General features: G+C 39.5%; 5 protein-coding genes across 11 annotated transcripts; 3 read left to right on the top strand and 2 right to left on the bottom strand.

Annotated features, from left to right (window-relative positions):
• Positions 1-45,446: 45,446 nt before the first annotated feature.
• On the top strand, positions 45,447-52,181 carry radx (RPA1 related single stranded DNA binding protein). Of its 2 annotated transcripts, XM_063488518.1 has the most exons (15): positions 45,447-46,321; positions 46,948-47,090; positions 47,189-47,381; positions 47,613-47,721; positions 48,111-48,208; positions 48,299-48,418; positions 48,497-48,592; positions 48,682-48,843; positions 49,006-49,163; positions 49,244-49,392; positions 49,490-49,537; positions 49,607-49,725; positions 49,805-50,041; positions 51,488-51,670; positions 51,777-52,181. In XM_063488518.1, exons 1-15 carry the CDS (start codon positions 45,733-45,735, stop codon positions 51,911-51,913), a joined length of 2,541 nt encoding a protein of 846 aa, XP_063344588.1. In that variant the 5' UTR covers positions 45,447-45,732; the 3' UTR covers positions 51,914-52,181. The 2 variants fall into 2 exon arrangements, with proteins under 2 accessions (XP_063344588.1, XP_063344589.1); XM_063488519.1 differs by lacking the exon at positions 48,299-48,418.
• A 476-nt stretch (positions 52,182-52,657) lies between these two features.
• On the bottom strand, positions 52,658-96,687 carry npas2 (neuronal PAS domain protein 2). Of its 5 annotated transcripts, none has more exons than XM_063488512.1 (22): positions 96,418-96,687; positions 69,241-69,439; positions 67,511-67,567; positions 66,693-66,847; positions 66,495-66,586; positions 66,082-66,171; positions 65,652-65,772; positions 64,693-64,806; positions 64,484-64,602; positions 62,562-62,644; positions 62,354-62,460; positions 62,082-62,229; positions 61,861-61,945; positions 61,644-61,770; positions 60,356-60,453; positions 60,125-60,211; positions 59,574-59,771; positions 58,675-58,884; positions 58,357-58,535; positions 58,107-58,196; positions 57,819-58,029; positions 52,658-56,573 (listed from the first exon to the last, which is right to left on the bottom strand). In XM_063488512.1, the coding sequence occupies exons 2-22, from the start codon at positions 69,294-69,296 to the stop codon at positions 56,373-56,375; spliced, it is 2,628 nt and encodes an 875-aa protein (XP_063344582.1). In that variant the 5' UTR covers positions 69,297-69,439; positions 96,418-96,687; the 3' UTR covers positions 52,658-56,372. The 5 variants fall into 5 exon arrangements, with proteins under 5 accessions (XP_063344582.1, XP_063344585.1, XP_063344583.1 ...); XM_063488515.1 differs by having other exon boundaries at positions 60,356-60,450; XM_063488513.1 differs by lacking the exon at positions 96,418-96,687 and adding an exon at positions 78,061-78,579.
• Positions 96,688-101,422: 4,735 nt separating this feature from the next.
• brwd3 (bromodomain and WD repeat domain containing 3) lies at positions 101,423-118,936 on the top strand. Of its 2 annotated transcripts, none has more exons than XM_063485733.1 (40): positions 101,423-101,779; positions 101,955-102,013; positions 102,118-102,147; positions 102,334-102,393; positions 103,301-103,451; positions 104,054-104,152; positions 104,298-104,458; positions 104,644-104,865; positions 105,101-105,201; positions 105,303-105,373; positions 105,781-105,881; positions 105,987-106,027; positions 106,118-106,222; positions 106,306-106,456; positions 106,549-106,683; positions 106,773-106,901; positions 107,082-107,307; positions 107,388-107,528; positions 108,007-108,187; positions 108,316-108,409; positions 108,491-108,661; positions 108,807-108,880; positions 108,962-109,157; positions 109,266-109,376; positions 109,462-109,569; positions 109,929-110,053; positions 110,142-110,224; positions 110,317-110,428; positions 110,579-110,640; positions 111,395-111,550; positions 111,654-111,774; positions 111,865-111,990; positions 112,101-112,170; positions 112,555-112,605; positions 112,691-112,834; positions 113,003-113,155; positions 113,265-113,434; positions 113,717-113,805; positions 115,680-115,814; positions 115,917-118,936. In XM_063485733.1, the coding sequence occupies exons 1-40, from the start codon at positions 101,746-101,748 to the stop codon at positions 116,762-116,764; spliced, it is 5,397 nt and encodes a 1,798-aa protein (XP_063341803.1). In that variant the 5' UTR covers positions 101,423-101,745; the 3' UTR covers positions 116,765-118,936. The 2 variants fall into 2 exon arrangements, with proteins under 2 accessions (XP_063341803.1, XP_063341802.1); XM_063485732.1 differs by having other exon boundaries at positions 108,804-108,880.
• A 4,858-nt stretch (positions 118,937-123,794) lies between these two features.
• Positions 123,795-129,415, bottom strand: LOC134636852 (uncharacterized). The gene is made up of 2 exons (XM_063487081.1): positions 129,197-129,415; positions 123,795-126,708 (listed from the first exon to the last, which is right to left on the bottom strand). The coding sequence occupies exon 2, from the start codon at positions 126,697-126,699 to the stop codon at positions 124,384-124,386; it is 2,316 nt and encodes a 771-aa protein (XP_063343151.1). The 5' UTR covers positions 126,700-126,708; positions 129,197-129,415; the 3' UTR covers positions 123,795-124,383.
• Positions 129,416-129,908: 493 nt separating this feature from the next.
• On the top strand, positions 129,909-133,496 carry chmp1b (charged multivesicular body protein 1B). Its single transcript, XM_063485754.1, has 8 exons — positions 129,909-130,071; positions 131,543-131,640; positions 131,732-131,878; positions 131,979-132,047; positions 132,132-132,239; positions 132,336-132,379; positions 132,537-132,609; positions 132,771-133,496. The coding sequence occupies exons 1-8, from the start codon at positions 130,056-130,058 to the stop codon at positions 132,813-132,815; spliced, it is 600 nt and encodes a 199-aa protein (XP_063341824.1). The 5' UTR covers positions 129,909-130,055; the 3' UTR covers positions 132,816-133,496.
• Positions 133,497-133,700: the final 204 nt, after the last annotated feature.

Here is a 133,700-nt window from a genome sequence, read left to right as displayed (position 1 = left end):
ACTTATCATTTGTCATGCATAACTCCCATGAATGATATGAAATCATTTAGAGACATAACATTGACATCACAAAGTAGAAGCTGCAATCAGTTTTTAGGAAAGTGAGTTTAATAAGAGTAGGTAAAATAATGCAGTAATTTCTTAGATTTTATAATCCCTTTATAAATCATGTTGGCTACAGCCTATTTAGCAGTGCAACAAGAGCATTAGACAAACAAACAAACAAACAAATAAATAAACAATTTGGATATCCTCCGTGCGCTCGTCTCTGCATTATGTGCATTACCTCTCTTGGAACATTAAAACCACAGCAGCTTTTTATACTTTTTTTCATTCACTATCAGCTTACACGTAAAGTCTACTCTGAAGAAGATTATTCAAAACATGCAACACAGTCACCAATCCCAGCAAATTCACCCCTAAGTCCGACTGTACAATACAGAAAATAAAAGAGCTACATCTCAGACTCTACAGGCTTCAGTTAGCATGTTAAATGTGAAAGTTCAGTTAGAAAAAGACTGAACAACAACGGCCCGAGTTGAGCAATTAACCAAAGTGACAAACATTGCTCTAAATAATACTCCCCTAATCCAAGTACTCACCCAAACCTGGACGTGGATTTAGAGGCCTGAGGGCCATCTCACACATTTATTCAGAATAAAACAAGTTTCAATTAAAATTAAACAAATCAAAATCTTATGGACGCATCCCTTTTACATGTTGGTAAAATGTTTAGGATGACATGGAGATATAATACTCATGCACCCTGAAAATTATGAAGGTCTAAATATGTATCAAAGGGACTCACTGAACATCAGTGGATTTCTATGGGGCAAACGTACTTAAACCAGCCACTGTGACCATTGCGGCAGAGCAGAATGAATGATACTGATGGGGACTGTGAGGGTTTGTAGTTAAATTCCTGCTCTTACAGGATCAGTGAGTGTCTGTTTAAAGATTATTAACATACTTTTACATCACTATGGAACACCAGCATTTCTGCACAGGAGAGAACCACCTGCCTTAATCTACCATGATGCTCTGTGTTGTGTTGTCATGGCAATATGAAGTCAAATAAATACAAATGTAGAAAAATGCACATTTGAAGGAGGACAAGAAGACAGCCAACTGGAAGAGCTTTTGAAGCAGGAAAACTTTTCTGGACTTCTCTTAATTTAACTGGAAATTTTGCTAATACAAGTCAAGGAGGAAACAAGGAGGCAGGTTGGATTATATCTGAGGACAGGACGCACGAAGGAGAAGCATGAGGAGAAAACAGCAGAGCGATGGTGCAGAGCTAATCGTGGATCAAGTCAAAGAAGCAAGCATCAAAACTGTGAGTAAACATAACACACAAAGAGTTACAAATTACTGTGCTGATTAAGGAAACATTAAATTGGGTTAGTTTGGGGTCTGGAGCTTCAGGTTTGTGGGTTCAGTTGGTCTCAAAATTGAGGAAAGACAAAAAATGTTTCTTTTGAAAGGTTGTTGGAGGATTCTTACTGCCAGAAATATCTGGGTCTGCATCTGCTTTTATTTTTTAAAAAAAGTTGAATTTTATTTAGTCACATTGGGAAGGGAAAATTGGAGGATCAGGACAATAATGTGGCCAAATTTACTGTTTCCTTAATCAGAACAATAATTTTGATCTGAACTAGAAATGTTGAAATGGGTTATTTTCTTTCTTCTCTACTGATCACTGTGTTACATGTTGAGTTACTTGTCAGTCTACATTAATGTTAATGGTACTTTTAAAAAAATGCAGTTTATTTGTAATTTTGTAGAAAAAGGCTCTGCACCTGTGAAAAAAATAGGTATCCACACCCCCAAAATCACTGTAGATCAGAGTAGCTAAGCCCTGGTTAACTGCAATTATATTACAGGAGATGAAAAATATGGGAATGATTGAAAGAAACAAAGATTGCTTTAGGGTTTGAAGATTCGACTTTCTTATTGAAAGAGACGAAAACTAATCTATGTGTGACACTGAGAAAAAAACTGAAAGCTTAAAAGACCTGGACGTCCAACTGTTGTTATACAAATGTGCAAACTTGTTTTAATGACATTAGAAAGAAAAATCAGATGTTTAAAAAGGTAATATATAAAAATGATTTTTATATTACTTGAAAAAATGATGTTGGTTAGTGCGGCTGTATTTGGAAAAACTGCTGGGTCACTAGTAAGCTGAGATTTAATGTGATAAACTGAGGATAGGTAATATAATCTGCACACTCGCTATTATTGTTGAAATCCATACACAAAGTTAATATTTGATAAAACATCAATCATAATTGGTGATCAATGCAAGTTTTAAGCAATAATATTTATTTGCATTCACAACTAATTTACAAAATATAAAAAAGAATCTTGTTTTTTTAAGAAAAAAAGACGTTTCTTACTGACTTCAAACTTTTGAGCTGTAGAGGAGATTGATGAGCACGCAATAAAGTGAACTTTTTAGGGAGAGTTTGCCATCAACTCAATTTTTGATGATAGACAACCTAAAAAAATGAGCGTTTCTTAGACACTGATGTGTGGAACGATCACATGATTATAAACCAGATGAAAATTGACTTCAAACTTTTGAGCTGTAGTGTAGATTGATTACAATGATAGCGTATAATGATCTATTACAGAAGAATGTATAGAAGTATGAGGACAGAGAGACATTCTTTAATGTAACATCACATGAAGTTTATCAGTAATGTTTTCACAGCTTTAATCAAATCATTCATCATCCATAAGTTGTGATGGAAAAATGTCTGCAAGTGTGCAGGAGCCCATTTTTAGAGACAATCACTCCTGTGTTATAATGTTAATTGAAGTTTATCAGGTCAGATGACCAATAGATGATAAGAAATATACTCTTACTAATTATTAGAGTTACAAATACTTTGCTAAGCAAAATTAAATGAGGTTAGGTTGGAACTTGAGACGTTTACATAAAAGGTTCAGTTGGTGATGCATGAAAGAAAATAATTTTCTTCTAAAAATCTTTTGGAGAATTCTGATGGTAAGAAATGAAAAATATTCAAAGAGTGAAACTGTTAAAAAAGTGAAGGTTTTGTGCAGCTGGGTGTTGCAGCCCCTTTAGAGGAAAATGTAAACTTGGTTTAATGAGGTTAAAAACAAAACCTGGGATGATCCAGACACATTTATTGTTTCTTTAATCACCACAATAGTTTGAGTTTGTGCTAAAATCACTTAAAAAGCTGTTTTGAATGATAAGTTTGGCTTTTAATGTGTTAAACTTGCATTGGATAAGACAATGTACCACTGAACACAGGAGGGATTATTGCTGAAAATGGGTCTCTGAACACCTCTGTAGATATTCTATTCAAAATCATTCATGATTTGTGATCAGTGTCAATATTAAGCATTTATATGATTATTTACTCTTTTGATTAATTGCTGTGATTCAACATGAAATCAAATTTGAGTCTATTCAGAAAACAAGACATTTCTAATTCACCTCAGACTTTTGAGCTGTAGTCTACATTGTAATTATAGTGTACGGTTATTGATTAGAGCAGATGATATGAGACTATCAGGAGAGACTGTTAAAAAGTTATGAGCTGTCTTGATGCAGAGAAAGTGGAGTTTGTCATCCTTGAGCTGCTGCCAAGATAGGCAGCAGGTAGGATTGAATGATGCTCTGGCTCTGTGGTCAAGTTCAGACATAGGCTTTAAGCAACCATGAGCCACTGATAAGCGTGATAGATTAATAAGCATGTATAAAGTGGACTTGTTAAACAGCTCTGATAGGAGAAAGTCAATGAGCACGCAATAAAGTGGACTTGTTAGGGCCAGTTTACCATCAGCCTTGCTAAAGTTGAACTTCATTTGTATTTAAAGACAGACTTTAAAGAAAATTCTTTTTTGAAACTGGTGATAAAATCCAGGTCAGACACAGTTACATACAAACATACAGTACACACTACTGCTCAAAAGTCCCTGATTTTAATAGAAAATTGGCTTCAATGTAATATCACATGAAGTTTATCAGTAATGTTTTCACAGCTTTAATCAAATCATTCATCATCCATAAGTTGTGATGGAAAAATGTCTGCAAGTGTGCAGGAGCCCATTTTTAGAGACAATCACTCCTGTGTTATAATGTTAATTGAAGTTTATCAGGTCAGATGACCAATAGATGATAAGAAATATACTCTTACTAATTATTAGAGTTACAAATACTTTGCTAAGCAAAATTAAATGAGGTTAGGTTGGAACTTGAGACGTTTACATAAAAGGTTCAGTTGGTGATGCATGAAAGAAAATAAATTTCTTTTAAAAATCTTTTGGAGAATTCTGATGGTAAGAAATGAAAAATATTCAAAGAGTGAAACTGTTAAAAAAGTGAAGGTTTTGTGTAGCTGGGTGTTGCAGCCCCTTTAGAGGAAAATGTAAACTTGGTTTAATGAGGTTAAAAACAAAACCTGGGATGATCCAGACACATTTATTGTTTCTTTAATCACCACAATAGTTTGAGTTTGTGCTAAAAATCTCTTAAAAAGCTGTTTTGAATGATAAGTTTGGCTTTTAATGTGTTAAACTTGCATTAGATAAGACAATGTACCACTGAACACAGGAGGGATTATTGCTGAAAATGGGTCTCTGAACACCTCTGTAGATATTCTATTCAAAATCATTCATGATTTGTGATCAGTGTCAATATTAAGCATTTATATGATTATTACTCTTTTGATTAATTGCTGTGATTCAACATGAAATCAAATTTGAATCTATTCAGAAAACAAGACATTTCTAATTCACCTCAGACTTTTGAGCTGTAGTCTACATTGTAATTATAGTGTACGGTTATTGATTAGAGCAGATGATATGAGACTATCAGGAGAGACTGTTAAAAAGTTATGAGCTGTCTTGATGCAGAGAAAGTAGAGTTTGTCATCCTTGAGCTGCTGCCAAGATAGGCAGCAGGTAGGATTGAATGATGCTCTGGCTCTGTGGTCAAGTTCAGACATAGGCTTTAAGCAACCATGAGCCACTGATAAGCATGATAGATTAATAAGCATGTATAAAGTGGACTTGTTAGGGCCAGTTTACCATCAGCCTTGCTAAAGTTGAACTTCATTTGTATTTAAAGACAGACTTTAAAGAAAATTCTTTTTTGAAACTGGTGATAAAATCCAGGTCAGACACAGTTACATACAAACATACAGTACACACTACTGCTCAAAAGTCCCTGATTTTAATAGAAAATTGGCTTCAATGTAATATCACATGAAGTTTATCAGTAATGTTTTCACAGCTTTAATCAAATCATTCATCATCCATAAGTTGTGATGGAAAAATGTCTGCAAGTGTGCAGGAGCCCATTTTTAGAGACAATCACTCCTGTGTTATAATGTTAATTGAAGTTTATCAGGTCAGATGACCAATAGATGATAAGAAATATACTCTTACTAATTATTAGAGTTACAAATACTTTGCTAAGCAAAATTAAATGAGGTTAGGTTGGAACTTGAGACGTTTACATAAAAGGTTCAGTTGGTGATGCATGAAAGAAAATAATTTTCTTCTAAAAATCTTTTGGAGAATTCTGATGGTAAGAAATGAAAAATATTCAAAGAGTGAAACTGTTAAAAAAGTGAAGGTTTTGTGCAGCTGGGTGTTGCAGCCCCTTTAGAGGAAAATGTAAACTTGGTTTAATGAGGTTAAAAACAAAACCTGGGATGATCCAGACACATTTATTGTTTCTTTAATCACCACAATAGTTTGAGTTTGTGCTAAAATCACTTAAAAAGCTGTTTTGAATGATAAGTTTGGCTTTAATGTGTTAAACTTGCATTAGATAAGACAATGTACCACTGAACACAGGAGGGATTATTGCTGAAAATGGGTCTCTGAACACCTCTGTAGATATTCTATTCAAAATCATTCATGATTTGTGATCAGTGTCAATATTAAGCATTTATATGATTATTTACTCTTTTGATTAATTGCTGTGATTCAACATGAAATCAAATTTGAGTCTATTCAGAAAACAAGACATTTCTAATTCACCTCAGACTTTTGAGCTGTAGTCTACATTGTAATTATAGTGTACGGTTATTGATTAGAGCAGATGATATGAGACTATCAGGAGAGACTGTTAAAAAGTTATGAGCTGTCTTGATGCAGAGAAAGTAGAGTTTGTCATCCTTGAGCTGCTGCCAAGATAGGCAGCAGGTAGGATTGAATGATGCTCTGGCTCTGTGGTCAAGTTCAGACATAGGCTTTAAGCAACCATGAGCCACTGATAAGCGTGATAGATTAATAAGCATGTATAAAGTGGACTTGTTAGGGCCAGTTTACCATCAGCCTTGCTAAAGTTGAACTTCATTTGTATTTAAAGACAGACTTTAAAGAAAATTCTTATTTGAAACTGGTGATAAAATCCAGGTCAGACACAGTTACATACAAACATACAGTACACACTACTGCTCAAAAGTCCCTGATTTTAATAGAAAATTGGCTTCAATGTAATATCACATGAAGTTTATCAGTAATGTTTTCACAGCTTTAATCAAATCATTCATCATCCATAAGTTGTGATGGAAAAATGTCTGCAAGTGTGCAGGAGCCCATTTTTAGAGACAATCACTCCTGTGTTATAATGTTCATTGAAGTTTATCAGGTCAGATGACCAATAGATGATAAGAAATATACTCTTACTAATTATTAGAGTTACAAGTACTTTGCTAAGCACAATTAAATGAGGTTAGGTTGGAACTTGAGACGTTTACATAAAAGGTTCAGTTGGTGATGCATGAAAGAAAATAATTTTCTTCTAAAAATCTTTTGGAGAATTCTGATGGTAAGAAATGAAAAATATTCAAAGAGTGAAACTGTTAAAAAAGTGAAGGTTTTGTGCAGCTGGGTGTTGCAGCCCCTTTAGAGGAAAATGTAAACTTGGTTTAATGAGGTTAAAAACAAAACCTGGGATGATCCAGACACATTTATTGTTTCTTTAATCACCACAATAGTTTGAGTTTGTGCTAAAATCACTTAAAAAGCTGTTTTGAATGATAAGTTTGGCTTTAATGTGTTAAACGTGCATTAGATAAGACAATGTACCACTGAACACAGGAGGGATTATTGCTGAAAATGGGTCTCTGAACACCTCTGTAGATATTCTATTTAAAATCATTCATGATTTGTGATCAGTGTCAATATTAAGCATTTATATGATTATTTACTCTTTTGATTAATTGCTGTGATTCAACATGAAATCAAATTTGAATCTATTCAGAAAACAAGACATTTCTAATTCACCTCAGACTTTTGAGCTGTAGTCTACATTGTAATTATAGTGTACGGTTATTGATTAGAGCAGATGATATGAGACTATCAGGAGAGACTGTTAAAAAGTTATGAGCTGTCTTGATGCAGAGAAAGTGGAGTTTGTCATCCTTGAGCTGCTGCCAAGATAGGCAGCAGGTAGGATTGAATGATGCTCTGGCTCTGTGGTCAAGTTCAGACATAGGCTTTAAGCAACCATGAGCCACTGATAAGCGTGATAGATTAATAAGCATGTATAAAGTGGACTTGTTAGGGCCAGTTTACCATCAGCCTTGCTAAAGTTGAACTTCATTTGTATTTAAAGACAGACTTTAAAGAAAATTCTTATTTGAAACTGGTGATAAAATCCAGGTCAGACACAGTTACATACAAACATACAGTACACACTACTGCTCAAAAGTCCCTGATTTTAATAGAAAATTGGCTTCAATGTAATATCACATGAAGTTTATCAGTAATGTTTTCACAGCTTTAATCAAATCATTCATCATCCATAAGTTGTGATGGAAAAATGTCTGCAAGTGTGCAGGAGCCCATTTTTAGAGACAATCACTCCTGTGTTATAATGTTCATTGAAGTTTATCAGGTCAGATGACCAATAGATGATAAGAAATATACTCTTACTAATTATTAGAGTTACAAGTACTTTGCTAAGCAAAATTAAATGAGGTTAGGTTGGAACTTGAAACGTTTACATAAAAGGTTCAGTTGGTGATGCATGAAAGAAATAAATTTCTTCTAAAAATCTTTTGGAGAATTCTGATGGTAAGAAATGAAAAATATTCAAAGAGTGAAACTGTTAAAAAAGTGAAGGTTTTGTGCAGCTGGGTGTTGCAGCCCCTTTAGAGGAAAATGTAAACTTGGTTTAATGAGGTTAAAAACAAAACCTGGGATGATCCAGACACATTTATTGTTTCTTTAATCACCACAATAGTTTGAGTTTGTGCTAAAATCACTTAAAAAGCTGTTTTGAATGATAAGTTTGGCTTTTAATGTGTTAAACTTGCATTGGATAAGACAATGTACCACTGAACACAGGAGGGATTATTGCTGAAAATGGGTCTCTGAACACCTCTGTAGATATTCTATTCAAAATCATTCATGATTTGTGATCAGTGTCAATATTAAGCATTTATATGATTATTTACTCTTTTGATTAATTGCTGTGATTCAACATGAAATCAAATTTGAGTCTATTCAGAAAACAAGACATTTCTAATTCACCTCAGACTTTTGAGCTGTAGTCTACATTGTAATTATAGTGTACGGTTATTGATTAGAGCAGATGATATGAGACTATCAGGAGAGACTGTTAAAAAGTTATGAGCTGTCTTGATGCAGAGAAAGTGGAGTTTGTCATCCTTGAGCTGCTGCCAAGATAGGCAGCAGGTAGGATTGAATGATGCTCTGGCTCTGTGGTCAAGTTCAGACATAGGCTTTAAGCAACCATGAGCCACTGATAAGCGTGATAGATTAATAAGCATGTATAAAGTGGACTTGTTAAACAGCTCTGATAGGAGAAAGTCAATGAGCACGCAATAAAGTGGACTTGTTAGGGCCAGTTTACCATCAGCCTTGCTAAAGTTGAACTTCATTTGTATTTAAAGACAGACTTTAAAGAAAATTCTTTTTTGAAACTGGTGATAAAATCCAGGTCAGACACAGTTACATACAAACATACAGTACACACTACTGCTCAAAAGTCCCTGATTTTAATAGAAAATTGGCTTCAATGTAATATCACATGAAGTTTATCAGTAATGTTTTCACAGCTTTAATCAAATCATTCATCGTCCATAAGTTGTGATGGAAAAATGTCTGCAAGTGTGCAGGAGCCCATTTTTAGAGACAATCACTCCTGTGTTATAATGTTAATTGAAGTTTATCAGGTCAGATGACCAATAGATGATAAGAAATATACTCTTACTAATTATTAGAGTTACAAATACTTTGCTAAGCAAAATTAAATGAGGTTAGGTTGGAACTTGAGACGTTTACATAAAAGGTTCAGTTGGTGATGCATGAAAGAAAATAATTTTCTTCTAAAAATCTTTTGGAGAATTCTGATGGTAAGAAATGAAAAATATTCAAAGAGTGAAACTGTTAAAAAAGTGAAGGTTTTGTGCAGCTGGGTGTTGCAGCCCCTTTAGAGGAAAATGTAAACTTGGTTTAATGAGGTTAAAAACAAAACCTGGGATGATCCAGACACATTTATTGTTTCTTTAATCACCACAATAGTTTGAGTTTGTGCTAAAATCACTTAAAAAGCTGTTTTGAATGATAAGTTTGGCTTTAATGTGTTAAACGTGCATTAGATAAGACAATGTACCACTGAACACAGGAGGGATTATTGCTGAAAATGGGTCTCTGAACACCTCTGTAGATATTCTATTCAAAATCATTCATGATTTGTGATCAGTGTCAATATTAAGCATTTATATGATTATTTACTCTTTTGATTAATTGCTGTGATTCAACATGAAATCAAATTTGAATCTATTCAGAAAACAAGACATTTCTAATTCACCTCAGACTTTTGAGCTGTAGTCTACATTGTAATTATAGTGTACGGTTATTGATTAGAGCAGATGATATGAGACTATCAGGAGAGACTGTTAAAAAGTTATGAGCTGTCTTGATGCAGAGAAAGTGGAGTTTGTCATCCTTGAGCTGCTGCCAAGATAGGCAGCAGGTAGGATTGAATGATGCTCTGGCTCTGTGGTCAAGTTCAGACATAGGCTTTAAGCAACCATGAGCCACTGATAAGCGTGATAGATTAATAAGCATGTATAAAGTGGACTTGTTAGGGCCAGTTTACCATCAGCCTTGCTAAAGTTGAACTTCATTTGTATTTAAAGACAGACTTTAAAGAAAATTCTTATTTGAAACTGGTGATAAAATCCAGGTCAGACACAGTTACATACAAACATACAGTACACACTACTGCTCAAAAGTCCCTGATTTTAATAGAAAATTGGCTTCAATGTAATATCACATGAAGTTTATCAGTAATGTTTTCACAGCTTTAATCAAATCATTCATCATCCATAAGTTGTGATGGAAAAATGTCTGCAAGTGTGCAGGAGCCCATTTTTAGAGACAATCACTCCTGTGTTATAATGTTAATTGAAGTTTATCAGGTCAGATGACCAATAGATGATAAGAAATATACTCTTACTAAGTATTAGAGTTACAAGTACTTTGCTAAGCACAATTAAATGAGGTTAGGTTGGAACTTGAGACGTTTACATAAAAGGTTCAGTTGGTGATGCATGAAAGAAAATAAAATTCTTCTAAAAATCTTTTGGAGAATTCTGATGGTAAGAAATGAAAAATATTCAAAGAGTGAAACTGTTAAAAAAGTGAAGGTTTTGTGCAGCTGGGTGTTGCAGCCCCTTTAGAGGAAAATGTAAACTTGGTGTAATGAGGTTAAAAACAAAACCTGGGATGATCCAGACACATTTATTGTTTCTTTAATCACCACAATAGTTTGAGTTTGTGCTAAAATCACTTAAAAAGCTGTTTTGAATGATAAGTTTGGCTTTAATGTGTTAAACGTGCATTAGATAAGACAATGTACCACTGAACACAGGAGGGATTATTGCTGAAAATGGGTCTCTGAACACCTCTGTAGATATTCTATTCAAAATCATTCATGATTTGTGATCAGTGTCAATATTAAGCATTTATATGATTATTTACTCTTTTGATTAATTGCTGTGATTCAACATGAAATCAAATTTGAATCTATTCAGAAAACAAGACATTTCTAATTCACCTCAGACTTTTGAGCTGTAGTCTACATTGTAATTATAGTGTACGGTTATTGATTAGAGCAGATGATATGAGACTATCAGGAGAGACTGTTAAAAAGTTATGAGCTGTCTTGATGCAGAGAAAGTGGAGTTTGTCATCCTTGAGCTGCTGCCAAGATAGGCAGCAGGTAGGATTGAATGATGCTCTGGCTCTGTGGTCAAGTTCAGACATAGGCTTTAAGCAACCATGAGCCACTGATAAGCGTGATAGATTAATAAGCATGTATAAAGTGGACTTGTTAGGGCCAGTTTACCATCAGCCTTGCTAAAGTTGAACTTCATTTGTATTTAAAGACAGACTTTAAAGAAAATTCTTATTTGAAACTGGTGATAAAATCCAGGTCAGACACAGTTACATACAAACATACAGTACACACTACTGCTCAAAAGTCCCTGATTTTAATAGAAAATTGGCTTCAATGTAATATCACATGAAGTTTATCAGTAATGTTTTCACAGCTTTAATCAAATCATTCATCATCCATAAGTTGTGATGGAAAAATGTCTGCAAGTGTGCAGGAGCCCATTTTTAGAGACAATCACTCCTGTGTTATAATGTTAATTGAAGTTTATCAGGTCAGATGACCAATAGATGATAAGAAATATACTCTTACTAAGTATTAGAGTTACAAGTACTTTGCTAAGCACAATTAAATGAGGTTAGGTTGGAACTTGAGACGTTTACATAAAAGGTTCAGTTGGTGATGCATGAAAGAAAATAAAATTCTTCTAAAAATCTTTTGGAGAATTCTGATGGTAAGAAATGAAAAATATTCAAAGAGTGAAACTGTTAAAAAAGTGAAGGTTTTGTGCAGCTGGGTGTTGCAGCCCCTTTAGAGGAAAATGTAAACTTGGTGTAATGAGGTTAAAAACAAAACCTGGGATGATCCAGACACATTTATTGTTTCTTTAATCACCACAATAGTTTGAGTTTGTGCTAAAAATCTCTTAAAAAGCTGTTTTGAATGATAAGTTTGGCTTTTAATGTGTTAAACTTGCATTAGATAAGACAATGTACCACTGAACACAGGAGGGATTATTGCTGAAAATGGGTCTCTGAACACCTCTGTAGATATTCTATTCAAAATCATTCATGATTTGTGATCAGTGTCAATATTAAGCATTTATATGATTATTTACTCTTTTGATTAATTGCTGTGATTCAACATGAAATCAAATTTGAGTCTATTCAGAAAACAAGACATTTCTAATTCACCTCAGACTTTTGAGCTGTAGTCTACATTGTAATTATAGTGTACGGTTATTGATTAGAGCAGATGATATGAGACTATCAGGAGAGACTGTTAAAAAGTTATGAGCTGTCTTGATGCAGAGAAAGTAGAGTTTGTCATCCTTGAGCTGCTGCCAAGATAGGCAGCAGGTAGGATTGAATGATGCTCTGGCTCTGTGGTCAAGTTCAGACATAGGCTTTAAGCAACCATGAGCCACTGATAAGCGTGATAGATTAATAAGCATGTATAAAGTGGACTTGTTAAACAGCTCTGATAGGAGAAAGTCAATGAGCACGCAATAAAGTGGACTTGTTAGGGCCAGTTTACCATCAGCCTTGCTAAAGTTGAACTTCATTTGTATTTAAAGACAGACTTTAAAGAAAATTCTTATTTGAAACTGGTGATAAAATCCAGGTCAGACACAGTTACATACAAACATACAGTACACACTACTGCTCAAAAGTCCCTGATTTTAATAGAAAATTGGCTTCAATGTAATATCACATGAAGTTTATCAGTAATGTTTTCACAGCTTTAATCAAATCATTCATCATCCATAAGTTGTGATGGAAAAATGTCTGCAAGTGTGCAGGAGCCCATTTTTAGAGACAATCACTCCTGTGTTATAATGTTCATTGAAGTTTATCAGGTCAGATGACCAATAGATGATAAGAAATATACTCTTACTAATTATTAGAGTTACAAGTACTTTGCTAAGCAAAATTAAATGAGGTTAGGTTGGAACTTGAAACGTTTACATAAAAGGTTCAGTTGGTGATGCATGAAAGAAATAAATTTCTTCTAAAAATCTTTTGGAGAATTCTGATGGTAAGAAATGAAAAATATTCAAAGAGTGAAACTGTTAAAAAAGTGAAGGTTTTGTGCAGCTGGGTGTTGCAGCCCCTTTAGAGGAAAATGTAAACTTGGTTTAATGAGGTTAAAAACAAAACCTGGGATGATCCAGACACATTTATTGTTTCTTTAATCACCACAATAGTTTGAGTTTGTGCTAAAAATCTCTTAAAAAGCTGTTTTAAATGATAAGTTTGGCTTTTAATGTGTTAAACTTGCATTAGATAAGACAATGTACCACTGAACACAGGAGGGATTATTGCTGAAAATGGGTCTCTGAACACCTCTGTAGATATTCTATTCAAAATCATTCATGATTTGTGATCAGTGTCAATATTAAGCATTTATATGATTATTACTCTTTTGATTAATTGCTGTGATTCAACATGAAATCAAATTTGAGTCTATTCAGAAAACAAGACATTTCTAATTCACCTCAGACTTTTGAGCTGTAGTCTACATTGTAATTATAGTGTACGGTTATTGATTAGAGCAGATGATATGAGACTATCAGGAGAGACTGTTAAAAAGTTATGAGCTGTCTTGATGCAGAGAAAGTGGAGTTTGTCATCCTTGAGCTGCTGCCAAGATAGGCAGCAGGTAGGATTGAATGATGCTCTGGCTCTGTGGTCAAGTTCAGACATAGGCTTTAAGCAACCATGAGCCACTGATAAGCGTGATAGATTAATAAGCATGTATAAAGTGGACTTGTTAAACAGCTCTGATAGGAGAAAGTCAATGAGCACGCAATAAAGTGGACTTGTTAGGGAGAGTTCGCTGTCAGAGTTAAAACACTCCAACTCAATTTTGATGATAGACACACCAAAAAAAAATGAGCGTTTTGTTGACACTGATGACATTTTCCTGATCAGATACAGACAGACACATGCATACAACACACACTACTGCTCAAATGTTTGTGGTCAGATTCAAACATTCTCCTTTTATTAATAATTTACATTTACTTTAACGTAATATAACAAAAAGGTTATCAGAGATGTTTTCACAGATGTGTGTTTAATGAATCATTTATGTTAAATCACCCATGATGCATTAGGAAACGTCTACACAGTTATACATGGGCCCATTTTTAGTAACAATCACTCCTATGTTGACAGATCACATGGTTATAAACCACGAACACATCTGATTTAATCAGATTACAAACAGAAAATGGGATGATCCATCACAAACTTTGACAATTTACTGTTTTTACTCAGCACAATGATTTTGGCTTCTGCTGATATCTTTGGAAAAAGGTTTCTTGACTGACAAGTTGGGATCTAACATCACAAACTGACATCTGGTAACACGATGTACCAAATGAAAATGGGCCTCTGTAGATGTCATGGTTCCCTTGCCCTCTTTTGCTGGCCTGCTTCTTTCTCTCTCTCCTCTTTCGGTGTATGCCTGCGTTGTTGTCCGTGTGCTTGTCTTTCTTAGGGGATGCTCCTCCACCTTCCTGTCCCTCAGTCACTTGTGAACAATCAGCTGATTACTCGCCTGTTCCTCACGAGGTCTTCATGCTGGCTTCTAAACAACCAGATCATTGCATTACCAAGGTAACGTATCATGCCACAGTCATGTCACATTTTCCATCAGTTCTTGCCTTTGCTCACTCTCTGTTTCTGTGCAGACGTTTCAGCGTTACGGATCTCTGCATCCTTCTGTGACAGTGTCTGAGTGTGCCTCCAGACAACCTTCACTACCTCTGCCCCGTCTCCTGGAGCCCACAGTGTTTATCCTGTGTTCATAACTATCTGCAAATAATCCTGTAAAACTTTACCACAGTGTCTCATCATCATTCTGTTGTTTTCATAAAGTACACTGTAGAAATAATGGACTGTGTATTAGGTATTAAGGTCATAGTGAATGTAGTTTATTAGTGTGTGTCGTAGTATGATTTTGTTGTTGATAGGATTTAAGATTACAAAATAGAAAATAGTCCTGGGATGGGAACAAAGAACTGGGGTGCAGGGAAGTGGGGCAATTAACCCCCAAACATAGGACAGTAGCAAGATTTACTGAGGGTGAGGGGCAGACAATTGCCAATGTACATTACCTTAAAAGGAGATGGGGGTCAGGGTGTCAGCACCCCTGGACACTTTACCAGTGTTTTTCCATTGTGTGGGGTTTACTGTAGAAATTGGAGACCAGAGACTATAACTGTAACTGTTGTGTGAAACTCTTCAGATCAGCCTTTAGAGTAGGACTGCACAGGATGCAGTGTGCTGATCTCCAGATGCATCTGTAAGGAAAATGGGTAATAAAAGGATTGTGTGAAATTTGGAAACATCTCTGCGTGATCTCTACCAAGACAAAAAGAATCGGAGAGACCGACGTTGTCTCAACAACACTTAGTAGATAGTCCACTAAATCTCATTTGTGATTTATGATAAATGTTACCATTAATTATTTATATTTCTTTACGCTTCTGAATAATTTAGTAAAACATCAAAAAGATTTTTACTGTTGTCAGAAAATAAGACATTTCTAATTCTCTACAAACTTTTGAGCTGTAGTCCAGATTGCAATAATAGTGTATGGTTATTGTTTATAGCAGATGAAATAGAAGTATCAGGACAGGGTGTGAATAAAAGTTATGAGTTGTGTTGCTGCAGAGAAAGTTGTTCACTCTGGTGAGGTCTAATGAGTCTAATGGGAGGCTGAGCCTTCAGCTTTCCTGTCCCTGTCCTGTTTAACCAAAAACACTCTCATCTTTTAACATTAAACTCATCAGTCTCATAGCTACAGCTGGATCAGCTGACCCTGTCCCATCCTTTAGTTATGCTGTTATAGGCCACAACTGCTCATTAACTTCCCATCATGCACTGAGCACTTCTGTCTTTTACTCTCAGTGTGTTAATATATCACTACTGCGTGTCAGTAACGTTGGTCCTCTTCCTCCCATCATGTGTTTTGTCCTGTCCTCGTATGCTTTTGATGTTTTTCTTATTTTGTCTTTTCTGTCATCCCCAAACAGTTACTCCTCCTTGAGCCTCGTTCTGCCAAAGGTTTCTTAAAAGGGGGTTTTTCCATCCCACCATCCCCAAGTGCTTGCTCTTAGGGGATTATTTAATTGTTAGGGTTATTTTTAAGGTCTTTTATTTATTATATTTAACAATTATTATTGTGAAATGGTGCTATATAAATCAAATGTACTCAAATTAAACTCGTCTCACCCAATTTGGACATCCAGCCTAAAAAAAATACTACAATATCAACCAGGAATTAGAAGCATAGCCAGCAGCTGTTATATTTAGTTTCTAATTTAATCATCTTGTCTGGTTTAAAAATAAAAACTCATAAAAGATCATTGTTTCATTGTCTGGTTTATTCTTTTTCCATTTATCGATTATCCAAGTCCTTAAAACACACATATGTATATATGAATAATTCAGTCATAGAAATATTAATGTACTGAGATCCTACGCTCTACATGGAGATATAAAACTGTTTTTGTTAAACAATGACCTCTTTATTGCTTGATAGTATAAAATAAAACTATTTTGTCCATACTTATACTCCGTATGAGGACATACTTTTAAAAAACTATGTAATGGCACCAAAGTAACAACTTCCTGTTAAAAAGAGAAGTTTAGTTTTTAGCTTTATGAAAACGGCTGTGCTAGGTTATTGCTGTCACTGTACACTCACTCAATCATCATCCTTTTCTAATTTAGAGATTTATCCTGTTTAATGGTGCCAATCTGAGGGTGTTGCAGTTGCTCCAACTGTCAGAAAAAAAGGGCTTTCACATTGCACGGGTTTCTAAAACTCTGTGCCTCTGTTTCCTGTCACACTGACTGTGAGCCTTTACTGTATTTCCAATGTAATTTAGAGAAACAGAGAAACATATGTCAATACTAAGCTGTTAAGAGGCTACTTACAATAATCTGTCTCCTTGAACTGAAACCTGTATACAGTCTGTGATCTTGACCTGAGGTTTACTGCTTTTTGTGGATTTACACATCTGAATCCAACATGATGTACACAGATGTTTCATGATTTCCATCCCATACACTGTCTTTACACTGTTTAAGCCAGAGATGTTAAACTGATTTTTACATTGAGGGCTACATACATGCCACCACTAAAAATCTCCTGTGTAAAGTAGTTTAACTGCACATTTCACTTCTGAGCTATCTCAATATTGGAAAAAGAAGTGCGATTTCAACAGTATGTCTCAGTTTTCTCTACATGATTAAAAAAAAAAGAAGCTCTGGTTGCTAATGTAAGAAATCTCTCTTGTCCTTTTGTGCAATAAAAAAAAGTAATTTCAATATCCAGGCTGTATACTGTGCTACCATTTTCCTCCCCTGGTGCATGACCTGAAATCAGCTGGTTGTAGCTAAAATGCAAGTGGAACCGATAAGCAGGTGTCTTTATTAAATGTTTTTGTTACTACAAAGTCAAAATGTTATGATGGTTTCAGTATTTTAATGATCACAAGCCCTGCATGTTTTCTGGAAGAAGAAATGACGATATCATTAATTAGATTATACGACATCCGAATCAGATTTTAGAGGAAGAGTTCACACCAAAACGAAATGTTTTCACTTTCCTATGTCCTATAATGTTATGGCTTCATTCTAAGACATCTGCTAAGGAAATGCCAGCCTTCTCTCCAATAAAACTGAAAAAAAGAAGAAAAGATGAAAATGCTAGTTTCTTCGTGGCTCTAAAAGCAGCAAAAATCAGAAAAATTGAAAAATATCTGTTAAAACTGAGCAGTAATATCTCTTTGCACTAATGATAAACTGGTGACTTAACACTTAAGGGATGGGGATTGGGTGGGGTGCTCCAGATAACCGTTTTTGTCATGTAATTGGATTGCACTTTGTCAGGCCTCTACACTAAGACCTGACCAACTTGGGTGTCGCACCTGAAGGCTAAGCTTCCGCTGATCTAGCTTTTAGGGTCACTGAGGCACGCAAACCCCCTGCGATGGATCGAGAATTGAAAGAAAGTCAGGCACAGGTTAAAGTACAGTGGCCCTGAGAGTTCAAACGGACTGCAACCAGCCGTAGCACACAAAACACAACGCAAATAGGAAAAAGACAATAGGAAGGACGTGTTTCTGGGGAGACAATAACCTGACGGACCAGTTGCAGGAACCCAAAACATGGTAGGCGTGCACTACATGGTAAAATTTAAAAGGGACATAAATACTAATTGTACTTTCTGTAGGGATCATCCAGAAACTGTGACACATCTTTTTTGGTACTGTTCTTTTACACAGAGATTCTGGAAGGAATTTAGCAGTTTTGTTATTGTCCATATTTTAAGGGAGTTTTCTTTTTTTTTTTTGTAATTAAAGTCTTTATTTGTTTTTAACCTTTATACAAACAAAAACAAAACAACAAACCACACAACAACAGAAAGAAAAACCAAAAAAAACCAAAACAAAAAACAAAAACAAAAAGACAGCTTCCAATCCCATGATTAATTCAACTATGCATTTTGGATCCATTTTCAATACTTACTAACTATCAGTACACAACTATCAGTACACACACAAAGAAAGGACAATACAATCAAATTCTTAAGTTATTCCGTTACTGAGTGCCTACACAAACATACAAACACAGCAAGCATAAAATTTAACTAAAGATAATTGTCCTGACCCAATAAATTTCAACCATCTCAGCCGAAAACACGTCCCCATGATTTGTCAAAACCCTCCCTATCGTCATTAATCCTCGCCAAGAATTTTTCATACGACACCATTTTCAGCATATTTTCTTTCCACCTATTATAATTCTGGAGGAGATGGTTCCTTCCATACACTGAGAATAACTCGGGCCGCTGCAATCACCCCCACCTTTATAACCACAAAGTCATATTTTGAAACCCCCGGCAACACCGACCGATCCCCTAATAAGCACAGTCTTGGTGACAAGGGTATTATTAAACCAATCCACCTTCCTATTTTGTCCAATACTTTTTGCCAGAAGGGATAAACTTTCCCACATTCCCAAATAGCATGTATAAATGTCCCTGGATCTGAATTACATTTCCAGCATATATTACTGGGACTGATTCCCATTCTATAAAGTTTGGACGGAGTGAAGTACCATCTGTGTATTAATTTGTACTGAGTAAATTTACCCCTGGCCTCTCTTATATATTTATCAGAGAATGACAAAATTCTACACCAATCTTCTTTAGAAATTGCACAACTCAAATCTCTCTGCCATATAATCCTCAAGTTTTCACATATCTCTTTTTTTAGATTGTTAAACAGTTTGTAGAAAACAGCTGCTCTATGTGCTGTACTGGACAATTCTAAAAACTCCACCACCATATTTGTGTTTTGAGTAAATTTTCCTTTGGTAATACAATCCCTTATTTGTAAATATTTCCAAAAATTATTTTCTCCTATCAAACCATATTTTTGGGTTATTTCAGCGAATGACATAAACACTCCCCCTGAGTAAAGATCACTTATCCTGTGTATGCCTTTGACAAGCCATTCCTTCCAGAACACCATTTTTCTCCCAATCTGTACAGCAGTGTTGTTCCATAACGAGGTATAAGGTTGTCTTAAATGAGAGGCTCCACACATCTTGTGCACCTCTACCCAGACAGCTTTAGAATACCCGAGCACTGGGTTATTATGAAAGTCTTGTCCATTAATTGCTGAGCCCTGTGAGAGAACATCCAAGGGTGTAAAAGGGCTCACTAGTTCCTGTTCGATCTTCATCCAGCTCAGCTCAGAGTCCGAACCTGTCCAGTGCTTGGCCAGTCTTGACATTTCAAAAGCTAAATTATACAATTTCACATTTGGGAGGGCCATTCCACCAATGTCTTTAGCGGCCCACATTTTCTTTATATTCACTCTTGGCCTCTTCTTATTCCACAAAAAATCCCTAATTAGCTTCTCAAATTGACTAAATATGTGTAAAGAAATTCTTACAGGTAACATCATGGAAACATAATTGAACTGTGGGGCCACCATCATTTTAATCACATTAATTTTACCCCATAGTGTAAGATTCAATTTACCCCATTTATCCAGATTTGTTTTTATCTTTAGGAGAAGAGGTTCCATATTTGAAAGCATAATATCCTCCAGTTTAGGGTTTAATAATATTCCTAAATACTTCATACCTGAAGATAAATACTTAAAATTGAATGGAGTAATGCATCTAGAATGACATGATGCCGATAGTGGCATGCCTTCCGATTTGTCCCAGTTTATCTTATAACCTGACAACCTTGAAAATGACTCAACACATGTGAGTAGCGCTGGTAGAGACTGCATGGGATCCGTTAATACTGCTAAGATGTCATCAGCATATAAAAATAACTTGTGCTCCATACCCCCTGCTTTTTTCCCATCGTTTTCTTTACGATGGGAAAATGTTTTATTCTGTTTCTTTAAGTTCCCCAAGAAGAATGATAAATGGGTTTTTTTATGATAAATTTGTTAATACTTTTAGCTAAATTCTTTATTCATAAATGTAAGTTTACTAACAAAACACCATATTTCTGTCATTTTTTTTTAAGGATGTGGAATTGTACATACAATCAATATCAGACTCCACCAACAAAAAGGCTCTCAAAACAATATATGTATGTGAATTTTTGCGTGTATTCTTATAATTGTTTCTTTTTTCTTTTACCCCTGGCTTTGTGTGTTCATGTTCTGTTGTTTTGTATACTTCATCCGTTCGTATGTTGTATACTCATTGTTTGTTAAATAAAGTTTATTTTTTTTAAAAAAAACATGGTAGGCGTGTTTTATCATCATTCATATGATGACGGATTTTTAGGCTAATAGTTAGGCTAACACACTTACCTCTCGTCTTTTCTTTCCTCACAAAACCGATAGATCCTCCACTTCTTTTAAGTGTCTCCCAGCGCAATTCTTAGCATATTTTGGTTTCTGCAACTGGTCCGTCGGGTTATTGTCTCCCCAGAAACACTTCCCTTGTGCTTTGGAAATCTGTTTTTTCCTATTTCTGTTGTCGTTTTTCCTATTTCCATTGTGTTTTGTGTGCGTTTGTAGGGCTTTTCTTATTGCTGGTGTTTTCTTAAGTTGCAGTCTGTTTGGCCTCTCGGGGCCACCGCAGTACAGTCCCAAAAAAAGTTGTTTTTTATTTAACCCAACAACATAGTTGGTTAAATTATACAAAAGAATCAAAATCTTGGGCCGATAAAAGAGGTCAAAATAACAGAACTCTACTCAAAGTTAACAACAACCAATACTGATACCTCAAACAAACTGACCTCACTAAACGAGACAAAGGGGGAAACTTAAATAGTGGCTGATCAGCCCACAAAAAGGGGTAAAACACACAAAAACCTAACTGAGACCAAAACCAGTTATTTGTTATCCTGTAAATTAAACCTTATATTTAAAGAAAGACAAATGTGAATGCAGTGTTGTGTGTAAGCCTCTACACTGATATTACTACTGTGTGGCTGTAACTGCAGCCATCACACCGCCTGACCACGTTAAGATGGTAATCTCTCAGGTGGAAAACAGAAAACCTAGACAACAAAAAATAAAATAAAAATAATGCTCATCAGATTCTACCAACACAAAACATGACATTTACCTTAACTGGATGGCCTATATAGTAAATATATTCAAACCCAACAATAGTACTTCGCACTATTGCCAATATTAACAAAACCAAAAAGGGTAAGCCAAGTTATTTAAAAAAGACAATTCACAAAGTCTTGAAAAATAAAACTGAAAAATAGAAATAAAGAATAAAAATCCTCAGTCCACTCCATAACAAAAGTCTCCTGCTTCCCTACAGATCTACACGTTCTCACTCCTAACTCGTCATATGTGCGATGCCCATACAGCATGTATCACTTCTCAATTATTTATTGCACTTATTGCTCATCAGTGAGGTACTTTTAGTGCTTTATCTATGTTTGTGTGGGGACTTGTTATAAATCAGCCTTCAACCTTTAATCCCTTTTTGAAAATGACTGGGATTAAATGCAGTATAATAAGCTTTCCTGAAACTGTGTCTTGTCATGATCTCCAGTGCTGCCATTTCATAGGATCTCCTGTCCAGGGCTTCTCAAACGTTGGTTGTTTTCATAAGTGAGGTACTTTTAGTGCTCTATCTATGTCACCTTCTGCTCTTGTGTCTGCTGTGATAAGCCTTTTATACTCACCCATTTTATTTCCATTTCTGTTTCTATTTTTCTTAACAAGATTAAACCAGAATCAAGGTATGACTCAAGTATGTGAGGAAATTCTACACTAATTGGTACCTGCGGTCTTTCTTCTGTTACATACCACACCCCAAAGAAAGGACACACATAATACAGGCACATTTTCAGTGTCGCTCCGTATCATAACCTCCTTTTTTTGTGTTTATTTTAAGCAAGGACAACATAAGGATTAAAATAGAAAGAAAAATCCTTGAAATAACACCTGTGTGTGAAATACATAATAAAAAACATAAAATAAATAAATATGTCAAACCCCCTGAGATCCAGCCTGACAATCACTTGTTCTATGACGACTAAAGGAAGTTTATTTACTTCACAGACCCAGTGACGCCCATTCAGTTTCATTATCCAGGAAATAACAGCTGATGCTCACACTTCTGTTTAAGACACAGTCCAATCTTAGGTTCCTCACCCTGAGTGGAACAATGGGTCTATGTGAGTACAGCTGCCTTTTTAAAAATCATCTCTACATCATATGAGTTCATGATTCTAGCATTACAGAAAATGTCTTAATATTCCAGACTGAGCTGTGGTAAGATCTTTTGTTTTCTTTCTTGTGTTTCAGTGACAGCCTTAGCCATCACAGCCGGGCAGGTAACAAACCTATTTGCTTATTTATTTATTTTTATCTCTAAAACTCATAGGTAAAGTCATACATATCAAGACATGTATTCATTGTGAAGCATCCTGGTGATCAGTAACCAAGTATTTCTTCCTGGTCTCAGGTACAGCAGTGATCTCTGCTCCTATTGTCCTGGGGGCTGTTGGTTTCACCTCAGCTGGAATAGCAGCTGCAGCTGCTGTGGCCAATGGAGGAGTGACAGCAGGTAGTGCAGTGGCTGTTCATGGCACGCATGTTTTTTTCCAGAATATGTTGAGCAAACTTGGGTGCAGCTGGAGAAGCTTCAGCTCAAGAGATTATTGTTGACATTTCTATGATTCTTTTAGGTATTACAATTAATTGGTGAGTAAATGTTTACTCTTATTCAAACTGTTTTTGTGCCTTCTCTCAGTTTAGCATCAGGTTTATGAACTTGCTAGCTAGCCATTGTTAGCCTAGCTTTCATATCACCGGTGCTCTGCATGCATGCTGCTCCCTCTCAGCTCATCTTACTTAAAAAAATAACCCCACAGCTTTAAAAACCTTATTTAAACGTCTCTCAGTAAAATTTACTGTGTTTTTTTTTTTAAATAGAAAAGTGAGCAGCTACAAGCTAAGAGCCCAGACGAAAATTTTACAGAAGGTGCAGCTGTTAGGTGTGGGGAGTTGATTTCAATCCATATGAACTTTCACAATATATGAACTAAGGGCTAGGGCGGGGATATGTAAAGTTTTTCCAACCGACATTCGTAAGTCCAGTAACTGACTATAGGCTATATATTTGTGCAGGTGACGTTTTGATAGGCGGAGCAATGTAATCATAGAGTGATTTGCGCATTTAGAATTTGTAACTTTGGTTTGCAGGGAATATTTTACTTTCTTTTGTTATTTTTTTTTAAGTATTAATATAGCGACTTTTTGGATTATTCATTTATTTATTTATGTGAGATGCGCCAAGTCGCACAAAAGACTTAACATTACATGAGAGATTTTTTTTATATTCGCTGGAAGAGACATTTTGCTTTTTAACTTTAAGATCATTGTGGTTTTTTGTAGTTAAATAAAATGCTTGTTTTTTTCTGAACATAGGCCATTGCCTTTTTTTGGATGCATTTGATTGACGCTGGAAGAGGGTGCTGGGGTGATTGCTTCTCTTAACTTCAACCAACATTATTAGCAAAGTTACTAATGGGCAAATAGATAAATTGCTCTTGTAAAAACGATCAGTGAAAGGCTCAGCCCTTTGTCGATGGTCGATAAATTCGTCCAATCGCCCAGCCTTAATATGAACTGTATATTCCTCGGTCCATGTCAAATATAGCAGTTCTTTAGCAACATAAGCAAGTTGTTTTCACATTTGACCAATATTTCTGTTTAATTACACTTTAAATATTAGTAGTCGTAAAAGTATTTGTTTTGTTAAAAATTGTATTTAGATATGTTTTGTTGTGAAAGTTGAAAGCCATATAGCAGATTAGTGGCCTGTTAAATGGTTAAAATCTAGTTTGGCTTTATAGTTGAAAATAAAGTAATTTAGCTTGTACTTCTAAAGAAATTAGTTAAATTCCACAATTGAATCATCAGAAACATTTTGGGGTAGCCTGTGTTAAATATAAACACTGCCACATGTTTAACTGGTCGTTGTGCTCATAAGAAACTTTGTATATTGGAAGTTAGCGTTTAATAAACATATAATGATTACATTTAATTTAGTGGTCTTTTTTTTTTTTTAAACACATATCTCTATAAGCCTACAACAGAGATGATAGGTTTCACCTCTCATTTGCTCTTTCCCTCCGTGCTGTTTGTGCGCAGGCTCACACTGTATTCGGCAGCCCACTCGGCCGTAGTATGCAAATGAATTTCAATTTCTGTGACAGCTTTTATACACTGCACGTTGCACTCTCTCCCACATGCCATATTATCCATTGTTGATCTACACACGTCTGTTGGTGCCACCGACATCGCATGCTTGTACGTCATTGTAATGAGATATTCTCACAAACAAAATCACGGTTTAGTAACGCAGCATGCTTATGAGAAAGTAACAGTAATCTATTTTTTTTTTTTTTTAAATGGTAATCCTTTACTCATTACTTGGAAAAAGTAATTTGATTGCAGTAACGCCCATCTCTGCTGGTAACTTCTTTTTTTTGCCTGTCGTGTTCAGCACTGTAGCAATCAGAATTATTGTCTGAAAGCCAAGAAAAATGCCTAAAAGATTTTTTTTTTCAAGTGGATCATTACCGCTTTGCCATACTGGTCCACTTGATTGATCGTTATTATTATTTATTTATTTATTTATTTAGGAACTTTTAAATTATTACAATCTGAACAGACATAACTGGGGGATAGGAAAGGAAAAGACGTAGACAAGAGAATTTCAATAAAAGGAGAGGGAAAGAAAAACAGAGGGGAAGAGGGACGGTGAGAAAAGACACTAAAAAATCCACTGGATCATCGGCTGGAAAAAAAAGAAGAAAACAAGCAAAAAGAGAACAACACAGTAGGGAGACCACAGCAACAACCTAGATAATTATAAGTCAGAGTAAATAATAAATATTGAATGTTACTGAGCAGCACGCAAGACTGATAACGCACGGTCTTAAACTGAGTTCTAATAAGTTGATAAAAACTGAGTTCAGTCTACTTAATATTTTTAATTAAGCACAAAACTAGGTTTTCCAGTGTGTACAGTGAAATTCACACTGTTGCTGTATAGTTTACGTCACCTTATTTACGACAACTTGTCGTTTTATTCCTTTCAAAGTAAGAGTAGTAGCTGTGTCCAAGCTGCAATAGAATAGTAAGCACTTATGAACCAGGTTGCGATAAGGAAAATATTAATTAGGTTATTTACACCGACAGGTGCACGCTGTTTAATTTAAAAAAATAAAATAAAATAATTATTCAAAACCAACCACGATGTTGGCGTTGGGATTTGGGTTGTGAGAGCGTCTGCGCTGAATGTAGAAGCCACGTTCAAAGTTCACTCTGACCCCACTGTCTTTCTAAATGGAGGGACAGTAACTGTGTGTGTATGTAAGTGTGTAAAAACTGCACATAGCAAGATTAACAGCAACCGTATTCTGTCTATATTGTCACTGTAGAAATTCATTTCTCGTAAACAATAACATCGCGCACAGCATGATGTCAAAAAAGGCGCACACCGTTGCGTGAGTAAATCTCAGTTTCCCTCGTCCACACGTAAACGCAAAAGCTGACTTTTTGAAAATCTCCACCCTGGCAGGAGTTTTTCAAAATCTCCATTTTCAGTGATCAAAAACACCGTTTACGTGTGGATGAAAGGCCCAAACCCATAGAAAAAGCTGCGTTTTCAAAAACAGCCGTGTAGGTAGCCTTAACCTCCAAAGACCCGAACTAATTCATGGCATGCATTTTTAATTTCTCTTTGCTATTTGGGATGATTGGGACCTGATGAATGTAAAAACAAAGAATTACGTGATTTCTTTTTTACCTGATTTTTGTTTCTGAGAAGAATGAGATCCACATATGAGGACATTCGCTTTAAATTTCGGTAGAACAGCGGCAGTACAATGTCCTCATAAGTGGATATCAGGCCCTTGTAGAGCAAAATTTAGTATTTTGGTCTGGACAACCCAAAATGTGATGTCCACATATGTGGACGCCAGGTCCTACGTTACTTATTATTTATGACTTTTTTAGGGGCTTGTTCAGATGAAATGGAACAAAATGCAAAGCATTAAAAAATGTCAAAAACACAACAGTCTTAATCACAGCAGAGTAGTTTAGGCCCGGAAGCAGGGTTCATCCATCATCTCTTAACAACGGGATTGCGAATGAGGTTGTAGTCACAGTCAAAATTCTTATCCCATTGAACTATGTTATTAACTCTTTTGTTTTAACCTGTTTTACATTACTTCTCCTTGATGGGACTTCTTTTACCACTATTTATACATTTTTAAAACAAATTTAACGTGATACATTTTTGAACATGACTGTTTACTTCATTCTGATCTTCGATTCATAATCAATCTATCACCCACTCCCCGGCAAAATTACATGTTGTCCCGAAATCGCAATTCTTATAAACTAAGGGTTTTTATTTAGTGACAATTTTGATATTTAACTAAATTTGAGGGTATTTCACCAAATCCAGTGATGTTTTTTCTTAGTTCCCTCTTTTGTACTGAATCTCAAATCTTTTCTTCACTCAGTATCCTTGCATAAATAGTGGCTGACAAATTTGGAATGGATTAGGCCACATGGTTATGTCTAGGTGTGGTATGGGTTGTTACTGGTAGGGCATTTCATTTGTATGCACTGTTCTGTAGCATGTTGGATTCCCCAGCTGATTATAGGTGAAGATTTTAGAGGCTCATCTTTACCTCCTTGATAAACTTTTACTGCTATACTTTTAGTTCATGTATTTTGTTTTGCACTATGCATATTTGATATGTCAGTAGGTCATTTATTGTGGAAATTCTCATGTAGGAACTATTGTGCTGCATGTTGGTTCCACTGGTGCACCTGGCACCATGGCAAGTTGAAGCAGGAGAGGCCAATTTAAGAAGTTCAAATGTTCTTAAAAGTATATGTAAAGTGCTTCTTTCTGCCTCAAAGCATGGGTTAGCCAGCAAGGTATGTTTTGTATGTTATATAGATCATTTTATGTCTCTGTTTCACCTGTCTTACTATTTCATTGAATTTTATGTTGTGTTTTAGTTCAATGGTGGTTCAACATCATCATGTTCCATGACTCTCTCTGTACTGGGCACTTGGGGCTTTGTTACTGGCTTTTAATAGTACCTCCATTCCTCCTCCTCATCTTCCTGGTACACATTTTCTATGTCTGTCTCCTTCATCCTCATTTTCTTTTGATTGGATAGTGATTTTGGTTGAGTTTCTAGAGGTAAGTAATCACACAGCAGCAACATGTTGCAATGCATGATTCTTTACCTTCCTCTTCCTTGCTCTGGTTTGACTTCATACACTGGGAGGCCTTCTGCAACTTGATGGATAACAACATGAATATTCTTTTCCCAATGATTAAGAAGCTTCCCTGTTCCTCCTCTAGGGGTCAGATTTCGAACGAGGACCAAACCCGTTCAATATTCCACTGGAGCACCACTGGGACAGAGCTGATAGAGTGTGTGCATCGGTGACAAAGGAAAACTATTGAGGACAGATTTGCAGTTTAATGTTGGAAGTTTTAATTACATCAGTTTGTCATTCATTCCATTCAAACACATTTTGTGCCATTAATAGTACAGCACTTGTGATCATATTTTTGTACTTCTACATTAAATTTGACACTTTGTTGACTTGTTCTTTATGTACTGCTTCAGGCAATTGCAATTCTGTCTTTGGTTGCTAGCATGCGTTCACCCACAGAGAGGTTATGTTGGAGATGGTACACAGCAAACACAGTAAAAACGCAGTACACAGTAAACTGTCATACAGGGGGCATATTCTGTGCAGGCAATCGTGATCATCTCTCTGTTGCTGTCACTGAGGGCATCTTTCACTGGGTCACTCATATGAATGCTCCAATTGAAGGTGAGAGGGCGGTCTGTGGCCATGACATCAAAAATCTCTCATCTTTGGCAGCTTCAGATTCCCCATGTGCAATGTTATGCCAGTGTACTTATACATTTCATCCTCTGTGAGCTCAGTAGATTTAAATGTTTTACCTGCAACAATATTTTCTGTTGCATTTTTGTTTGACAATGTTTTGACAGCAGCCCAGTCAAAGTACATCCTGAGCAGCTCAGATGCGGCTGGACTGTCCACATATTCTGAAATACAAGATAACCATATTGACGTTAGCATAATGGTGATAGGAAGGCCTCTACCCAACTTCCTAATGTGGGAGCCAACCAATAGGACCACTCCCTCTATGCATGTGACCAGTAAGAGCATGATCATCACTAGGTAACAAGATACCGGTGTTATGAAACACATACATTTGCATACCACTTGTATGCACAATCACATTGGGTCACAGTATGAACAAATATCCACAGGTGGTACACGGAAGTTAGGTAAACAGGTACCTGGTGACAGGAAACTACTGTAAGTCATTTGGGTCTGAGCGGGCCAGCTGAGATTCAGTTTCTGAGGATGTTACATGTAGGACACTGGGTTTGGGCAATGGGCTGCAATGCTGAATATCCAGCTCAGCTCAAAGTTCAGTGTTTAAATTGTTTTCTGGTTCTCCAATCTTCCTCTTCATCCTCTTCCTCCGCCCTCGGTCTTCTCCTGGAACCGCCCGGTACTGGGCCAGGGGGCAATAACACAGGGGCATCCTGACCATTGTCTGCATTCTCATTAGTGATGCTGTCATCAGTGTCACTGCCAGGACCACTTTCAGGGACACTTTCAGTGTCACTCTCAGACCCCTCATCTTCCCAGAACCACCTCATTTCCTCAATTATCGGATCCTCTGCTTGCTCTGCCGGGTTTATTTCGAAGTCTTGTGCTGGGATCTCTGCTCTATTATTGTCCCAGGGTCCTTCTACTTCCTGAGGTGGATTTTATTTCGATGCCTCCTGCTGGAACATCAGCCTCTTCCTCATTATTGTGAAGATTGTCCTCAATTTCATCTTGTGGCAGTTGATGGATCACTTGACTCAGAACAAGGAGGCTTTCTTCAGTCAAGAGATCGCGCAACAGACCGATTCACAACCAGCGGATCATCGGACGAATTGCTTCAATTTCATCATGTTGCCCCAGTAAAAGGAGCAGTTGATGGATTGGTACCTCTACAACAACAAACAGAGAAATATTTTATTGTTATCATTCATATGATGCCAAAACTGCCCACAAATTCCAGTCTCTCCTTCAAATAAGAAAAAGCTTTAGTTGATGAGCAGCAACCTTTAAGTGTGTTTTTCAATGTTTTCCTCAGTCCTACTGTTGCAATGTACTATTAAAACTAATTAATTAGGATTAGTGCACCAGGAGATACACCGTACTACACAATGTTTTCAGGGGTCACAGACCAGACTCTGGGCTTGTGTTACTGAGGCTTTGTAGGCTGTGTAGTAACAACGGTCCGATAGTCCATCAGAAAAGTGAAAAGAGAAATCACATTCTTACTTTGAATGGGGTTGTTATGTTCTCCGTCTCCTCTCTTCATTTTTCTAGGATGAAAAAAGTCTGCTACAATAGACTGAAGGAAACTGACCCATACAGCTGTCAAACTTAAGCTGACTGGTTTCAAACTTTCAAAATGTCAAAAGTCCTTGAAAAAGATTTGAAATCTTTTTAGCTAAGTGTTTAAAAACACGACTAAATGCTACTGAGTGCTGTGAAGAACGCTGCGAAGTGTTGACTGATATTTATCCACCAACTACATCCAAATATAATGACACAAAGCTGAACGTCATAGGTTTTCTTGGTAGTTTGCGTTCTACACTTCTGTGATGTCATCGACTTTGGTTCATTCTGATGAAGCTGCTCAAGGCTCTGCTGAGACCTGCGGTTCAGTAACAGATATATTCAAATAAATAAATTTCGTGACTCATTTAGGAACTAATCTTTCAAGAATGGAAAAAAGTCTCTCCCTGCTCTCCTGTTCTCGCCTCTCCTCAGCCTCCCTTTGATGCCTCATGTCCTCTCATCGTCCCTATCCCTTCTCCTCATTCTCCCCGTTGTGGGTGGCTGACTCGCTTCCTCATCAGTCTCCTCTTTCCTTTCGCTTTGGTCACCCACTGCTGCGCTTGGCCCTGGAGTGTCCTCAGGGATAGAGGAAATTAGGACAGGAGGCCTAATGGAAGGCCTCTGTCCTATCACCTCATCCATGAGGGCAAACCAGGGCCAAGTAGCAGCAGTGGGCTTCCCACTGACTCCTTCTCCTGACCCTGGATACTTGCAATCCTAAAAGGCAGAGGAAATCAGAAATGACAGTAGACAAATAAAAACAATACAACTCTTAGTAAATGTACAGTTATTAAATTGTGTTCTTAAAAATTATCTTCTTGATAACAACATACTTTGTATCTTTTTTTTAAAGTTGTCCCATTTGTTTTGGGCCTGCAAGGGCATGACTTTCCCCTGCAGGCCCATCTTCTCCAGAATTGTCCTGATCATACACAAAAAATAAGAGAAGAGAGAAAACCATGGCAACTATGTTAATCCCTAAATCCAAAGGTTTTCACAGCAGAACACGAGAGGAATACCGTCTGGACATCACAGGTTCTGTACAGCATGAGGGTTATTAAAACCATACTCATGTGAATATGATGTGTAAATTGATTTATTCTTGTACCTCCATCCCACAGTGGCTGAATTCTTCACCCCAGTGAAGAGTTGATCATTTTCTCCTCTTATTTTTATGAATTCAGGTGTTTGCTCTTTGGTCCCTATAACATATCACAAAAAGGTTAATTCGGAAAAATCAAAATTAGTTTAATGTAAGCGGCAATAAAAACCGCGGGACCCACCATACAAGCTAGTTTATGGGCCCTTTTTACAAAGATTATTTTCATTAAAAAAAAAAAACTCTATGCAGATTCCCAAAGCCTAACAACACAACCGCTATAAAAATTTAACTTTTGCACCACCAGATTTTCATATACCTACATTTAAAAGTGTATTTATTTCCTAGTTTATCTCCCGTCTCGACCGCCATTGTTATGAGAAAAATTCCGCAATGAATTTTGGGCTGGCTAGCTATCAAGCTGGTGGGTAACAGACGTCTCCGAAAACGTTGGAGCACTTTTGCAAATCTGCGATGTCTTGATAAACCAAGCAGATATTTGAAGTTTACACAGCTAAATTCTTGGCTGAAAATATGTTAAAAGTTTATTTTGTAACCCAGAAAGAGTAATATTAAAACGAAGTAGCTGCCGCCATTGTTGGAAACTGTAATTGGCTGGGCAGCGCTATGAATTCTGGGATATGGTGGGCTACAAAGGACACATCGTTCAAATCTGGGGAAAAGGAGGACGCATTTGTCGGCCGCATGTGAAAGAGTCTTAATTTGGACAGCCTTCATCACGTCGCTGTGACGTAATCGGCCTACAAATGCGGACTCAGGAGGATGCAGCCTATGAATTTGGACACCCCTATACTGACAGAAAGAGGCCACAAGAGGGCACCATTTTTCACATAGTGGATGCCGTTTGTTGGCTGTTTGGTTTTCCGTATTTTTCGGATCATACGGCGCACCAGATTATAAGGTGCACTGTCGATGAACAGGTCTGTTTTTATACATAAAGCGCACCAGATTATAAGGCGCATTAAGTGAAACAAAACAGTCAGATAAGTCAAACTTTACTTAACTCATTCTTCTTGCTTCCTCCACTTCCATACCATTGATTCATTAATGCTGAATTCTTTCACAGCTGCTCTATTCCCATGTTGTTGCAGTATATTAATGACTAACCTCGTATTGTGGATGGATTTTCTTAATTGTTCTCCTGACTGAAGTTTGGTCCATTTACAACATCCTGCCATGCGATTGCATTTGTCCCTAACCATCGGGAACCCTCACGTAACTTTTATTAAGTGGAAAAAAGTTAGCATTCATCCTCCAGCTTCACTGTGTTTATGCTATGCTAACATAGTGATCAGGTAGCACATCATTATAGCCCAACTTCAGTAACTCTACAAAAGTCACTACTGTTTAGTTTTCTGTCTTCATTTTTGTTGGAAGTGATAGCAGAGCTCTACGTTTTAATTCTTTCAGAAATCTCTCAGTCAGAACATGGTATATCATGTTTAGGTGGAAACTAGCGAGCTAACTTCATGCTAACTTCTAATTCCATTGAATTTAATAAATTCTGTTTTCATGGATGCCTGGATGTTAAACTTAATTGTTACACCTGGTAAAGCAGCAACACTGATCATTTTATTAAAGATGAAAGAATTTAGACAGTTTTTAACTCTCAGTGATGCTGCAGTGTTAGTTTGACTTTGGGACCAGAAGCGGACAGAGTTTTGGACCCAGATTACTCCAAGTCCGCAAGGCTCCTGACTACGGTAGCCATAATGCTCAGACAATCCATCAAGCAGGGCAGCTTCATGGCTTACCAAAGTCGTACTAAAACATTTTTTGAAAGATTATTGAGCACCGTGTACCACATAAAATCGGTTTGAGGTCAGTAAGCACAACCAGAATTCATACATAAGGCGAATTGGATTATAAGGTGCACTGTTGATTTTTGAGAAAATTTAAGGATTTGAAGTACGCCTTATAGTGCAGAAAATACGGTATGTTTACACCACTCCATGAGTATTTTGTTTAAAGTTTAAAGTATTCCTCAGGTTCATGATTTCTTTTTTCTTTCTGGCTGAATTATATTAAATTAACTTAAGGAAACTAGAGTGAGTCTTTCGTCAGTATCTAATTATTTAAAACACTTTTCTACCTAAAGTGTATTTTTGCTGCTGTATGGGCAAAAAAGCCTTTTAATTAGTCAGATGCTGACTCTATTGTTCAAATAAAATCTATACTTTGCGTTTTCCATTTGGCTTTCCTGGGTTGGCAAGTTTGAAAATATAAGCATTCAACAGTATAAGTGTGAAAATGCATCAGGTAAATGTAGAAATATTTCTGTGGTAGGAAAACAGGATAAAATTAATGCGGTGGGGGTTGAGGTTAAATTTCAGAATTCAATAAATGACACCCAACAAGTGTCAGTAGCAGCCCATGATGCACAGGCTAGGAGAGGTACCAGGGAGGTTAGACTAGATGGCAGGCTTCTGATACTCATTAATATCTAGTGAAACATGTGGGAGAGATCCAAACAACTTACTGTGATGCAGGATTTAGTCCTCTTTAAGGTTTAGTGTGATAATAAAAGGCTGTTGGTGATCAGTTTTGCTGTATGGCAGAGTTGCACTCACCATAGCATGTGCTAGCACAGTTTTCATGACCAGGTAAGCAAGGGACACCCTCACTGAAGATCACTAGGACAAGTGCGAAGGATTCAAATACTAATTTTTGTCTGAAACAGATGTGGAGAACTTTACACATTGTTTGGTTCTGCAACTATTAAAAATGTTAACACACAATAAGCGTTTTGTCAGTGCTTTAGTGTTTTTGTACCTTTACATGTTGGATGCTGGTGTGAATTGCTCCTAAAGCCACTGTGACACTTTTAAAGCACTCATCCAACGTCTCCAACACAGAAAGGTCAGAGCAGGATCTGATGGAATATAGATGAAACATTTTAATATGGGAATAAGTTAGTTTAACTACAAACTTAGAATAAAATAGAACTTTATTAATCCTTTGGGGAGGTCCCCTTAGGGAAATTACGATTCCAGCAGCACAACACCGGGTCCCACTAAATGCAAATAAGAAAAATTACCAAGCAGGTACAAATAATTAAGAACAAATTATAAGCAGCTTAGCAACTTCATCCATCATGCTGCACTGTATTAATAGCTGTGGTGACAGAGGTATCTCTAACCCCCTTTTAAGTTGAGGTCATGGCATGGTGTTTTTCATGATGAGTGACGGTGTATCTGATGTCCTTGTGTTGGTGTTGTTCTTGCATCAGCATAATAATGCTGGTCCAGGATCAACATTGGCACTGACCAATTATTTTTTGTGCTTGTTTATATGAAACTCTATTCTAGAACAATTGGTCAGCATAAGTGTTTTCTTTATTCATTTATACAAGATAGTAAATACATTTTCAAGTTAGGTTTGCTGTTTAGTTTAGCCTAATTAGTTTACTCATGTTGGTTTGTCAGAGATAGTTTAAAAGGATTAGCCAACTTCTTGGCTCCTGCTAACTGAAGGCTCAGACATGATCACTGGTCAGTTGTGATGATGATCCTGGACCATTATTGTTATGATGACGTAGAAACAACACCAACACATGACTATCAATTGTTTATGATACTTTAACTTCCTCTTACTGATATCAATTAAAAATAACTAACTACACAGTTCATGTTCACTATATTTCACTCTCGCTTTTGCACCTCAGCAATAAATGGTTAATGACAATAAATTAATTAATGATTGAACAACAGGGCAATTACTTTTTTACACAGGCCCAGGTAAGTTTGGATAGCTCCCCCCCCCCTTTCACACAAATACTTTTACAGCACTGCACCTGGAGTGAAATTGGAGTCAGTCAATGGTAAATTTCTCAAAAACCTCATAATTTATTTGGGTTGATTGATTGATTGATTGATAATACTTTATTTGTCCTGAGGGAAATTGTTTTAAATTTATTTATTTTTATTCTTTTATTTGCTAACTCTACTGCTGTTAAGTCACGTGTATTATTATTATTATTACTTTTGTTATCATTATTTATGATTTTACGGATGATTGTCAGCCTCAGTCTCAACCTACCCCTTGCATCCTCTAGCCAAACAATCCTGACATTCTTGAACCTCAGCACAACCCGTAGTTTGCGACAACACAATGAAGCTGCTTCCACTGGCAGTAAGAAAGGACAGGAACTTTCTAAGGCTGACAACCTAAAACGTTATTTATCAGCCGACAATGATTCCCCGAAATCTAAAGGAAAGACAAAAGAGAAGTGGCACAAGGTTTCCGAGAAAGGGTGCCAACGTTTTGCCACAGATTATAGCTGGATGGTTTAGCCATTAAGCTAGTTGACGCCTCTGTTGTTGTCCAGCGCTGTTTCTACTATTTTAAAATGGGTATGTTTGTAGTTTGGGTCATTTTTGTTATGTCACCAGATTGCTGAGGTGATTGATGATCAACCCGAGGAAGTGAAATAGATGGAAATATTTAGGACCAGCAACAGATGGAAAGTAGTTTGAGTTAAATAAGGAGTGACAGAAGCTGGGGGAATTTGTGTTTGTATAAATGAAGACTGTTGTTTACTACTTTTACTTACTATCCTGACAGTGGATCAAAATGACGACACAGAGGAAGGAAAAGGAAAAGAACACCAAAATACAGAGGCTAAGACATCAAGCAGAAGTCGAAATTACGCACCAGAGTTGTCTTCAAAGAGAAGAGGATGCAATTCTCCTGTCAGAAACACCTGGCACAACTCTTTGGATCTCTCTCCTCCCAGAAGTCGGCAGGACTCCCCAGACTTGTCACCACTGAGGCAACGTTCAGAGAAGTCAGAAAAGGTGCAAAGTAAAGGTGAGTGATCCAATTAAATTGTAAAGCTAATCTGGTGTGGCAAGTCAATATGAATAAAAGTAAAAAACAGAGGACCATTTAATATGAGTTTTGTACACACATACCATGATTTAATAATAAATCTTTCATTTGTATTCAAAAGGGAGGTTTTTCAAAAGTCATTGCAAAATAAAAACTCCTAATTTAGATAATAATAATGTTTGACATGATTGGTAATATCAAACCTCTGTATTCCCCTCACAGATCAACTTACCTAATACAAGAAATTAACTGTTTCTTTGTCAGACTCAGCCTCCAACAAAAGCAAGCTCAGCTCATCCTTAAGTAATCCTTAAGTAAAAAACGCTCACTGGATCGGTCAGCGGTGGCTAAGAAGGATCAGAATAGACATGATTCAGACTCTGACCGTCACCCCCAAATAATAGGCCCCTGAAGAGAGACGCCTCAGACTCTGACCAGTCTCCTCCAAGGAGGCCCTCAGAAACCAAATAGGGCTCCGACTCCCAGACAGTCTCCACCCAGGGTGTGGCCACTGAGTAGAAGGGACTCAGATGGAGGTTTATCATCACCTCGTAGGCCAGGCCAGTCACAGGTAAGCAGACTGTGTTTGAACAAAGAGTAATGTGAAATCTGATTCCGCTCAAATTACTGTGTTTTTCATTGTTGTGCTATTATACCCAGGGTCAAAGAATGCTATCTGGTGGAAAGACAGGCCTGGTTTCTGTGGATATTTTAAGGAAATAGCAAGAGGAGAACAAACAAACAAAAATCAATCAGCTATTTTTCGCTTTTCGCTCTTGAGCTATTTTTACACCCATCGATGGAACGGCTTCTTACGGCTTTGCATCTCATTTCAGCATATGATTTATTTTGTCATATTTTATTTAGTTCTAAAGTTGAACAATGTATTTCTACTGACTTACCCATTCATCATCTATGACTAAATGAATCCCGTAATGCTCAGACGTCAAATATCAATGCCAGACTTGCATTGATAGTTACATATACACATGCACATATATATATATATATACAGTCAGGTCCATAAATATTGGGACATCGACACAATTCTAACATTTTTGGCTCTATACACCACCACAATGGATTCCAAATGAAACGAACAAAACATGCTTTAACTGCAGAGTGTCAGCTTTTATTTGAGGGTATTTACATCCAAATCAGGTGAACGGTGTAGGAATTACAACAGTTTGCAAATGTGCCTCCCACTTCTTGAGGGACCAAAAGTAATGGGACAGAATAAGAACCATAAATCAAACATTCATTTTTTAATACTTGGTTGCAAATCCTTTACAGTCAATCACAGCCTGAAGTCTGGAACACATAGACATCACCAGACGCCGGGTTTCATCCCTGGTGATGCTCTGCCAGGCCTCTACTGCAACAGTCTTCAGTTCCTGCTTGTTCTTGGGGCATTTTCCCTTCAGTTTTGTCTTCAGCAAGTGAAATACATGCTCAATCGGATTCAGGTCAGGTGATTGACTTGGCCATTGCAAAACAGTCCACTTCTTTCCCTTCAAAAACTCTTTGGTTGCTTTTGCAGTATGCTTTGGGTCGTTGTCCACCTGCACTGTGAAGCGCCGTCCAATGAGTTTTGAAGCATTTGTCTGAATATGAGCAGATAATATTGCCCGAAACACTTCAGAATTCATTGTGCTGCTTTTGTCAGCAGTCACATCATCAATAAAAACAAGAGAACCAGTTCCACTGGCAGCCATACATGCCCACGCCATGACACTTCCACCACAATGCTTCACTGATGAGATGGTATGCTTAGGATCATGAGCAGTTCCTTTCCTTCTCCATACTCTTCTCTTCCCATCACTCTGGTACAAGTTGATGTTGGTCTCATCTGTCCATAGGATGTTGTTCCAGAACTGCGACGGCTTTTTCAGATGTCGTTTGGCAAACTCTAATCTGGCCTGCCTGTTTTTGGGGCTCACCAAAGGTTTACATCTTGTGGTGAACCCTCTGTATTCACACTGGTGGAGTCTTCTCTTGATTGTTGACTTTGACGCACATACACCTGCCTCCTAGAGAGTGTTCTTGATCTGGCCAACTGTTGTGAAGGGTGTTTTCTTCACCAGGGAAAGGATTCTTTGGTCATCCACCACAGTTGTGTCCCGTGGTCTTCCTAGTTTTTTGGTGTTGCTGAGCTCACCAGTGCGTTCCTTCTTTTTGGGAATGTTCTAAACAGTTGTTTTGGCCACGCCTGATGTTTTTGCAATCTCTCTGATGGGTTTGTTTTGTTTTTTCAGCCTAATGATGGCTTGCTTCACTGGTAGTGACAGCTCTTTGGATCTCATCCTGGCAGTTGACAGCAACAGGTTCAAAAAGCAAACAGCACACTTGAAATGAACTCTGGACCTTTTATTTGTTCATTGTAATTGGGGTAATGAGGGAATAACACACTCCTGGCCATGGAACAGCTGAGAAGCCAATTGTCCCATTACTTTTGGTCCCTTAAGAAGTGGGAGGCACATATACAAACTGTCATAATTCCTATACTGTTCACCTGATTTGGATGTAAATACCCTCAAATAAAAGCTGACACTCTGCAGTTAAAGCATGTCTTGTTCGTTTCATTTGGAATCCATTGTGGTTGTGTATAGAGCCAAAAATGTTAGAATTGTGTCGATGTCCCAATATTTATGGACCTGACTGTATATACAAATGTGTATAAACCAACAATAAAATAACTAATCTAAATCTTATATACAGAAAATACAGGATTACAGAAATTAAATGACCGTTCTTGTGTCGGGTGGTCCTGGTCTGTAGGCTTCTATACCATCTGCCAAAGGGCAGCAGGTCAAAAAAACTGTGTCCAGGCTGTGAGGGGTCTGTGATGATGTTCTCTGCCTGTTTCCTGGTTCTTGAGAGGTGCAGGTCCTGGATGGAGGGCAGGGGGGCGCCGATGATCTTTTCTGCTGCCCGTACAGTCCGCTGCAGTCTGCACCCGTCCTGTTTAGTGGCTGCTCCATACCAGACTGTGATGGAGGAGCACAGGACAGACTCAATGACTGCAGTGTAGAACTGGATCAGCAGCTCCTGTGGAAGACTGTACTCCCAGTTGTCTCAGAAAGTACATACTCTGCTGTGTCTTTTTGAGGATGGAGGCGATGTTGGTCTCCCACTTCAGGCCCTGGGAGATGGTGTTACCCAGGAACTTGAAGTTTTCCACAGTAGCCACCGGGCTGTCTAATATGGTGAGGGGGAGCAGTTTTGAGGGATGTCTCCTGAAGTCACCTGTCATCTCTACAGTCTCATGTATTTTTATTCATTCCTTCATCTAAGCACAATGACACACTTTAGTTTGCAGTAAGTTTATTGATTTGTTCTATTTGTTAGTGCGCACATTTAGTTTACCTACATATTTATAACAATTCATTTGGGTTTTTTTTGTTGTTTTGTGATTCTGATGAATCTTTGCTTCTTTTACCGGTTTCTTACCTGCCATTATCCCTGAGAGTTGCCAGAATAAAGATGGTGGACTGCACCTCCACTTCCTGCTGGAGGGGAGGGGGGAGAAAGTGTATTTTCTTTAGTTAAACGAGCTTTTATATTTAACTAAATATTTGAGTTCAGGGTTTAGTGTTTTTGATTTTCTTCTTTGGTGTTTAGTTTATTAACTGGACTGTACTGCATCTTTTTTAACGGTTCTTGATTGTGTTGTGTTTAGTTACCCCTGTTGTGTCATAGTGACCTGATCAACCATTATATATATCCTTGTGTGTCATTCCCTGTTTAGGTCAGTTATGTTTGTTTGGGCAGTCAGTTGCTTTCTCAAGTTCACAGTTCTTTGCCTGAGTTTAGTTCTGTTTCTTTGACCTCTTTTATGAGCTTAACATTTATTGTTTTTGTAAATGTAACTTTTTGGGTTAAATAAATAAAAAACATATTTTTCTAATAATTCCTGTGACGACTCCTGTTTTTCCAATTGGTCCATAACAATATGTATCTTTACATTTTGAGAAAATGTTTTTTTAATCCAGAAGAGATGAATTAAAATTAGATGGCACTTCAAAATAAATTGTGGATTTCCTTTGATAGCACTTGTTTATGACATCTCATTAAAATAAAGGAATGTGTCTAGAACAATATTGTTATATTATAATATCCTGAGCTTGACCAGTGTATTTTTCTAATAGTTCAACAAGATCACTTCCAGATGAAATGATAAAATCATTGAACATTTTACATTTTTATTTAGGTTGTTTCTACCTTGACATGGCACTGAACAGTAAAGTTAGAATAGAATGGAATAAAATAGAATAGATCTTTATTGTCACTGTTACAATAAGAATGAAACACAGTTTGGCATCTCTCTGTTGAATGTAGATTTAGATTCAGATTCTTTTAGGATAGGCGAAGATGATAAAATAGACATACGTTTAAGGGTACCTACTCAGGGAATGTGTGTAACACACAATGTGTGTAATACACAATAACGTATGTACCTACACAGTAACATAGGCATCTACACAAAAAAGATACGTAGAAGATATAAATACACATGCGTACATATGCATTCACACCTATACACACACACACACACACACACATATATCTATCTATCTATATATATATATCTATATATATATCTATATATATATATATATATATATATATATATATATATATATATATGTATATGTATATGTATACATATATATAATCCATATATATATATATATATATATATATATATATATATATATATATACAGGTCCTTCTCAAAAAATTAGCATATTGTGTTAAAGTTCATTATTTCCTGTAATGTACTGATAAACATTAGACTTTCATATATTTTAGATTCATTACACACAACTGAAGTAGTTCAAGCCTTTCATTGTTTTAATATTGATGATTTTGGCATACATAACTCATGAAAACCCAAAATTCCTATCTCAAAAAATTAGCATATCATGAAAAGGTTCTCTAAACGAGCTATTAACCTAACCATCTGAATCAACGAATTAACTCTAAACACCTGCAAAAGATTCCTAAAGCTTTTAAAAACTCCCAGCCTGGTTCTCAAAACCGCAATCATGGGTAAGACTGCCGACCTGACTGCTGTCCAGAAGGCCATCACTGACACCCTCAAGCAAGAGGGTAAGACACAGAAAGAAATTCCTGAACGAATAGGCTGTTCCCAGAGTGCTGTATCAAGGCACCTCAGTGGGAAGTCTGTGGGAAGGAAAAAGTGTGGCAGAAAACGCTGCTCAACGAGAAGAGGTGACCGGACTCTGAGGAAGATTGTGGAGAAGAACCGATTCCAGACCTTGGGGGACCTGCGGAAGAAGTGGACTGAGTCTGGAGTAGAAACATCCAGAGCCACCGTGTACAGGCGTGTGCAGGAAATGGGCTACAGGTGCTGCATGCCCCAGGTCAAGCCACTCTTGAACCAGAAACAGCGGCAGAAGCGCCTGACCTGGGCTACAGAGAAGCAGCACTGGACTGTTGCTCAGTGGTCCAAAGTACTTTTTTCGGATGAAAGCAACGTTTGCATGTCATTCGGAAATCAAGGTGCCAGAGTCTGGAGGAAGACTGGGGAGAGGGAAATGCCAAAATGCCTGAAGTCCAGTGTCAAGTACCCACAGTCAGTGATGGTCTGGGGTGCCATGTCAGCTGCCGGTGTTGGTCCACTGTGTTTTATCAAGGGCAGGGTCAATGCAGCTAGCTATCAGGAGATTTTGGAGCACTTCATGCTTCCATCTGCTGAAACGCTTTATGGAGATGAAGATTTCATTTTTCAGCACGACCTGGCACCTGCTCACAGTGCCAAAACCACTGGTAAATGGTTTACTGACCATGGTATTACTGTGCTCAATTGGCCTGCCAACTCTCCTGACCTGAACCCCATAGAGAATCTGTGGGATATTGTGAAGAGAAAGTTGAGAGACGCAAGACCCAACACTCTGGATGAGTTTAAGGCCACTATCGAAGCATCCTGGGCCTCCATAACACCTCAGCAGTGCCACAGGCTGATTGCCTCCATGCCACGCCGCATTGAAGCAGTCATTTCTGCAAAAGGATTCCCGACCAAGTATTGAGTGCATAACTGAACATAATTATTTGAAGGTTGACTTTTTTTGTATTAAAAACACTTTTCTTTTATTGGTCGGATGAAATATGCTAATTTTTTTGAGACAGGAATTTTGGGTTTTCATGAGTTATGTATGCCAAAATCATCAATATTAAAACAATACCAGGCTTGAACTACTTCAGTTGTGTGTAATGAATCTAAAATATATGAAAGTCTAATGTTTATCAGTACATTACAGGAAATAATGAACTTTATCACAATATGCTAATTTTTTGAGAAGGACCTGTATATATGGGAGTCAGTGTCCAGGGTGTGAGGGGTCCATGATGATGATACTGGCTTTCCGCTGAAGGCTGCCAGTATAAATGTCTCGGAGTAGGGCTAGTGAAGTGACAGTTGTCCACTCTGCCGACCTCACCACACCCTGCAGTTTCCTCTTGTCCTCCACAGTACAGCCGTTGAACCAGTGTGGAGCAGTAGGTCAGAAGACTCTCGATGGTGGAGCGGTAGAAGTTAATTAGCAGTCTCTGGGCCTTTTGGGCCAATTGGGCCTGCTGCAGCTTCCTGAAAAAGTACAGCCTTTGTTTTGGATTTCCTACCTGGTGGAAAATGTTTGTGGACCAGGTAAGGCCGGCCGAGATGTGGACACCGAGGAACTTGGGACTGGGAAAATTGGACCAGTGAGGATTCTGGGTACTCCTTCATAGATGAGGCTGAGCTGGACACAGAAGATGAAAATGTGGAAGTGTGGCCTCTTTCTCCACTTGTCCAGGAGTACCCAGATGAAGATTTTTGGGAGGGATGGAGAGCTGCCGTTGTTCCCGCTTTCTTTGCTCTCACTGCCTCACCAGAACCCTCAGTGTCTCACAGAGCAGAAGAGGCCACTCCCTTGATCTCCACAAAGAGGGACAGGGAAGAAGATTGTGTAGAGCAGGTAAGTACAAAGAGACAAAGAGTGAGTTTGGAGCAGCACCCTGAAGAGCTGGCACTCTCAACCTCAGGCCTCACCTCAGCTCTATCAACATCTGGTCCTAGATCCTCTCATTACAGAGATGACAGCGTCTCTGATTAAGGTCTGGTCTGCTGCACAACTGGAAACAATGGAAAAACCTTTGCATCTTGTAAGGTTGTCAGTGCCGTTTGATAGTGTCTCACACCAGGGCTTGTTTCCAGGATCGCTTTTGCGACTGGCTGGGCTTACATTTATTTCTTTCGCCTTTGCATCCTAATGTTTTCATGTGCATCTGATGGCAGGAATTGGCCTTAGCATTGTGTGCCTTGTGGGTGTCTTGCCCCAGAATACTTATATCTTGACAGACGATTTAGCATCAAACAACTGTCTTCATAACTGCTGCTCAACTAGCACAGGCTCTCTGTTATTTTGTTCCTTGTGTGGAATCAAACTTGAGATCAGCTGCTTCACAGTGAACAGAGCAAGTTGCTGTATTGTATCTTTTAGTGATCTTCACTACTTATTTAGTGTGTATAACACTAACATATACTGCCAACTTGTTTTATTTTTTTTTTTTGGGGGGGGGGTCCTAATTTGGAAGCACTTGTGGTAAAAGACCAGTATATACACCTTTCGACCTTGTCTTTGCTAAGTGCGCACAGTTTCCGTGCTTTTCTTCTCTGGGGTACAGATCACAGGTTTTCCTGGCCACACTGCATATGTGTCCAACTGACAAACATCAAAAACAAAATTCACTCTTTTATTTTTGTTTTTGGCTTCCAGCTCCTGAGGGAAATATTAGGCTGTTGTTTCCTGTTGAATTCTCCAGTGTTCACCAGCTAATCTCTGTCTTGCCAATGTTAGGTTCTGTGTAGGTTATGTACAGTGAGATTTTTGTTTTTAAAGCATCTGTAGCTTTTATCATCTCATGAGTCACAGAAGCCAACAAGTTCAGTTTCTGAAGCTTCATTTTCCATTTTCACATAAATAAATGTAATGAGATGCTGGAAAATGCAGACAGGTCTTTTTCATCTTGTCTTGTCTGTAGAGCAAATTTCATCCAGGGATTTGATGAACCAAAGCCAATTTAGGGAGTAATACTGACGGCTGCACATCAAACACATTTAGTGTTTGTTCTGAAGGCTTTTGGAGGGTAATGGTCATTTTTGTTCTGTTTATAGTTTTCTTTAACTATTAGCGAGGTGGTATTTTGTAATAGCTGAATAAGCTTATATCAGGAAGTTTTAGTCTGCTATGATATCTAAAAGAAATCAGATGAAACTGAGTAAGAAGGCTCCTTTAGTTGTGTTTATGGAAGCTTCTGTCTGTTGTTGAAAAGAAAGTTTTGGGTTATTATTTAAAAATTCTGACTTAATAGTTTCAAGCAGCACGGTGGCACAGTGGTTAGCACTGTTGCCGCACAGCAAGAAGGTCCTGAGTTCAATTCCACCATCAGGCCGGGGTCTTTCTGTGTGGAGTTTGCATGTTCTCCCCGTGTTTGCGTGGGTTCCCTCCGGGTACTCCGGTTTCCTCCCACCGTCCAAAGACATGCAGCTTGTGGGGATAGGTTAATTGGATAATTCAAATTGCCACTAGGTGTGAATGAGCGAGTGAATGTGAGTGCGAATGGTTGTCTGTCCCTGTGTGTTGGCCCTGCGACAGACTGGTGACCTGTCCAGGGTGTACCCCGCCTCTCGCCCTATGACAGCTGGGATAGACTCCAGCGCCCCCCGCGACCCTGAAGAGGATAAGCGGAAGCGAATGGATGGATAGTTTCAAGTTATTTCCTCTAACATTTGAGTTACTAAATGGACATTTTGGGATAATCCCTGAAATTTTAAACTATGGACAACAAAAAAAAATGCTATTTAATTTTTTTTTAAATTTAATTTAATTTTCACTGGAGGAAACAAGTTTTTATACAAGGTGTTCTCTGTTATATACTGTGATATGAAATTAATTTTGGGGTAATGTATGTTTCATTTTATTGGGTGAGGACATATGAAACACGTGTCTGGTCTCTAATGTGTAAAGTGCATGTTCCTGTCAGTAAAATATAATACTCCTTGTTAGTTAAAAGGGAAAACGTTTGGAATCATGATTGTATTTTTAAAAACTACAAAATTACGCAAGGCGCTCTGGTGACGTCATATCAAATGGTCCTTGTTAGGTAAAGCGCGGATTTTGAAAGCAGGAATTTCCCTTTAGTACAGTAGGCAGTTCTTTTCGAAGTTATATTAAATAATTTGACATGGCAGGGTTACACATATAAACTGCGTGTGTGTATTAAGTGTGTTTCTTTGTATTTGTACATGTTTTGGTTTTCGAGGCTAATAGTGACGCCATCAAGCCGCGATGTTTGTAACGTTAGCTAACGTTAACTGCAACTTCACAGGTGAAGAAGCCTCCTGAAAATGCAATAAGTTGTGTATGACGCATTGCTTGTAAGATAAGTCTACTGTTGGGCGAACTCGGAAAGTTTTTTTTCCCCAGTAATGTTAAACGCATTTAGTTTAGTTTAGTTATTGCTAATACTAGCAAGACAACTTTAGCCAACAAGCTAACATGTGAGAGTGACAGAAGACGGCTAACTACCCGACCAACTAACTGCTTTAATTACACATTTGTGATGGAGGATAACTCGTCTTCTTCTTCAGTGGTGAGTGGTGTCACTCAGGCGTCTTTCCTCCAGAGGACTTTGGAGCGGTTATCATCTACACAGAGCTTGAAACTGAAAACTGAGGAGGCAGCTCCTGTCGCTGTCATCGCACTTCAGAGATACCTGTCCGAGCAAACCGAAGGGCAGCAGCTCGACAGCTACAGCTACGATGTGACAGTCACAGATGGAGTCTGGCGAGCTAAATGCTTCCTTCACCCCAGTTTGAATCATCTGGTGCACAGCAACAGCCTAAAGACCGGGTCTGACATCAGCATCACGCAGTGCTCCTTTGTTTACAACGAAAGGAGGCTGGGACATGGCTACATCTGCATTGAACAGCTCAGATGTGCTGCAAAAAGATCTGCTGTGCTGGCTCGTGTAAACACTGTCAGTTCACTGCCCATGCTGGTCAAGCAGGGAATGGAGAGGAGCGTGGTCCTGCAAAGTGATGTCCCCCTTCAGGTGAGCCGCAAACATTACCTGTCACTTTGGAACAACGACGACCCAGAGGGCGACATCTGGATGTCAGGATCCCCTTCAGCTGATACTGTGCTGGACGGTGAGATACTGCTATCTCAACCCCTCCCTCACTCTCACATTGTGTTGTTTATATCATTATTGTGTCACCTATAATTTATAACACTACAGTGAACTTTGCTATTTGCAGGGGGAATTGATAAACTCATAAATAAGGAGGCAATTAAGTGGCTTAAAGGCAGGATGTGGTGTATAACCAAAAATAATGTCCTCTATTGATTGATAGGTTGGTTTTGATTTATCTCCTAGACCTCAGAAAAAAATAAAAGATTATAAATGACCATCACAGGAAAAGGCTTAACATGGGGAAATAACCTAAGGTATTAGATTTTGGAGTTCAGCTCAGGAGGTAGAGCAGGTCATCTACTAATCGGATGCTTGGCGATGCAGTCCCATTGAGATCAAAGATCTCTTTTAAACGGGAGACCTGACCAACAGGGCAGCAACACAGATACTTAAAAACAGATGTAGATTGCATTAACAAAATTAAAATGTACTCACGTAAAACACTTGCACACAGACAAAGTAAACATACAGAAACATATATATATATTTCTATAAAATTATAGTAAACAAAAGTTTTAGTTACTATTACTTTGTAGTAAAATTAACGACAATGGGTTTTCTGTAATGTCTTGATTCCAACAGTGTCCAAGGTTACACTTCTTTCTAGCCTGGACTCATCCTTCAAAAACACGTGGAAGCCCCTCCCTCTCCTGGTGAAAATCATACACAAATCCAGGTTAAGGTATTATGGAAAGTTTGGCCTCAAGATTGATTACCCATACCAGGTGTGATGTGAACAAGATCTCAGTTTTTTGTAATATACGTTCATGTTGTGACAGAGCATAGTTTAAATGTTTTCACCTCATATGTCATCATATTTCAGGCATACTTTGAAGTTGCTGACCAGAGTGGCACAATGTCCCTTGTGCTTTGGAACGAACTTTGTCCCGAGTTTTACCAGCGACTGAATGTTGGCACAGTGTTGTACCTTCAAAATTACACTCTGAAACAGAGTTATTCAAACCGGTCACGCCCCCAAATGGACCACCATAGAATGAAGACCTTTAACTCTGTCGGTATGTACGTAACTACTGATGATAATCAGTAATTTTTAAAAAATATAGTAGCACTGTTTTCTGTGAAAAAAAAATTACCATATACTATCAATACACTATCTTAGAATCTGTATTTTCATATATAAATGATAAATTTTCTGTTGATTTGTTTTGGTATTTATTCACCATTTAGTGTTTACATGGCTTTTGTAAAGACCTATAAACTGTCGTCTGCATGTGTTTTTTTCCAAGAAATCTGCCTGAACCCTCGCAACCCAGCTTCAGTCATCACCGTGGTCTCACCAAAGAGCATACTTCCTCAGTGGGGACTGCCTGACATTTCCTACCAGTTCACTGCTCGGTAATGAATTAGAACCATATTAGTTAGTCTACTGTCTTACATGTATCTCTCTGTTATCTGCACCTAAGGCATGGATTCAGTGCTGCAAGTATTGATTTATGCATTACTGCAAACTACCACATCATTTCTAACTTACAAACATCAATATATTTTGAACATTCCAGTTTAGAGTTTGCTTGATGAAGTCTAGTGTAGAAACATTGCAAATAAATCAGTTATTACAGTGTTTGGGAAATTAGATTTATTACAGTGTGTTTAGACAGCATGCAGGACTCTATTTGCTGTTTGTCCCTATTCTACAAAAACCGACGTGTTTGTTCCTACAAAATGAAGAAGTTGTTTTGAGTTTCGCCTAAACAACTGCTGCCTGATGTTTTTGATGCTCACAGGTCAGAGTTGGAGAAGCTGGCCAACAATTCAGCATGTGATATAATTGGTTTGGTGACATTTGTTGGCCGTGTTGAAAGAGTGAAGAGTAAAGGGAAAGGTAAGAAATGTTCTTATCTTGTCTGTTGCCTGGAAGTGGTTTTTGATAATTGAAAGAATTTATTTTGGTCGGTGGTGTTCACCTTGTTAGGTCCAGAAAAGTACTGGACGTATCGCTGGGTACATGCAGTGGATGGAACATCTGACCATCCTTTTATTTTGGAGCTTTTTTCCACTTCTCAAGCAGAAATCTTCAGTCATATTTGTCCGAGTAAGTCAGCTGTGTCAAGTCTGCTGCCACACTGTAAGCATGCCAGTTTTTTTTTAAAATATATCCTCTATTCCATAGTGACCTACCTGGTTTGCACTCAGATGAGGGTTTGTCATGTGGAAGGCTCGTTGCCGTACCTCACGAGCAGCTGTGAGACTGAGACGTTCATCACAGGTTAGAACAAGCTGGAACAATAAGTACCTGATAATGTGGCAAATTGATTGTGTAAGTGAACTGTAAATGATGTGTCTAAACAACAACAGGTTACCATAAAGGTCAGCCGTACGTGAATGACCCCAGAGTGAAGAGCTTCATCCAGTGGACCAAGACTCTGAAGGACAATGTTGTCCTCCAGAAAACAGCTGTTGGTGGCTATTACCGCTACCCTCGCCCCCCAGCGATGTTTACACAGTCAATGGCTGATGGTGTGTGTAGTTGCATGTTAGCTTACATTGTTTTTCAGATCATGTGTTACAGCTTTATTTCATAAAATATATCACCGTACTCGTGTTTACATCTTTGTCCTGCAGCAAAAATGATTTAGTTTCATTGTCAGCATAGGTTCTGACTTTATTCTTTCCCTTCAGCTCAAGTTCCTCTGGTTGCTGCAGCTGATTTGAAGAGAGAGTTAGAAACCCTGCAGTACAGAGAACACAAGAAACTCGCAATCCAAGGTCAGATCGCAGCAGTGCAGTACATGGAAACCCCAAAGACTCCAGAGCCACAGGGACTAAAAGACAAAGAGGTGAACGACCTTATTTTAAATCGTCTTCCCAAAAGCAGTTGCCATTAACAATATAAAACAAGTCAGCTGGTTTTCTGCAGGTGCCCAGTGCTTCCACTGATGTGTGTGATCAAACTGTGACGTACCCCAGTCATTCCTCAACAACAAAGCAGACTTTTGTGGAGAGTTTAACGTCTCACTGTACTGACAGCAGCTCTGAGAGCAGAAGGAAAAGAAGAATTCAAATAAGGTAGGATTGAATCCTGACTTTCAGATTTTTGAGCTTGATGCTGAGTCATTATTTAATTTTAACCCACTCATTACATTTAATGTAACATGTTTTCCAGTAAAACCACACAATCCTCCTTGAATTGCGGTAACATTCCAGCTAAAAGGTAACAACAACTCAGCAGGTAACACAACATTTATGTATCAACCAGTCTGAGCTCATTTGTCTTCTGCAGGAACGCTGGACGTAAAAATACAAACGAGGGTGAAGAGCAGGCGGAAGAAGAGAGCAACTCTGCATTTGAGGAAGTTCAACAAGTGGGACTCAGTCTGCAAGCTGAAAATCCAAATCCAGGTGAATTGCTGCACCTTAAATACACATCTAACTCTGCTTCCTGATATATTGGCATGCTGATACGTTTGTCTCTCACCAGACTCTAACGATTTATCATGGGAAAGCAGCAGCTGGGTGAGGCAACAACAAGAAGTGTCCGAGCATTTGTGTCAAGGCGGTCTGTGGCAGGACAGCATCTGTCGGAGGTTCACGCTTGATGAGAAGAACGTCCTGCTGCAGTGGAGCAACCTTCAGCCAACACGGTGGACACCACTGCGGACTGCTGACACTCTCTCTCCTGTGCTTTGTCCAGGATACTACCACGTAACAATATTAGGTGAAGTAACCCAGTGGTGACACCCAAAACTTAAAAACATATTCTTTGCTGTTCCGGCCACTTCAGCCTCAGTGGAATATCGTCTTATTCCCTGCATAATACTCTTTTTTTTTTTCTTTTTTTTTTTAAATGTCATCACAAACTTTTTCTTTCTTACATTTTCTTACTTTCTTTCTTATTAAGAGTCTCAACCAGACAAAAACTTTCGGTCTTATTCATTTAGTCCTGAATAGCCAAAGCAAACAGATCTTTATTATATTACATATGCGTCATCAGTCATTGTGAGCTGGAAACTCACTGTCAGTGGAAACACAATCACACAGTCAGAGGTCTGAGCCCTGAGCCACCTTTAGAAAAGACCAGAATTTATATGATCTTGTATTATTAGGTTTGATCTGCTTCTTTTAACATTGCTCCTGTGCCTTCTGGTCTCCTTTAGTTGTATAGTTAAACATCGCTTTTACAATCACAGCATTGTGTAACCCCGCCTACACTGTTAGCTAGGACTTCCTTCAGTTATGGATGAAAACCAACGTCTAGAAATGGTGTGAAAACAAAAATCTTTAATGATGAGCAGCGCTTTTTTAATATTAGAAGAATGGTGATATATAAACCAATAAGGTAGACCTGCTAGACTTTTTCTTAACAATTAACAGTCAGGTCAACATATGCGCAAAATAGTGTCTCTAAGCCAAAAGCTCAGGCCTTAGACTCATTTTCAAACTGTTTTTGCCTCTTTTAGCTATATTTGATAAAGAAAGAGATATATGTAATATATCTCAGAGACACAGCTCAGACTGTGTGAGCTCTGTGAGCACAGGAGCCTTACCCACCTGCAGCCCAACCCTTTGTTTGACAAGGGAAGGCAATGAGAGGAAAGTTTACCTAAAGGGAGAGGAAAGAAATCATGTTTTATACAGTGGATCAACTGAGGGACTGAAGAAGGGGCCAGTATTAAAGAAATCAGAATTTCTTTGGACTATGAATCATGCAAATGCAACCAATGTCTCGACGGAGGAGTAGGGGGGATCGAGCTTTTGCTTTTGCCGCACCAAAACTCTGGAACAGCTTGCCGATTGATGTCTGTGTGTCGGAATCCATCCAATCCTTTAAATCACGTTTAAAAACCCACCTGTTTAAGCTTGCCTTCCAAACAACTTAGTTTTTAACTTTTCCCCGGTTCATGCTTGTTGCCACGTCACCATCTTATAACTGTATTTTCTTTTGCTGATAATTGTATTTTCCTGCTCCTTTACTGCTGTAACCCCGCAAATGCGGCTCGTCTGTGAAGCACTTTGATGTACCTGGGTCTTTTAAATGTGCTATAGAAATAAAATTGAAACTGAAACTGCAAAGCTTATCTGGTGGTAGTAGGAGTAAAAAAAATATACATTTGGAAATGAATTCCCAATTAACTTATTTTTTCTGTTTTTATTTCCCTGGCAGGCATTAATAAGCAGATAGCTGTTGATGCTGCGTATATTCCTGTTGTTAGCTCCAGCGAGCCACAGGCTGTGGGCCTTCCTCAGGATCCACATGGCAACACGATGCTGTCCTGCCTTTCATCTGGTTTCCTCTGTTCTCTCAGCAACACTGCCAACAACAGTGAAGAGACTCTTCCCAGGCCAGGTAGTCACTGTGGGGGAGACAATATCCATTCAGGAAGCATTTGCTGACACATGCATCTTTTACACTTAATATTTAAAATGTGTGTTTTTTGTTTTTTTTCCTGCAGAGGAAATCTTGGCAACTGCCAGTGAGCTTGAAGACACACATGTCGTGTGCATCCTTGACCTTTGTCACCTGGGTGGAGATAAGGTGGAAGTCATGATCAGCAAGGTGTACAGGTTGACGGAGGTTTCTCTTGACTAGAAGGTACACGAGAGCAAGTGCGGCATGTAAATATCAGCATTAATCATGTAACTTAACAGTTATTTAAAATAGAAGGAGCAATAGAAAGAGATTCCCTGTTATATGTACATTGAATGTTAAATAATTTATAACATTTTTTTTATTTACTTGAAGTGTATATTTTTACCATTAAAATGTTTCCACAGGGAACAACTTTGTGGTGTGAAAATGAAAATGTGCCTTTATTTTTTATTTTTTTGCACCAAGAACTCAAAGCTGATGAGAAATATCCCTCCTGATGGATAACTTTCTAAGTAAAACTCAGAATAACATGCATATGTTTAAAAATATTTATTTTGAAATATTTCACAATATTCAGGTTGATTTATTTTTTATAAATATTTCAGTATCATTATTAATATCAAGATATTTTCGAATGTAAACGTAATTTTTAAATTTCTTTTAAAACAATGTTAACAGTATCTTTTAAAGCTTATTTTGATGGTAAATACAGAAAGAAAACGAGCCATACAAGTGACTGTGCAACACCAACTCGAACGCAAAATAAGCCTCACCTCCTCTAATAAGACACTTCATCTGTTACAAAATTACTTTAATTTTAAAATCATGTAACATACATATGTAATCTATTAGACATATAAAATAAACAACTATGTAGCCTAAAGTTTTGTTTTTTGTTTTTGCTTTTTTACATTCTATTATACAATATATTCAATGTTAGTTTCTGCACTGAAACTGCAGAAATGGCTGAATACCAGGTTTATTTTGTTCATGTCCTGGCAAATCTCACACAGAAAGCATTGACCTGACTGCCCACTCTCACACTGAGGGTGTCAGTCATTATTTTACAGATCAGAAAAAAAGGAAAATACAAGTTAAATGTGATTAAATTCACATACCTTCAAAAACAGTGACACTCAATGGCAACATCCAGGAGGAAGAAGAGCATTGTGAAAGGTGCAGACATCAAAATAAAAAGGTAGCTACTGTTGGGGAAAGCATTAAAACTTGACTAAAAGGAACAACAGTACTGACTGAGTGGATGGATTATTTACAACTTCAACGAAGCAATACACACCTACAAGGAAAAAGAAAAAAAAAACAAAAAAAAAACACGAAACATCGTCTCGCATCCAGAGCAAAACCATCGCGATTGAGCACAGTGGCGTTTCAATGAACAGCAGTTCCCTCAACCACCTCTGCAAGGCAAACAAGACAACAATTTTGTATAAAGACATGGACCGAAATATTTCCTGGATTCTGTAAAATTAACTCAAGGAGAGATTTTACTACCACCGTCTGAAAGTATGGTATTGATAACTATTGAATAATGAAAGAAAACAGCTATAGTTGTCTATGGCACCTCTGCACTGCTGAGTAACATCTTTACTTTCTTTGCCACACTTGTAGAAGCATAGACATGAATAAATGGAGAATGAAACTTGATTTTACCCATCAGAAGTATTTTGATAATCCTGTACAATTGCACTTTTTCCCCTTTTTTTTGGCTGAATTACTGTGTGAAGTCTGCACAGTTGGAGAGCTGTTTCTGCACCCCACAATAAGGATTCATCTTCTTTATTTAATCTCTTCGTTATTTTGAACACATGATACTACAGAGCTTCTTTGTTAGGCTCTCGTGTTTCACCTCATGCCTCGTGCTTGTGAGGAGCTACCACTCTGCACCACATTCCCATGCAGACAGACTATAAAGTGTGATCACTGCAGTCGTAGTGTATAGTGGACACCCTTTAAAGAAAGATACTGCTGATATAAACGGTTAAGGGAATGTTAGGGCATTTTCATTAAAAAATATATATCCATATAAATTACATGGTACAGCGGCTTATTATACACCTCTATATACATCTGTTCTGAAATATTTAAAACTATAAATTAACATTCTTCTCTTCAGTTTGACATTGCACATAGAAAAGTGTAAAACGGCACTGAATGGACATGCTCAAAGTGTTCTGACGGATGCTTCTTGTTATCCAACGTGAACAGCACCAGTACAGTAGCTTCAGCTTCGAGGTGTGGAGACCAAGCTGTCGTATCGAGCCGCACAGGCTGCTTTAAATAAAGTGTAGCACAGTGAGAATTTCAGGAAACGCAGAGCTGTACTGGGAACGCACAGGCAGTTTGTGTGAGATTGTCATTAACAAGATAAGAGATGAATGAATGTTCTTTATGGAGTTTACTTTTGCAATGTGGTTCTACCGTTAATCTGTCTACACTGACGCACTCCATTCTTCTCATCGTGAAGTCATCGTGTCACAATCTGACAACACACCATGCGGATTTGCAACTTCAGCCAAAGGGCATGTTTACATTTAGCTTTAGATTTGAATTGATGGACACAGGACTGCAGTTGGACACGTCGCTGCAAAAGCACGGTAATATAAAAGGTTAGACGTAGGACTGCATAAAAAAAAGATTGGAACATCCTGGAATGGTGCCAGGACTGCTTTCCAGATCTGCAGACAGTTTCTCATGCATGAATACAATAAAGTGAAATGGGTGGCTTTTTTTTTTTAATGCAATAGAGGCTGCTGTACTTCCATGTCTGCATTTTTCAGATGCTAATAACTTAGGTCACGTGGTCACGGTTGGAGCGTACTTTGTTTTCCTTCCCAGACGTTCAAAGAGACAAAAACAGGAATGAAATTGTCTTATGTCTTAAATTAATTTTCACTGTTTCGAAGATATTTAAACAGAGCTGTGCAGGTACAGCGTTCTCGTGTTATACCGTGATGTAACAACTGATGGTTAATAATGGCAATGGCCTTGTCACAGCAGACTAGAGAATCTCACCTGCATGTTTTTTATATTTATTTTTAAAAGTGAATAATTTTTTCTTTTTTTTAAACCAATATTTACATTGAAAATTGAAGTTTATTATGTAACCGATAACAATAATTGTGTAATAATCATGGAACGTGCGCTTCCTGAGACCATCGTCATCTGGTGAAAATCCCAAAACTTTGCCACCCTGTATTCAAATCACCAAGCTTACACTCAACTTACACTGCATTGCTTTGTATTGTAAAACCACAGCTGGCCCATACAGATGAATGGAGAACTGAAAACGGTTTGTGTGAAACTCATAGGGCAAGACACAAGGACCAGTGTTGACCTTTCAATGTTTAAAGCACAAACACAAACAGACAAAACTCAATTCAAACCTTTGTGTTTAAAAAAAATTAAATTCCCATGTAGTGTTTCAATTATAAGTGTAATAAATAAAAATGAAATGATTTCATTAGGGTTTCAGGAAATGGACAACTTGCGAATGAGACACTATCCTTACAGCCGGGGACCTTAATCTTCCAATATATATTTGTCATATATCCAATACAAATCTAGGATTTTGTATTTAACTCTAATGCAGCAAAATAATAAATTATAACCTTATGAAAATATAACTTTGTATTCCAAATAGACCTGAGCTGGATTTTTAAAGCCGTAATCAGACAAAACCATCAAACTGCGCCATGGATGTACCACGGCTGAAGGCACATTTTTTAAGCCCCCCCCCCCCACTCACTCGGTAGGTTGTTTATCAAAAGAGGGCTCATCCCGCACTGCTCATCAAAAGCACCGAAAATTTGTAACTTCAAATATCTGCTGTTGTCGTTCTTTTTGAGGAAGTGGTGCAATAGCTGCAGCACCCCTTCTTCAGTCCCAGATTGAGGCTTTAAAAATCTAGATAGACCTTACTAAAAACTGGAGCATGCTCCTGTAGCATGTGTGACATCTTAGTATTTACCAACCCTTTTTGATATGATGGTCATTTTACCACTGCATGTTTCACCGTAAAGCCCCTGTCATGTGACCTACCATGAACATACCTTGTTTTGGGGACAATATGGGAGCCAACTGAAATGTAGAGTTCTCATGCACACAAATCCCATTGTGAGATTTGTCATTTTCACTCAAGTTATGTCGCCAGGGGGAGGGGTGTTGAGAATCTCACCATTAGTTAATGAAATAAACAACTATTGGGCAAAAATAAATACTCTACTTTTGAGTAGGAGGTGGTACCTAAGTGTGAACAGACACTTAAAGGAAACTTTGTTAGACAAAAATGTTCCACGTGTAAACATGTAAAAAGTTTCTTTTTAAGAGCTTTGATAAACCACTCGTCCCAGCAGTTTCACTGATGGACCCACTGAGTGCGACGTAGCCTGCAGATGAAGGCTCAGCACCTCACACTTCTTCGGGTCCCCGATGTTCAACGTCGGGTCAGTGCAATCTCTGCTTGTGGTTTCTCGCCAGTGACGTAAAAGGCCTGCTTCATCTGGAAAGGGCAGCTTCACATCTAAAGATCACAACAAGCAGTTTTCCCCACTTTTAACCAACTTGTCATCGACTTTGACTCCCACGTGACACAAAGTGCTTCCACCTTCACGGCCACGTCACAGAGGCAGATCTCAGCACACCGGTCAAGTCCACAGCGCTACCGAGTCAGCATGTTTCGATATTCTGAAACGCTGCCAGTCTGGTTTTGGGAATGTTGGTATTGCCTCTGTTGCTGCGGCGCCTGTTGCTGCTGCTGTGCTAGTGGCTGTTGAATGTATCCCACAGTGCTTTGCTGTGGCACATTAGTGGTGTGTAAGAATGCTGGAGTAGATCCACCGTGTACGAGTCCTTGAGTCATCTGCAGACACAACAGGGAATATGAATATAGTACAATAAGCAGACAGAATACTTTTTATCAAGTTTTATTTATAGAATCTAATGTTCGACTGATGTGCAGTGCAAACAGTGTACACACGAGGGCTGTCTCTGAATATCAAGACTTGCTCTGCAGTAGGTAGAGGATTATAAAAAATGGGTTTCGGTAGATAGTGGACTCTTTGTTAAGCCAAGTTGTGAGGATAGGTTTCACTGCCCAGTTGACCCTGGACCAAGGAGCTTATTGTGAGCTGACTGTGAGATATTGGAAGAACAGTGGAGAGGCACACCCCTGATGGTCATCAGTGTGACCACCTGTGACATTATTTGGGAGTAAGAGGTCAGCAGCTATGGTTAAGAATGCCTAATGTGGTCATTTCAAACTTAAGGGGTGTCCAGACTGGGAGCAATTTGCTCTTCAGGCATCACTTTGCTACTGTACATTCTAGGTTCCGGTTGCCTTGGTAACCCTCTAATGTATTTGGCACCCCATCACATGTCATCCTGCGCTCTCACTGGTAGTTAACTCAGTCACACAGCTTGAAGTTGAGAAATGTTAAGCGGGATCCACTCGCTCAGTACTGCCTGCAGTTATTTCACCTGTTGCTGCCTGAATTCGCTGAATGACTGACTTTGTATCATCCCAGGAAGTCACATTGCTGCTGGCCGCTTCTTATATGGATGCCTTCTTTAGAGAGAGAGTGGTGATGACCTACATCACCTCAACGAGCTAATTGTGAACTGTTACTCACATGTTCATACTTGCTTACATAGACACAAACATCACATGCATCACTCTGGAAATACAACACCATCCCTCATGGTTTGTGTGGTGGGTTTTTCTTTTGTTTGCTTGTTTTTAAAGGTATATGCCCTCATTGTAAACATTTGTTGATTTTAATGAAAATTTCTTAACATAAAAAAATTATTCAGTATAATCTTAAAAACAGTAAGAATCACTCTAAAAGTCACAGCACAGCTTTGGCACAAAGCTGAGGCTTTAAAACCTGTGGGAAATGCACCGTAGCTTGTTGCTGTGGTAACTCAGTATTCAGATACAGTCAAAGATCATACCCATCATTACCCAAAAAGATCATAAATAAATAGAAAGCCTTGGTTATTTATATTAAACAGCATTATGCAGCAATCCTTGCCAAACTGCCTTTTAGTCTAAAAATCTGTGTAAGAGGCTCAGGACGACATGCTGACTCATGTTGCTGCAGCGTACCTGAAAGAACTGCTGTGGTTGCTGGAGCTGCAGGGAGTGCTGAGAGGTCTGAGGCTGCGAGTGGTAGGCTGACTGGGACTGGTGCGTGATGAAGCTGTTGTGTGGGATCATTATCGGAGACGTGAAGACCGGTGAGGGCACGAGGACGGCATTGCAGTTGACCTGTTGCATGGGGAATGAGGGGGCGAGGATCTGCTGCTCCAAGGTGTATCTGTATGTGGCGCACGATGAAGAGTTTAGACACAACATAAAATAACATAAAGACGTCTGCACAGTGAGAGGACTCACATCGATGGGGAGATGCCCATGTTGCACTGGGAAGGCTGCGAGGAGACGCTGGTGGGAACCAGAGTCTGCATTGGTTGGTTGAGAAGCATTCTGCAGGAAAAGAAACATATCAGGGTTAGAGGTTGGAGAACATGAAGAGGTAAACATAAAGTTAATGTTATTCCTAAAATATACCGTTTCATCATCACCTGCCATACTGACATTAACACCTGGAGTTCTGAGTACTATGAGTGTTTCTTGGGGCTCTTACCGTAGTTGTCCATCTTGGCTGAACTGGTTGTCTGGGTGTCTTTGGTTTGCATCTTGCTGAGGCCTCGTGTTGGTCTGAGAGAACATCATGGGGTTGCTGTAGAAGGGCATCGTCAGACTCGTGTTTGTCTGCACTGGCAAACTCACTGACTGAGCCTGCCCACTCCGGGAAATCCTCGGCTGGACCCACAGAAACAGAGACACTTTAGAGCAACCGTCAACTCAAACGAGGTTTCAATAAAACTACTTAAGAGGATAGCTTCCAGCTGGTTGTGTTTCTGGTTTCAAGTTTGGATTTCTCTCTTGCACAGCGATGTACCTGCGTTGAAGGTGAGCTGTTTTCTCTCAGGAGCGAGTGTGGGGATGAGCTGTGAGCCCCGCAGACTGGTTTAGGGTGGCCCGACAGCTGTCTGATGACCCCAGACTGACTCTGCTGGGCAGGCCTTCCCGGGCCCTGCTGTTGCTGCTGAGGCTGCTGCTGCTGCTGGGCCTGACTAAAGTCATTGTTGATAGGCTGCTGTAACAACATCTAACACACACAGAAATAGACAAATTGAATTAATTCTTTATAAAAAGAGACAACTTATTGATTTCCATAACCTCTAACCCTTGCCCCATGACGGGTGGAATACACCTCAGCACCCACATGATTGATGGATGGATGTACTGGAAAATTCCTTCTTGTTTATTTGTATGTCAGCAGGATTACACAGAAGAAAAAGAAGCTGAATTTCACAAAACTTGGTCGAGAGATAGCAAACTGTGGCGCAGGCTAGATCACTTGTCTCTAACTGCAAGACAGGGCATTGTCAGGATGCTGTAATACTGACACGTATAGGGGGATCGTCTAAGGTTCAATTCAGATTAGTTACATGTTGATGTGTGGCATGTTTATGCTTCAAATTACAGCTCATCTCATGTTGCCTGCACACCCAGAAGGTAAGCACAAAACAAAGAGATAATCACTGGAGTCAGTCTTTCATGTTGGCCTCTAGGTGGAGCCTTTTATCCATTACTGGCTATTATAGGTAATGTAGGCTGACTTTTCTCAACAGCTGATCTGGACGTAATGAGCATTTATTTCTGAAGTTAAGGCTGCCCATTTTGCCAATACAGAACAAAAACACTCCACCTGTGTCGTGTTAAGATCTCAAGATTAACTCGCGGCTGAATAAACAATCGCTGCAGTCTCTTCATTTGAAAGTGTGGGAACACTACCTGTAGGTTAGCAAGATGAAGCTTCTCCTTAATGTCGTGCAGCTCCTGCTGTTGTGTTTTAATGTCAGCTTGCAGAATGCGCGTCCTCTCTTCCAGCTGTTCCTTCAGCTGGTTCATGACACCGAGCTGCGGCTGCTGCAGCTGATAGATGGAGGACTGCTGCTGTTGCTGCTGCTGCTGCTGCTGTGGTTGCTGTTGCTGGATAGAGAGAGCAGGTGAAAGGGACGTAAGAACACTTTTGTGCTTTTTCAGAGAAACGGACAAATGTGGCTATAATCAAGTAGCGTGAGTCATGTAATGGTTTATTCCTGTTACAGAGGAAAGTACACCAATCTTCCAACCTTTTGTGCAATATTGATTCTACAGTTCAAATGTAACACGGATGAATGATTTCTGGGAGAAATACGCAATAACTCTTCATTTTTTTATTTTTTTATTAAACCGTGCACAACCAGCAGGTGAAATAAACACATCCAGCAGTAACAGTAAGACATTGTACACAAACAGAAAGTCAGAAAGCAACAGGCTGGAGAGGAAGTCTAAACACTAACCATTGCGGAGTGCTTGCTGCAGGTAGGAGAAAGGGGGAGGCTCATTGGGGAAACAAGGTCAAAGGAATTTTGTCTTTGTGCCAAATTCTACAGGGGGAAAAAAATGGGAAAAGTCGTTTTATGTAACACAATTTATGAGACATTAATGTGTTATCTGTGCACGCTTGTTTCTTGCAAACCATTTTTATCTCCAAAGACAAAGAGATACATGTAAACATTGTGTAAACTGACCTTTGAACTGCTTGGCTGGAATCTGGCAGATGTTTTTTCAGGCCCAATGGAAGCAGACTGCCACGATGGTGTGCAGGCTTCAGTGTAGGAGTTTGCTGCTGCAGGGCAGAGACAGGTCACCTCTAAACAACTCGGCCGGGTTTGGTCATAATCATGTGAATTAATGTGAACACTTGTAACTGCGACAACTGAGTGAATTACCGTCTTGCGTTTATACTCATTTCACGAGTGGGATAATCGTTGTGTCAGTAACGCCTTTACAGGTATTAGGCTTCATCTGCAGACACTCAGTAAATTTTTTTTGGCGTGAAATAATAAATCCTGACCTGCCCTGCAAAGTTATTTAGAACAGTTCTACAAGGAAACTGGTGCCCAAAGAATTGCTTATGACTTTAGGATAAAAATAAAGCCTGTGTCAACATTCGAGGTAAAAAAAAAAAAAAAGAAAAAAGAAAGAAAGAAAAAAAAAGCTAATTTTAATGTCTAATTTCTGCAGCACAGTTAAGCCTTCATACAACATTTTCCACACTGTAGCCACACTCCCACAAAACCTATCAACAGACTTTGATTTCTAAAATAAGTTCCCCAAACAAAAATGGCCTGACTCGATTTTAAAACAGAGACCTTTATGCTTTTTTCCCTAAAAAGAGAAACTATAGCCTCTCTGAGAGAAAGCCAAAACTTCTTTGTATAGCAAACTGCTGATTTGGATTCTGTGATTACTCTCTCATTCTACCACAAATGGTTTTTCATTGTAACAAAGTTTAATATATGTGTGGGCTAAGGAAAGACTGGAACACTGTTTTACTTTGCAAAAACTACAACTGTAATGAAGCTGCCACTGGTGCATTCTTCATAAATATGCAGATGGAAATGTCTTGGCATACTAGGCGGTGGGTGGAAGCGCAGCAAGTCGTTGAGAATGGGGGCTCAAACAAATAGGGCAGGCTAAAGTAAGCCTTGGAAACCTTTCACAGATGCATCATCACCCACATACACCGAGGTGGGTGTAGTGACAACGTCTGGAGTTTTATTAGTGATCACAAAGATTACATAAAAAATAAGGATTGAGTGTGGGACTCTTCTGGAAACTAAAAATTGATCTTCCATTTCCATTACTAATGAAAATGTCAAACCCAGGGACAGAGGGTTATCACTAGACTCGCATTATTTTGCTGCCTACAATCCCCAATAACAGATCTTCCACCCATACACAGGAGCAGGATTTCTGTAAATAATGACCTACTGTTGAGTGAGTTAGCACTTTGGGGAGCAGAGGATGACTCACATGCAGAGTCTGACAGCGCTGTGTGGGAGGACTTCCGGGAGCTGTGGGAGGACACCGAACGTGCACCGCTGTTTCTGTCCCGTGGAGCGTCCAGTGTGGAGCAGATGTCCAGATAGAGCTCTTGAGCCTGGAACACAGAGTAATGTTCAACATGGAGGGCCAAGTTTGAAGCTGACCTTGTAAATGTCACACGCTGTGCAGTATGTGTCCGAGTTACCTTTACAGAGGACGGGGCTATCTCAGGTGGCGACAGATCTTCAAGGCCAAACGCTCTCCTTCTTTCAGCTCGCACTTCAGCATAGCTGAAGGACAACAGAAAATGCAGTATTAAGGAGGCTAGATCGATACACCCCTTACCCAAAGAGAGAGGAAATGTGTACGTACACACACACACACACACACACACACACACACACAGAAAGAAGAAACCAGGTTTACCTGACAACAGTGTGAGTGCAGACAATGAACTCAGGTTTGGAGTTCCACTGGTGGTAAGTAATGTAGTAGTGAGTCTGCAACCAAATCCACTGCTGACCTTTGGTCAGGAATCGATAATAGCAGGATTTACCTTTTCCAAACTGCATTACTAAGGAGAGAAGAAAGAAAGTCCACATGAGTGCTTTGACATTTCTGTCAATTTGTACATTTGCCCTTGATACAGTGATCACGAAGACTGGTAGGAAAAAAAAAGCAACAGAAAAGTAGCTTACATTGCTTGTGACATTGGGCTATGAGCTCCAAGTCATCCACATGATAGTAATCATAGCCAGAAGTTCCAAGAACCTCGAAGGGTAAATAGCCTATGATTGGCGAGGCTCTGAAACACACACACACACGCACACACAGGGCAATAAACATGCAAGAAATACTTTTTCTAAGTATAGACTGGTAGCTGTCAGGATAATACAAATATTTTACCTGTGATCTAAAAACAGAAACTTCCATTCAAGGCTGTGTCTGGAGGTGAATTCATCACAGGGATCTTCCACGTTACACAAGTCCTAAACAAAAACAAAAAGACTGAGGAAGGTCCCCGCTAATATTTCACAGGGAAGCAAGGCATGATCGTGTTTTATGTACAGTATGTCCTGTATATGGTCATAGTTTTTAATATCAGAGTTGGTACAGTGCATGATGAAACACAAAAAGATCATTACACATCAAGAATATGCTTAGAGGGACCAAGCAGCAACAGCCACCGAGCATGTGCAAAAAGCTGCAGTTCCTCAAATGGCCACTTGAGGCTGGCAACAAAAGCGAGTCAGTCCCTTTAGATTCCAATGTTAGAGAAGAGGAGGTACAGAAAGTGTTTTGGTCTCTGGCTAATTTGTCCATAATAACTGTAAAGAGGATGATTTCTTTTTTATTACTCTATAATTTTTATATTAAAGGTTTAATGTTGTGTGTCATCATGGTAACTAGGATACTAGCAGTCTCTGAGGTGTCGCCTTAGCTAATTTTACGTTTGTTGTGCGCATTTTGGAACATGTTAATAAAATTATGTGACAAACAGTATGGCTTCTTGCGTGGTTAGTGATCCAAAGAGTCTGTGCTCCAGCTCTGCTGAATGAAAGTCAAGTGTTTTATTAGTACGTTACTTACTAACAAGCAGGCGTCTGTGCTTGTGCAATACACCCATGTACACGATGGACGCTTTTTCCAAACAAGGATTACTAACAGACAACGTGGCAACAGCCATAATGCTAGTCCACAAACCAAAGACATAGTTGCCGTGTCTATCGTTTTACATATTGCCCAGGATAATGCCAACGTTTTTATTAACACTTGTGTGTCACAGTTAAAATGCTGTGCCCTTGGACCTCTATGGAAAATGAGAACAATGCACCTTTGAAAAGAACTGGGAAATTTTGTATTCTCTACATTTGAAAAACTGATGCCTACTGTTTACAAAGGATTCATCTTGAGACTGAGAAAAGGAAAAAAATATTTCCATGTCATCCGTCCCAGTAGATATTGTTCCAGTCTGACCAATCAGTGTAATCAGCGTGTTTTCCAGTTTGGAATAACTAGTCGGCAGAGCTGAAGTCTGTGCAATAGATCAGGCGGGAGGGGGGGGGGGGGGGGGGGGGGGGGGGGGGTTTCTAAGCTTTTTGGCTTTCAATAGCAACTGACCATCCTGTACATATAAACTGCACTCTAATTAAATGCCAATATGTAAAATAACTCAATCTTCAACAAACCATCGCTGGAAACGTGCCATTTTATAAATTTCATTTGGGATGCTCGGAAAGGGTAGAGGTAAGTATAAAATCTGAGCTGTTCTCACAAAAGTTACAAGAGTGCGACTTTAATTCCCTTCTGTAACTTGACAAGTGGCCAGATTTCAACTCAAAGGGCCCTTTAGGGATCACAGCGTATCCTCATGATGTAACAAGCTGGCAAGTACACAGTGTGCCACACTGAACCTATTTGCTGCGAGAAGTTTTCCAGAGTGTGTGCGCCACGATGGAATCAGTGTATGCCGAAGTGTGTCACCTCTCAGACCTCATTGTGCCACTGATCCAAGCTCACTATTGCTGCATGGACCGAAACTGCTTTTAGTGCTATATTTTAGCCCTTGAGTGATTTAGTAACAGCACACACAGTGGCACAAGCAGAGAAACAAAGCAACAGAAGCGCCATCAGGCTGCTGCCTTTTTCACATGATGATGCCACAGCAGGTAGCGCCACATATTTGATTTCCTAACGCAACCCGCGTGAGATTTGCACCTTCCACCCCTTGGGTCTTTTGCTTGTTAGGCAAATGTGTAAAGTGCTACTCTATGGAGTCACAAACAGAGAAACAAAGGAACAAGATTTAACATTCAAGCTGGTTTTACCTTCAGAAACTGCGGAGTGACTAATCGCACGGTAGCAATGAGGCAGACCTGCTCCTCCAGAGATGACTGCAGACTCCTTGGTAACGTCAACTCGAGCCCATTACAAGACGACGTAGGCACTGTGTGACCAAGAACATGTACATATGTATTTGTATTTTTGTTCTGTTTTTTCTAAATGTATTAATTTTAAAAAGAAAACAAATCCTTACCATGGTTGTGAAACTTGAAATCTCCAACAAACTTGACATACTCGTATACAGGTGGCTCTTTTGGGTTCATGTTACCTCTAGCTAGATGACAGCAAAATTCAATATGTGCCTCACCTAAAAAGCAGATATTGTCATGGTTACACCCTGAACATAATGAAGTTTACATGCATCATTATAAAAGCTGAGGTGCTTGTCAATGGTATTTTTGACACAGAAAAACCAAAGAGTCAAAACGTTGACAGGCACCAATAGAAGAGGTTGCTTTGTTTCCTGTACTAGGACAGTGTAAAATAAACTTACCTTTGCATAGCAAGGTAATAAAGTGTAATCCTTTTTACTGGTAAAAAAACAAATGATGGATGTGCTCAAAGGATGTTGTTTACTGCAGACTTGGCTTTGTGACAGTTTGCTATTTAGGTCTCTAAAGATAGGCTGAGACTCTTGCGACTCGCCCTCTCTCTTCCCCAGAAAAGTCCAATAGTAAGACAGGATTAAGGTCAGTGTCTTGAGCCTCCCATACTACATTGCTTTGGATTACTGTGCTAACATAACAGTGATTTAAAGTCTTAACTATGATACTAAGCTAGCTCCTATTATTAGCTAAAAGTCTAATCATAGATACACACTAATCAGCAATCCAATAACCTGCAGACCGTAATTCGACTAGCTTCTGTATCTCAGTTTCAGTCCAAACAGTCTTTGTGACAAAAATTCTACAAGACAGAAAACAAGTGTCGTTTTTGTACTTCAAACAAAGAAGGAAGATCCTTGAGCCAAAACAACTTTTTGAGCTGATTTTTAGTGGAGAATTACACCAGCAGCAACTGTTCTGTCCACAGCATTTTGATCTCCCAAAGTGGTAGACAGTCTACAGGCTTTAACCTTTCTACTTCCGCTGTGTTTCAACACGATGACCCAGACACAGTGTGTGCAGAGAGCCCGCTCAGCGGGATACTCACTGTCAAGGAAGTCAGCAGCAATGGGGTCAGTCATCAGCATGTGGGATGATAGCAGCTTATACACCTCCCCGTGCTCCCGCTCCGGGAGGAAATTCAAGATATTTTGGTCCACCATATCTGACTGGTGCAAAAAAGACAGATGAACGGCAGTCAGTCTTCCTGGAACCATTTCAACAAGTGATATCTTACACAACAGTCTTAATGGGAGTCACAACGGCAATCTGCTTCAGATAAAGCAGCAAAACAGAGCTTTTTTCTGTTGTCACAGTTCATACACTCCAAGCCTAATTTCACTGTTATGGCAACAAAAATAAAACGAGGACCAGATATGGTGAAGTGAAATCTAATGTTGTCTAAATCACTGCTATGCTTAAGTGACAATACAGAGCTTTGATGGTTGCATGAATTTGATTAAGGCCCTCTTACTTACCGGTAAATGGCCAATAAGTGAGGAAACACTGTCAGACACGTATATGATGTTACCATCTGTAGTTAATGCAACCAAGAAACCATCTAGGGCCTGCAAGAGGGAGGAAGTTACCACAATTATATTACTGTATTACAGCATGTTGAAAAATTGCACAATGTCTCATCGGGTCTTAATTAACCCATCAGCACATTATGCTGACGCGTTAACGTGCTGATATTTACTCTGCTTTCACACATTGCCTAAAAAGACCTCACGTCTTCACTGCTGATTTTATAACAAACTATAGATGCATGCACTTAAAATAAAAATCATAATTTTAGAGAGGATGTAGCTTTGCCTTTGTGTTTATTAATATTACCTAATGGCAGAATTAAATAACAGCTACTTCTCAAAGACATCCTCCTAAAATTTACCTCCAGCATTAGCTGAGTGAACTCCTCATTACTGAGAAACGAAGGCTTCCAGTCCTGCCTCACATCGCAGGTGTCGTTCTGTGCAGTGATGTCTGGAAAAGAGAAAAGGGTGGAGAAAATGTTAGAAATATGTCTATTAAATTAACAAAACTAAATAGAAATACTATAGAAATAGAAAGACTACATAAAAGTCCGTACCTTTCTGTTTCTGCAAAAAGTCGATGGTCCTCTGCAATATGGTGGACTTGTCCATCTTGCGCGGATGGCCCTGACCCTGCAGCATGGTGCACAGCTCTTTGATGAGCACATTGAATTGGTCTCTTCTTTTCTTTTCTGATTTGTTACGGGATGCCCTATAACAGAGCGGTTATTGCAAGTGAAAATTAAGTGACTTTAGTTCAGCTATCCTGTTTACACGGAAGATAGTTCGGAATAAGGAAAAAAGAAAAAAGAAAACTAGCAGAACAAGAAAGGTAAATGTAACAGCGGCATGGTGCTGAAAATGTAAGCAAAGCCTGAATATATTCTAATCTGTGGGTACATTAAACCTTTAATATAAATAGGGCATGAAAACAATTAATTAAACATAGATTTAATCGTACAGAATTTACATTTTTAAAAAGAGAAGGTTGTTTATTCTACCAACGGCTAAGCCCCGTGGTTGAATTTGATATCTTCTGACACCGTGTCCTAGAGTGTCCATAGGAATTTTTCAGATAAGAAGTAATACGTAAATCTGGAGTCGAACCTTTGTGAACTTTAAGAACTCAGCTTTTAGACACCAGTATTTGTAAGTGTTTAAAATACAAAAATGAGCCAAAAGAGGCCCAGATTAACCGTAATGTCACAGAAAATGAAATGAATTTCTTCATTTATTATGTCCAGTCCAGTTTCTTTTAAAGTGATGACCTACCACCAATAATCTGTTTTCCATTGCCATTCCCATTTATGTAAATAGTAATAAATGTGTGATATTATACATGAAGTGTTTGCCCAGTATGCACAGACGTCAGTACCTTTTTGCCCTGTCCTTCTCATCTTCATCCATTAAATCGTCCATGCAGCTATTGGTGCTTGAAAAAGAAGGATACACGTTAGGAAGAAGTTCCTTTGACGTCATCAAACACGTGTCAGTGATAATATAACAAGTTCAGGTCATATTTTTGTCTTTTGCACAATATAACAAACAGTTTTCACAGCAAGACTTTTGAGCTGTCCTAGTATGAGAGCAGTTTTCACTAACAACCTCAACAATGGCTCAATCATCCAGGATTCACAAGTAAAGCAGATAAAAGGAATGTAGCCATTGTTTATTTTGTCTTGTGGTCCTGCACTACCCTCTGTGAGATGGTAAAATATGTTGTATTTTTTTTTTTTTAAAAGCCCATTTAATTGTCAATCTCAAGAAATTACCAGAGACAATGTGTGGACCAACCACTACTAATGCTGTGATTATGTTAGAGGTAACCTGATAGCGCATTTGAAGCCTCTGGTCTTCTCCCATGTTTAACAGGTCACTGTGACTTGTAAGTGACCTACTCCATATTTGTATTATTGGTTTATACTCAGAGGCTCACGTGGTTGGATGTCTAAAGGCAGACAAGTCACGAGTCACGTCCATATCTTTTTTCTTACGCATTACTCCTGGTCGTAACAGGATATTTACTACCTGAGAACACAGCAGCAAGAGTTTATTTTTATCGAGTGTAACTGGTTAATCAGCAGCAACAGAGATAATCAGTCATAAAAAAATGTGTTAAATGTAATCAACCTTGTCAGCGCATGACTTTGACCCGGGTATGGCCAGTAGCAATTTTTCAGAGCAGATTTCAGGGGGTTTTTTTGTTTTGTTTTTAAACTAACTTATTTTGAAAATTCAATCTTTCTCACTTTTTCCTGACTGTGACCCAATAAGTGAGGCTGTAACAAAGCTTTTGTGAGCCAACAGTGAATTATGCGTGAACTAACATTAAAATACAACTTTGCCCGAAGAGCATTTTTCTCTTAAAGACTGAAATAAGAATGTTTTTACATGATTACACTGACTATGACCTGCATTATATTCACTGCCATGTGAATATTATGTGATAGGCTGTAACTTGGGCGTTATCTTTAAAATGTCAAAAGAAGTGACCGGCTTGTACATCATAGACACAGCGGGTATTACAAAAAGAAAAAAACTACTACTGAGGAACATTGAACCTTATGAGTGCACAACTCTGCGTGAGTGTAACTTATTATTCCTGTGGCATTGGATCAATATTAATATAGTCACACAGTGACTCATAAAATGCTTCATTACTCTTGATGGATGTAAGTGCTTTGATCACATTTGTATAAAAGGGGTTTTTTTGCTTTGCATTGCAGATGATGTTCTAAGAGAACTCCCTGAATATTGAACAGCGCGCTCCTCACACAACTCAAACTGAGGGTCATTCAAGATAGATATGTTCTTCATTGTTAAAATCCAACATTTGCTACATGTTTGTTATGCAGTTTGTGTTTATACATTTTTCACATGTGTTGTAGTTTTGTGCATGTATGCTCACAATGAAAGACTATGAAAAGCTTTGCTAAATGGTAATGTCTAAAAAGATATACCAGATTTCTTTGAACTCTTATCATATATACATGAAAACTTTCACAATTATTTGAATGGTATATTGTGTGTACCACTACAATGTTGGTTATGAAGCATGGACTAAATAAAGAAATCAAAATGAAGGTAACTTTATTTCATACTCACTCCCATTCCCTGCGGCCAGACGGACAGGGGCCTCCAAAATCAGAAAGGTTGTCCATACTCACTCCTTCTGCCAACCAGGCCCTTTCTGAAGTCTTTTAAGTCCCATCCGCGCCGTCCTCGTCTGAACGCTCTTTTAGAAAAACTTAGCACGCTCCCGTTGTCCACCACCTCCTCAGTTCAATTAAAGAAAAGCCAAATCCTGTAAAAACAGACAAAACTCCTGAGCAAAAACTGCAGGGCACGCATTAACTCAATGACACACCTGTTCAGCTGCTCGACGACCTGCTAAAGTTTAACCCGAGCATCAGAATGAAGAAAAAAGGCGATTTAAGTGACTTTGAACATAGCATGCTTGTTAGTGCCAGACGGGCTGGTCTGAGTATTTCAGAAACTGCTGATCTACTGGGATTTTCCCCACACAGCCATCTGTAGGGTTTATAGAGAAAAAAACAAGAGGTTCAAATAGTGAGCAACTGTTCTCTGAGCAAAAACGCCTTGTTGAAGTCAGAGGTCAGAGGAGAAAGGACAGACTGCTTGGAGCTGATAGGAAGGCAACAGTAACTTAGATAAGTACTTGTTACAACAAAGATAAGTAGAACATCTCTAAACCAAACCAAATCAAATCGAACCTTGAAGTAGATGGGCGACAGCAGCAGAAGACCACATTGGGCACCGCTCGTGTCAGCTAAGAACAGGAAACTGAGGGTACCGTCCACACAGACTCACTGAAACTCAACAGTGGAACACTGGAACAACGTCCCATCTGATGAGTCTTGATTGCTCTACAACATTTGGATGGCATGCTCAGAAGTTGGTGTAAACAACATGAAAGCATGGATCCACCCTGTTCAGTGTGCATATGTTCTGTTGACAAAAGGGGGTCAAAACTAGCAAGGTCTACCCAGTGAGTGAGTGTAGACTGACTGCTTGTTCTCAGGACATTTCTGCAATATTAAATCCATAATAATTGAGCCTTTAAAATCTTGGATACAAAGTAAACATGGTATCACTGCCACCACAAGATTTTCCATGAAAATTTTCCATGAAAATCTTGTGAAAATCAAATGCATCAAGAAAATATGACATTTGTTGCAAGCTTGACCACTAACAGACCACTAGCTTTTTTTAAGAGCGGACACTGGAGACAAGACAGGAAAGATAGGAGAAAGACCAGGATGACACACAGTAAATGGCCTAATCACAGATTTGAAACTGGGCCTCTGCAACCAATAGGAAGCCTTCTCACAGCACATGGTTTGCCTGCTGAATCCACTGAGCCACTCAGGCGCCCTGTTAGCTTGCCGTTTTAACAAATCAATCAATCGCACCAATGTTAACACAGTGAGAGTTAGCATTTTCTGTAGGACTTGCATTTTCTGTAGGACTTGCATTCAAAAATGCTGTTTTTACTGTGAGGACTTAATGTGTGCTGCTGAAAGACATTAATAATACAGCATGAAACAAATTAACTATTTTCACCTGGCTAGAGTACTTCATCACTTAAGAAGTGTTTTTGCTCAGGATGAGCTCCTCTGACCTAGAAAAATGTGTGAAGCAGACACTTCTTTTGATAACCTGGCCTGAAAAAACAGAGCGCACAGCAGCCACCTTCTTCACACATCCTTTGTATACGGCAATCTTAAACAACATGGAGCAGACGCTTCTTTTATACACCAAACTAAGAACTCACTCAGACGAGCTTTGGACAGCTGCAGTTAAACAGCATGAGATTGTTTTCACTTGCAGACCAATTAATAACACGTCTCCATATAATCTATACATGAAAACATATGTTTTCCCCTTATTGTGGCTGACAGAACACCATGCATCTTCTTAGAAAGCCAGCAATTAAGAGCAATTCTTATATTCCAGACACTTTCCAGTAGGAAAGCAACGCTCATGCTTTCCTTTAACCTTGATTAAAATTGTCCGTGGTTTCATGGTCTGGAAATAAATTCAACTCTGAATCAATTATATTCAAATTATAATTATAGTTAGTGGTCCTTCTTAATGCAGGCAGTCGTCTGTGTTTGTCTTACTCCAAATGTAGCCTACACCGAGTGGCCTCAGGCAAAATTACTAGATATTGCTGCTTCCATTATTTTGCATCTAAACGAGACCCAGAGGGACAAGAGAATCACTATGACTGGAGATATCTGAGTGATGTGTTGCAGTCTTTAACAGCTCACTGCTAAAAAGAATAAAAGTCTCTGGCCTAAGCAAAAGAAAAACGTCTGCATTTTAGCTCACACCCTTTCCTTCTTCATAAAAGGAATCATTTTCTATCTTGGGTTTCCAGACTCTTGTTCCTATAGAGCATATAGGAACACACAATTGTTTGAAGCTGGTGTTTAAGCACCACTTCAGCCTGAGGTAATTGAGCCAGTAACCACTTGCACCCCAGCACTGTTGTAGAAATGTAATTATGTGCATTCCTTAACGGGGAATATATGAAAAGATGATGGGCTAACTTCTGGAGAGGAAATCCATGGATTAATCTCATTCTCAACCTCCTTTATATGCTAAAGTATACATTTCCCCACTGGCATGTTTAGTATCGTAATTTACCTCAGACCATTTTATTCAGTTATTCTATATCATTTACATCAGTGAAATCCTGAAATTCATGCTCTTATATGCATTTAAATCTGATTTAAAGGGACAGTGTGGCTAACACCAAAGACTACTTTTGAGCTGCCCAGCTTTGGAGATATCAGCGTGGGAAATGTGTTCCTCTTCTTGAATATAAGGGAACTAAAAGATGTTTCCCTGCTCTGTGCACCGGTAAATATTGAAACAATTTTCTCTTTTAATAAATAACACCTCCCAACTGTATCACTGCAGAAAAAATGGTCCATCTAGGCGTGACAAGAGGCTTAGGTTAATGGTAGCGTGACATGATGAAAACACCTGAACTGTGATGTCAGCAGGCCCCGTGCACAAAGGTTTTTTTGGTTTTGTTTGGGGTTTTTTATCTGGTTCCATGATATCTAAAAGTAGAGCCTGACGGTACAGATTTTTGCTGATTTAAACATCTTTTTTCTTTCACACACACAAAACATAAACGTGTTTCCCTAAAATTTTCCGTATTTTAGTCCTTGCTAAAATTATATGAGAAATCAGTTTAAAAGAAATCTTGTTGTACTGTTACAACAAACTGTGGATTACTTGTTAATGCACTTGCCGACTCTGGTTCAAATGGTTCTTTTTGTGATGCTCCAAACACATGTCATCGGGGAAGTTGCAGGCTATCCTTTCATGGCTAAACTAAACAACATCAACACTCATAATATGGCTGAAGGGTGTTTCTCCTGTTGCTTCTTTACTTTTCACATTTTTATTTATTAATCCTTATAAATACCAGTACTGGTATATTTGGAAATAGCTAATATCAGCCAATATATCGGCATGGCCAATAAATAGGTCGGGGTCTAATCTACAACAAAGCAAAGGAATAGTATGTGAACTTTCAACTTTGCATGTTTTATATTTGGAGACTATGCACACAGCTGATATTTCAAAAGTGATCACGGTTAAACTAAAAGTATATCACTTATGCTTTGTTTTCATGCCAATCCATATTTTTAAAGATCCAAATGCTACATTTTGCCTTAAATTCAGGCTCTGGTGTTTAACATTTTGTTATGCTATCCTTGTCTGTGTTTTACTGCAGAAACTGCCCTCAGCTTCCTGCAACTGCTCCGCAGTAAAATCCTTCCAGTCCAAAAAGAGTCCAAAACACAGAGCAGCAGGCAAAAATCAAACACTCACCCATAATTTATATTTCTAGTTTGCTTCTTTCCCCATACTTCATGGGCATATATGTAGTCTATTTGTAGCTTATATGAAGCCATTTGTAGGGCGTCAAATGGGTCAGAGTGAGCTAATAAGGTAAGGAACTCAAATTAGAGGCACAAAGCAAGAAGATATTGCTGAAAGTCTTTCACTGCAAAGCAGTAATTCAAGCATTTTTAATGTCACACTTGTATATTGTTGTGGAAAAGGTTCCCATGTTAACAAGCTGACATTATGCTTTAGGTCACCACAAATTTGTTACGTCTTAGCATTAGCTTGTAGCTACGGATGTCCTCTTTATGACACACAAACTTCCATCCCACTTTCAGGTTTCCATAGCTTAAAGTAGTAAAGATTTCCACACAAAGGTATCTAAAAAACACACGAGAAAAGAAATCCCTCTGTATACAGAGCAACCCTCAGGATGAAACTCGAAAGTGTTACTGAAAAATCAAGCTCTTATTTAATTGGGCCAGATTGATGAGAAATGCCTTGCAAAAAAACTAAATGAAACAAAACAAAAAAACATTAGCTACCGCAGAGGGGAAATGCCAATGTTTAATCAGAAACACAATTTCTGCATTTACTGCCCTACTTACTGCCAAACTACTCTTTAGACTGTTTATGCTTTTACAGCATAGACATAGACGAAAAAGATCTTCCTGAATTGTTGACAAAACAAAAAAGCTGAAGTTTGTATAGCAAGCAACAGAAATTACCACTCATAAACTGATCTACTGTGTAAATGTCCTTTTTTTCTTCGTAAGATTAAAGAGAAACACACTGCATTAAGAATCACCTCATGCAGCTTTAAATGTATCTTTTCTCTGCACAGCTAAAATAAACCTCACATATCCATCTGCATTCTAGTACTGAGGTTAAACCACACCTCGCAAGGTCAACAGCTAAAAAACATCCGAGTCTCGTTACACTCGTGCCTTCGGGTACTTAAAACCCTTTAAATTGAAACCTGAGCTCACTTCGCAAGGTGGTACACTGAAGTTCAAGTTCATGATGAACACTGTATGTAAACAGGCTGTAAAAGAGGCAGAGACAATGACAATGGCCATGAAATAGTTCATTTTCTTCGTGAATTCTTAGCGTGTAGACTTTGTATTGCAGTTTAAAAGAACTCTCCACCCTCAACTATAGCTTGTTATTAGGTTTAATATGCTCCATCTGTGCATTTAATTTAAACTTAATAACTATTATCACTTTGAGATTAAAATCATTTATGTCCACATTTGAAACATTTACAACCCTTATTTTCATTTCAGATGTGAGTCGGTGAAGCTCACTAATGGCTTTAATGAGTAAAAAAGCATGCCGGTGTCATGCTGTTTGCTGAGAGCTGAGGACCTAAAGTACTCCTCTACTGCAGTGAATGACATCTAAAAAGCTCTCGTGTCCTCTCCACTTTTGCTTTTTCACCTTTAGGTGGGTATTTGTGATGATGTTTAAAACACTCAGGTCATGAGCTGCAAACACATTCAGGCAGGATGGGTTTTATTTTTTTCATTTTGTAGTTTTAAAACGTATGAGATGCTAAGGAACTTTCATATTATCTGTGGATCTTTGGATTACCCTCATGCAAAAGCAGCAGCAAACTGGTTGTTTTTGATAGCATCAGAAACTTTAATACTGGCTTGCAGAAGGCATGGGCGCGTGATGAGATGAGAGATGCTGACAGTAGATATTTCTCTGTCAACAAAAAAAATACCTGTTTGACATCAGCGCTAGCGACACGGGCAGCGAGCATGTGAGCTTTAAAGATTTTCTGTCATGTGATGTAGAATAGATTTAATTAATATTTTCCTATATTGATGGCATGCACATACTGCTAGTGTGTCATTGTCAAAGTACAGCTTGGTTAAATGTTATTTTCTAAAATCACAAGTATATAGGAGCAAAACTCAGTATTTAATTTGTAAGGCAAAAGACCAGATAATGTGATAAACTGTATTTAACTGATCAAGAGCTATAATTTTTCAACTTATACTTTATTTCACAACTTACAAATCAGAATTAAGACTTGCAAAGTTAGCCTGCATTTGAACAGATAGATAGATAGAATTTTATTTTGAACATGCAAATATAATTGAAATAACAACAGAAAAAAAAAACAAAAAAAAACTTAAAAATCATCAAGTTTTCATGTATATATCTTTGTCTACAGAATGCGTGTGCTCGAACAGATCTAATAAATAAACACTTAAACTACAAATTTTGAGTTACAATCAAGAAATTAGATTGTAATGTTAACAGTGGGGCAGCTCTCTCTCTTTAACGTGTAAGACTGGGAGTACTTTGAGATTTGAACTAAATCTCCAAAAATTGCATTTGTTGAATTTAGTTAACGAATCTGATGTATCCATGGATTGTTTCACCCTCTGATTTCTAGCACAATTCATAATTCGACTTAAAATGCATCCCTATTGCCCACTACTTTTCCATCCATAAACAAGAATCTAGCAAACCTTTGCTAACCATTAGCATAGTAATGAGCATTTGCTCATTACATAAAAAACTAACAAAACTAACCAATACTAATATCAAATTAGCTCGGAAAATCAAATCCCTTTAAATATTAGCTATCAGCTATGACTGTTTTAAAAACTACAAAAAAAACCCCCCAAAAAACTGTAAATGCATTGTCTAGGTTTGAAAAATTAGGCCATTTCGAAAATGCAAAAGCTGCAGTATATCAAACATGGTAGCTTGAGGCTAACAGACGGCTACAGAAAAATGTTAAATCCCTCCTACTGGGTGATATATTTTTTAACAACTAAGCCTTTAAATGCTATTAAGGTATACAGTAATGCCTTATTTGGGCAGAGCTGGTTTGACAGACAACTGCATGGTAACACAGCAGTGTTAGCGGTGTTAGCATTAGCTAATTAGAGACAGCGAACTGTTTCTCTCAATGCACCACTGTTAGTGCCTTTTAATCAAATTACTTTACATATAATGTGGTCTGCTATGCAGTATTAACAACCCGACCAAGAAGCCTGCTCCAATACTCTGTTAGCACTAATTAAAAGGTATGTGTACGGCCTTTGCTAATATACTAGCACACTAACCTCTTGTTTGATTAAAAACCCAAGATGGGGGCACCATTGCTTTATCTGTCTTATATACAGATTTTGCTAAATGCACAAAACCTCTTTAGAATGCAAACAAAAAACATAATGATGTAATAAAGTAGCTACTTTCAACTGATCCCACATTCACAAGCGGTCACCACAGTAGATAGCTCCGCATGTTTTAGCATTTTCACACCAGATGCCCTTCCTGTCTCAACACCAAGGGGAATTGTGTGCTTTTCCCGGGATCAAACCTAGAAAGCAGTGCACTATGGAGCTACTAGGAAAAATCTGTAATTAATTCAAAAGGACATTAGCTAGGAAATACAGACTGCACGGTAGTCACCCACCAGTGGTTATACATTTACATTATGCTGTTACAAGTGAAAAACATAGACATGCTATTAACATATAAATCATTTGCTCTGCCAAAAATAATCAAGAATCTGGTTCCCAGATTGAAAGGTTACAATTAAAAAAGAAAAAAGATAAACCACGGCTCTGAATAACCAGGACAACTGTGTCATGATAAGCTGAGTAGGCCTAATGACTCACAAAAGTATTATATATAACTTTTTGCAACCCTGGAATAACACACAGGAAAGTGAACCAGGCAACAGAAAAAGTCTGTCTGCAGGTTTTCTGACAGCCAACACCATTCCCCACAACTACTCTGGTATTCCACACAGAAAGCTGTTCTGTGGCTCTGGCGCTGGACGACTACTATCTGCTCGTCTGCAGGTTTAAACTGTCTGACCACATCCACCTGCATCTGGGTTTGAGCTGACAGCTCAAGCCGTCAGGTAAACACTAACTGGGCTTGGACAAGCTTTATTTCAGTCAGTGTGGAAACGTTTTTAACATGTATCTAGGTCTTGCTGCTTAAGCCTAGATTACATAAAATCTGAAATAATTTGCACAGCATTTACCCTTTTCTCATTTGCGTCATGACTGTACAACATTTATATTATTGGTTATTTGAAAGCTTACAACCTCACCACCATTTATCAAACACACGTGTAACGCTGCATACTGTACGCACAGATGAGCACATGCAAACATGAACACTCGTTTCAAAATGCATTCAATAACATATAAAAACGTTTTTCTAAATGTGTCGTGTTATGATTTCCAGTGTAGGTGTAGCTGCCTTTAACTGATAAGAAAGCAAGGAGCACTTCAACTGGCTGCAAACCTATAAATGAAAAACAGAGGAAAGGCCACTGACAGCCCTCACTGACCCTTTAACTTTCCAGTATGTACAGGGTAAATAAATAGCATTGCCACACTTGATGCAGACTCAAACAGTGGAAATGCTTTGCTCTAATAAGAAATTCCTTTCAGTTGCAAATAATTAAATTAACAAATAAATAAATAAACAAAAAGCCCTTAATGGACTGTGAATTCGAAGACCTGTGGGTTTGTCAGAGAAATATGAACTCCAGTAGGCTTAAAGCTGGCAGGTTGGGTAACATCAGCCTGACCCTAAGCCTGCTGAGAAATTATCTAAGCATACATTTTCCGGTGACATTTAACATTTTTCTTTGTGGCGTCTTAGAGGAAGCAATGACGAAAACCCCTTTGGTGTTTTGCCCATTAATGTCATCATCGGGGGCACAACGGGTGGAGGGAAAAATAGGTTATTTCAGCCTTGTAACCAGGGCACTTGATGACTCTGAGCTGAAAACATGTAAGCAGCATTCAAGAGCGCTAACGCTGTCAAACATACGGACACCTGGACTTTACCCAAACCAACCAAATCAGCCTGCGCTCCGTCTAATAAACATGCGGTCGCCCACCTCTCCTTCATTGGGAAAAGAGTCCAGTCGTGAACTTTGATGATATAAAACGGAGTAAGCGGATGGCAGCAGCCTATGACAACATTTTGCGCTTGTCTGTCACAGTGACGCGAAACTGAAAGCTTAAGTTAAATCTCACATACCTTGAAAACAGGTCTCCAGCAGAAATCCGAATCCACACTTAACTTTAACCAAACTAGTCATTTTTAAAAGAAAAAAATGTAAAAACTACAGCATAGCAGCCGAGCGCAATCAGCAGCCTCTGACTAACCAGGCGAGAGCGCTGAAAGCGTTAAATTGCATAACAGCGCCTTAAGTTAATAACGTGCTGTTATTAATCGCCGGTGAGCTCTCTGCGGCTTTGACAGTCCTAATTTATCAACAACAGAGGACCAAATTTCTGATTCGTGGCTTTTTTTCTGTAGTTGCGGTCTTTCTCTCTCTCTCTCTTTTTTTTCCAGGGTCTGTACTCCACATCCTCCGCTGGCAGCGGCTTGTAAACAGGACCGAGTGGCTGAGAGCAGAGAAAGTAGGTCAGCTGGTAGCTCAATACTCGGGTAACGAAGGCAGCAGCAGCATAAGCAGCAATGCTGTGCAACACAACCGAAAGAAACCTGCGCTGGTGACCGGGAAGGAAGGGGGCAGATTGCAATCTTTAACACGTGCTTAATGAATAATAACAACCCACTAAAATGTCATTAGAGCGACGCAAAGAAGAGTAGATTTGTAATGTGGCTTTTGCACCGCAGTTTTCCGACTGTTTGAAACTGTGAAGCCTACCGAGACTTGGCCATAGGAGCCTAACCTTTAATCTACTAAGATATAGCTTTACATTCACAAGAAGGAATCTATAGGAGGGGGTGATGGCATGCTGCAAATTGACCTTACAGGTACTGCTGGTATATTAAGGCAAATCACATGGGCAGGAGGACGTGGTGAACGGTGCCTCCTCCCTGCCAGCAACACGGAGCAGATTAGCCTGTCTGACCCTGTTTATAAGTTTATAAACCATTTATTTAAATCTGCAGGTTGAAGGGAGGCAGGCCATACAGAAAGATGACAACACCTCAATGTATAAGCAAAACAAGAAGCTGTAGACTTTTGTTTTGCCCCCCCTTAAGTACTTCCCCATACACTTCCTATGTTGTTGTTGTTGTTTTTTTTAACAACTTCCTGGTTCCCTTCTCTCCTCAGCTGAAGTCCCAAATGTGGGTCAGCAGTCTACATGACTAATTTCAAGCTTTAATGATGGACAGCCTCCAAGTATTTTGTGTCTGTCAAGTGGCTTCACAAGCAGCTACAGATGTGGGCATGTCGAGAATGTTAAAAGAACCAAAGAGAGCATTTACATGGAGAAACTATTTGGAGCGTTAAAAAAATGAGGCAGGTTTTACTGTAGTACGCCTATATGACTGTCACAGTCATATCAGTAGTTTATCTAATTGTGCTATTTGGACAAAGCCTATCAGTACACCAGCCATTTTAACCAAGTCCTAAATTTTATTAACATGACATGTATGGATGGCTTTTGTATGGATAGATGCCACTTAGTCTACGTGGCTAAAGCCACGATTTCACTGCTACTGAAAATAATTTACTTGATAAATGATTTCTAATAACTTAATGGTAGGTAGACTAATTAGTTATTTTGTTTCCCTATGACATTTCTGAATGCACCTTTAATTTTTAAAGATGTTTAAGATCTTTAAAGATTAAAGACCAGAATCTTAAAAACAGTAATCGTGAACAATTAGGTGCCAAATGTGTAAATGTGAGACTCTTTTTACACTTATACTTTCCCAAATATCAAGCTCTACTGTACTTGTTAGCAACATAGATGGTTTACATTATTAACTGCATGTGAGGCTTGCTTACTCACAAACAACTGAGGAGACCATATTTTGGATTATATAGACAATGTTAAGTAAAATAATAACTAAAAAAAACACAATTTTTCAGTAGGAAATAGCCACATCTTTGATTGCACTGATGTGCTATCCTTTCCTTCTTATTTAAAATACTTTGGGTTGCATAAATATGTTTCTTTAATGGCAGATCTTGTAATCAAGGCCAGTTCTCGTGTGAATAAAGAGCACAGAGCACATGAGAATCAACGTTGTCACCTGTTGTGCCTCATCTCATTAGAGAGTGAGTGTCAACTGCTTTGACAAGTTAGCCTTTGACATCAGAGAGCCTTAAGTGCATGTTCTTAATTAGAAAAATGGAGCTTTTCATAATGAAGAGTGTGAGTGTTGACCTGTGAGTGCCAGCGTGTACTTTGAAGAGTTTTTGCTAAATCCATTTAAATCAATAAAACAGAGCAACTTGTAAAATGCAAGAAAATATTAAAAATTTGAGGAGAGAACAGTTTCAGGAAAATAATCTGAACAGATGACATGAAAATCTTTACTTTGTTTTCTATATTTTGTGGGTCCTTCTGGGTTCTCTTTTTCCCATCATTGCTTTTAAAGCATACATGTTTTATTGCTAAGGTGACAACAAAAGAAAAACAATGTTTTAACCCAGACAGGAAAAAAGTATTTAAAATTTTAAAAAAAAAACCCATGGACACATAATTTCAAAGTCAAAGCCAACCAAGCGTCTGCTTCTGGCTCGGCCGGTCGTCGTGATGTTTTTATGATTTGAATTTCTCTCCAGATGTCCCTGAACTCCAGACGCACATTTGAGGCCACGGTAGATATGCAGACCACTTGTCTCAATGACCATCTTAATGTAATGAGTCACATTTTCCACACAGCTGATGCAGCCTGCAGCTGTTGTAGTAGTCCCAATTTCAGTGACTGGCTCATGAGGTGGTACCAGGATGATGCCAGTTTTGCCAGCCAAGTTATACGTGAAGCCTCTCTGGAGACATAAACATCCTCCATCAGGTGATTGAACCTTCTTAACTGACTCTTGAATCGTTGGCATGACACCGCTGTGATTTGTCAGTGCTAACCAACCTTGAAACTAAAAGCCTTGTACCACTCCTCATAGTGGCTGCACCACTGCAGCTACACAGTTTCACACACTTCTTGCACACCTAACATCTGTTTAGTTTGTGCAACATCCTCAGTCCTGCACTTATGAAAGTGACTGCAGAACTGCTAGGATATCTGCAGAACCCCGAAGTATCTTCTATGAATAAAAAGATATACTATTTAAAAAAAATAAATAAAAATAAAACACAGCAGAAAGAACAGCTTATTTTGACAGGTCTGCATTACTTAAAAGTAAAGTTTGTAACAGTGCATCCAACAAAGTGGAGGGCACAGTGCACCTCTGACACCCCCATACTGCACTGAGCAAATTCAGTGCTTCAGTGCTGTCCCTTTCTGTGTTACTCCCATAGTGTGATCACACTGGTTGTTCTAGTTTCTGTCACGACTGAGAAACTTGAAAGTCAGGTAGATGACAAATCTGGTAGGTAGGGCTGGGAAGAGGTGAACTGTCCTAAAATTTTAGTCACTACCTGTTGTAATTAATGGATTTATTTATGTTGTAGAAATGTAGCCGATCAAGTCGTAGAGCATGCAGCACAGCTAATGTGACCTAATTCAACCTTGGGGGAAAAAACGAAGTGCTGACAAGTTGAAAAAAAAATAGAAGAAAACATAGCAAGAATGATGTATTGTTAATGTATCCCGAGGAACCTATCGTTAATGCAGCCATCCCAAAGAAGAAACAGCACGATTTACATGTTTGCGATGGCTCAACTTAAACAAAGAAACTATGCAAAATGCGCTGTGTACTAACGCAAACCAAAAACGGAAAACAAAACTATACGTGTGCAATCTCAGCCTGCTCAAGAACGAAAGAAAGCGAGCAAAAGTAAGAACAAAAGGTTTGTTACTGCAGATAATTTTGATGGTTTCTGGAGGCTTAAGTCACTTCCACAAAAGTACTAGAATAAAATGTACTTTCACTTACAGTCTGGCAACAGTAAGAAGCAAACCGATGCACTTCAGACTAAAAGCATGAATAATAGTAAATAATTATTAAAAGTCAGCTCAAGCATCAACTGTATATATGCCTCTAGAAACTAGATTGCAAAATATAGGTTTGCTTATACTGTGATCAGACCTGTAAAAGACACTTCTCTCATATGAGATGGTGAATGAAACAGACAGAAGTCCTGGAGGATAAATCAGTCACGAGGAGTTCAAACAACCTACAATTAGACCACACAGAGGTATTCAGAGGCTTCATGGGGTTATGATTGGTAAAAATCTACAAACTCCATCCAGAAATCATGCAAATAGAAGTTAATAAACTGCACACGGTACACTCAGATTTACCCATCTGTCAACTCTGAAACTGTGATGCCCTAAAAGGTATCAGAAAAAAAAGATCCAAAGTCAGAGAGTACTTTTTCTTCCCTAAACAGAGTGCTTCACTTTAGGATTCCTCCACCACCTAACTCCTGTTAAGTAACATGTTTGCTTTGTCTCTTAATGCTCCAGTAATTTTTTCCTCAAGCTTCAGTAATGCATACACAGTACTGGGACTGTATTTTTCAAAGGTCTGACACTGTAAGTTCTGAAGCTCTCGCCAAAACATTTTAGAGCACAAATACTTCCAAATGTGCCCCTCCATGGATGAGTAGTGTTGGTGCCAAACGAATAATGTTCTTTGGGCTGATAGAGCAAATCTAACAAGGATGTGGCGCTCTGACCTAATTACCACCACTGCTGTGTGTAGTGGCTTAGTTTTAAGGATGACAGTGCTGGTCAATCAGGTCTGGCGGTTGTTTGTCTTGACTGGGCAATGATTCCCAGAAATGTTTCTTAATGACTTTGGTGAGCCCTTGACCTAATTATATATAGATTTAGTCTTCTGAAGATTCTCAGAGTAAACTGCAATAGTATATTTTCAATATACTGCAAAACTGGGCCAAAATGGCTTTTCTTATGTAATTCTCAAATGTGCTGAATTTAGTGCTAATTAGCAAATGGTAGCACGCTAACATATTAAAGTCAGTTAAACATATGCTGACAGTAGCGTTTAGCTCTGAGCACTGCTGTGCTATACTGCAGTCCTGTTTGCATTGTTAACTCTCATATAAAGTGATGACCACTATTTACATATTTAATGACATGTTAACACAGAAACTCCTGACACCTGTTGTGTATTAAATGCATAAATAAGTCAGCAAATGAAAGACTTTCAAATAACTGAAAACAGCTAAAGATCTGTGTTGTCTTCTTATTTCTATAGCATACTCCATGCACACTACACACACATAATAGTACCAAAGCATTGAGCAGATAGTACAGGATGCCAGACTGATTATATAGAAACATTCTGAAGTCCATTGTTACCTTGCCAGCAACCAACAAGACATCTAAGATTCATAAAGATCTCCCACATTTTACTGCATTATTCACCATCCGCCTACATAGAGATTAGTGCCGCTCTTTTTATGTAGGTCATGCTATTGGATAATGAGATGACATTTAGTGCTCATAAGCGGGCGTCACTCCATAATGAAGTCACATCATTGCGTTCTTTACATGCTGCACCTTTTTCCAGACTGCTTCCAGCTTCATCAGTGAAAAATGACTATTTGTATAATTACTCAGACATTAAGCCATATTGCCTCTTGCTACATCTGTGCTGCTGGTATTGATGATGTCATTGTGGCCCTCTGCTGAAGCACTGACTTTCATTAATTAGACGGTGGCACTGCTGTTCACTCTGTGTTCCCATGGTAACAATGTGTAGTGTCTACTTTCTCCCAGCCAAGCCAGCTATGCCCATCAAGCTGCCGGTTTCCATTTTTCTTCTGGTCGACGAGATTTCTCATACATAACTCAGGAAGTCATTTGTTATACTGTTGACTATTAATAAAGTGCCAAAGCAACCTTGCTGGCTGCATGCTTTGATTTCTCCTTACAGCAGTTTTAACTCACTCTCAACTCACAACAACAGATGAGATACACGCTTCAGGACTGCTACGCAATAAATGTACATGTTAACCTGAAGTTTAATACTGGCATCAAGGTTTTCCAGCATGTCACTGTTAATTTTACAGTATATATGCCAAAAATCTACACAGTTTAATACTGTAAGTACACATGTTGAAACTGCTCTTTAGTGCAAATATCTAATCAGCCAATCACATGACTAAAACTGGGCATGAAAACATAGTCTGATGATGATCCGCTAAAGTCAAACCGATCATCAGAATGGAAAAAGAAATTTGATTTAAATGGGCCAGAGAGGTTGCTGTGAGTATTTCCGAAACTGCTGATCTACTGGGATTTTTCCACAAAACCATCTTTAGGGTTTATAGAGAATGGTCTGAAAAATAGAAGTCTCCAGAGAGCAGCGGTTCTCTGGGGGTAAATGCCCTGTTGATGCCAGAGGTTACAGGAGAAGGGCCCAAGCTACTCAAGCCGATAGGAAGGCAGCATAACTCAAGACAACCACTCATCACAACCAAGGAGTGCAGAAGAGCATCTCTGAATGAACAACAGATCCATCATTGAATATATGGACTATAGCAGCAGAAGATCACACAGCGTCCCACTACTGCCAGCTAAGAACAAGAAACTGAGACTACAATTCACATAGACTCACCACATTGAGCAAAACATGCCGAGTCTGACGAGTTTCAATTTCTGCTGCAATATTTTGAATTTAGGGTCCGAATTTGGCTTAAACAAAATGAAACACTGGGACCCCATAGTACCATTTGAGGATTGTTCAAACACCACAGCCGACCCGAGTATTGTTGTTGACCTGTTCATCCATTTATGACCACAGTGCACCCATCTTTTTCATGGCTTTTTCAAGCAGGGTAATGCACCATGTGGCAAAGCTCAAATCATCTGAAACTGGTTTATTGATCGTCGCAATGGGTTCACTGTACTCAAGTGACCTTTGGGAGGTGATGTAACGAGAGATTCGCATCATGAATGTGTAGCCTAAAATCTGCAGTGTGATGCTATCATATCAATATGGAGCAAAATCTCTGAGGAAGGTTTCCCGCAGTTTATTGAAAAATTAAAGGGGTCCAATCCAGTACTAGAAAAGTATACCTAATAAAGTGTATATTATAAGCCACTGCATTGCCAGTATACTAACATTTATTGCTTCCATAATTAATATTTTTCTACTGTAAAATAAAGTAAAATATACCTCTAAATACACTAGTCTTTCTGATCAGCCCTGTGTCAATATTTTCATGTATCATCTTTCTTAAACTATGATAAACTATGGTCACTTGCTTGGGTTGCTACAGGAGTTTTCACCTAATTTTAAATTTCTTTATATGGACTGTGTGCTCGGTGTGGCACACAGTGACTTGATGCAACACGAGTAAGTTTATTTTCTGACTCAAATGAAAATAACACTGCAGTAAGACGGGACAGTAGCTTTCTGTTGCTATTTTTTTAAAGACATCATCATTGACACTTTTCTGCTGTGTCGACCTACACCACCATGTTGTCAGTGTGCAACAGTTGCTTTCGTTTCAGCAGAAATTTGTTAGTGTGGGCTCAGCTACAGGCTACAAACGATTTACCTCAACGCCACTTGTTAAAGAAGAACAAATGAAAAGAATTTCAAGACATATGTGGCTTAATTCTTCAAATAGTGAGCTCTGTCTCACAGAAGGAAGAAAAATCACATCCGGAGGTGATGCTCAATGACTTTTCACACCGTGTAATTGAGTATAGATGGAGCACCACGGCTAAAGCCTTAGAGCTCATTCAAATGCATGAAATGAAAAAAGGAAAACATTAAAGAAACAATTCATTATGTCCCTTCTCGGGAGAGTTTTCCCACAAGCTTTGCCCATCACCACCAAACAGAAGCTCCACACTAATCCTGCCCCAGGCAACAGCTGAACCCCACTCTACTCAGAGCAGCCTACTCAGTGCAGTTTAACACATCCACACCTGTGGGGGGGAAAAAACTGTTCTTTCACCCTGTTTTTCCTAACTGCACCTGTTAATGCACCTGTTGAATAATCAGCTAATCAGCTAAGAACATGAATCCTAGTTCACATCAACCTCACAGCTACTAATTCACAACTCACAACCAAATCATTTGCCATCAACCTAGTCAACCATTAGTCAACCTGCATATTTTATGTAGATTTTCTTCTTCATATATTCCACGTTTACTTTTTGGTAACACTTTAGTCAAAAGTGCCTTGTAATTACACATTCACCACACAGCACAGAGTGTGTGGTGAATGTGGGTGGTCGCATCCTTTCAATGAGAAAGCAGTCCCATAAAACAAACATCCTTTCACCAGGTAGATCCACTCTCAAATTTTCTTATAATTATATTCTTTCAACAATTCCAAATGAATCATAGTTGCTCCAAGCCTGTTATTGTCTGCTGCTGCTGCTCAGGAAAAAAAAAAAGATGCAATTACCTAAGGCAGTGTGAGCAAATATGTGGGTCACCATTCTGGGGCATGGGTGGAAAGGGCAGCGCAGCTCTTTCTTTTCACCACTCAAGCTCGGATCCCAGGTTAGATCTTTGATTAGATTCCCGACTCATTCTTAAACATCGCCTCCAAATGAAGCATTTTTGAGCTGTTCACCCGAACGTCATTGTTATGAATTCACCAGTGAGTGTTTATGAAACTGCAACCGGCCCCTCTGTTATGCACAGACTCTGAAGTGAACTTAAATAGCCTTTCGCAAAGAGTCCATGGAAAAAATGACCTTATGTCTCCATTCCTATCTATTGCTGTTTCATTTTCCTGGTTATGAAACGATGGCTTCCATATCTTCAAGGCTCTCCTCCTGAGAGCACGCAAACCTCTCTTAAGTTTCACAGAACAGTAGAAAGCAGCTTATAAATTATTCTCTTTGAGGAAAGACTAAAACACACATTGAATATTGGCTTCCTCTATGGCCAAATATCCATTCTGCCTAATTCTTATTCTACCGAAACAAAAAGCAGTGGACTGCAGATATTTGATTCGATTATTTTTGAGCTACATGAAAATATTTCATGTTATTTTAGGCAGTTTAACATTTCAGCTGAACTACAGGATACAAAACCTGCTCATCGTGCATCTTTTATTCATCCGATGAGTGGTTTAAAAGTAGTACAAATGTTAACACGTAATCACGATGGATGCTCAGTCAACTGAGAAAGTGGATTAATAACATCTACATTATTAATGACAGAAGGCTGGATCATCAGAAGTCTCTGGAAAACAACTCGCATAATGACTAGTTTTCATATTTTTATGTTTTTACCTGTGATGCTTCTTTCCTACACTACATTTGTCTTCTTGGACTTCTTGGAGTAGCTGTGCATGCCACGCAGTTCAGGTGCAGCTACTTTAGCTTTGTTTACCCTCTCTTTTTGTTAACTTTCTTCTGACTGGCTGCACCTCGCAAACAAAAGAACCTTTGGCTTAAAGGGATTTCTTGTACCTACACTGATTTTAATAACTGAAATTCCACCATGTTTATTGTGAGCATAAACCTTTGTTACAGTGTATACGTGCAAATATGAAAAGAAACACAACTGGTTTTCTCTCTATCAGACAGCTAAGCTTAAAGAGGCCATCGTATCTGAGTGGAACTGTCTGTGCACATTACTCATGCTTTAATGTAATAATAATACATGAATCATGAAGTGTCCTTCAGGAAACCTAAAATCACTGCTAGCTCTGTAAAAAAAACAGAAAAAAAGTCTTTTTGGCTTCCTCTTGATGGTGGAATAGAACTTCCTGTAGATTTCCATCAATTTTATCATATCTTTCTGTGTTTCTCTTAAGATGCACGTGCACTCACCAGCTACTTTTTTAGGTACACCTGTTCAACTACTCGTTAATGGAAAAAATGTAATCGGCCAATCACATTTATACATGTAGACATGGTCAAGACGACCTGCTAAAGTTCAAATCGAGCATCGGACAAGGGAAGAAAGGAGATTTCCAGTGAGCGGAAATTTTCTGGGTGTAATGAAGAGGTGTTTCATTACTCTGGGCAAAAATGCCTTGTGCCCTTTCTTATGCTACTTTCCACTGTTCTGTGAAACTTGTGCCTCTTCTGCATACCAGGGTATGCATCTCTGATCAGCAAACTGAGGCTACAATTCACACAGGCTCATCAAGGATGGTAAAGACTGGGAGAAGACTGGAAAAATGTTGCCTGGTCTGATGAGTCTTGAATTGCAACATTTAGACGGTCGGGTCAGTTTGGAGTGAAAACAACATGAAAGCTTGGATGAGGTAATGAATATTGTCCAACCACTTATGGCCACAGAGTACCCTGATGATGGCTTTCAACAGGATAATGTCTCAAAACTCAAATCATCTCAAACTGACTTCTTAAACGTGACATTGAGTTCATCTTGTTTTATCTGTGCCATGAAGAATTAAGGTGGTGCTGCATGGGAAAGGGAGTTCAACCCAGTACTAGCAAGATGTACCTAATAAAGTGGACAGTGAGTGAATATCAGTAAAAAAGTTTAAACACTTAAATTAAAAAAAAAAAAAAAACCTCAGAAACTGGAAAGTTTTAGTAGGAAAGTGTAATAAACTCCTTGGCTGGACCCAGACTAAGAATGAAATTCAAGTATCACAGCACTATGTGAACTCTCCAGTTCGCCATCAGTGGACATGTTCAGGTTTTGCCCCATGACATCACAGATTACATATGGCTTACTTAACATTAAAGGAAGAAAGAAATGTGTGTGGGAGGGCCCTTTTCATTTCACCATCAGACCTGACACGATCTTGTTGTGACTCCACTAAATCAAACAACATTGTAATGCACATGCAGCCAACACCCTCAACCGGAGATCTGAATCACTAGATCTAGGTCACACACATACTGCGCGGCCCATTTTTCTTCTTCATCTGACACACAATGTGTGGCCACACCCGATTCTTAAACGTAACCTTTTGTAGTGAAGCAAGAATAAATGTTACATCCTGTGAATCAACTATATTTTAGAGACACACGGGGGGAAAAAAGCATTTATTTGTAGACAAAGCACACAGTGTATCACTCAGATGATGATAACAGCTTCTAAAAGAACCTCATTTATGTAGATCCTCACTCCTTTGAATGATGAAGTAGCATAAAAGCCTTTCCGAAAGGTCAGTATTAGTGCAGTGTCACTGAGGAGCTCTCACACACGTTAGTTTCAGGTAAAGTCATTTCATGCCACAAATAAAAAGAGAGGAAGCAAATTCACATAATGTGACTGGTCTCAGTGCCAGAAAAAGGAAAGCTTTTTCTTTTTATAAAAGGAATAAATAGATTTGAAAAAGCCAAATGTCTTAATGATGGCGTAATGGCTCTGAGCCTGCAGCTACTGAGAACAATCACTGTGTGCTTTAGAGCAAGAGATCAGCGACACCAGCAAGGCCGATGACGTCAGTAGAGGCAGTTATATAACTGGTGCTGAACATTTTGTCTGTCATAGTTACAAGGCCAAAGAGGGTGACATGAATACCAGTCATACTCTCAGGAGTCATGTGCAACATAGTTCCACTGGCCAAAGGAAGCAAAAGGCAAGCAGGCCTCGGTATAGAAGGGTATGGAACAAAAAGGAACGGCTCTGATTAATGATAACAGTCTGCATGTCTGTCTTATGTCTGCTCTTACGGCTATAAATGCTTCCACATTATCTTCTTACTGGAGATTGATCAAGTATTCACAAGTCTAAAAATTCCCAAACAGCACATCAGACCAACAGGTCAAAAGAGTCTAAAGATAATAAAACAGAGAAAAAAAAGACTGGGATGTGTGCGGCTTTGTCAGCTGCAAAGTTCGATAAAAAACAAAAGCAGTCTGAACAAACACTACAAATATAAATTATTTAGACATACACAGTAGGCCGCACAACATTATCAACAAATAAAAGAAAACAACCTGAAAAAAAATCATCATTTAGAGAAGTTCATAATTTAAAACTGTCAGTTTCACTTGGTATTAATTTAATTTAATGGAGACTGTTGCTTCTAGCGCCATAGAAGATAAACCCTGTAGCAATAAATGGTGCAGATAAACAGTGGCTTTTGGCCTTAACCCAAATACTGCTACACACTGTACTGACACCTCTGCCATCATTGATTATCCTTATAGGCCACTTTCTTAACTGAGTCTTTTATTGATTTTTAAACAAATTTTATGAGAGGAAATAAGCAGAATTCCACAGAGTCAGTGTAACAATTTCATTATCACTGTCACAAAAATATGCCAGCACTGATATCAGGAAATGACAAGGTGTGTGCCATGTGGTTCCATGGACCATTTAGTACAAGCTTTCAATTGGAACCATTTCTTCCTTCCCATCAGGAGTCATTGTTCTCTGAAATATGTTACCTAAGAATCAGAATTACCGGACAACAGCGATCTAAAGCCAACAAATAAAGGCTGTGGATTGGCCTTTAAAGGGTAAGCATCACTTCAATGTTTTTATAATCATTTTAACTAAGTAATTTGACTGATCTTTATTGGACAATACACATTTCACATGCATTCAAAGTTGCTAATTATAGTTGTTCGCCTATATTTGATTGTAAAGCTAAATTGTGGCTGCTTTAAAGCCCGCTGTCTGCAGGGTAACATCTGCAACAGAAAGGCTCTGAAATATTCTCTGCCCAGCTGTGACAGATGTTACACAGAATTTGCAAAGAGGCAAAGACACTTACTTCTTACACCAACCATAACCTGAGAATCAGTGCCATAGCAAAATCATGTAACATGGAACTTGAGGCAAAGAGTGGAAATAAAGTTCCACTATAAATAAAAAAATGCCTACACAAAGGAGCCGACAAGTTAATGTGTTTATGTATTTTCTGGCAGCAGTCCATTTTTAATAGCATATGGTTGAGGCAAATACATAAAAAAAATAAACCGCACTATATATATATTTTTTTTTTTTTAAAAAGCACAATCTCCTGCCATTTATTACTTTAAATTAATTTTATACCTGAGATAGCAATATCTCACTCAAGGCCATAGTGCTTTAGAGAATATCGGCATGGCTGTGGCCTTGTCCCTGCAAACCATTCAGAGCTGTACTAATATTCAATAAACAGCACTCACTCTTGTGTGATATTGCTTGATTAAGCTGTCTCAGACCAAGGATGATGCCCTCTAGTTTGATAGTGAATCACTGAAGCAATTTCCCTGGTTCCAGCTTCTCAAATGTAAGCCTTTGCTGCTTTTTTTCCAGTTTGCACCCAACTTGGTTTGATATAAACCATAATTGTGGTTTTTCTATATTTTTATTAACCAATTATAATTGGGCCTTAAAAAACAGCCCTATTTGAATTTTAGGATTATAGATTCTGTACAGATTTTACCATTAAAACATAAACATGTTTGCTTCAACAACAATATTCAGCTACTGTAGCAAGAACCACTAATCTGAAAAATTCAAATTCCATTATAACTTTAAGATATAAAATTCAGTCAAATTTCAAGAAGTTTGGAGGGGTTTTTTCCCCAAGTTCAGCTGCAAAAGCCAGCTAACACCTTGATGAAACTAATCCTCATGGGGACAATCCCAGGAAGAGAAGACAACGAGTTATGTCTGCCACAGGGGATAAGTTCATTAGAGTTACCAGCATCTCACATTAGAGACAAAATCATTACTTCCCAGAGTTCAAGTAGTGGACACACATTAACACCAACTATTCGGGTGAGACTGCGTAAACTGGGCCTTAAGGGTTGATTCCTATGGGTTACCAATTCCAACAAGTAATAAAAAGACACAATAGGACAAAGAAATACCCTGAATGAACCAATGAAAAACTGCATTTTGTTCTCATAAGTGTAAATTTGAGATTTTTGGTTCAAACTGCTGCGTCTTTGCAAGACTTTGCTGTTGACAGCTGTTGGAAATTCGTTCAAAATTAATGGCAACACTGCTTACCCAGCAGAGCTAACACAACATCATGGTCTGAGCTCAGTTTGTTTGTCATTGTAACAAAGATCCAAAACACATCTCCAGGAAATGAAAGGCTATAACTACTAAGAAATAGAGCAATAGAGCGCAACATCAGAAAGCTCAGCTAACAGAAAGCTGATATGATCTGGGATAAGATGGACATCGGGGTCAGCAAGTGCACAGCAATAAAACTATTCCCTTTGACAACTTCACTAGACTAGGACACCAAATTAAGAATTCAAAGGTGTTGGTTGAGCAAGAAATTCTTGCTCTTTGGAAGAAGGTGGTTCAAGACTTTTGCACTGTACATGTATCTAAATCAAAAAAAAAATTTTTTTTCCCATAAATACAACCGACTATAATAACATTGTTGCAGAAATGCTGTTGTTTGTGTTGTGGTTTGACTGAGTTAATTACTTCTTGTAATTGGCCCCATTGTCCATGGGTCACTTGGTTGTAAGATTATGGTCATTAAACTTTAACTACAGTTGAACGAAGTTCCTAGAGAAGCCACAGCGATTTCAGGTTTACTGAACTTCCTTAACATTCAGCTCTGTCCTAAACAAGGTTATTATAGTTAACTAAAACATAAAACTAGATGTGAAAAAAATAAAAAATATAAATATCTAAATTTTAATATAATATAGTTAAAAAAATAAACTAATTAATTAAAATACAATAATAATAATAACAACAATTTGACTGACACTTTAAATTAAACTAATTTCTTTTCTTTCTTTTTTTTTGTTTAGGACAGAGTTGGCTGTTGGGGAAGTTAATTAAACCTAAAATCACTGTGGCTTTTGTAGGAGACAAGTGAGCCATGGACAATGGGGCCAATTATGAGAAGTCTCAGTCAAACCACAACACAAACAACAGCATTTCTGCAACAATGTTGCGATAGTCAGTTGCATTTATAGATTTATAGACTGTGAAAGTCTTTAACAACCCTTCAATTCTCAATATTTTGCTTCCAAGGAGCCAGCCTTTCTTATAATTTTTGGATTTAAGTAGCAGTTCTCCAGGCTAGGAAGGGTTTTTCAAAGAGGAGTCATTTCTCTTGTTAATTCATTACGTCAATTCACACTGAGACAATCAAGCATAAAAATGGACCTAACTCAAAGGATGACCCAGTTGTGTTCTCACATAACAGACAACTGAGCAAATAATCAATTTTAACAAGTATCTTTAGGAACTTTAAACTGTTGAAAAACACATTTTCTTCCCATTTCTTTAGGTGAATCTATGAAAAAGCAAAACATAGCACATTTTCAACTGGAATAATATTGTTTTTTACACTAACAAAATTATTCCCGAGGAGCTGTTAGCTGTACAAAATTGGCATATCTCAATTTGTGTCCTTAAAAGCTTTTGAGAGAAATGAAAAAGTAGCGGGCAAAAGAAAAGACTATCCAGGGCAGATGAACAGTATCTAAAATTCTTAAGAAACATGAAAGAATTCAGCAGCAGCAAAGACTTGACACGGGAACTGACAGATGCATCTGCTGTTCGCTGAAGCCTCAGAAATGGCTTCAGTGAATAGGGAGAAAAGGCTGAGATGTGCCAGATTACACAAGAACTGGACTGAAAATCAGTGGCAACAGGTATGATGGAGAGATGAATCCTACTGTTACTGATATGTACAGAGGAGGTCAGGAGAGAGGTGCAACAGTGAGGGTCTGCAGCCATCTTCAAAACACAATCTTATTAAAATTGATGGAATTATGACTGTGTGTCAGATGTGTTGTATTTTTGTTGTTGTGCAACTTTTTCCACTGATAAATACGTCTTTAACCATTAAAACCTGTGAGGTCAAAACTGATTTGCCAGAACGATGCTTTTCTTTCCGCAGTCATTTATTTGTGCTGTTTTCTTCAACACACACTTCCTGTTTGTGTTTAATAGTGTCACAAAAAAGCTGTTATCTTGACTCACACGGGACAAAGTATCTTGCTTCATACACGTCTCCTCTGGGACAGAGAGCACGCAAAACACTTGAAACAACAAGAGCTGTCGTTAAACGTTGGTAAGAAGCAGTGAAAGTCTAGCTCTGATGGAAATTACAAATACTCTGAATGCCTCTTTCATGTAGTCAGGGAGCCTGTTTCCCATCTCTCTCAGCTTTTTTCTGTTTTATTACCTCGAACTTACCTATTTAAATGTTTTGGCTGCTGCTCTGTCCAAGTACGCATGCCTCTGTGGTGCTCATGTCTGCTTTTCTTGATGTCTGTGGAAATAACTGGCTAAATTAAAGTCTTACATTGTATTTGTATGCCTTCTAGTTTTCTGTGGAAGATTTTAAATTAATATGGTTTGTTAAAGAAAAAAGCAAAACACCGTAATAAGACTTGAAGTAAATGTCAGTACTGAGACAATAAGGCCAAAATGAGCTAATCACACACAAAAAGGTGACACCTCCGGTGTTCGGAGGTAAGCGGGACTTGGTTATTTGCAACCTCTGATCTATTAATCAACCTGTTGTGAAATTTCACGCCATTTCATGTGTGTTTGTGATGAATCATCATGGGTTGAACATTCAACATTCATTCTATGTGGAGCGCAGCTCTGTTTTCTTAAAGAGACAGAAAGCAGGAGGAGTCCCTTTGCTGTTACGCAGACCTACGCCATTTGTGCATGCCCAGTCACACTAAGCAGCTCTAGCAATATTCAGACTAGCTTTCAGTTTAAGCTTGCAGGACATGGCCCAGTAACCTACTTTCCCCACAACATGCTCTGTAACATCAGAGAAGAGGCTATGTGTCATCAGTTAACTAACCTTCACCACAGCATAGTTTCAGCAAAGAGATGAAAGAAGAAAAAAAAAAAATCACAGACACTAATCACAGTTATATGTCAGGACAGAAATGTCCACAAGGCCTCATGCTCAGTTTATACTTAAAGGTGAAGTAAATCCTGATAGAACTTATAATATAACTTATATTCCCTGCATTTAAAGGTCTCCAGGGGAGGAGACTACAACTAAAAAAGACCACATGAAGAAGATTAGAGAAGAAAACTTTCAATTTGAGAGCAGAAAAGTCTCAAATTGCCATTCCACTGAGTACAGGGCAAGCTAATTACATTACAATAAATGTTGGTTATAAAAAAACAAACAGATGTGTAACATTTGTGGCAGCATTTCTCAAAACTCTGAAATCCTTGTTTGACTCGAACACATCTTAGCAGAACCTTAGCAGATTGGGTTTCCCTTTTTTCTTCTGTGCACAGACTCGTGTATCAGGTAATCAGCACTGTAAATGGTTAAACCCCACTACCTGACACCCTCAAACCAGTCTTCTGGGTTTTTGGGTTACCACACACAAAAAAACCCGAAACACCCACACAGTCTGACAGCTGTGTCAGTGGTGCACAGTGCACTACTGACACAGCTGGTCCAGGCTCACTCTACATTTGTTTATCACCCAGAGGCCAAATTTTTTAGTCTGACAAGTGGTGGATGGCCTTCTCCATGATACCTGTCAGTTACTGGAAGCTGTAAAAGGATCGTGATTGACTCCTATATACTGTTTTCATAGTGGTAGACCTAATGCCAAAAGTGGAATCCACCACTTTTTCTAGCTCACCGTGTAACAATGTTCTGATTGTCCCATTTAGCAGCAGGATTAGAATTGGCTGAAGGGAGAAGAAGACAGCATGAGTCATGAGGCAGGCCCAAATGTTTAGCAGCACGATATAAAGAGGAGCATATGGTGCAATGAACAGCCCAGTTCAGTCAGTCATGGAACAGCCTCATCCTGCCCCGCTCAGCTGTCAGCACACATCCTCATCACTGCTCATGGCTCCTGGGCCAACCTCAGCACTGACACAGCAAGCTGGAAAAATGGCACAAGCCTCAACACGAGTGTAAGTAGATGGACACACAGGATAATCTTTTAGACTCTGACAGCAGCACACTTTGGAGCAAAGAAAAAAAACAAAAAACAAAATGCCCCGGATCCCTGGCTCTGGGTTTTGTTTCGCATCAGGTCCCCGAACTACAGCCGTCACTGACATAGCATCAGTCATTCAGATCAGACATTCAGATGTATATCAGAGCTGATTTTACTAGGACAAGTGTCTTGGCTTATCAGACTCTAGTTTGTTTGTCTGTTCGTGCCAATTAAGCCACATTCATATTTCATTCCTCATATTTCAAATCACACACACACACACACAGACAAGAATCTTCCTTTTTCAGATGGAGTCAAGTGTCTCCATATGGAAAAAACTAACATCAGGATTTCAGAGCTAGGTCAGCACATAGGTTCCATTATACAGTAGTTACTGCACTTACTGAGATTCTTACACAGCTTCCCACAATACAATGATTATAACACATACTAAAGGACCAAGACTTTCTTCATTTAGTAAACAGAAATTAAAAAAACAAAAACAAAAAAAACAATCTAAACAGTCATGTATGTGTTTGATTGGGACATAAAGAAGCAGATATACCATCTATTGCTATTATAAACACTGAAGCAGACTGAGTCAGGAGAAGAGGTATTAAAAACAACTTTTTAAATTATTATTATTATTATTTGAAAGTTTCCAATTTGAAGCCACATTTATAACAACCGTAACAAGTAACGAGCACAAAGCTGGACACTCACCTTATTCTGCCGAATAAGGATCCAAACAGGAGCGGCTGTATGTGTCTGTGTGTGAGTCTGGGTTTTAACAGATAAAACTCAGACGTGTTACATTCCAGAAAGTTGCTCACAGGTGAAACTGCACTGCAGTCTGCTAACGATTCCTGCCGCTGTCTGTATTTAGGCTACAGCACGCTGCTGAGGTGACCCAGCCTACAAACCTCACACGTTCATTAGAGCGCGCTGGTCAGTCCGGCTCCTGTCCGCGGACTCATGCAAGCTGAATGAAGAGCCTCCGGCAGCAGCCAGTGTGAGCCCGCGCTCACAGCCCCGCCCACTGGTCCACATACTATATTAAGTTATGTGAGCAGGCTGATTGCAGTCTGCCGAAGAGCGGAGGTGGTCCTACAGCCCCGCATGTTCTCACGACGTCATTGGAGGAAAGCGCCATCCAATACCGCCCATCTCCACAGGGTTACCGTAAGGGGGCGTGGCTGGACCTCCATCCAGCCTTTCAGTGGTCTGCGTTTGGGGGTTTCTCGGCCAAACAACACTACAGGTAGAATACCGCGTGGGTGCAACACAAATGAAGATTTTAAGGCGTTTTGAAGATCACATTTTGGCTGTTTCACACACCACTGTTCGGCTGATTTGTGTGACTCGTGGTCTCTGGGTCAGCCACAGCCGGGCTTCGTAAAGTTTGTTGGTCTGAGAGGTGCACCGCTGAGTCGTACCTGTCCCCTACTTTCTCCTCAGTCCAACCAATCAGTGGACGCTGCAGCGCCACCTTTAGTTCAGTCCGTAATATCTGCATGGGTAAACTGCTAAAGGTGCAACAGCTCAAATGAGTCACTCCAGTATAAATGGTAAAATGGTAAATGGCCTGCATTTGTATAGCGCTTTACTCAGTCCTTAAGGACCCCAAAGCGCTTTACACTACATTCAGTCATTCACCCATTCACACACACATTCACACACTGGTGATGGCAAGCTACATTGTAGCCACAGCTGCCCTGGGGCGCACTGACAGAGGCGAGTATATGCAGTTGGTTGAAGCTGTTAAGAGTTGTACCTCACTGAGTTTCTCTGGTTTGCTATTTTACATTACAGCTATAGCATTACAGGTCACTATTCATGGCTCTGGCTGATGACATACCATGCATACTTCACATACAATGAAAATGGTTGAGATGTTAGTGGATAAGCAGATATGCTTTTAAATGCTGTGTTGTAGGTCGAAGCAACTGGGGTCCAAACATCTGTCAGTCCTCCCCAGAGCCCAGACCTGAACGTTATTGAAGTGGTGTGGGATCATCTTGACAGTGAACATCCAAAGAAGAGCTTTGAACATCCTTCAAGAACCCTTGGAGAACTATTCCTGAAGAAGAAAGCTGCCTAAGAGAGTTTAGATTGACTTTCAAGCTCATTACAATTGTGAAAACTCTGTTTTTGCCCTATATACTCTATGTTCTTGTTTGTACAAAAATCACTGGACCTATTTTTCAGTTTCCAATCAAAATATAAAGAAATAACGGGTGGCTCTTTGCTTTTGCACAATGCTTTATTTATAAATCTGCATTATTTCTAGGGTGGCATATAAACAGAAGAAAATTTATGTGACAAGAAAGGTTAACTCCTTTTGAAAAAGGCAGCTGAAGCACATGTTCAGATCACACTCCTGCAGATCAGTTCTGGAGACTTACTGAAGTAAAAAGCAAGTGGCACTGTATGCAAAAGTCTGAAACATGGCATTTGTACAAAGTTAGACTGATTTGTGGATTTTCATATTATGTCTAAAGACAAGGTAGCGTGTAACACTCTAAAACAATTCTCTTGTGAGAGCTGCATCCAAAGCATGATCAAATAGGCCAACACCCCCACTCCTTCACTTCATCTGTCAAAAGATATGCTGTCTAATAGACCTCTGAGAGGATGTGTGTCTCTAAATCACTCCTCAGGAGGGGAAACAAGGCCAGATGCTTCGAGTGGGTTAAGACATACTTGTATTTCACAGCGGACTGACTATTAAATCATGAATTTCGTTATTCATGACCGTAACAGAAGGGTGTATGTAAGGATGCTGCCAGAAGGGAGAATGACACCACAGCATATCAAATCATTTTCAGGCCACATAGATGTTTTGTCTGCAAAGAAAACTCTTTTGCAACTGCCTGCAAGAAAGCGTGTGAGTCTGCCAGTCGTCGCACATCATTTTCCTTTATAATTTTCCCGGTGAATAGCTATTCATGAACAGGGCAAAGACCACATGGCTCTACGTGAGGAGAAATAAATCTACACCATCCCTCCACTGTTATTCTATATATAAAAAGCTTTATCGTGGAGTTAAACCACACACATAAACACACACTCACACACAAAGAGTCCTCTTCAAACAATGACGAAGTGAACATAAGCTGCCAATTCTCTCAAAAGCAATATTTGAACAAACCACAGCAAACGGCAAGAGAACCTTTTTTCAATTTAACTGGAGATCATGAGGGAACCTTGACAGTGTACGTATGTGAGCGAGTACGTGAAGCCACAACTCAAAAATCCAATAACAATCACAGCTTTGCAGCTGTGATCTGTGATGATGGGTGTTGTGTCAGCCAGCCGTGCACGGTGAGAAACTTCAAAAGAAGTTTATACGTAATCTTTGTTTGTTCATTTTTTGCTAGTTACAAAGAAGGAAAGCATAGGGTATTTATTTTCAGCTTCCCAAATAAAATAGTGACCTCACCTTGGTGGTTATTTGAGACTCAGACATGCTCTCAACCTTTCCATGAGTCTTTCTATCTAAGCCAATGAATGGAGCTTTTTCAGTTTTTAGATTTTTCAAGGAATTGTGTGCAGAGTTCAGCTTCAGTATTACACCGATACATTGTGTTTTTTTGTGAACATGTGTGAATAATATACCATTAATGTTTACGCATAAACTATTTAAACACATAAGTCTGTCAAATATGTTTCTACGTGTGCAAAAATGTGTGCTTCAAAAACATTTCATCATGAAAACATGTCAGTCTGTAAAACATGACTGTGCATCACCCAGAAAACTTCACCCAGGGTGACAGTAATAAAATAATGAAAATATATGTCTCAACAGATCTGCATCATTTTGAGTAAAACTGCATAATTTAGTGTCACTTAATCTAAAAGTAAGAAAGGCCATGAGGTTTTCTTCTCTTTCTTTCACTTACTCCCTTTAGAAGTCACCACAACAGATCAGTTGCCTCTCTTTTAACCTATGCACAACATCCTCTACACCCTCTTTCAAAAGTACTTAATATCTCCTTTTACTACCCAAATGGACACATACTTCACCATAATGTGTTCTTACCCTGTTGTTTTATGTGGCTCATACAAATGAGAACAACCTTCCTTACAAAGATATTGTTGCAAGATGTTATGAATGAGTCTGTAATTGGCACAGGTGGATGGTTCAAAACTGTAAGCGAAGTGACAAAACTATGGCTCCATCCTAAACTCTTTACGCAGTCCTGTTACGAGCCGAGCCCCATTTATTATACTGGTGTTTTCATGAAACATATCGGAAATGATCTAAACTGAGTTTTTCGTCTCAGAAGTGCGCAGAGACTTTTCTCTACTGAGTCTGTTACGAACACAGTGACATTTCTGTCAGAATATAGCTATTAATGGGACTGTGTCAGTGTAGTAGACTAATATCTGAGCCATGTGCACATTTACCCAGGTGGCAGAGTAACGGTACTTTAATTATCACAGGAACTGTCCATGATCAATCAAATAATGTTAGGTGTTTTTCTACACATCTTACAGGTCTTCTGTTAAACACAGATTTCAGGTTCTTTTGGTGAAGCTGTTAAAAACAATGCAGCTTTCCTATGGATAAAGCTCCACCTGAGTCTCAGCCCCTGGGACCTCACACACAGTGCCCAGAGACTTCTATCTATACCTTATATAAAAAAAAAAAAATTGATCATCCATCAATTCTTCTCATTTGTGAATTACATCATTATTTTATTAAATATTATTATTTTATTGGTAATTGCCTTATTATTTTGTAATATTTTTTATTAGGCCTCCATCACTTACTCTCACTTGGCGCTTCCTTTATAGGGTTTGCTGGCTTTGAGCTGTTTCTGGTTATCACTGAAGTGAAGTGGCTGAGTTTTTATATATAAACTATAGAAAACACTGAATAGATAAACCTGTGATTGCAGCATTACAATAATTTACCTCTAAAAGCCTGTAAAATTAAATACATCTTCTTTTCTTATATTTACCTGTTGAAAAATGATCGTGTCTGCTTTCCTCCTTGTTTAGGATTTCTATTTCTAGAGCTCCCTTCCTAAACATTTTAAGAACAGCTCTTATTGGCTGTTTAGCAGATAATCCCAGTCACTTCACTGAGTTAGGAACCTTCTTAAACAAAAATCATCCATGAATCTCCTCTATGCTCGTTCTCTTTTCCTCCTGCCTGGCAGCTTCATCTTCAACATGCTTTACCCAGCGTATCCATTATCCCTCTTCTGCACATGCCCAAACCCTCTCAACCCTGCCTCTCTAACTTTGTCTCCACACAAAGGCAATGATGTTCAAGCCCACTCTTTAGAACTCAGCCTTGCAAGGGTGAGCTGGTGGAAATAAATGCTATACTATTTCACAATTTAACAAGCTGCACATTTTCTTTGTTACTGTTAAAGTCAAGGATGATTCTTCCACAATGACACCCAGATGCTAGAGACTGTAACCAAAACACTCCTCATATCAAAGACGAATGCATTTGTACCAATGACTGTTTTCTACAGTCACTGATTTGTACCTACTAGAAAATGAACTGATAGAAAACTTACCATGTCCAAATATATTAAGATCAGTGAGATTGCTCCAACAATTGCAACTGTATATTGACTGACAACAATATATTTAAAACCACAAATATTTTTATTCACAAAATAGCATTGGTGCCCCCCCCCCCAAAAAAAGAAATAAAAAAAAAAAAAAAAAAAACATTTACGAATACATTTACCCTTTAAAATATTAAAACTGAAAAACTATTAATCCTGAAAAATTGTGTCTTACCGCTGAAAAGTATTAACATTCAATTTTTGTGTAAAATATGTGAAACTAACGAGTTTTATTTGTAACATGGATTCATTCTTTCTGAAGAGAGCACTCCGTCCAGTACTGTGTTGATTCACTAGAGGGCACTAATCCAAAGCAGCGGATAGTATGGGAACAACTTGCGAGAGGAGGCCATTCACTAGCCTGTTTTAGCTACACACACCTAGCTACTCTTAGCTAGCCGGCGGCTAACCAGCGAGCTAAAACATCAGTTTGTCTTAATGTCGCCTGTCTTACCAAGTGATGGCAAGAGAACAGTGTTCACAAATCGAAGCTGGTGAGTACTGACCGCTGCTTTAATTCACGACTAAATATTTTGCATTTACACTGTTTACAGTTGTGTGCCAGGTAGCGAGCTAATTAACCGAGCGCAGCCCGGAGCTGGCTAACGCTAGCTCTGCTCAATAGCTACATCAGTTAGTACCAAGCTCATTTACTGTTTTTCTTTTCAGAACTCTATTACCTCATTGCCAGATTTCTGCAGTCTGGACCGTGTAAAAAAGCCGCAAAGGTAATACCCTACGATGAACAAAATAGCAAGTCGTACTGGTTAAAAATCGTCTAAATAAGTAGGTTTGTTAGCATCCGTTGCTAACTGTGTCTCTGTGTTGTTAGATCCTGATCGAGGAGCTGGAGGAGTATGAGGTAGGTTCAGCTGAACCTTTCTGAGTTTATTCTCATGTGCGGTTTCCGTAGTGATGCCCATCTTGACGCATTTTGGGGCCAGCTTTTTAGTAGTTTTGATCGATGCTAGATAAAGGAGCGCGATTCCCTGCCGGGACGAGCCTCGCAATTTTGTGTCCTCTCTGATATCGTCTCTTTTAACTTTAGTTGGTCCCGCAACGATGGAGTTGGGACGGGAAGAAATACAAACGGAACTTCCAAGATTGGGTGAGTGTGAATAGTCATTAATAACTTTTTAATAATATGGATCTTTTTTATTCCGCTTTCGGTTGACAATAACCTTTCCGGGGATGTCAACGTTTTAATTCTTTTAACCAACCAAAACGGTGTGTTTTCAGCATGTTTGTATTTATTTTAACCTATTTAACAATCTATATTAGTGCAGGCCTGTTGATAAATAACTATATACAGGCTATGCTATTGTGTGGGCTAGTGGGCGGAGAATGAAGATAAGAGCCGATAGTGATAGGCTGAACTAGATCCAGCGCTGTGTCAGTCTTCTTTTGGAGCCAATGATATCGCAGTTGCGTTGGCGAGCGAACCGGAAGAATAGCAAGAAGCTCTTTTGATTCGCTGTAAGCTTTTCTCTCCCTCCTCTTTCTCTACCTCTCCCTCCCGTTCCCTTGATTGTTTTCCAACTATCTGCATGACAAAACCATGCACACATTATAATATCAGGCAGCAATAAACAGGAAGAGGAAAATTAAACAGTTGCAGGCTACTTATGTGTGATTGCAGAGCTGTTTGGATTGGATCTTTCTTACCTGTATTGAAAATGAGTCAGTTAATGTTATAATCAACTTAAATTACAGAAAGTGAGGCTCGTGTTTTGTTTTGTTTTCTCATTTGCAGTGGTAACCAGTGCATTATCAGCATGCAGAACATTTTGTTTCACCATGTTCTGTTGTTGGTCATTTAAAAAAGTTGTTTCTTCAGTGATCAGTTAGCTGATCAATTCAGTTTAGTTGGTTTTTCAGGATTGTGCCATTGTCTAGAGTCCTTTAAATTAACGTAACAGTTTATTTTAGCACCCGTAACAATGCATTTGATGTGATTGTGTGTGGTTTTGTTATTTGTTGTATTAATATGTAATTACCATCGCTGATGTGTGCAGGTGGTGTTGAACCAGCACATTCCTGCAGACTATTTGCTCAGGATTTGCCAGCGGATAGGCCCACTTATAGAAAAAGAGATCCCACCTAGTGTTCCTGGAGTCCAGACCCTTCTGGGGCTGGGAAGACAGTCCTTGCTTCGCACCAGCAAAAGTGAGCATATTCCTGTTTTTCTATGATTTTTTTAAATGTATTTATTTTGTGCTTTTCATTAGTACCTACTCGGATCAACTCACCACGGCTTTCAGGGTTTTCCATTAGGTCCTAGTACCTGGTACCAGGTACTAAAATAGTACCTACTTGGCCAGGGTTCCAAGCGATCTGAGCAGGTACTGAAATGTGCCGTCATCAGACTGCATGCCACCAATTGGTAGGTTATTGACGTCACCCAAAGAGTCATGAGAGTGTCTCGTTCGTGAAAATCTAAATCGCCATTTTTGAAACCCGGCAACGAGGGAAATGGTAACTAAAACAATGCTGTGGTCCCCGAGTCTGATGAAATGCCACAGATTGAGCAGCAGCTATATTGTTGCCTTGACGTCCACCTTTGTTGTAGTGTTCGTGTTGCATACTAATTATGTCATGGGACGCTCGGACGTGTTGCTGTAACAGCTACTACGCACATGAGGTGGTACTCAATTGTAATGGAAAACCAGTCAATCTGAGGCGAGTCGATCCGTGTAGGTACTAATGGTAAAGGGGCTATAGTACATTATTTTTGGCATTCATTCTTCAACTCGCTGTTTTTAACATAGGTTGTAGCCACAAGGTATGTAGTGGCTCAGCTGTCGCTGCACTCCACCGAGGACGTCCACCAGAACCTCCAGTGAGCAATGGAAGTTCTCCTAATGTTGGTGTGTAAACTGTTTTTAAAATGAATTTTTACAACAATATATCATTTATGCCTTTTATTTCCACTAAGCACTTAGACCAGTGGTATTAAGTTTTCAGTGGCAGTGTGTTGCTTCTACTAATTGTTCGTATGTGTTTCACATCAAGTGTCCATCATGGGTGCTCGCCAGGCCACAGGCACAGGTCGTTTTGGCCAGGTTCTGCCGTCTTCCTCCTACCAACACATGAAGATACACAAACGTATCCTTGGCCACCTTTCTTCAGTCTACTGTGTGGCCTTTGACCGTACCGGTCGTCGAATATTTACGGTGAGTAAGAATTTCTTATTATTTCACCATCCCTGTCTATTTTATTTTAGCGGTTGTTCTTCCAGTTGTCGTGCTAGATCTAAGGTAACTACTGAACTCTTCCAAAACACAACATGGAGCTTCAGCCGAAGGTGGTTTCCAGTGGAGCTGTCTTATTAATTTGTCGCTGTCGGATTGGTTTTTAGGGTTCTGATGATTGCCTGGTAAAAATCTGGGCCACAGATGATGGCCGGCTCCTGGCAACACTCCGCGGCCACTCAGCAGAGATCTGTGACATGGCTGTCAACCACGAGAACAGCCTCATTGCTTCTGCCAGCTGTGACAAAGTCATCAGAGTGTGGTGCTTACGCACCTGTGCGCCCATCACTGTGCTGCAGGCTCATGCTGCGTCTATCACATCCATACAGGTGATACTTAAAAGAAAGTGCAGAGTCCTTTTACAACAATTGAAGTATCAAATAAAACTAAAAACTTGACTACATCATACAGGAATTAAATGTTTGAAAGCAAATTCATCTACTTAATGCTTTCATCTTATCTTGACCACTTGACCTGGGCCTGCTGCTGGCTTGTTATGTGAAATGCTGCACAGTCCTTCCCTGTGACTAACCAACACCAACTTTCCTTCTCTCCCCCCTCCAGTTTTGCCCAGCAGCTAGAGGAACAACTCGGTACCTGGCATCAACTGGTGCAGACGGCATGGTGTGTTTCTGGAAGTGGCACTCGCTCACCATGAAATTTAAGTAAGTATTGAGGTGTCTAATGTAGCATGCTTAGCATTGGTGGTTTTCATGAAGATAACCACGGGTTCTGTTTTTTGTTTTTTGTTTTCCCTTCCCCTCAGTGATCAGCCAGTCAAGTTTATGGAGCGTTCACGGCCCGGGGTGCAAGTCTCCACTTCATCTTTCAGCAGTGGTAAGTGTATCTCCATGCCAGGCAACATTTTGTTGTTACATGATCTCAGCTGCTGTGATTAGCAGAGCAAACACAGATCAGTTAATAACTGCACTTATTATTTCTTTTTTTTTTTTAAATTTTTACTTTTGTGACTGTTGAAAATCAATTCCATCTCTTATTTTAGGTAAACTTTTGTTGCTTATAAGATATTAACTTAACCAGGCCAAACTTCAACAGATGCATATAAGAGGATCTCATTTGAGTGACAGAATAAATGCTGCCTGCAGTTTAAAAAAATAGGGTAGTGTGTTTGCAAAATGAAAAGCATTTCATCATTTGAAATGGTTACAAGTTAACTAATATACAGTATGGCAGAACACTGTGAGGGTCATTGTTGTAGACTGAATGTGTTCTTCTGTTAATAGGTGGCATGTTCATGGCTACTGGAGGCACTGATCATATGATCAGGGTCTACTATCTTGGTGCTGAGTCTCCTATGAAGGTTTCTGAGATGGATGCTCACACGGTAAGAAACAGCATCCAGTCACTACATCCTGCTTGGTCCGCTCTGTTGTGCTTTTTAAGCTTCATTCACACAACTTGTATTCTTTCCTACTTTTTGTGCTTTTAGGATAAAGTCGTGGTCGTCCAGTTCAGCAATAACAGTGACAGGTGAGTGTGCTTGCTCAAATCTGCACGGACTTCAAATATTTTTTGTGTGTTTTACAAGTGTGTGAAGAATAACTGTGTATGTGTGTCCAGCCTAAGGTTCGTGAGCGGCAGTCGCGACGGTACGGTGAAGATTTGGCATTACCAGCAGCAGGAGTGGAAGAGCACCACTTTAGACATGGCTGCAAGGCTTCCAGGGTAAGAGAGGGAAGACTTGTAGTGTTTAGTGGTGGCGCTTCTGCCGCTATCATTTTTCACGTCTGATGGGATGTTCTTTTTAGGAGCACTGCTGCCACAGGGGACGACAAAGCTAAGCTGGTGGTGACTATGGTTGCCTGGGACCGCACTGACAGCACCGTAATCACAGCGGTGTCAAACTACCTGCTCAAAGTGTGGAGCACATCCACAGGACAGCTGCTGCACATTTTGTCTGTGAGTAGCTGAAGCCGATATTATCTGCAGTTCATTCGGTGTAAAATGGCAAATTGGCCTGCTTGATTGTCTGTGCTGTCTCTCTGTTCAAGGGTCATGACGACGAGGTGTTTGTGCTGGAGGCTCATCCATTTGACTCCCGCATCATGTTATCTGCCGGCCACGATGGCAACATTTACATCTGGGACCTAACCAAAGGAGTCAAGATCCGCAATTTCTTCAACATGGTAACCGATCCACAGCGAGCATCACCTACCTACCAGCAATGTTTTGTTTTTCACCAGCTTTAAGTTCAATTTTAAATGTTTGTTTGCAGATTGAGGGCCAAGGCCACGGTGCTATTTTTGACTGCAAGTTCTCAGCAGATGGGCAGCATTTTGCCTGCACTGACTCACACGGCCATTTGCTCATCTTTGGTTTTGGCTGCAGCAGACCATATGAAAAGGTAACTGCTAGCTGAGTCTTGTTTACCCAAAATAATCACCCCTATCATTTCCTCACTTTTAAAGGAACATTTAGAATAAATATTTGGACAGCACAGTGGATTTGTGATTACACATTTTGTTCTTTAATCATAAGAATCGGTGTCACCCTGTGGCGGTGCGCTGTTCTTGTTCCCCTCCAGATTCCCGACCAGATGTTCTTCCACACGGACTATCGCCCTCTTATCCGTGACTCTAATAACTACGTCCTGGATGAGCAGACGCAACAGGCGCCACACCTCATGCCTCCACCCTTCCTTGTGGATGTCGACGGGAATCCTCATCCTCCTCACTACCAGCGCCTGGTGCCTGGACGGGAGAACTGCAAGGAAGAGCAGCTAATACCTCAGATGGGATACATGGCTAACAGTAAGCACAGATTCACAGGTGAAAATTCAGAAGAAGTGACAGATGGTGTTTGATGCTTGATTTCTCCTTGCTTTACTTAGATGATGGAGAGTTGGTTGAGCAGGTTCTTGGCCAGCAAACGGCAGAAAATGGAGAAAGCCCGTTGGACAATCTCATCAGACAGCTGCAGAATGAACAAGATGAGCGTCAGAATGCAGAGCAGCAGGAAGAAGGGGAAGAAGGTGTGGTTTTTTTTTACTCAAAATGATTGAAGTTTTTTCCCAAAACTTTAAGTGTCTTTTGTCCTGTGTCCCACCCCTCTCCCAGAACCGGCCACGGCAGATGGCCGCCCCTCCCTGAGCCTGATTCTGCTGAAGGTTTCTTCCTGTTAAAAGGGAGTTTTTATTTTCCCACTGTTTGCCAAGTGGTCGCCTGATTTTTGGGGGTTTTCTCTCCAATATTGCAGGGGCTTTACCGTACAATATAAAGCGCTTTGAGGCGACGCTTCGTTTTATTTGGTGCTATATAAATAAACTTAAATTAAATCGAAGAGAAAATTGTTGGCTCTTCCTCAGTGGCTGAGGTTATACTTGTGAAATTCTACTATTTTTGCAAAACTCTGAACATAAACATTTTTTGTCAAGTTCTTCCAAAAGTGGAGTTTGTCCCCAGTAACCTGTAATTATATTTAAAAGAAAACAAATATAATCTTGTTTTCAGCTGGTGAAGGCGCAGAGGCGGTGCCCTCCTCTCCAGTTGTTGCACCTCGCAGAAGTGGGCAGGTGGATGGGGTGTGGCAAATGCAGCATAACGCCCTTCCCAGTCAGGTGGCCACCGAGAGGGACCTGCTGGCCTGGAGCCGCAGAGTGGTGGTTAATGAAGTGCTGCAGGGGATATTCAGGTGAGGAGGATGAAGGGAATTAGATTAGTTTTAAGGGGATTGCATAGAAAGATTTGATTTTAAAGCAAGGAGATCTTTTTTTTATAGGAATTTTAAATTCATAATGCTTTTTTAAATTTATTTTTAAGAGTTTCAGAGGAGTGCAGACAAGCTAAAGGTGACATTGAATGTTCTCTATACAACGCTGAGAGGAAGAAGAAACCAGTAACCTGTGCACCTAAGGTACGCTATTTTCTGCGTCACTATTGTTATGTCAGAAATCCCACATGTGCTAATTCATTCCTGATATTTTGGGTTTCGTAGAGCGATCTCTTGTCTTCACGCCTGCGCTCCCTGCGGCCCACGAAGAAAACTCATAAGCGCCACGCCTATCAAACCCGGTCAGCTCAAATCCGGCGTCCTGGAACCAGGAGTAGAAATCTCAGCAACCGACGTACCTCTAACAGCCAGATGGACTCAGAGAGTGATGGAGAAGTATGATTCACATTGTTCTGCTTGATTTTTAAAGTTACCGTGCTATAAAGTCACTTAGTAAACAGGAATAAAATCAGAAACAAGTGCTAACTATTAGCAGTCATTCATGTTATACTGAAGGTTTTGGATGTATTTTTGTTAGCAGGCAGAAGAACAGGTGGAGCAAACCGATGCATCTTCAGATGGTGATGCTCGGTGGCAGAGTGAAAGCAGCTCCAGGTAAATAAACACACTGATCGAGGAGAATTTTCAAAATATAGTCCGATCACCTGCCTGACGATACCCCGCTTTGATTCTCAGCGATTCCTCCAGTGAATATTCTGATTGGACAGCGGATGCTGGGATCAATTTGCAGCCGCCAAAGCGACCTACCAGGAGACCTGTACAGCCTCCAGATTACAGCAGCTCTGAGGAAGAAGAAGGAGATGACGAAGCCAAGGAGGCAAAGACGAGGGAAAAAGAGAAGAGGAAGAAGAAGTCCAAGGAGACCAAACAAGTGAGCCACCTGCAGCTGCAGTATTCAGAGTAAAAGCACATTTTGCTAGTTGTCACACAACATGGCACGAGTATGTACTTTAACATGTAATAAATCATATACACTCAGAAACCCACATCCTCTCTGGGTGGACTTGATGCGGAGGAGTGGCTGCCGCCATCTTGGATTATGGAGACTGTCCCCCGCCGCTCTCCTTTTGTTCCACAAATGGGAGATGAAGTAAGGACTGATGCTCCTAATGTCAAACAGGAAATACATGTTACATCACACTTTTTAAAATCATGATTCTCCTGTCCTCCTCCAGCTCATCTACTTCAAACAGGGCCATCAGGCTTACGTCCGGGCTGTTCGCAGAGCTAAGGCTTACAGCATCAACCCTCAGAAGCAGCCGTGGAACAGACTCAACCTCAGGGTGAGGCACAGTTTTATATAATAGCAAGTGCTGTGTATCGGCCCCGGCGTGCTCCATTAGTGCCCAGGCTGTTTGGAGAGCCTGAAAACGGCAGCCAATTTTTGTAACCACCTGAAAGCGGTAACCCAGTGGTCTCACTCACTTTGCACTGCAGTTAGACATGAGCAAAAATTGGCAAACCTCTAAGCTCTCTGCTGAGTCCCCCTTTAACCCCACTAGTTCACCACAATCTGCTGCTGTTTTTGTAAATGAAAACAACTTGAATCTCTTGAAACACAATATTCAGAATGCCACAGTAATCCTTCCTTACAGGAGTTTGTCCAGCTGCATTGACCTCCTTTTCTCTTCTTCCGCCTCAGGATCAGGAATCTGTGAAAGTGGTTGGAATTAAGTATGAAGTGGGACCTCCTACCCTCTGCTGCCTAAAAGTGGCGTTCTTGGACCCAGTCTCAGGGAAAATGACCAATGAGTCTTTCTCCTTAAAGTGAGCATGCGCAATACTTGTATATTCAATGTAATAAATGACTGTGAACACATGTATTTGACCACTTTTTCATTCCCCCACTCCCCAGGTATCATGACATGCCTGATGTCATTGATTTTCTGGTACTGCAGCAGTTTTACAACGAGGCTAAAGAGCACAACTGGCAACCTGGTTAGTCACTCCCCAGCAGTCTCCTTCCTATATTTACTGCTCACGTAAAGTTTTAAGGACTGTCCGTCACATCCGTTTGATCCTCTGTTCAGGCATGAGGTTCCGCAGCATCATTGACGACGCCTGGTGGTTCGGCTCTGTGGAGGATCAAGAGCCCCTGCAGCCGGAGTATCCCGACAGCCTGTTTCAGTGCTACGCAGTAAAGTACGTCTGTGTGTGAGCAGAGCTCGCTGTAATTTTTTAATTTATTTTTTGCTGGCTTCATGTCACCTTCTCCACAGTAAAATCAGATAAGCATCTCTAATCTCATACACAGCATGATCTAGTGGCATATTATCACATTTGTTTCATCAGATGGGATAACGGTGAGCGGGAGAAAATGAGTCCCTGGGATATGGAGCCTATTCCTGAGGAAGGTCAGTAATATTTATTGAAATGTGTGTATTATTTTGAAATATGTCGCTCTATTACAGAAGATAAAAGACGCCGAAAAAAGTCAAACATAATTGTACCCAATAAAAGTGAAATACTGCACATTATGGCATTTCTATTGAAAAGAAAGACATTTGATCTCATTCATCTAACAGCGGGGTAGAAACCCTCAACAAAAACATTGTCTGCCCTTCATTTCCGTGTCCTTGTTGGAATAACCATAGAAATAACAGGGAGACATTATACACACACTGTTGAGTTGCATATAAATAATGCCAGCACCCACCTACACTCTTTACATATTGTTTCCTGCAGTCATTTGTTTTCTGTAGTTTGTTAATTAGGAGCCATGGCAGTTTTAACAGGTAGCGATCTAGACTGTACCTGAAATTTAAAACCTCCCCAAAGTCCTTTTCAAATAACATCATACTGACATCTAGTAGTTCATTCTGAATGGCAGGCTCGTATAAATGGAAATTTTTACATTGCTTGTATTTCTCGGTCAGCACAGATTTATTATCCCATTTTCTCTCAGTAGCAAAATGGTAACAAAATCTCTTGTCACTGTAACACTGTTTGTGTTTTTATTGCACTCTGTTCCATTAATTTTAACCCAGAGAATTCTTTATAGCCTGCAGTGTAACTTTTAACTACCAAAAAAAAGTATTTTACTTCTCTCCTTTTTTTCTTGGTTACTAACTGCTGTTTAATATTCTGACACCTTTGTGGCTCCATCAGCTGCTTTGCCAGAGCAGGTTGGTGATGGTGTGGAGGTGGCAGAAGAGGAGCTGAAAGCTCTACTCTATGAGCCTCAGGAAGGTGAATGGGGGGCTCATACGCGAGATGAAGAATGTGAGCGAGTCATTCATGGCATCGATCAGCTTCTGACACTGGGTATGCCTCCCAAAAGGATTGATGAAGCTTTGCGGTAAAGTACAATCTGACCTTGTTTTCCTGACCTTTGCTAGGTTTGATTTTATTTGTGTTTGTTCCCCAGATGTAGCCAAGGCGTTCGCATTACCGGTAAATTTGCAGGACTACCCTCTGTACTGCACCGTAGTGGCTTACCCCACTGACCTCAGCACCATCCGCACACGTCTGGAGAATCGCTTTTACAGGTGAAGCATCATGCACTCCTTCTCTATGAATTCAAAGTCCTGGTGTGTTAACGTCTGAGTTTCAACCACTGATGCGTTCCTCTGCTGCAGGCGGATCTCTGCATTAATGTGGGAGGTGCGTTACATCGAACACAATGCCCGCACTTTCAATGAACCTCAAAGCCCCATTGTAGCAGCTGCCAAGGTGGTGACTGATGTTCTCCTTCACTATATCGGGTAAGACTTGACAGAGTTTCTGCTATGTTAAATTCACCGATGCTTTAACAGTGGAGTGACCATGATGAAAACAAACATTTCTGATGCCTTGATCCCGCTGCCTCCTTCAGGGACCAAAGCTGCATCGACATCTTGGATCTGTATCGTAAACTGAAGTCTGAAGTCAGCAGTGAAGCTGAGGTGGGTGTTGCACAAGTGTTTCTGTGTTTGTGTGGTTTGTATTATTAGACTGACTGTAGGATTCCTGCAGATCACTGAAAAAGTCAGTAGAAAGGAAAATGAGGTCTTTAATGTTTCATGTTTCCTACAAAATTACTTACTTTATTTTAGGATGTGATTTGAACCATTGCGCTAGAGATTAGCTTAGGAAGCTAACTGTATTTGTTATCCAGTAATCCATTAATGACCTGATGTAGACGTTGCCTTTGTTTGTTGCTTGGTTTGGAAATGAAAAGGAAACATAGGCTATCCCAGCTGGAGATCACTGCATCACATTCACATGTCCCAAAAAGCAAATGGAAACATGGATTTTTATGTGTTTTTTTTTGTTTTGTTTTTTTGCAGGTTGACTTGGACGTAGATTCAGACACTCCAGGAACATCTACAGGTCACCGGGTAAGGCAGCAGTTGATATTTGACAGGATTTTTAACCTCCCAGCTGTTGTCCCAGTCTCAGTGACTTTCATTTTGTCTCTGCCAGGGAGGCACTGCAAATTCTAAGAAACGTGGTGTGGTTCTGGATCCGAAAGCCTGGCGAGGTCAATGTCGAGAGCTGTTGCGTCGAATGACAGCTTCCACGAATTCCGAACCTTTCAGGCAGCCTGTGGATCTCTTTGAATATCCGGTAAAACAATCAGGATAAACCTCCATTTGAAATAAGACCACACATGCCAGACACTTCTTACAGCTCAAAGTAGCATTTGCAGTGTATGCTGCAAGTGTAAAACTAGAAGTTGCATTCAGGTGAATCGCTGTGTTCTTCAGCATTTCTGCTCTCTTTGTTTTCGTTCAGGACTATCGAGACATCATTGACACTCCCATGGATCTGGGTACAGTGTCAGAGACACTGGCAGTAGGAAACTATGAAAATCCGATGGAGTTTGCCAAAGACATCCGCCTCATTTTCAGCAACTCTAAAGCATACACTCCTAACAAGAAGTCACAGGTGAGTAGCTCACTGAGAAATAAAACATTCTGTAAAAATGCTGTTATTATAGGTGCAGTCTGAGAAAGCTTTGGTTTAGCATTTACGTATCGCGTTCTTTTATTTCTAGATCTATACCATGACCCTCAGCTTGTCGGCCTTCTTTGAAAAACACATCATCTCCATCATTTCTGACTACAAGTCGGCCATTCAGAACGAACGGCGGGCTCGTCAACATCTCACTTACAGGAACAGATTGCACAACGGAGGCAGCTCGCCACCTAATAGTCCATCCCACAGGTACTCGGCCACATTCACAAACCTAGACGCACCGTGTTATCAGATTATATTTTTCACTCTGGGCCATCAAAGTGTCTGCAGCTTCTGAAAGCATCTCAGAAGTACCCTACTGAAATAAAGAAATGTTTTCTCTTTAATATCATTTCAAGGTGTCGTGGTTGGAAAAACTATTCCAGAAACTGCTGAAAGTTGCAGGCACCCTGTCGTTGTTTATATTTATTATTGTGTTGTTAACAATATTTCTGAACTGTTGCTTCTTTCTTGTTCCCCTCTCCTGCCCAGCTCAAAAGGAAAGCACAAGTCAGGGAAGGCATCAAAGCCCAAAAAATCCCAGACCTCAACAAAGAATCGTTCTCAGAGATCACATAAAGGTACGTCTGCACTGTTGTGGCTTTCTGTGCTTTATAGATCCATCTGCTGCGTAGACTCGTGCAGTGAGCTGCTCTTAGAGTTGGTTAAAGTAATAGCTCTTACTCTTCAAAAACCAGAATGACCTCAGTTTGGTTTTAATCCAATGAAAAGCTGCAGAGGTTGTTTGTATCAAAACTTAACAGATGTTTGTTTCCTGTGAATCAAAGCGTAACATCAGTGTCATTTTTTCTTTTTTTCAGCTCAGTGTCAATAAACACTTTTATTTAAACAACTTATTATATAGTAGCAGGGGCAGTATGACTGAACATTTATATACCAGTATTTTAGAAGCCTTGCAGTTTCATGACATATTACCTTTAAAAAAAAAAATAATAATAATAACACACATTTTTTTTTCATAATTGTGTCTTCACATAGCTTTACAGTGACTTGTTCTTCAGGACTGGATAGAATGTAGAAACATAAATTTCTTGATAAACTAAAAAATTACACAACTGAAACAAAAAATAATCTTTCAACAAAACTGGCATGTGTGGAACAAGGAGCTGCTGGTTCCACTCTGAGGTCACATGTAATGACACTGAAGTCAATATAAGGCTTCTTACTGTTGATGCTTCCTGCAGCAGAGCTGGGAAGTGCAGCTTTGAAACAAACTCTGTTTGCGCTTTTCCTTCCAAACTTTGTGGCACAAATTATTCATTTGGAAAGACGTCAGTTAGTCTTGAGTAACGCATTAAGCAAAAGTTGATGTGATGCAAAAAGCAATTCTCTCCTTTCTCTTTTTTTTCTTCTTTTTTTCCCCAAGGCCAAAAATGCTCCAAACAGCAGATTCTGCCCTCTTTTCTTTATCCTGCATCACTTTTTACTGTTGTTGGAAGTGGTGACCGTTTGCTGTTAGTTATGCTATGCTAAAAACAATTTCTGTTTCTGCTAGAATGTTTGTTTCCCCCAATTAAGAGAGTTAAAAATTGTCATTTTAAATCAAATTCTGCATCATAAAGCTGTAACGATTAATACAGGCACATCTCAACAGAGGTAACACGCGACACAGCGCAAGAAAAGCTGACCAAAGGTGCATATTGAGAATCCCGTCTTTTAGAAATGTCTGGAAAATTTAGTTTATTGAACAAACTGCAAACAAACAATGAGTGGTTCTGCCCCAAATCTTTGTCCAGCAAACATCAACTGTGAGGGGAAAGCCCTACTCAGCACGGCCATGCAAGCCTAGAGGTGTCAGTCAGCCAATAAAATCTCCCGCCTGAGTGATGCAGGCAACTTTTCCCACCTTTAGCATGTGGTGGTGACGCTGTGTGGATACTGATCAATCCAAGGTTTGTGTAAACTTGGCTTTTAGTTTTAGGAACATGCTACAAGCGAGTATTTATCTATTTATATCGTCACTAAATCTGTAGCAGGTCAGCAAATCATGGAAAATAAACCAGGATGGAAGAATTAATGAAATATCCATGTTAATCAAGGAGTTTTGAAAGCTTGGGGACATGAAAAAAGGAAAATATGAAAACGCTACCAAACAAAAGACAAAAAAATCAGTTTTCAGAGAAACTGAAGAGAAATGGTAGGAATGGCAAACAAAGTATATTTTTCCACTTATAAAACAGGTCACCATTTCAATTTGTCCATTTGGCTCTACTTTGTTTAGTGTTAGTTAGGTAATATCGAGGTTAGCATCCCAACAAAATGGTGAATATAACAAACGACATTCAGGCTCTCTGCATTATTTTTGATGGTGTTATCTGACTTACATACATTCACCCCTGCTAAAAGCTTCTAGTATCTTCTAATGTGATTAGTTGCTTCTGTACTCTCAGCTTTTCTGATGGATAATTGCATTGTGTCTTTTTTTTTTCTTTAGCTCAGCAAAGCGGTAGTGTAGCAGAGGAAGAGGACGTCCAGCCTTCTTCCCCAACTTCAGGGACGAGTGTCAGGAGCAGAAATCAAGGACCACATCGGGTGACCCGCAGTCAAGCAACTCCTGTGAAGAAATCAGGTATTGCGAGCAGTAACTAAAAAGCTTGCACGTTTTCCCTTTTCAGTGTTTCTGCAAAGTTACGGTGCAGAAATGACCCGCCGCCCTCTCGTTTTCCATCAGGTCACCAGAATAACTTGCACCTAAGTAACGGCTCCAGACAACGGCACTTGCGAGAAACGTCGCAGTCCGACGATGAAGAGGAGGCGTCAGGATCCAACAGCTCCTCGTTGGAGTCGTCCTCCACCTCGTCCTCGTCGTCCTCCTCCTCCTCCTCCTCCTCCTCATCGTCTGACAGCGACAACAGCTCTGACTCTGAGATGGAAAAGTACGTGGAGGGAGGAGGAGATCACGACTACAGCAAAGCCCCCTGCCTGTCAGTACGCCTCTCAGCTAAGGGTAAGGTGGCAGCCTCAGGAAAGAGGAGACACAAAGGAGGAGAGGACACAGAGGCACAGGAACCTAAACGAGCACGACTGCAGCTTAAGGTAGAGGAGCAGGAGGATGATGAGGAGGAGGAAGAGGAGGAGGAAGAGGCAGAGGAGGACGAGGAAGAAGAAGAGGAGGAGGAGGAGGAGGAGGAGGAAGAGAAGGAGCAGCAGCAACAGGTGGATGTAAAACATGAGGAGGAAGAAGATGATGAGGAGGAGGAGGAAGAAGAAGAAGAAGAAGAGGAGGAAGAAGAGGAAGAGGAGGAGCCAGAGGACGAGGATGATAACAACTCTGAGGTGCAGACACGAGCAGCAGCAGCTCCAGCAGCAGCTAGCAGCCAGAGAAGCAGCCAGTGTAAGTCTCGGCGGGTCAACACACGAAACCAGGGCCGCAGGACAGTTCGATACGGAGACGACTCGGAGGATGATGGCCATGGGTCGAAAGACGACCCTCTAAACCTGGGCATGTCCCGCTCAGGACGGGTACGCCGTATGACTGAGAAAGCCCGTGTCAGCCACCTTATGGGCTGGAGTCACTGACACGTCGCCCCTCACCCATCCCCTTTTTTCCAAACCTCAATGAAAGAACTGTAAAACATGAGTAACACATCAGGGATTATTCTTTTTCTTTTTATACGAATTTGTTTGTGTGTATATATAATATATAAATATGATTTCTCTTTTTATCTAAAGACTGATTATGACTCTCATAGCCGGTGCTCATAAAATGTTGCCACGGATTTTCTTTTTTCTTCCCTGGTCAACAGAGCTTCTGTTCAACACGGACCCTCTCCTACTGGATTAACTCACCTCGGCCTTACTGCTTCTCTGGAAGAGCCCTTACGACACGGCTCTGGTCTTCTTCCTCCTCATCCTGTGGTTTCACGTCCAGAACTTTAAACACTATATAAAGTCCCCTTCTTCCCTCCAGCAACCTTTCTTGCTCCTGGTCACCAAAGAAGGATGTGGAGATGCCAAAAAAATGGTGCTCGTATAGATATCTGTGGTTTTGTTTTGTTTATTTTTATTTCTTTTTCACTGAGTAAATCAGCAAAACTGTTGTGGTAGTGGTCACAGCCACAGGTGCAGAATCACTTAAGGTATCTGATGTCAACTTTTCTCATTAGCAGCGCAGACTTCCATCTGGTTGTGCTCTCCTCAACTGAGGACTAGCAATATTAGGAAGAAGTGGGTAAATTAAAATGGCAACACGTTCTTATCCCAGGGCATAAAATACTGCTGTTGTTCTTGGCTTTGTACAGATGTTGTCTTGAGACGGGGTTATGTCACATTTGGGTGCTTCATTGTATTTCACTTTGTTTTCTTTCAATTTTTACTTGCTGGTGAGATTTGAACACCAAAAACTGCTTGGTTAGGAAAAAGATTGTTGTTTACACCTGCTTGTTGAAGAAGAAAAGTTTACCTGCTGTGTTTAAATGCGACTCCAAGCGGTCCATAAGACCCAAACTGTTTTGTATTTGAGTGGTAGACTGGTTTCCATAACCCATCACTACACTGTCTCCACCTCTTTGCATTTCTTTGAGACACTGGTGGTTTTGACACAACAGCAGTATTTGACGCCCTGGGAGCAGACGGAGAATAGATTACCATAGTAATATCCCTTTCAATGTCCTTGGTCTGTGAATGTGAAAGGAAATGTCTTTCCCCAGCTTCTTCTCGCTTGGGTCTTCTCTTCAGCACTGTTATTTAGATAGAGTTGGGTGCTGTTTTTAAAGGGTAAAAGTGGTGTATTCTTTCTTTCGGGGGTAACAAAGCCACTGTTTTTAGTGCTGTTGTACTCTGAGTGATCAGACCTGCAAATATTCATGGTTATTTACGCAGCTCCTTCTCTACCCAGCCTGTGCAAAAGCAAAGGAATCCCCTGGCCAGCTCTCTTCCACAGAAATATTTATTTTTCCATTGCATTATACTCGGGTTACTTTATCTATTTCATACTTTATTAGTGATGAGGAAAAAGGAAATATTTGCACATTTATCTCCTCCATGTGGCAGCTGAGTAATAAAGATATTAGAGAAATAAGATGAAACCTCATTTTTGTGTAAGAATGTTTGAACTGTGCCGGCGGCACTTTCGATTCAGCCCCCCACCCCACCCCCCACCCCACACACACACTTTTTTTTTTTTTTTTAAAGTTTATATAAATATAAGTAGAAATCTTTTTCAACCTGTGCATGATTAAACTGAAGGTCTCATCTGATTGCGCTTTCTTCTGGTTAACAGCAGAAGTATCATCATGGGTTTCAAACTTTGATAGTAGATCAACTGCACACATGATGGCTTTCTCCATCACTCTATACAATCACTGTCTCCCCCCCTACATGACCTACATTCTCATATCAACACTGGATGCTATGATTCAGACACACCTTCTCACCCCTCCGTGTGTCACTGAGGAAAGAGGCAGGCCTCCGAAGTTATTGTAAAGCTCGGTTAGTGACAGATTCTCAGACGAAACACAAATCGGCATCTAAAATCAGGTGTGCTGAGCAGCAGCATTAACTGGTGTCTTGGAATTCCTATGGCTCAGTGTGGGAAGACTATTCTTATTTTGATACAGTATTTTCATACAGTAGATGACGCTTAGTCTTGCCTCAAAGCATCAGATTAGTCAACAAAGACAACGTTCTCCCATAGGTTGAATAAGCTTAATGTGTTTTTTATAATGTTTTAATTGTGCGTGTTTTTTTTAAATAAAAAAGAAAATGAACTTCTCTTAGAATTTTGTCCCCCCTTTTTTTTCTTTTAGAAAATTTTCCATGTCTGATATCTGTCCACGCTAAGCCTGCATAAGCTTGAAGGGCTACTCGCCCAACACAGGGACTGAGTCATCAGTTCTCTTAGTAATGGGTCATAAACAGCCACCGAAGGCAGAGATTCGAGAGTTTCTGAACACTGGGGCTGCTGACTGTGATGGTAGGCAGTCATAAACCTCACTGTACCATTTGCAACTGCCTAACTGCATTAATGCACTGAAAGCTGGGGTGAGTCAGACAAGGAACAAACAAAGTTGAGCTGTGACGCACCGTGCTCCACCACACCTAGAAATTGCAGTGATGCTGGAGGATTGTAGGATTTCTAACTATTCGGTGCATAAAGAGATAAAGGTCATTTTTAGTGTGATAAGTGTGGCAAACAGCAACAAAAAAAGGAAAGGGTGACTTGTTATATAAAACGCCTTCATTCTATATCTAAATTGAGTCTTAAACTGCTAAATCCTCAAATGCTTATATCAAGTGATTAAAATCTGATTAAAGGCTTTTTCTTTGAAAACTACAGCTGCTGGGTGAGTGCAGCACACGGCAGGAAAAGAGTGTGTTGGCCAGTTTTGTGTCTTCAGCATTAATAAGGTAATGATTAGAATTACATCCTTTAAAATGCAGCATTATACAATTGAGGGTGGTCTTACCAAAATACTGTGAAAATGTGCTCCTGGAAAAGTATGAATTATTCATATAAAACGTAAATCCTATAGACACACCCATCAGCCCTCACAAGACTCATTATAGGTCTTTGTCTTAATAATGTGCCAAAACATAACCTAAAGTAAGGATGTAGCATCCCTCAGGACATTTTTCTAATTATATGATCCATCCACCCTTTTTCTTAACCACGTTTACACAGGTTAAAGTTGTGTGGGGGCTGGAGCCTAACCCAAATGTCATTGGGCAAATGAGATGCGTCCTGGGATGGGCTGCCATTCAATTTAGAATTACCAGTTGACCTCACATTCAGAAGATCCATAGAGTAGTGGTTTACACATTTTACTAACAAGGGGAAGTTCCAATTCTTGGAGGAATCTGAGTATCCGGCGTAAAAATCTGCCCAATCAAACATGCGAAGCTACCACTGTGGCATCCCCTGGTGAATAAGGGGGCAGCTGAAAGTAGCTGCATAGTTGACCTGATGGAAAACCCAGGACCTTCACCACCATACACCAATCTGCCTAATTATACTAATAACTCATAATGAAGCACAAGAATATTATTATTCTAAATGTGGCACAAAAAGTAAGGAAAGTGTGGTTTTTTGCATTTCTTTGTTGTAACAATGCTTCTTGGCAAGAAATCTTAAACCACTGGAAGATCTATTTCCTCTTAAATGGTGGCACATTTGTAAGAAAAAATGCATTTGTGGGTTGAGCAGCAGAGTTGAGCATGTAGGTTGCACTGAAGAAAAATATATTCTGCTATTGACACTTGTTTGGTGCTGTTTATTGGATTGAATGATCGAAGTCTAAAGAAACTAGACATATCAGCAATTTAAAAATGTATTCATTTAACAACAGGGGCCTTGGCATGTAGAGCCACAGTAGCCTGGCACCTCCCCATCATGCTGGTCAACAGCTTGGTCACACACTGCTGTGGGATGGGGTCCCATTCTTTAACCATCATTTGTCAGCCAGTGTGGTTGTGCTGGTCACAGAATCAGCTGTTTTGCATTGGCAGAGCAGATTTACCAAGTTTTAATGGGTGCAACCCACATGCTCAACTCTGCTGCTCAACCCCAAAATGCATTTTCCTTACAAATGTAAGGAATTAAGGGGAAATAAACAGGCTTTCACACGGTTTAATATCGGTGCAAAATGATAAGTGTCAAACAGGTTATTACTCTGAAGGTTTAATGCAGCTTTTAAAAATGATATAGTGGAAGTCTGACCACAAAGGAAAAGACTCCAGACAAAGAGAGGTTGTGTTAGATTTATTATCACAATAACACAACAATCTGAGCAACTAGATATCATAACAGGGACATTTCTCTACTGGCATAACAGTTCCTTAACGATACACAACAAACCCAGAGTCTAAAGATAGATACAACCACTACATAGTGCACCACAGAGTACTTTAGATGTGTTCGATACTTATGTGGAGAGTCACGAGCATGTCCAACACCTTTATTACTCGACAACACCTAAGTGCATTTACATTGTGCTTCAGTCTCAGTGTGAATAGTCCACATATCCTAACCTGTGCTTAAATGATTTAGTTTTTTTAAATACTGATTACATGTACTATGCATACACAGTGAACAAACACACAAAGACAGAAGTGCAATAACTGCTGGCTGCACTGAAGACAGCTGAAATAATTAAAATGAGCAGTAACATTTTTGCACACAATAGCAGGCACCACCCCGACAGAACGTACATCTACCTCGTCCACTACAACAAACAGCTGTCAACACATTATACAAACACAAAGTCTATTCAGCCTGTCGACTGTGGGAAAAGGGATTCAACATGCTGTCATTTCTCAGCTTTTGTGTGAACAAAATTAAAAATAAGACAGCCAAACCCTCGGTCACAAATCCATAAGAAGGAAAATGCTTGTGATGATTCCCTGACAAAGAATAGGAGAATTTAGTTCAAAAATGCAGGTAAATTTGAATCTTATATGGGCACAGATCTAAGCTCAGAATTTTACACTATGTCATAATAAATATCAACACACTCAGAAACACACAACAACAACAATCCTAGGAACATGACATCTGTCACTGATTGTGAGCAGAGGTGTGTTTTAACATTTTAAGGGACTGTAGGAAACGTATTAGGTGTGAAGAAGCCTCAGAAATTATTTTTCTGCCATCCTTGTTGTTATCATTAATAATATGGGTTTATATATAAATACTCTGTATTAAAATAAAAGATTAAAGGCCTTTGAAAACATCTTTTATCTATTAGCTTTTATAGTGTGGATGATGAGGTGCTCAAATGTAATGATCTGCAAGTCTCACAAACCCATATTTTATTGACAGTAGAACACAGAAAACATATCAGATGTTTAAACTGAAAAAAGGTAGCATTTCAAGAGAAATGTAGCTCATTTTAAATTCGATAGCAGCAACACATCTCAAAAAATGTTGGGACAGGGACACATTTACTACTGTGTAGCATCACAACAGCCAGTAAACCTGTTGGAACTGAGGAGAGTAACTTCTGGACTTTTGGGAGAGGAACGTTGCCCCATTCTTGTCTGAAACTGGATTCTAGCTGCTCAACAGTCCGGGGTCTTCTTTGTCGTATTTTTCACTTTATGGTGCATCAAATTTTTTTAAATGGTGAAAGGTTTGGTCTACTGCCAGACTTGGACTCTTGTATTGGAAGTCATGCTGCTGCAATAGATGCAGTAAGTAGCTTAGCATTGTCTTGTTGAAATATGCAAGGCCTTCCCTGAAAATTGTCTTCTGCATGGGAGAACATGTTGCTGTATATACCTTTTAGCACTGGGTGCCAGTTCCACAGGCACTAATGCACCCCCACACCAGATTACCCATACTGAATTTATGAAAGGCTTTTAAACCGAGTGCTGCTATAACAAGCTTCTTTAGTCTGGAGGATTCAGCATTCATAATTCCCAAAAACAATTTCACATTTTCATTTGTCTGACTGCACACCAGATTTTCTACTTTACTTCAGTCCATTTTAAAGATGGTGGCATTTCTGGATCATGTTCACGTATGGCTTCTTGTTTGCATCACAGAGCTTTAACCTGAATTTGTAGATGGCACAGTGAACAGTGATTTCTGAACTGTTCCTGGGCTCATGCAGTGATATCCATGGCAGAATCATGTTGTTTAAGGCAGTGCTGTCCGAGGGCCTGAACATCACGGGCATCCAATACTGATTTCCTTTGTAGCACCACTTACTTTCCAGTCTTTTGTGGGCCCCATCTCAGCTTTTATTGAGATGTGCTGCTGCCATCAATTTCAAAAGGAGTTAATATTTTTCATGAAAACATAAAACGTATAAAAATTTGCTACATTTTCTTTGTTCTTTTGTGAATAACAAATGCTTTATGAGATTTGCAAATCACTGCATTCTATTTTTATTCACATTTTACCCAGCGTCCAAACTTTTTCAAAATTGAGATTGTACATGAATACCCATACATTAACAGATTATATCGTCTCTGTTGTACTTTTTTGACCTTCCTGTAAAGTATGGAGTGGTTGGCGAGTTGTTATGGTGTATTTACTTGTCAGGATTTAGCAAAACAATATTGTTTTCGGATAAGATGTTCACTGTGTTTCATTAGGAGATTATGGACCAGCTATAACCGGGCCAAAACATATGACAATCTACAGGGTAATTACCAACCAAATTCCATCTGTCACCCAAAAAATATGCTGGTCTTTTTCTCAGTTTTTGCCAACTATGACACATTATTGTGCCTGATATTTATTGACGGATGTCCTAATTAACTAAAATTTGTCTTTTTTTTGTGTGCCAACTCTTTAATCTGAAGCTAGCTTGAAAGTTTTCATTTCATAATTAAAGAGAAGTCTTCTCCAAACAAAAACTCTGATGCTTTCTTGTTTTTCTAAGAGTATGATTTACACTTACAAGGGCTTTGATGTAGAAGGTCTTTTTTTGTGTGTATTTCTACAAAGGCCCCCTTATCAACCCAATAATGTTCACACAGTCCCTAATGGCACTAAACTTTTCAGCTCTCTGAAATGATGTTTACAATCACAAAAACACAGAACTTGGCACCAAGATTATGGAAACACCACAAGAGATTTCGTCTAATGTTTTCTTTTAGTAAATGCAGTCCTATTCCTCTACAGTGAATACATGGTTATAGCCACACGTTTGACCTTACTCTACGAAGGCTGTCGACTTACAAAACACCTATATGGGAGTTTTAACCCTGGAGAAATTACCATGACCCAAACTTTACTCAAACTAGGATTTCTGTTGCCAACAGGTGTATTTTGTTTAATTGTTAGAGAGGTTTATATGTCGAACCATAAGGAAAGTATCACACTACAATGTTCTCATCACGGGATGATGATCAGTTCAGAGCTCCACCGAAACGCAGCTGAAGCTGCCACAAATAAAGTCCCTCGGCTTCAATACGATCCTCTTCACAAGCTCTCTGAAAAGTGGGTTCCTTGCATTTCTTTCCTTTGTCAAAAGTGTTCATCTTGAAAGGGTGACGTGCTTTGATCCCAGACCACTTGCAGTTCTGACCTTTCATTGCCTTTCATGTCATAAGCAGGAGGGATTTCAAAACATTAAACACCACTGTGCCCGTGGTTGTTTTTTGTTGCTAAAACTTGCATTTGTGCTTCTGCTTGCAGAGCACCATGCTGAAAGCAGCTTGCATGCCTCCCTGTTGGCACATCAACATTGCTACACCAGACCAGTCTGCATGTGGACATGTAAAGGGTACGGGTGGTAGACCAGAGGCGGCTGGGCCTGAGTGATGAAGTAGCTGTTGTAAATGGGCTCTGTCATGTATGGAGCCGGCTGGTAGAAGCAGGTAACGTTGGCCGTGTTGGGGATGGCGTTTTGCTCGCCCAGCACCCTTAGAGCCAGCACTGTGATCATGTTGAGGGTCTGCCTCCTCTCGTGTCCCATCAAACACACTGTGCTCTCATCGATCACGCGCCGCAGGGTCATCAAATAGTCATACTTGCTAGTCTCCTCGCTGCCGATGAAATGGCACTGCAAGTAGGCCTCAATCTTCCGCTGCTGCTCGCCTACGTCAGGAAAGTCGATGAAGAAGCGGGAGCACATGTATCGTTCCAGGGACTTTATCTCTGTCTCGCTGGCTGGCCGGAAGTTCCTCACTAGCAGGTCGCTGTATTTTAGCAATCCCCCACCCCGGATCTCCTCTGGGTTGTGGGTGGCAATGAGGCGGTTTCGAAGATGATCCATAGCCTGATCAAAGTCTCCGTACATGCACTCAGCTTCAACAGTGATGGTGGGCTCTCCTGCTTCCCCAAGCCATGAGCTTGACTCACAGCTGTTTGGGACGGCGTCTGCCAGATCCGGTTTATGCTCATATACCTGAGGCTGTGAGACCACACCTGCTGCACACGGGTTGCTTTGAGGCTCTGAATCAGGAGGCTCCTTTGAGTGTTTTGGCTTAACAGTTTGTTCTAAAGTTTCTCTGGAGCAAGTCCCATCCTGCGGTGTACTGACTGTACTGTGTGTGGGAACTGTAAGTACATCTGTACCCTCCGAGTTCTCCGTCTGACAGCTTGATATGTTTGAACTGTGAACTTGAGAACTCTCCAGCACAGCAGGTTTCGGCTGAAGTTGTTTTGGTAGCTCTATGGGTGGAAACAGCTGTGTGGTGAGGTCTGACAGATCGGTTAGTAAAGACCATTTTTCAGGCTTACTAATCAACTTCCGTGACATTTTTCTTTGTAATTTCGGCGAGGGGCAGTAATCCGGCACAATGTCCGCTGATGTGCTGCAAGATTTTTTAGCTGGGGGAGGAAAGGAAAACTCAAGATTTGAATCTTGCAGGTTTGGGGTAGAATCAGTCCTGCAGCTTACAGAGTCTACGTTGAACTTTTCTTCACAATGACCTAAATCCTGTGGAGCTGTTTTTTCTGTATGTGATGTGCACACTACAGGCTGGGAAGCTTGTGCCTCGTATTTTTCGTCATTACTCTGTAGGGTTAAACATGCATGTGTCGTCAGAGGATCCCCAACATCTGAAAATAAAGTTTTAGGCGATGCAACTACAGGATAATTGATTTCAAACTGTTCTTTCTCTTCTCCTTTTTTCTCACACATCTCAAACACAGTTTCCTCCTCTGTTCGTACATCCTCAATGCCCTCCACTTCCTCTTCCTCCTGTTGTAAGTTTATGCTCTCCGGTTCCAGCACCTGCTGCACCTCGTGCTTTTCATCTACACTCTCGACCTCTTCGTGACGAAGCTCTTCCTCGAGTGGAGAAACAGCTTCATCCTGGCACGGACTTTCTGTGCTAGTCATCACTGTAGAATCTTCTTTCATATCATGTTCAACCTCCTGAGGAATGCTCGGCTTCTCTTGTCCTTTGCTTTCATCGTCATCGTCCTTTTTAGATGAAGGCCCAGCAGTCAGTGCCAACTTCCATTCTTGTTTCCTTTCGTTCCCCCAGTAAGACTCGAGCATACGATCTAATATAATCTGGAAGGAGTCCACACTGAACTCAAACTGTCGTCTGAGGGAACTAACAAATCGGAGCCCCACAGTTTTAGCCCTGTTGTTAGAAAGCGAGATAAGGCTCCATCTATCATGCTCATTGAAAACTTTCACCATCTTTTGCACATAGGCTTCCTTCATTGTCAGACAGGTGATCTTACGTCGGTTAACCCCAGAAGGGAGAAGGTCTCGCAGGCTCCCCAGCACCACCTCCTTAATAACTTGGAAGTCTTCCTGCCTCGGAAGCTCCACTCCAAAAATGATGTCTAAGTCTTTGTAGCCAAGCCCGTTGTCTTTAACGAGGATGTGGCTGGCAGTCATGCCGTTGAGGCGTATATCTTTAACCTGAATGTTCCTTTCAACCAGTCGGTCCTTCACTACACGAATGATGTCTTTCGCTCTCACCTGCAGTGTAGGAAAATTACCTCGCCCATGGATGGGGATTACCTCAGTCAAAACTTTGTCAAGAGCCTGAACTTGCTCCAGGGTTAGGTTGTGGAACCTCTTCTCTGTTTGAAGCTCCATCGTCTTCACCTGTGAAACAGAGTTTTGCATCACATTACGACTAACATCTTACACTGGCAAGGGAACGCATGGAGCAGGAAAAGAGATCAGAAAGCATAATATCCTGTGAAAAAATGCACTTTTACGTAGAGCTGGATAAGCCACTAGCGCTGAGCCTTTGCAAGAGAGTGTGCAAAGAAAGGTTTTGTAGACTTGGCTTTTGCCCCTTTGTTTTTCTCTCCTCTGTAAAGTATTGTGTCAAAAATGCAGTCAAACAAAAATGCATATATGAGCTAAAGTCTTTTGGCACCCTCATTCCTCTCTGACTGCAATATGTGCTAATTGTTTATTAGTTGGATTTGAAATTCAGCAATTCAGCATTAGGAATAATGGGCAGCTCTGAGGGTTGAGGATATCTCGGTGATTAGCTTGCCTGGTGTGTTGCCACTAGATGGCAACAGAATCGTAACATATGGCAAAGTCAAATAAGTGGCACAGTGAGGGCTTAAACATAAGCCACTGATGACGCACAGTAACAAATTATATTTTCCCAGTAATCCAACAAATGTAATAAAAATATGTTCTTATAAGATTGCGTCGGAATGTCTGCCACAGACCGTAAAACTAAGACCATGTACATCAGCTAATCAAATGCACAGGCCAAATATGTAACATTGTTTCTACTTTACGACCCCTCCCACACTGAACTGGAGCTTTTTCTCTGCCAGTCATGGACACTGCCAGCTGCCTTTCACACCATTTTACTTGTTGGTCACATTGGATAAATATTCAGTAATCAAGTTTGTTGAATTTCTTCCATGATTACGTGTCCTAGTTACAGGTGACTCACCTGTCTGTCATTCAGCAGCTGACAGGTAATCATGGAAGAAATTCAACTTAGCGACTATAGAACCTGGTCGGTCTGTATAAGGCAAGCTGGATTTGTCTGTTTGGCTTGCACCTCTATGTCAAAAGGTATCCGAGGGAGTGCCCAAGTGAAGGTTGTCATGCATAATAAAAACAGGGTTACGGTTAATACCCCAGACTACATCTTTCTGCAAATATACAGCATGGCATAAATGTTCCTGGTCTTTTAATGTCACGACAAATTGCATCTGACATAGTTTTTGTTAAACTCTTTAAATTAAGAAGGGGGTAAAGGGGAAATGAGTTAGAGTGGGGGAAAGGTGGTCTACGTCATCATTAATGCACGCTGACTCACTCTGTACAGAGACAAATGTCAGATTTTAGCCTGTTACCGAACACACACCACAGAGAAGAGCTTCACTTATGTGTGTATCTGTAAATGTACCTAAGAAATAGGTGCATTTAGCTTATTATATACTACCAGCATAAGCTGGTAATCAAAATGAAACCAGCAGTGTTTGAAATCTAATGTTTAAATCTGCATAACTTGATAAATAAATGTCATCAACTTTCAGGTCAGATTCAATTAAAATCAAAAGTGCGCTATTCTAAGAATATTTTTCATGTAATACTCCTCCATAATAGCTCCTCATATATAGTTTATATAAAGATCAAAGAAAAGGGAATGGTTAAATTTTAACGTATTAAATAAAATATGAGCATAGTGGCTAAAGCTTAATGAAAATACCTGTGAAAATGTTTTAACCCCATTTTTAAAAATGCAAACTGAGACGCAAATTGTACCGATTTCATTCACATGGTTTTCACGGCCCTGTGACGTACTGTAAACAGCACTCAATCAACTGTGCTGCGCACAGCGTGTGACCAGCCTTCTGCATCCTCTATCCTGTGTTAGTATTTGACGGTCACAATGCAAAATGCAGTCAGTGGCAGCAACTCGGGGCACAGGGAAGCATGGCCCACAGCAGCCTCTAGTGAATCTCAGGGGTTATATCAGCTCGGTCCTGCAGCAGGACTGCTCCTCTGCCACTTGGCTTCTTTATAGATAAGACTATATGACTCATACAGCCACTGAATGAAGCATCACACGTTGGCTCCCCTGGATTGTTTCTCTGTGCGCAAAAAACAAAAACAAAAAACAAAACCACCACGACACCAAATGCACCACTTGCGGTGGCATTATGGCTGTGAAACTCATGAAATATTTAGGCAGGGAAGCTTGTGAATGGATTGAAGCATAGTCCAGTCTACAATACTGAGCACACAGATGGTGATCGTGATGTGGGGGACACACAAAAGGTTGGTGGTGGGCATTTCTGCTTGGATCAACAACATTTTGCTCTTTAATGTTTCAACCACAGAGCAACGTGTTGTCCTCGGAACTTAAAATGTATCACAGATTAGTTCCAGATGTGACCAGCATCTGGATTTTCCGCTCCATTTAGAAGCTACTAGTTGACAAGTTGACAGACAGTGTAAGTAAATAAACAGGCCAATCTTTGTTTCTTTGTTTGCTTTTTTGGCTGAAACTGAGCAATATGCTGAAGGAAGGAGAAAAAAGGGTGCATTTACTGCGTTGTGCCAGCAGAAGAGATAATTATGCGTTTACAAAATACAAATAAAAACTCACCTGCTTCGTGGTGGAAAGTAAAGCCAGGGCAGAGACAAGAAAAATGAAAAAAGAAAACTGTGAAGTATCCAACAGGTTTATGCGACCTCGTTGGAAAGGTTGATGCTGAAGCTGAAGTTATAACGCGGACACTTTCCTCTCAGCGCAGGAGCCCTGTTTCCATGGCAATCAGGCGTCACGAAATTTACGGTAAATCACGACGCTCGGTGTCTTCCTTAACTGCAAGTGACAACCACTCAAGTTTGAAACAAAGAACGTATCTGAGCGCCCTCCAAACGCATCTGAAGTGTTTGGTAAAGTTTGGCTTGTAACGGCAGAGCACACCGATCTGTCAGGCTGAACTACCGGCGTGCCACCGCACTGCCGAGCTGTTGCGGGGTGAACATCACATCAGACGGAGTGAGTCATCCTCTCTCCCAGCCGTGATCCACACCGTAAATCTAATCATCAATCAACCGCTTTCACCGCCCACCGGCACTCCGCCGGGTACAACACCACGTCCACTTTTATCAGTCTGTGCTCACTCGGTCACTGTGCTCAGCCGGAGTTTACTCGTAGAAAAAACTGCGGTGTTTTAACGTTAGTTTTATTTATTTATTTATTATTATTTTTTATTCTCATTCACATTTCGGGTGGAGGAGGGGGGCTAGCCGCTCCTTCGTGACGTCTGAATGGAATACCGTCACCACGTGACGCTGACGTCGTCCATATTTTGATCAGACATCAGGAAGTGCGGAAGAAGACGAGGACCGAAACCTGAAAAGGTGAAGTTTTACTGGGAAGTTTTGTTATATTTAGCAACTTTTTTGTGTGTTGATTTTATTGTGTAACTGTTGGATTTAAAAAGAACGGCCTCAAGATGCCCAGCATGGAAAGTATCCTTTTAAAAAGAGCGGTGAGAGAGAGCCACTTGGTGTAATGTTAACGCCGAGCTAAACGGGCGAACACAACACGATGTTTTTTGACGAGACTGCTGAGATTAATGTGCGACAGACGTTTGAAGCGTCGCGGAATATGTTTGATATTGAGCGGAGACACAGGTAACGCCTTACCGAATAACCTGAACCTTTCATAGTCTGTATAGGCGTCGTAACACAGCGACCGAGCTGGGCTGAAGGCCTTAAGAGCTTACACTGCTAATGGGTAAAAATAAAGCAGCTGGCGCTAGGTAGTTTCCCGTGAAGTTTGGGTGTTAGCTAGCACTCCGAATCATAATAAAGGAACAAGGTGGATGTGTGTTGTTGAACACAGCGCGGCGGTGGTTTCCCGGGAGCCATACAAACATAGGCAAATTATTAGAAAACCTCCAAAAATACCTGTTTTGTAACCCGTGTCTGTCACAATATAACTCATGAGAACAAATCTCAGACTTTTTTTTTTTAAATGTAAATGTTATTCAGACTGACATTGGAATTTTAAGGGCTGTATTGACATTGTTATTACGGGTTTTAAAATCCAGCTGACTAATAGTATCTAATAGTATTTTTAATAAACAGTAAAACTTAAAGATAATCCATTTGAATAGACTTTGATTAAAAAGAATTGTAAGTAACACGGGTAGTAAACAGGATGGAAAATGAACTTGTCAGTGCTCTCTTGTGGACAGATCATGCAGTGGTGATGCTGTTTCTTCAGTCTGTTGGTGCAACTCTGCTTTTTGTCCACATGACTCTATTTAAGATGAGAAAATAGATACACAAACCATTGTTGTGTGGCTCAAAGGTGTGACAGCCATTTTTTGTAGCAAGTCTCTCCATCCAAAAGTCACGTGATGATGTCAGACCTTTGTTATCTCAGTCTGACTAATATGGGTTAGAGTTACGCAATCCTTATCTAGAATAGACTGACTGAACTGCTAAGTTTGTATTTATATCTTCTACTAAAGTATAGGGCTCAGAACTGGATAACAACGCGCCCTGGCAACACTTGTGTTTAAGACATATTCTCCTTGATATCAAATTTCTGCTTGCACATCTATGTTTGAGTGTATTTTTTGCTGGAGTGTTTAGTTTCACAGTATTCCCATGACATCAGAGCACTGACTTCAGGTTTATTTCACATTTTGTGATCATTTATTTACCTTGAAATTCAAGGAGATGCATTTAAATTTTATCTTCCTGTAGTGGTTTAAATGCATCAGATCATGGTTTAAAAAAAAATAAATAATGAGAACTATCACCTGATACCAGATTTAAAATCTTTGTCTCTTTATGAACTGTCTCCTTTTCCAATAATTATTACAGAGTTTTATTTTAGGCCAAATTTATGTGAGGAGACGGAGGTTTACAGATTTTGGTCTTTGGGTTTTGTATTTGGGCTTTGTTCTTCTTTAACTTGTTGTACCAGAAAATCTCTTCAATCTAAAGTTTGCTGCCAAAGAACTCCAAAGAAATTCCAAGAAATGTGACAAAGAGGAAAAATTAGAGAAGGCTAAAGTCAAGAAGGTAAGCAGCGATGACTCAGAATCCATTCATCAGTTCTTGAAAGACTGCTCAAGATTTTACTGAACCATTTTTTTTGTCTGCCACCCCACAGGCCATCCAGAAAGGAAACATGGAAGTGGCAAGAATTCATGCAGAAAACGCCATCAGACAGAAGAACCAGTCTGTGAACTTCCTGCGGATGAGCGCTCGGGTAGATGCTGTGGCAGCGAGGGTCCAAACTGCAGTCACAATGAACCAGGTGCTGTAGTCCTAGAAAGATCAGTTAGAGGCTGAAGATAACATTTTAGTGTGAGCTCTGTTTGTGACTATTTGACTGATGTGGTGTTTTTCTATCTCAGGTCACAAAATCAATGGCTGGAGTGGTGAAAGGCATGGACGCCACATTGAAGAGTATGAATCTGGAAAAGGTACAGCAGTCTACATGTTGATATAATGTGATGATTTTAGTAAGAAAGAACCGATTAAAACACATCGTCAATGCTCGTTTTCAGATTTCTGCTCTCATGGATAAATTTGAACACCAGTTTGAGACACTGGATGTTCAGACAGCCCAGATGGAGGATACGATGAGCAGCACGACAACTCTCACAACACCACAGGTACCCCACGCTGTGCTGGTTTATTCTTATATTCTTTCATGCTGTCAGGCCGTTAAAGACTCGAAGGTGAAACCTGCTGTGTCATGTGTGTTTCAGAATCAAGTGGAGTCGTTGCTGCATGAAATGGCTGATGAAGCAGGGTAACATTTTCACTGTTTGTGAAATATCTGAATCACATGGGCCAGTGTGTGACGTAGAGACATAGATATGATCTAATGTTTTACAGGGTGTTATGAAAGAGTAGATATTTCATTTTGGTTTAAAAGTGTACGCTTCCTGTGTTCGCTTCTTGCTTAGGTTGGATCTAAACATGGAGCTCCCTCAAGGACAGACGGGTTCAGTGGGTACCAGCGTGGCCTCTGCAGAACAGGTACACATGCTTTTAACATCATAGCTGTTACTCCCACATTTGCAAAACTCGCATAGATGAAGCAAAACAGGAAGAAGTACTTTGTGGATCCAGCAAACAAAAACTGTCTCGTCTTCATCCTCATTTAATCGCTGTCTTTTCTCTCACTCTCATATCCAAAGGATGAACTGTCTCAAAGGCTCGCCAAACTTAGAGATCAGATGTAAAGAATGACTGCAGTCGAATGGCGCTGGAAGAGGACTCCAAAGCGTCTGTACACTACCTGAATATAACTCCCCAACACCTTTTTATTTCCATCATGTCTTCTCTCCTTTTTACATCTTGTGTCTCCTTTGAGGGGCTATTGTATCACTTTTCCTCATGTTGGTGATATGTTTATGATAACATCACGTTATTAAAGTGGTTTACTTGGTATGGAAAATGTATGTAATTCTTGAATATATATATTTACCAATAAAGAGGAAGTAATTTATGATTATTGTTAAATATGTATATTTAAGAAGTCCATAAATGCGATGTGGGAGTTTGACAGTTAGTACCCTGTATTTATAGGCCAATTTCATATAGTTTTGGTGAAATGATAAAATTTTTTGGAGGATAGAATTCAATTTTTGTTTGTGATTGCATGATTGCAGACAACATTTATGCATTTCTTTCTGTCTTCTTGACATCAAAGAGTGGAAGACCTCCCCAGTTATCGGTGAACTGACTTCTTCTGTTGATTTATTTTATTTTATTTTATTTTATTTGCGTGAGGTTCCTGAAAGATTAGCCTGAGATTTTGTTTTTGTTTTGTTTTTCTGGTCTTCAATAATCTTGCTGATTATTTGGAAAAGGGGTTCTGAAAATAAACAGTAAGCAAACAATAAAATTTTATAACACTTTTATTTCTGTGCTTTTTAATTAAACCAATTCATCCTCCTTTTGTTAACTATGAATATTTCATTTGGAGTGAAATGCCCACTTTAAGAAGTATGCACATGCTTTGTGAGGGTTAGGGCTGCTGCAGATACTCGTAAAAGCAATTTACAGTGGTAATCTTTCCAATTATTTTGCCACTAAAAAAAAAAAAACTGAGCACATTATGAATA

Source organism: Pelmatolapia mariae, linkage group LG10_11, assembly GCF_036321145.2.
Source record: "Pelmatolapia mariae isolate MD_Pm_ZW linkage group LG10_11, Pm_UMD_F_2, whole genome shotgun sequence".
NCBI lineage: Eukaryota > Metazoa > Chordata > Actinopteri > Cichliformes > Cichlidae > Pelmatolapia > Pelmatolapia mariae.
The sequence above is the reverse complement of the archived record's forward strand: the minus strand, read 5'-3'. Positions and strand labels throughout refer to the sequence as shown.

Coding starts and splice junctions, on each gene's coding strand:
- radx (XM_063488518.1), top strand. CDS start 45,733: ATGGAGGATAACTCGTCTTCTTCTTCAGTGGTGAGTGGTGTCACTCAG. Junction 49,538..49,606: donor GGTAACATTCCAGCTAAAAG/GTAACAACAACT, acceptor TGTCTTCTGCAG/GAACGCTGGACGTAAAAATA. Junction 49,726..49,804: donor AGCTGAAAATCCAAATCCAG/GTGAATTGCTGC, acceptor GTCTCTCACCAG/ACTCTAACGATTTATCATGG.
- chmp1b (XM_063485754.1), top strand. Junction 132,380..132,536: donor GAAATGGCTGATGAAGCAGG/GTAACATTTTCA, acceptor CTTCTTGCTTAG/GTTGGATCTAAACATGGAGC. Junction 132,610..132,770: donor GCGTGGCCTCTGCAGAACAG/GTACACATGCTT, acceptor TCATATCCAAAG/GATGAACTGTCTCAAAGGCT.
- npas2 (XM_063488512.1), bottom strand. CDS start 69,296: ATGGACAACCTTTCTGATTTTGGAGGCCCCTGTCCGTCTGGCCGCAGG. Junction 58,885..59,573: donor TTCATCTTGCTAACCTACAG/GTAGTGTTCCCA, acceptor TGTGTGTGTTAG/ATGTTGTTACAGCAGCCTAT. Junction 58,536..58,674: donor ACAGCTCACCTTCAACGCAG/GTACATCGCTGT, acceptor CTGTGGGTCCAG/CCGAGGATTTCCCGGAGTGG.
- LOC134636852 (XM_063487081.1), bottom strand. CDS start 126,699: ATGGAGCTTCAAACAGAGAAGAGGTTCCACAACCTAACCCTGGAGCAA.
- brwd3 (XM_063485732.1), top strand. CDS start 101,746: ATGGCAAGAGAACAGTGTTCACAAATCGAAGCTG. Junction 102,148..102,333: donor AGGAGCTGGAGGAGTATGAG/GTAGGTTCAGCT, acceptor TTTTAACTTTAG/TTGGTCCCGCAACGATGGAG. Junction 110,429..110,578: donor TTTCAGTGCTACGCAGTAAA/GTACGTCTGTGT, acceptor TTGTTTCATCAG/ATGGGATAACGGTGAGCGGG.